This window comes from Lepus europaeus, chromosome X (genome assembly GCF_033115175.1).
Source record: "Lepus europaeus isolate LE1 chromosome X, mLepTim1.pri, whole genome shotgun sequence".
NCBI lineage: Eukaryota > Metazoa > Chordata > Mammalia > Lagomorpha > Leporidae > Lepus > Lepus europaeus.
Window position 1 is genome coordinate 19179196 of NC_084850.1, and position 144179 is coordinate 19323374.

A 144179-nucleotide genomic window follows, 5' to 3' on the forward strand; every position below is an offset into this window, starting at 1 on the left:
AGGGAGAGACACAGAGACAGATCTTCCATCTGTTTTTTCACTCCCCAAATGGCCACAATGGCTGGGGCTGGGCCAGGCCAAAGCCAGGAGCCTGAAACTACATCTAGGTCTCTCACATGGGTGACAGGGGCCCAAGCAATTGAGCTGTCTTCTTGTGATTTCCCAGGCACAGTAGCAAGTACCTGGATCAGAAGTGGAGCAGCCAGAGTGTAAGCTGGCACTCTGATATGGGATGCTGTAGTCACAGGCAGCCCACCTCCCCACCCCAAATTTTTTGCACCAAAGATTTCTTTTTCACCAAATAACATCATAGTTTTTTTATTTTTTCCATGAATTTTTTGAATTACTATACTACATTTTTTAGATTTATTTATTTATTTGAAAGGCGGAGCCACGGAGAGCAGAGGCAGAGAGAGAGAGAGAGAGAGAGCGAGAGAGAGAGAGAGAGAGAGAGAGAAAGGTCTTCCATCCACTAGTTCATTCCCCAGGTGGCCCCAATGGCCAAGGCTGGGGCGATCTGAAGCCAGGAGCCAGGAGCTTCTTCCGGGCCTCCCACGCAGGAGCAGGGGCCTAAGGACTGGGGCCATATTCCATTGCTTTCCCAGGCCATAGCAGAAAGCTGGATCAGAAGTGGAACAGCCAGGACTAGAACTGGTGCCCCAAATGGGATGCTGGCACTACAGGCAGTGGATTTACCCATTATGCCACAGCGCCAACCCCACTATACTAAATTTTTGACTGGCAAATTAATAGCTTGTGCCTACGCCGGGGTGTACTTCTACTTTCAAATGCATATTTGAAATGAGAAGAAATTTCATTATATTTTAATACATTGAATACACTTTAAGATTAACAATTGGGACCAGCACTGTGGCGTAGCTGGTAAAGCCATTGCCTGCAGTGCTGGCATTCCATGTAGGCACCCATTCGATTTCTGGCTGCTCCACTTCCGATCCAGCTCCCTGCTGGTGTACCTAGGAAATCAGCAGAGGATGGCCCAAGTCCTTTGGGCCCCTGTGCCTATGTGTAGGAGACCCAGAAGAAGCTCCTGGCTCCTGGCTTTTGAGTAGTCCAGCTCCAGTGTTGCAGCCACTTGGGGAATGAACCAGCAGATGGAATCTCTCTCTCTTTCTTTCCATCTCTTTGTAACATAGCCTTTCAAATAGAAAAAAAAAAAGAAATTAACAATTAAATTGTATTAAAACGGCAAGAGCTACTGATTGGTATCTTCACTGGGGTCAGTAGCATACCAGAATGGTAGTTGAGACTGGAAAGTGAAATGTTGTACTTACTTAACATTTTAGTTTTTAAAATTTTTGTTTCTTTTAATTTATTTGAAAGTGAAAGAGACAGAGGGCGAGTGTGTAGAAGAGAGAGAAGGAGAGAGAGAGAGAGAGAGAGAGAGAGAGAGAGAATCTTTCACTCCCAAGTGCCTACAATAGCTGAAGTTGGGACAGGCTGAAGCCAGGAGCCAGGAACTCCATCTGGGTCTCCCACATGAGTGGCAGGAACTCAGCTACTTGAACCATCACCTGCTGCTTCCCAAGCTGCAATTTAGCAGGAAGCTGGATCAGAAGCAGAATTGGGATTTAAAGTCAGGCACTCTGATATGGGACATGGACATCTCAAGTGGCAGCTGACTATTGTGCCAAATGCCTGCCCCTTTACATAACATCTTTTTTTTTTCTTCTTTTTTTTTTTTACTTTTTTTACTTTTGATTTTTTGACAGGCAGAGTGGACAGTGAGAGAGAGAGACAGAGAGAAAGGTCTTCCTTTTTGCCGTTGGTTCACCCTCCAATGGCTGCCGTGGCTGGCGCGCTGCGGCCGGCACACCGCGCTGATCCAATGGCAGGAGCCAGGTGCTTCTCCTGGTCTCCCATGGGGTGCAGGACCCAAGCACTTGGGCCATCCTCCACTGCCTTCCCGGGCCATAGCAGAGAGCTGGCCTGGAAGAGGGGCAACCGGGATAGAATCCAGCGCCCCGACTGGGACTAGAACCCGGTGTGCCGGCGCCGCAAGGCGGAGGATTAGCCTGTTGAGCCGCGGCGCCGGCCTACATAACATCTTTTTAAGACTTTTTTTTTTTAAGATTTATTTATTTATTTGAAAGTTGGAGTTACACAGAGAGAGAAGGAGAGGCAGAGAGAGAGAGAGAGAGGTCTTTCATCCGATGGTTCACTCCCTAATTGGCCACAATGGCCAGAATTATGCCGATCCGAAGCCAGGAGCCAGGAGCTTCTTCTAGGTCTCCCACGCGGGTGCAGGGGCCCAAGGACTTGGGCCATTTTCTACTGCTTTCCCAGGCCATTGCAGAGAGCTGGATCAGAAGTGGAGCAGCCAGGACTAGAACCGGTACCCCAAATGGGATGCCGGCACTGCAGGCAGCGGCTTTACCTGGTATGCCACAGCGCTGACCCCTTTACATAACATTTTGTTGCTGAGAATTGAGTAGTACAAGGAAGGCCAGAGATCGTATGTAAAAAAAAAATCACCCAAGGCCATGATGAACCCTTAGGCTCAGGCAAGCAAAGATGAACAGAGAGGGGCAAAGTTAAGCAACAAAAACCTGGAATTGAGGCTTGGGAGCAAAAGGTAGACCTGAACAGAAAGTTTGGGCAATATGGAGTTGGGATCCCCAGTTGTTGGGATGCAGTGGGCATCAGCAGGGAGGAAGGGGAGTGGAAAGCAAGGCACTTCTGATAGTGCCTCTGATGAATACAGGTGAATAAACTAAAGATGAAAACATGTCAAAAAGGCTCCAGCTCCTTACTTGTGGACTGTTGAGGATATTTTATGGGTGACGGGCATTAACTGTAACACTTGCATATGAGTTTCCTGTAACAGGGCTGGATGTATTGGTATGTTCAGATCAGAAGAATGAGTCTGAGTATGCACTGTGCATTTCCTGTTGGGTGCAACCTTCTCAGCTTGGCTCTCATTTCCCATTACTGCTTCGCTGACTCACTGATGGCCTGCCACATGTCATTAGGCAGCTCAGCTGCTGCTCTTGTTTCTCCCAAAGGTATACAGAGGTTTGTGTCTTGGCTTTTACTTTTTTTTCTCCCGAGAGCTAAAGGAAGTGGCCTTTTGATAGTTTTGTTTGTTCTCTTGAATACTTACAGTGTCTTACATTTTCAATTTTCCTTTCCCATAGGTATTTGATCCTGATGACCTTTATTCAGGGGTCAATTTCTCCAAGGTTCTGAGTACTCTCTTAGCTGTCAACAAGGCAACAGAAGGTAAGCAAGGCTTGTGATTTATGAGCCCTGGATGACATTTTTGGATCCATGTGTTTCTGATTACTCTAGGAGCCAACTACAGCCAGGATTGTTCAGTTGATGCAACCCTCCACCCCATAAACCCCATCAATTGTCAAATGTTTTATTTTTTTTCATAGCTTAGAATTTACAGATAGTGACTACAGATGAAATTATAACACCTTTAATTTATTTAATGATTGGAACCAAAAAAGATTTCATTCAAAGCCCTTGAGCATAACAAGACATAAAATAAAAAGGAAAAGACCAGTTCCCCTTTTCAAAAAGTTTAAAAAATACAATTGTCACTTCCCTTTCCCCACTAGAGATATTTTTCTCATAGTTTTCCATAAGTCTTTGCTCATGCAAAGGAACCCCTCAGTAATCAGGCCCTGGAAATAAAACCTCTACTTTTTTTGTTTGTTTAAATGTTTTACACTTGCCACACTGTACCTATTAAATATAAATTCTACTAAATGTGAAGAAAAAGATGATCCACTTAGAGTGTAACTTCACTCCTGTGATATTAAGGTGACTTCAAAAAGTTCATGCAAAATGGAATGAAATGATCAAGTTATTTGGTGCAAAAAATTGAAATGGTCTTTTCATAACATGCATTTTCCATGAACTTTTGGAGGACTCCATGTAGTAGCTTACCCACAGCTGGGTGGTAACAATCAGAGTTCAAAAGCGTGGAGCTCTTTCTCTTGGTCTAGGCTGCCCTAGGAGTCGTGTGTGGTCTCATTAAACCTTTGAAGCAACCTTATGAGTAGATATTCTTTTTCAGTCCATATTTCAGTTAAGGAGAGTCAGGCCCACAGTAGTCCAACTAGAAAGTAAGTGGTTGATCTGGGATTCAAACCCACACCTGACTGTCTGCAGAGGCCTTATGCCCAAACACAGGTCTTGCTGCTCATACCATTGCAGTGTCAACAGGCTGTGTGCCCAGCACTGCCAGGTGCTACAAAGGAAGTGGAATAGATGGTCCCTGCCCTTGAGAAAATGACTGTCTATTTAGGGAGACTCAATTTACCCACATGAAACAATTAGAGAACAAGAGCAGACTATATAACCAAATGCCAAATAGGATGGAGCATCTAGGAAGCTATCAAGTAATTATAGTTTTAGTCAAAAGAGCTGTATATAATAGCAATACATGTAAAAATACTTCTCCAAAGTTGTTCTTTTGCTATTTGGAAAAAAATGCTTTTGAGTTGTCGTAAGGCGTATAGCAGAAAGTACAGCTAATTCAAGTAACTATATTTAACACACATGCCAACTATCCAGTTCTGGGCAGGGAGGATCGTGTAATTCTAACATTATGCCACACAAATTATATGTTCCTTTGCCAAACTCTCCTAGCAAGTTTTACAGTCTCTTCCCTTGCCACAGATATTTATAAAATACAAGGGGGTGAAAGTTAAAACCCACAATATCAAGGAAATTACTTGGGTACTGAGTTTGTCGCCTAGGGAATGTTTGGGCTTTAGGCTTTTGCAGTTTATATCTTTTAAAAATAAATGGAGGGGAAAAGAACCCTCATTTGAATTTGTCAAGAAGCCAGCTCCTCTCTTTAGTACACTCTCAGCATACTGAAAACATCCAGCTCAGCTCAGGCCTGATCACATTTCACAAGGTTTCAAGGAAGAGAAAACTCCCGAGTTTCATTAAAAAAAAAAAAAAAAGTATCAGAATTGCTTCTGTCCCAGGCACACACTGTTTCTCATTCTCATTCTCCACCCCACCCAACTGCCTCCCATACCAGGGAGATTTTACGTTATATATGCCACACATATTGTTCCATGTGAGTTAAGAACAGAGCGACTCAGTTATGGGCCGAAAAACAAAGAGAGAAATTTGAAATATCTCAAAGTAATAAGAAGCCGCAAACAGCTGTTTGGTACCCAATATAGTTCTGCCTCCAATAACAGCAGACTGTTGCAACTGGTTCAGGAGGGAAGAGTGGTAGGGAGATGGGTTAAGAGAAAATGTGGTTCTGTCGCTGTTTTTCATTCTACTGGAGAGCAATGGCCAGTAAGGTTAAGAAAAAGAAGTTGGCCACCAAAAAGGGAGGGGGGAAGTGAAATTCACTTGGCATATTTAGACAATGAACAAAATGACAGCCAGGATGTCTTTGATAATTGTCCCGTGAAAGATAATGTTATGTTGTAGATGTTTTTGTGACATGAGTGATTCCTTTACTATGCCTTTTCCTCTTTTCACAGATCAGCTATCAGAAAGACCATGTGGACGTTCCTCTTCTCTTAGTGCTGCTAATAGTTCTCAGACAAACCCACAGGGAGCAGTTACTAGCACAGCTCCAGGACTGCAAAGGCAGTCAAAGACAGCGGTAAGTATAGTCTGAAATTCTCCCACCCTGTTTGAAAATCCATAAGATTAACTAGAGATCCTGGTTGCATCTCCATATGTGTGAGACTGCCATCTTATTTGGGGCATCTCTGAGAAAACTAATTATAAACAGAACACCAAGTCAGGATGGCCCTGTGGAACAAATCAAAGGCTTGCGGAGCTCAGAGTCAGAAAATCAGGGTTAAAAAACAGGGTTCAGCTCTGTTTCTCTCTAGAACTGGACAAGTCACTTTACTGTGAATGCTGTGCAAGTGTTAAGTCATTAATGACTACTTCCTAATGACAGTTTGCTGTTTCTTTCCCTACCTCTCAATTTGTTAGGAAAACTCCAGAGTATCTGACAATCAATAAATATGCATTTCTACTCTTACTGTGACTGTCATCTTCACTTTCCTCTTTGCATTCCTATCAAGCAAGACCCAATTTTTAATATCAGCCTATGATGAACTTCTATCTTGGGATCTCCCAGTTGTCTTTGCATTTGGTTTTACTTGATGCTCTTATTAAGAGGAAATATCGTTGTTCTGCACTTGCAGTGAAAACTTTATTCCCTGTCAAAAGTCACCTCTTACTGAAAGATGTCATGGCCTGTTAGTTCCAAAGTATTTAAAAAAATCGTTCTCTACATTTTTTAAATCACAGACTCTGAGATGCTAATGAGCACTATGCATAGCTCCAGAACACTCGGAGTCTTTAAAATTGTATACAAAAGCCCAGGTGGGCAAAGGTCCATTGTGCTTATCAGATTCTCCGAGGAGCCCATGAACCTGCAACAGTAAAGCCCAATCCATACATGATAAGTTAAGAACTCTTCACTTGGGTATCTATTGGATATTTGATGTTTGCATATGACAGTCTTAGCCAATTTAAGATATTATTAGTAATTGGGAGATAGGTGGCAGATTTTATGAGAGTAGGTCACTTAATCTTGGTCATATAATTATGTGGCTTCTGTTTGGATACAGGGTGGATAGTCCATCACTCTGCTTTGTTACTGATTCAGTTAAGGAAGCAGTTTCAGAGGATTGGTGGGGGCAGAAGGAAATGAAAGCTATCTCTCTTTCCAAAGTGCATATTATCCCAAATGTGAAAGTTGGCATATAGTTTCTAGGGGTTATTAATCCCCTCTGAGGCCCATTGATGATATAATACAGTTAGAAATTCAGTATCTAGATGTGCCTTGAGTTATATCCTTGGTTACCCCACTTTATTTGCCTAAATCCTTATTTCTATCCCTGTATCATTTACATGAGTGTTAATCTGTTGTGGCTTTTTTTTTTTCAGGAGATGACAGAGAATGGAAGTCACCAGTTGATAGTAAAGGCGAGATTCAACTTTAAGCAGACAAATGAAGATGAACTGTCAGTCTGTAAAGGGGACATCATTTACGTCACTCGAGTTGAAGAGGGAGGCTGGTGGGAAGGCACATTAAATGGAAGAACAGGCTGGTTCCCTAGTAATTATGTCCGAGAAATTAAATCCAGTGGTAAGTGACACTTTTAAAGCCTTTTTGAAATGTGAATTTTGCAGTGTCTAGTAATGTTAATTGGTTAACAGAAACTATTTTATATTTGTATGTGTGTATGCAAAAATGAGAATAGAATAGAAATGGGGGAATCTGTGACTAGATATTTTGAGACAAAGTTGTATTTAGAGCACATCAAAGCAGTGAAAAGCTAAAAAAGCAAGGGAATTCAAAGCTCAAACAACTGCTCCACCTTCAGTATGTCCCTTTAAGTCTGTGAATGCTAGCCCATGTAATACGGCATATAGTCCTTCCTGCTACTCTGAGAATCACCATGGCAGAATACGATAATAAGACTTGCCATGTGTGGACTTCCCTTTTTAGACCCAAGCCCTTTAAGCAGACCTAAGACTAGATGCCTCAGAGATGTGTGTTAGAGATACCAATCACAGGGCAGCAGGAAGCTGTCTGGCCACTTGGATTCTGAACAAGATTGTCTTTAACTCCCTGTGTACCACTAGCTGCTTGCCCTTTCTCTTAATAACATCCAGAGAATGAATTATTTTTTCAGTAGTCTTTCTTAGAGGGTTTTTTGGGTGGGAGTAGCTCATTTGCCCTTTATTCAAGAAGGTAGTTTCTGCTTATATTAAAAAAAACCTGAAGCCCTGATACATAAAAATATGTCACAGTATAGATTAAATAGTGTTCAGTTACTCACATTCTTAGATGTTTTCAGTTTTCAAAAATATTCCCACAGGCTCTTTTGAGTGGTTAGCTTCTTAGTGCTTTGTTTGGTAGTTGTCTTCATTGCTTTTTGAATACCTCAAAACTGATACTAATTAAAATAATTATAAGCTTTCTGTAAATAAAGCAAATCGCTATGGAAGTTTATAGTGTAGATAATAAAAGTTCCTCTTCCTTTTGTCCCTTCCCCTAGATAACCATTGTTGGGAACTGTTCGCTAAACTATTGCAGATACAATTCAGTTAGCATTTTTTGTATGTGTTCTGTGTTGGATTAAGGAGGACATTTTCTTTCACAGAATGTATTTACTAATGGATTTGTGGTTATGCGTGTATGTGTAGACTTCTTAACATTTTTAATTACTGGGCATCTAAAAGTTTCTGTTGAGCCCTTCAGTATTTTCACAATCAATGCCTTGGAATTTCCTTGGTTTTGATGATTTTCATAGCGGATTTCTCCCTCACTAAATATTTCAATTGATACAATATAATTGTCAGGATCCCTAAGCAATTTCTGAGATCCACTCTAATGTTGTTCCCTGACTCAGTGTCTTCATCTGCAAAACTAAAAATAACGGCTCCTGCTTTCTTTTCTGGGAAAATCCCAAGAACTGTTGAGGGGATGTAGGAAGTGGACACTATGCCGTTACTTTGACATCTCTTGTTGAAATGTCTTGTATTGTGATGCCTTGTAGTACAGTCTGACCACTCCCTTGTAGACTAACTTAGGATGTTTATCCTAGTCTTTGGGATCTTCCTTTCACATTTCTCCTACCACAGCAATTTAGAATATTTGTGGAAAAATTGAATTAAAAATAAGGGGTTTTGGTGCAGAAAGTTGAAATCCTGTGTAATTTTTTTTATAATACACATTTTCATGAATGTTCTGAAGACTTCTATGTGGAGATTTCAAGAACATTTTTACACCAAAATAAACCTACCTTTTAATTCCAATTTCCATGAATTTTTGAAGTGCCCTCATACAGTCTCTTTGATTTAGGACTCAGTTTAAGATTCATATGGAAATCTTTGGCTCTGATTTGAGCACCTAGGTAAGCCCTAGAAGCATCCTGCCCAACTGTCAAAGATGGGACTATGCTGCTGGAGCCAGGAAGCCCTGCTAGTCTTGGAAAGCCTGGGACTAAAAGTATGTGGAACAAAATCTGTCATGCAGTTTTTTTGCAGTAACTTCCTAATTGCTATCTCTGCTCTTGTTCTTGTCACTGTTATCATCTAATTAAATATGGTAGCCAAAGTAGTTCTTTCAAAATATAACTCGAGTTGTTAAAAATAAAGGCCAAGGTCATCACAATAGCCTGCAAGGCCCTCCAGAAGCTGGCCTCTTTTCTAACTTCTGCCCCTCACTAATTTCCCTTCAGCCACACTGACCTCTTGGCTGGCCATACCAAATAGGCTCCTTCCTCAATTGCTGCTCGTCTCTCCCCAGATATCAGCATTGCTCGTTCTGTCACTTCCTTCAGGTCTGTTCCCTTATCCATGTAATGGTAGGGCCCTTCCTGTTTACCCAAGAGAAAATTGAACCCTTTTCCCACTGCCTTTATCCCTCTTTCCTGCTTTATTTTTAATTTATCATTCCTCTCCATTGAACACACTATATACTTAAGTAATTTACTGTCTATGTATTACCCTTAACATGCAAACACCACAAAGGCAGATTTTTTTTCTGTTTTGTTTGTGCTCAGTAAATATTTGTAAGATGAATGCATATTGTGGGATCGGTAATTAAATTCTGTTCAGCTTGTTAGTTGAGTACCTCTTAGGCACTTGGAAGAGGGATACCTCATAGACTTTTCCCCCTAGGACCTTCCAGTCAAGATAGGTGTGGGTACAATTAACTGCAATAGAATAGGACACCCTGAGAAAGATACAGTTGGTGCAGTAAATAAATGATTCAACTAGCATAATATAAGGTGGGGAGGAAGCACTTAAATTGAGTTTTGAAGAATAAAAGAAGCTTGTGACTTGTGGAAGAAGGTTAGAAGGACTTAATATGTTAAAACATGGAAGTAGGTAAGCATGGAGTAGGTGATAGGGCGATTTAAGTTGAGAATCATGTGCATAAAGAGAAGGATTGGGGCCTTGAGCTGGTGCTCCCTAAAGAGGATATTGATGTAAAGTTTTTAGCAGGGTATAGCATGTACTTCAGGGTGATCTTTCTAGTGGTAGTGTGGGGCTGGATTGCAGGGACATGGTGGCATTACCAACAATGACATTTGGAAACTGGTAGAGGTGCCTGCTGAGATCTAGAATGGTGATGTGGACTACTCTGGCGATAGTGAGGAGGAAGAGAAGCAGCTGGATGCAGGAGATACTCTTGAAATAGAATCAAGGACATTTGATGATTAGTTATGAGGATAAAGGAACAGGGGAGGATAACTTTAAGTTCTAGGGGTCCACTTTAATGATGAGCTCCCTAAGGGCAGGCAGTGTTACCCACACAGCCATCCAGCAATTGTTTATTTCCTGTGATTAGGCTATCAGTCTGTATCCTGGACAGTGCTGAGGCAGAGAAGTATAAGACTTGACTCCGTCCTCAAGGTGTTCACAGAATATGAGGGACGACACCATTGGAACAGAGCTAAGTACAGAGTGCTATGGAGAGTGACGGGGAGCTCATGAGAGATGAACTCACCTTTGTGTATCTTTCTGTCTATATAGTACCTAACAGGGTGATTTAGACATATGTACTGAATTTCATTACAAGACAGAATAGAAGAAGGAAGGGAAGGAACATGAGCAGCAGGAGGAGGTTTGTGTTTTTGTGTTGGAAGGGGCAACTGGTACTAAAGATATGAGTTGTTTAGGACTTATTGAATGGAGGTTCACTGAGTCGATGTTATGAAGATTTCCAGCAAGTAGTTGCCAGTATGGATATGGAGCAAGCAGAGAGAAGAGCTGGAGATGAAACAGACAGCTGACAGTGCAAGGTGATGTGTAATGAAGTGTAAAATCTATAGCAAATCATCACTGTTCAGAGGCAGAGTGCATTGTAACTGAAGAGATTGAGGGAGGCATCCTGGGGAGCTGAACACTGAAAGACTGGTAGGCTGTAGATAGTCTCAGAAGCGGGGCAGGGAGGGGGGCGCAAGCTAAGTTACAGTGATTGGCAGAGAAAATGAAAACCATGAAGGTAGGACTGGGAAGAGGGAACTTGGGGAACACATGGTGAAAAAAATCCTGTTGAGAAAGTTGATGTGGAAGAAATTTTTGTTGACTTGAATTCTTTTCCATCCTCATTCTTGCTACCTCCACAAAATAATGAGTAAGCCCAAACCTATCTAGGATGCTGCTGAGGGACATTATAAATTCAGTGTTGTATTATTTTATGTTTGGGCTAGAAAATACTTGTCAGTTTTTTTTTTATTAAATGTCTTTCAATGAACTCCATACTGATGTGTAAACTTAACAAAATAAAATTTGTCTTGAAAGAGTTTGAAAAAAAGACTCGTAGATAAAATGCTTATTTCATGGAAATGAAACCTTTCATGTAGTTTTAAACCCCACTGACACACAGCCTTTTGGGCCATTTATGAAGTTGAATCAGGAATGGAATTAAAAAACTTCAGTGATCTCAATCTACTTACTATTGGGTCAAATGTGTAACATTGTGGTCACTGGAATAGACAGTAACTCTGACAAATTCACACATGCATCTGGGGACCATTCTTTGAAAAAAAATTGCAATGGGGGGGGCTCTCATCTATTGGTTCACTTCTCAAATGCCTGCAATGGCTGAGGCTGGCTGGGACTGAAGCCAGGAACCAGAACCTCAATCTACATTTCCTACATGGATGACAGGAGCCAAATATCTTAAGCCATGACTAGTACCTGCGTCTTCCTGCCATACCAGGGTATAACTTAGTAGGAAGCTGAAATCAGGAGTTGGAGTTGGGAAGCAAACCCAGGTATTCCAATGTGAGGGACAGTCATCTTAACCACTAGGGTAATGACCACTCCCTATACCTCCTTTTGTTATGTCTTAAAAACAAAACAAACAAGCCCAGGGTGTACCCCTCACCCTGCAGACTGTTGTGCCTTGAGAGTGCTATGCATAGCCTTTCTCCAGCTTGTCATTGACTAGAGAGCACTTTGTGCCCTTGTGAATTTGACCTTGGGAAGTTGCATTTAAAATTTTGAATTCCATTGTAGTTCTTGTCTAGAAATGATTATGGCCCAAACCCTGGGGACAGTTCTTCCCACTCTTTGAGAGGAGGTTGATTACATAGGATCATAGGATATAAGCATAAAGAATGACCCATGTAATACTATAGAAAGTTAACAAATACAGTGCTTGAGAATCTCTCTCACCTCCTCCCCCCCAACTCCTTTGAGTATAATCTTCAGGCTGAAATTCGAGTAGTGTTTTTTTTTTTTTTTTTAGATTTATTTATTTATTTAAAAGTCAGAGTTACAGAGAGAGAAAAGGAGAGGCAGAGAGAGAGAGAGAGAGAGAGAGGTCTTCCATCTGTTGGTTCACTCCCCAGTTGGCCACAACGGCCAGAGCTGCACCGATCCAAAGCCAGGAGCCAGGAGCTTTCTCTGGGGCTCCCACGAGGGTGCAAGGGCCCAAGAACTTGGGCTATCTTCTACTGCTTTTCCCAGGCCATAGCAGAGAGCTGGATTGGAAGTGAAGCAGCCAGGACTCAAACTGTCGCCCACATAGGATGCTGACATTGCAGGGGACAGCCTTACCTGCTACGCCACAGCGCCATGATGATTGGAATTGCCCATCAAAGCTGATGGAATGAATTTGGACATTGGTGATATCATGATGCTATTATTACCTGTTCTGTATGCCTATATCCAATTTCATATTGTGTGAGAAAAAGCACTATTTTGAGCGAAAGTATATGTTTTCAAAGATCTTATTTCATGAAAATTGTATATAGCAATAATTTAGTCATTATATAAACCATAGAGAATACACAAAATTTCTTTACTGCTTTATTTGAGTCAGGTACAATTTTCAGTCCTCTTAAAAATCAGTGTGGAAAAAATGATCTACACAAAGGATCTCTGTGAGACCCCAGTGGAAAGAAGGGGCCATCAAAGAAGGATGTCCTTTTCTCTGCAGGAAGGTGAGAACTTCCACTTTGCTTATGGCATTCCCAAAATACTGATGGAGTTTTGGACTCAAAAGGCTTCCATAGCTTGGCAACTCATGACAACAGCCTTGGGTGATCACTGATGTCATAAATAAGAGTGTCAAAGCCGGCACCGCAACTCGCTAGGGTAATCCTCCGCCTGCGGTGCCGGCACCCCGGGTTCTAGTCCCAGTTGGGGCGCTGGATTCTGTCCCGGTTGCTCCTTTTCCAGTCCAGCTCTCTGCTGTGGCCTGGGAGTGCAGTGGAGGATGGCCCAGGTCCTTGGGCTCTGCACCCGCATGGGCGACCAGGAGGAAGCACCTGGCTCCTGGCTTCAGATTGGCGCACTTGGGGGATGAACCAACGGAAAAAGGAAGACCTTTCTCTCTCTCTCTCTCTCTCTCTCACTGTCTAACTCTGCCTGTCAAAAAATATATATAAATAAATAAGAGTGTCAATTGTTAAATCAACAACAGGAATCACTGTGTACTTGCCTCCCATGTAGGACCTCTGTCCTTAATGAGAATTAACGATAAAACTTGTCTTCAAACAGTACTTTATACTTTGTGTCTGTGTGGGTGCAAACTGTTGAAATCTTTACTTAGTATAGAGATGGGTCTTCTGTATATAAAGATAATTAAAATAAATCTTAATGAAGAATGGGATGGGAGAGGGAGTATGAGGTGGGATGGTTTGGGGGTGTGAGGGCAGGTATGGGGGAAAGAACTGCTATATTCCAAAGCTGTACCAATGAAATTTATATTTATTAAATAAAAGCTTTCTAAAAAAACAAAAAGTCAGTGTTAACCTGTAAATTAACATGTTACTTATACAGCAAAGTAATTTCTGCCAATATATTGATAAAAGCAAATTACATGTCTTTTTACATTTTTAATTTTTTACAGACATAAAATTATATATTTTTGGGGTACCGTATGATGCTCATGCAAGTATACATTGCATATTGTCTGGTCTGGGTAAATATATTATCTCCTCAAGCATTTAACATTTTTTATGGTGAAAACACCCCAAATCTTACATAAATACATCCCAAATCCTATCTTCTATAGTTTTTCAATAGAGTCACTATTGACAGTATAGTCACCCTACTGTATTATAGAACCCCAGTAGCTTCTTATTCCTGTCTAGCTATGACTTAATACCGGTTTATAAACTTTTCCCCATTCCTCCTTCTCCCCTTCATCCCCAACCTCTGGTAATCACCATAATACTTTTAATTTCTATGAGATCACCATTTTTTTAGACTCCACATATGAGCCTATCTCTTATTTTTATCTTTGCTCTGTTACCTAGAATGGCTAAGGGCTTTGTTAGGATTTTGCATTAAAATTTTACTGTCAAAATTTCCATGCCAAGAAAAATATTGAGATAAGTATGATTGGAGCAGATATTTTAAATAAATTCTGTCATCTCAAACTGATTCCTTTTAAGGGATCATTAAATTTTTCATCTAAAACTTATTAGCAGGTAAATATAGATTTCAATTGAAAGGGATTATTAGGTACATGGTTAATTAAATTTGTATTAAGGCAAATTAAGAAATAACTCTTCCTGCTCATTAGTTGTATAAACCAAAGCTGGGATTGAACTTTATATTTAGACTTCCTGTTTTAATTCCCTGGGTGTATCACATAGATGCTTCGTGTCCAGAGAAACTATTTGTCACTAGGTTTCTTTTTTGTTCTATCACCACCAACAGGCAATAGGAATCTGTACATCAGCAAGGAAAAATGATAATTGGAAAGGGATCTTTACATTAGAACTATCTTCCTGTTTAAGTTATACTCTACCAAACAACCCATATGAATTCTTCACTGTATCAACAGATTTTTTTTACTGATTAAATAGAATTGATTAATCTTTTCATTGCTTTAGGAACACCACCTAAAAGATTTATGTTTTCATATTAGTTCTGATTAAGTCACTTTGAACTACCTCCAGGGACTTAACTTGTCTCCTCTGAACCTCCACATCCTTATTCCTTCTCTGCATGTTGCCATGATGGATCTCAGAAAGAACTTCACAAGGTGGGAGTACCCAGTGGTAGGAGTATGGGTGGAGACAACAGAGGAACAAGGACCCAGATACTGTCACTGTGGTCATAGTGTAGTGCTTTTCTCTTTGCAACTTCGTCCATTGAATTGTTTTCATGAGGCCAGCTGTATGCAAGGGCTACTTTTTTTTTATTTTTCCAAGTTAGTCCTTCCAAAGCTGTCTTTCTGTTCTTCATGCTGATCTCCCATCCTAGACCAAGCCTTCAGAGAGAACTAGAGCTTCTAGCAGTATGCTGGTGAGAACATACAAGGAAACTTCAAAAAGTTCATGGAAAATGGAATTAAAAGATGCTCACTTTGGTACAAAATTGTTGAAATTCATGAGTATTTTTTTTCGTAATACATATTTTCTATGAACTTCCTGAAGCACTCTTGTACATCCCTGCTTTGTTCCTGATCTTAGGGGGAAAGCATCTGGCATTCAGTTTTTCATCATTATGTAAAATGCTGGTTTTTTGTAGATGCTCTTTATTGTGTTGAAGAAGTTCCTTTTTACTATTATTTTTGTATTGGAGATTCTTTTTCTTGAGTGAGTGTTGAATTTGTCAAGTGCTTTTTCTACATTAGTTGGTATTGTCATGTCATTCTTATTTTTGGAATGTTAAGATCATGGATTACATTGATTGATTTTTAAATAGTGAACCAACCTTGCATCTCTAGGATGAAGTCCAGGGCATACACATTTTTAAAATTATTGCTGAATTCTACTTGCTAATATTTTACAAAGGTTTTCTTTACTTTTCATTCATGAGAAATATTTCTCAGCAGGGTTTTTGTTTTGTTGGTTTTGTATTTATGGTTTTGGCATCCATATATAGTGATTTCATAAAATAAGTTGGGAAATGATTTCTTTCTCTTTCATTTTCTGTATGAGATTCTATAGACTTGGTATTGATTCTTTAAACAATTGGTATAATTTTTTCAGTGAAATCATGTGGGCCTGGAGAAGTCTTTTTCCAAAGTTTTACATTTAAAATTAAATTTCCTTAATAATAAGGCTATTCAAATGATCTATTTCATATTGAGTGAGTTGTGATAGTTTTTGTTTTTTGAAGAATTGGTTTGTTTCATATCTAACTGTGGATTTTATGTGTGCAGAGTTATTTGCGTGCAGTTTGAGCATCCATAATCTGAAAAATCAAAACTTTTGAGTAACAACATGACACCACAAGTGGAAAATTCTGCATCTGACCTCAGATGATGTGTTACAGTCAAAACACTGGTGAACTAAAAATATTGTATAAAATTACCTTCAGTCTCTGTGAATATGTATATGCAACATAAATTAATTTCATCTTTAGACACATTCTGTCCTCAAGCTGTCTCATTATGTATATACAAATATTATAAAATATAAAAGAAAATTGAAATCTGAGACATTTCTGGTCCCAAGTATTTTAGATAAGTTATATTCAGCCTGTATTCCCTTATTATCCTTGGGATATCCTCAGGGTCTGCAGTGATGGCCCCTGTTTCATTCCTGATGTTGGTAATCTTTGTCTTCTCTCTCATTTTCTCTGTCCGTCTTGCTAAAGGTTTGCCAATTTTATTGTTTTTTTTTTTTTTAAGCCACCAGTTGTTTTTGCGTCACGTTCAGTCATCAAGGAATCTCTAAGGCAGCACTTCTTTGTTTATAATTCACCCTTCTTCTCCACTCTACATAGTTAACATTTTGTTTCAATTGCAGTTACCCATTCTTGTGGCCTTCCCTTTCCTCTTCTATGTCCTGGCAGGCATTCCATTACTGTTTACCCTTCCTTTTGGTCTTTCTTTTTTAATTTTTTAAATTTTAAAAATTTTTTAAGGTTTTTATTTAATGAATACAAATTTCATATGTACAGCTTTTAGGAATATAGTGTTTCTTCCTCCCATTCCGGCCCTCCCACCCCCACTCCCACCCCACCTCCTACTCCCTCTCCCACTCCATTTTTCATTAAGATTAGTTTTTCATTCACTTTATATATAAGACCAACTCGATACTAAGTAAAGATTTCAACAGTTTGCACCCACACAGACACACAAAGTATAAAGTACTGTTTGAAGACAGGTTTTAACATTAATTCTCATGGTACAACAGAGGTCCAACATGGGGAGTAAGTTCACAGTGACTCCTGTTCTTGATTTAACAATTGACACTCTTAGGTATGATGCCAGTGACCACCTGAGGCTCTTGACATGAGCTGCCAAGGCTATGGAAGTCTTTTGAGTCCACAAACTCCGTCGGTATTTAGAAAGGGCCATAATCAAAGTGGAAGTTCTCTCCTCCCTTCAGAGAAAGGTACCTCCTTCTTTGATGTTGGCCTTTCTTTTGAAAGGTGACCATATCTTGCTGGTATCTCTAGAAAGTTTCATTTTTATCAAGACTAGTTTATATCATAATTGCAGAAGATAACTGTGAGTTCTAACAGGAATCATTATAACTATATTGTATAAACTGTGCCTGATTTAAAAAAAAACACAAAATTATTCGGTAATGCAAATTTGAACGTGTCTATAGAGGAGTACAATGCTATGGTGCACAGGAAAGAACACAATGCAAAACTTGGGTTCAGATCTTGCCTCTGCCACTTACTATCTCTGATAAAAAACTGGGTGACTCTGCATTGCTGATTTGCTCAGTAAACTCTTCTTAAGCCTGTAGTGGATCCAGGTGGATCTTTTTTTTTTTTTTTTTTTTTTTGACAGGCAGAGTGGACAGTGAGAGAGAGAGACAGAGAGAAAGGTCTTCCTTTGCCGTTGGTTCACCCTCCAATGGCCGCCGCGGTAGGCGTGCTGCGGCCGGCGCACCGCGCAGATCCAATGGCAGGAGCCAGGTGCTTCTCCTGGTCTCCCATGTGGATGCAGGGCCCAAGCACCTGGGCCATCCTCCACTGCACTCCCGGGCCATAGCAGAGAGCTGACCTGGAAGAGGTCTGGGACAGAATCCGGTGCCCCGACCGGGACTAGAACCCGGTGTGCTGGCGCCGCAAAAGGAGGATTAGCCTGTTGAGCCACGGCGCCGGCCCAGGTTGATCTTGAAGTGGCGTAAAGTTTCTGGCAACTGAATATATTGCACACTTGTTATCTCTGTGGTCTTCATTTCTGTCTTTGTGCCTTATGTCTACTCTGCCTAGTCAGGCCTAGGTGGACAATTCACTATCACAGGAACTGAATGGTTTTGAACATTGCCATCTCTATAGCTGTGCTTCTGGAATCCTTCCTGGCTAGAAATCTTTCTGCTTTCTTCTGTGCCTGTGTGAATCTAACCACCCTGCAGGGCCAGATCCCCTTACCAAGCAAGATCTTATGTGACCATCCTAGCTCAAAGTGATGGCCCCTGTGTACTTCAGCAGGAGACCCTGCACATGCCATCATCAAGTCCTTCAGTAGTGTCATCTCTGGGGTTCATAATTTGTAGCAGCAAAGCTCTTGTTAAGACACTGGGGCTTCAATCTCAACTCTGCCATTGCTACATGACCTTGGAAACTGACTTCACCACCATGAACTCTAGTGACCTCCTCTGTACAATGAGAAGATCCTTTCTGACTGTCAGAGTTGTTGTTGTAAAGATCAAATAAATGACTGAAAAACTATGAACTGCCCAAATAAACATTAGGAAGATGTTTAACATGATAAAATAAAAAATCAAGGTTAAATAGGGGAAATACTAATGAAAATGTCATAGGAGGATCACAAAGCTATAGGAAGCTATAGGTAAAGTAAGAAAGGTGTGTTGTGTGTGTGTGTGTGTGTGTGTTCACAAATACGTAAAAAATGGGAAGACACACTTCGAAATATTACTTGAATGGTGGTTAGTTCTGGGCCATGAGAAAACTGTTGATTTTTGTGTTCCATATTCTGGATTTTTAGAATGGGAATGTTTCAGATTTATAACTTAAAAATATTATTTAAAAAGAAAAAAACAAGGTCTGATGATAGGTCATTATTTGGTTATTTATACTATACCATACTTCAAAAAGAGTTTAAAGCAGCATGTAATATAGTAATATACAATTGAGATACAAAACAAAATCAAGCAAAGGAGAAAATGCAGTAGGAAGGAAGCTATGTGGTGACACTGTTAAACATTTATCATGACTGTCTCATATTTTTATTGTAATTTTTTCTTCTTTTAAGAAAGAATGTCTTAGTTTGTCCTTTAACCATGAGTTACATTTTACAATGTTAATACAATATGATATTAAGATGATACATAAAAGAGAAAAGAACTTTCTACTATTTTCAGTGAGTTAAAGATTCTGGTTGTTATGGTGTTGGCACAGTAGATAGCCTAAAGAAAGGTATGGTTGTTATTATTTATATTAAGCTTATATAGTAATATGCAAATTACAAATACACACACACACACACACACACACATATATATATATATATTTGCTTGGGGCTGCTTTTGCTTCTCTGTTAAATAAGTTGAATGGAAAGGCAGATAAAGAAGTAAACCCAAACAAAGAATGAAGTTTTTGCCTTGACCCTGCCATTAATTAGCAAGGCCTTCACTCCTTGTCCCATTCCTCCCTCAGAAATTGAGGGGCTTGGGGCTGTTGCTGTGGTGCAGCAGGTAAAGCTGCTGCCACCTGCAATGCCTACATCCCACAGTGGTGCTGGTTTGTGTCTTAGTTGCTTCACTTCCCATCCAGCTCCCTGCTAAAGGCCTGCAAAAGGCAGCAGAAGATGGCTCAAGTGTTTTGGCCACTGCCACCCACAAGGGAGACCGAGATGGAGGTCCTGGCTCCTGGCTTCAACTTGGCCCAGCACTGGCTGTTGTGGCCATCTGGGGAGTGAACCAGCAGATGGAAGATGGCTCGCTCTCTCTGTATCTCTCCCTCTCTCAGTAACACTCAAAATCAGTAAAAAATATTTTTTAAATTTTTAAACAAAAGAAAATAGAAAAGAAATAGAGGGGCCTGAGAGAGATAATCTATTGTTGATCATCTTTAGTTTAAAGTCGTGGTTCCACTTGTTTAGGAATGTACATTCCCATTGATAGTTCCACTAGAAATCTTAATAGTGTATCAGTTGATCTGTGTTATAAAATGCTCATGGTAGACTTGTATGATATTAACATAATTTATATGTCTTTTTCACAGAGAGACCTCTTTCTCCCAAGGCTGTCAAAGGATTTGATCCTGCTCCACTTACCAAGAATTATTATTCTGTGGTGAGTGTTCAGAAGATGAACAAAAGTCTTTTTGTTTCTATATGGAATCTTTTCACTTGTCAATCCACTGATGTGTTGAGGTGACACAAAGGAAATAAATGGATAAAGTTGCATTGGGAGGGTCCAATTACATCTGCATTACAAAGGAGCTCTTCTACTTGTAGTATTCTTACCAATGTCTAGAAGTTTTAAATCCACCACCCTGGGCTGGTGCCGTGGCTCACTTGGTTAATCCTCTGCCTGCGGCGCTGGCATCCCATATGGGTGCCAGGTTCTAGTCCTGGTTGCTCCTCTTCCAGTCTAGCTCTCTGCTGTGGCCCGGGATAGCAGTGGAAGATGGCTCCAGTACTTGGGCCCCTGCACCTACATGGGAGACCAGGAAGAAGCTCCTGGCTCTTGGCTTCAGATCAGCGCAGTGCCGGCTGTAGCAGCCATTTGGGGGGTGAACCAACGGAAGGAAGACCTTTCTCTCTGTCTCTCTCTCTCACAGTCTATAACTCTACCTGTCAAAAAAAAAAAAAACAAAACAAAACAACAACAACAAAAAAAAAACAAAAAAACTCCACCACCCTGAAAAATTCAAGGGTAGGACAAAGCTTCAAAGCAAGGCCTATTAAGCAACAGTGAAAGAGAAATTTGTTAATATGTAGGCATAGTGAAATTCAGTAGTTAGACATGGCCTTACCAAATATTTAGAAGGTGAATTCCCAAGTTCCTGTAATGCAGTAAGTTTAAAGTGACTGAATTCTATAATTTTACTTTAGAATCAAAGCAATCTATTATTATATCCTCTGGAATATTATCAACCCTGTTCTTGAGGTCATTCCCAAAGGAAGCCTGCCCTTTGGCACAGAGGGAGGAATGAAATGGCTCTGGCTTGAACCCAGATATACCAAATATATTAGCTATAAATAGGGTATGTATAATACTCAAAATAAGTTCCTGTTTGAAAAATAAATTGCACCATTCTACTTAATCTACTCTCCACTTTCCTTCATGTCTCCTTTCCAGACTTGGCCCAGTCACTAATGAAAAGGTCAAGTCATCATTAATTCTGAGTTGCCCTGTTTGGTAGCCTCATTATCTGCCCCCCACCCCTGATGAATTCCAGTTTCAGGTTTTACTCAGTATTCTATGCATTCGTACTGCATACTCATTTCATTTTGTGCATAGATAAAGAGTTTTTAAATATTTCTGTGCAGGTATGTGCATGTCATTTGGTTTCACAAAATTGAATTTCACTCTCTAGAGAGTTTTTTCTATAATGATGTCATGAACAGTATCTGATAAGCAAAATGAAGAAGAAGATTTCATAATGATGAAAACAATCATAGAGGACTATTCTGTCAATATTTTCCTCCTACATTTCTTCTTTTTAAAGAATTTATTTATTTGAAAGTCAGTTGCAGAGAGAGTGAGAGGCAGACATATAGACACACAGACAAACACACACACACAGAGTGAGAGAGAGAGAGAGAGAGGTCTTCCATCCATTGATTCACTTACCAGATGGCTGAAATGGGCAGGGCTGGGCCAGGCTGAAGCCAGGAGCCAGGAGCTTCAACTGGGTCTCCTGTGTGGGTGAAAGGGCCCCAAGCACTTGAGTCATCTTCTGCTGCTTTTTCAAGGCCATTAGTAGGGAACTGGATCAGAAGCAAAGCAGCCAGGACACAAACTTGAGCTTATATGGGATGGCAACATCTCAGGCATCAGCTTTACCAGCTCCAGCTACATCACAACCAACAACCCCCCACCCCGACTTTTATATTTCTTTGTTAAAATATGTTACCCAACAGAGCTAGGGTCCCTTTTTCCTTCCTGTATGACCATTTCCTTTAGCTTCCAGGTGACTCCCAGTGATTTCATATTTAAAGAAAAGACACAGGTGAACAATAGATGAAAATGTTATGATAGTTTCTTCTCCCTGTGGATCTGAAGCAGTCTGAAATGTTGATGGGATTATTTGAGGAAGAACAACCTCTGTGATAGTTATGGGCTTTATATAAATGATGTGTGTGTGTGTGTGTGAGAGAGAGAGAGAGAGAGAGAGATAGGTAGATAGATAGATAGAAAGAAACAGAGAGAGAGAGATTGATTGTGGGTGTACTGCAGTTTGTATAACCTACCTCCTAATGGAATACATGTCTGTTGTTTCTATTTCCTTACTATTATAAACAGTTCTGCAGTGAACATATTTTTTAATGTTTATTTTTTGTTTGTTTTTATCTACTCACAAGGCAGAATGACAGAGAGAGACAGAGAGAGCTTCCATCCACTGGTTCATTCTCCAAATGCCAACAACAGATAGGGTTGGGTCAGGCTGAAGTCAGGAACCAGGAACCAGGAACTCCATTCAGGTCTCCTGTATGGGTGGTAGGGGCTCAAGCACATGGGCTATCATTCGACGCCTCCTGAAATGCATTAGCAGGGAGCTGGATCAGACGTGGAGGATCTGGAGCTTTAATCAACACTCTCTGGTATAGGTTGTACATGTCACAAGTGGCAGCTTAATTAGCTATGACACAATGCCCACCCCTGAAATAAACATCTTATACCAAACTTTACTTAAGTTTATAATGATATGTAAGATGGATTCATAAAAGTGAAAGAATATGATTTTTAAAATTTTGATAGATATTATTTCAAATCTCAAACCTATTAAAGAAGATAGAAGGTCATGGGGAGCTCACCATAGCCTATAGAACCTTTGGTGTGTTGCCGCTGGTGTTTTGGTGCTGTGCGTTCACACCTGGCCTGAAGCGCTGGCATCCATATGGGTGCCAGTTCGAGACTCAGCTGCTATGCTGCTGATCCAGCTCTCTGCTATGGCCTGGGAAAGCAGTAGAAGATAGCCCAAGTCCTTGGGTCCCTGCACCCATGTGGGAGACCCAGAAGAAGCTCCTGGCTCCTGGCTTCGGATCGGCCCAGCTCCAGCCGTTGCCGCCTTTGGGAGTGAACCAGTGGATGGAAGACACCTCTCTCTGTCTCTCTCTCTCTCTCTCTTTCTCCCTCTCCTTTCTCTGTGTAACTCTAACATTCAAATAAATATTTAAAAAAAAGAACTTTGTTGTGAATATTTCTAAATTATTGAGCAGAGATCATTGGATCTATTGTTGTAACTAGATTTGAACATAAAGAGATTTTGGTTGGTGGTTGTTATTTTATTGTTCACATTTCTTTACCTTTGGGTGTGTATTTAGGTATATTTTCAGTGACAATTAATTCTAAATATATTCTGAGTGTTCTTGTCCTTCTAACCTGTGTTAAATACCTGAGACAAACCCAAAACTTCTATCCCACCCACAGGATTTGAGACTTGGAAAATAAGTTCACCCACATTATGTTAGCCCTTATTCCCTGTAGCAGTCATTAAATGTAGACATTTTCTCATGGCTAGATCTATAAGAATGCTTGTGACTGATTTTTACTCCATTTAAAACAATCAATAACTTTTTTCTGATTATATAACTAGTTATGTAATTAATTGTTTATAAAAATTATATAATACTGAAAAAAGTATGATGAAACTACTAAATATAATCTATAATCATATCACTTAGAAATAATCACTATTAATATGCTTGTGAATCATATACCAACCAGACTTTCTTTGATGTAGGTATTCATGCGTATACATATGTGCATATGTAGAGACTACAATATATGTGTGTTGTATGGGTATATAGAATATATATATATATATTTAAATAAAAGGAGGGGCTCTATATTCTGCATTATTTCTCCTTGATAGTAATTTTTCTGTCCCCATACCCCAACATTATACATCTCTGAGCAGACCAGTTCTTATGTTCTTTCATTCTGGGAATTCTTGCTAGTGTCCAAGGCTCCCTTTGTTTTGGCCCTGTGTATTAGCCAAGTACTTCAGAGAAACAGAAACAGAAGAAGAATATATTAGAATACATATGAGACAGAAAGCGAGAGTTTTATTATAAGGAATTGACTCATGTGACTATGGAGGCTGAGGAGTCCCTATGATCTGTTATCTGAAAGCTACAGACCAAGGAACGCCAGTGGTAGAATTCAGCCCAGATGTGAGGGTGTGAGAACCAGAGAGCACATGTTTTAAGTTTCATTCTGAGGGCAAAAGACTAATGTTCCCGCTCAGGTATTCAGGGAGAGAGCAAATTATCCCTTCTTCCAACTTTTTGTTCTATTCAGGCCTTCAGTGGATTGGATGAAGACCACCTACATTGGCTACTGATTGAAACGTTAACATCATCTGGAAACACTCACCGCCACACCCAGAAGTAGTGTTTAGCAAAGTACTGTTATCTTGCCACCTTGTGATTCAGTCAAGCTGCCACATCCAATCAACCATCAGAGTCTTAAACTGGAGTGAGATCCAGGCTGCTTAGAATTTGCAAGTCTACAGACATCCTCTCCCCTTGTTTAAGTTTCTAAAGGATTGTTTGCTGATTTCAGCTTCCTTTTCAGCCTTGATGCAATTCTGATGTCAATTGTGAAATATTAAAAAGATCTACAGTGTGATCAAGGTAGCTTTGGTCACTCAGCTTAGACTCACACTTGCCATAAGGCATGTTTAATGCTTATAATTGAGGTGTGACCACTCTGCCTGTTATTTTGAATAGGAATTTAGGATCCTTTAGAGATGTCACAGCCCAGAGGAAGACTTTGATGCCTATACCTCTGACCTTGGTTTCCTCATTGTCCTCAAATCTCTCTCACCATTGAAAACAAGCATTTTATATTCCTGTTATTTTTAAAATAATCTTCTCTGCCCATGGCTTTTCCCTGCCCATTGTAAGTTGACATTGTATGCCAGGAAAGATTAAAAAAAGTAAAGAATAGAAAAAAGAAATCTATGTAGTGTAGTGGTCAGGCTTAATCTGCATGTAACACTTAGGTCTTGGCACCCATGCTGTCATTGGGAACGCAGGAAAGATGTTATAGCATCAACCACATGACTAAGAATGATGTCACATTTAAAGTCTCCCAATAGGGGTTCCTCCAAATGTGGTTGGGGACCCTTTGCATCAGAAGCACCTGGGTGCTTTTTAAAAGTAGATATCTGGTCCTCACACCTGCTTTGCTACATAAGAATCTCAGATCATTTATCTCAGAAAATAGCAAACCCCTTCTTCAACCCATTCCCCTTAACACGCAGTTGGTTCTGGTGCTCACTTCAACTACATTTTCTGAACCAATAAAGGGAAAGATTGAATGGAGGAGGTAGGATTAGAGATATATCTTAGGAAAGGTCAGAATTTAGATAAACAGAAGAGCTTGAAAGAGAATGCAGGCAAATTCTCTCAGGCAAGATTGTCTGTACCTACCATTAATCCCTGCAAGTCACAGAATGAACCCAATATCTTATTTAACTATCAAAATATTCCTTGGAAGATGAAATTCCTTATTCACTGAAACTATCACAGCACACTGTGACAAATGTATTATTCTCTGTGCTCCCACAAATAGACCAGAAGGCAGGTGTTTGGTGCAGTGGTTAAGATGCCACTTGGGATACCCACATCCTTTCTTGGAGTGCCTGAGTTTGAGCCCCGGCTCTGCTTCTGATCCCACTTCCTGCCAGTGCACATCCTGGGTGGGGGGGAGAACAAGTGATGGCTCCCAGGGGGAGACTGGATGAATTCTGGGCTCCTAGATTCAGCCTGGCTCAGCCCTGGCTGTTGCCCACATTTGGGGAGTGAACTAGTGAATGGAAGATCTATCTCTATTTCTCTTTCTGCATCACTCTGCTTTTCAAATAAAAATAAATAAATAAAATAAATAAATAAAAATGAGCATCTGTATACAGAGTGAGAGGTATTTCCCTGCATCCAAATAGGAAACCATAAATCTGTAAGGATCAGTACTATTTATTTTGTTCTAACTTTCTTCTACTTTATGTAACTCATGAGAGATGCCTAAAGGGCATGTTGTACAGAACTGACATGCAGTAGGAAAGGTAGGAGGGAGGCTCTGACATATTAAATCACTAAAATCCCAGGAAGCCTCCTGAAACCCTTGCTCTAACCTCCCACTGGCTTTATCTTCGTTTTTTTCTCTCATTCACATGTCTACCCACTGCCCCCACATTTTTCTGCCTTTCTAATGCCCACTCACTCTTTTTATACAACTAGCCTAAGTGACCTTACTCTTTTATCTATTGATTCTCTTTTTCCATATCCCTTATTATTATTATTATTAAAGATTTTATTTATTATTAGAGAGATAGAGTTACAGACAGTAAGAGAGACAGAAAGGTCTTCCATCCGCTGGTTCACTCCCCAGATGGCCACAATGCCTGGAGCTGAGCCAATCTGAAGCCAGAAGCCAGGAGCTTCTTCCAGGTCTCCCACGTGGGTGCAGAGGCCCAAGAGCTTGGGCCATCTTCTACTGCTTTCCCAGGCTTTAGCAGAGAGCTGGATTGGAAGAGGAGCAGCTGGGACTCGAACATATGGGGTGCCAGTGCCACAGGCAGAGGATTAACCCTCTGCACCACAGTGCTGGCTCCTATTATTTTTTTTTAACTTCTTCCTGTGTCACTTATCCACACATCTCTTCCATTTGAGAGTTGGAGGTAGAGAAAGTGACAGGATCTTGTGGAGTTAGTGAGTTTATCTCTTGATAATGGGGGATAGTGCTGCTTGTTGTATGGAAGCCAAAGATCTGGGAGTGTGAAATCAATCATTGTACTTGAACATGCACAGGCAGTTCTGCTGGTATATAAATCAAATATGACATAAATACAGTAGTCTATTACCTTTTTCAGGCTCAAATGTCTTTACCAACATTAGCTCATTTTTACAGGCATCAAAATTATCTCAGAATTCCTATAACATGATATTTTTGCTTTGGATTTAACATTTCCTGGGGTCATTATAATATTCCTTTATCATTACCATATCTCTAGCTTTAGCCATTGCATATGCACTTTAGCCTCTTAAAACAATTTCTTCATAGTTATATGACTCCTTCCCTTTGGAAAACATATTTAGAAAGATGGACTCACTCTAAAGCCTTTCCAGGAAATGGAGGAAATGTATTTTACTGGAAAATCAATATCCCAGGACGGAGGTACAAAAGGCCTCCACTTTTTTTTTCTATGGCTTCTTACAACCCGTTTCATTCTGAATTCAGGCCAAGGTTAGTTGAGCAAAAGGATACTCAGTTGTCCTTGCAAAGACAGAATGAGGGAGGCAAAGACAGTCTGGACACAGTCTATTTTAGTAAGTCTGAATGGGTTTCATCTTGATCAAATTGTGCTGCTCTGAAGTTGGTTGCCCTGCCAAACTCCTTGCCTTCTGACTCACCACTGAGGCCTTCTGTTTGAGAATACATAGGCTTCTCTGTCTGCTTGCCTTCTTATCCTTTTAAATTAGATGCCCTGTGGCCTGAAAAATAAAGAACCCATCTCAGAAGTTCATCACTGGTTCTTTTGAAATTGAGGAAAGCAATAAAAGTCCATGTGAATTTGGGAAAGAATCTCAAGTATTCACCCTGATGAGCATTTCTTCTAATCATACCACAGCAAGAGCACTTTTATTATTATATTACCATTCAGATGTGATTTTTTTTCTTGGGCATAATTTGATAAAAGGACTTCTTAAGATTACCTTTGTCATTTTAGTTTAGGAAAGTCAGCATTCTGCCATCTTCAACACTTGCAATCATGGAAATTTAATGTACATTTTGCTATAGCTGTCCAGAGTTCACGCAAAGTCTCCCTTCTTCATCTATTCCTTTTGTCTGTCCCATGCACAGTGGTTCCAGCAGAGATGGCATCCTGAGAAAGTGTGTTGTCTCACCTAGCAAACAAGCCCAACAGAGGACAGCCAATAGCTTTCTTGACAATTCTTGCCAATTTCATATAAGCAGGATACAGATAATATAATATATTAAACTTCTTTTAATAAAGAAGTTGAAATAATAAAGGTATTTTGATGGGAAGAGAGAGGTGGAATTATACCAACCATGGAATTAAAGTAATGTTTAATTTTTTAAAAAATCACATTTTAAGATGAAAATGATATTTGTGATTTTTCTAATTTAAAAATTCCCTTCCTGATGGGCATTTGGTGTAGTGGTTAAGATGCCAGTTGGACACCTGCATATTAGAATATTTGGATTAGAGTCTCAGCTCTACTCCTGATTTCAGCTTCTTGTATTATTTCTGCCATTCATTTCACTCCCACTTAAGCAAACATGAGCATATACATTGTTGCTATTATGATTTCAAACAAACTGCTTCCTGTTAGCTTAATTAAGAGTAATAAAAAGTAGAACTTTTAATTTAATTTTAATTTCTTCCTTCTCTAATATTCTTCCCTTCAATTATATAAACCCAAGTAGGTCTACTAGTGACAAATTCCCTATGTTTTTGTTTGTTTAAGAAAAGTTTATATTTCTTCTTCACTTTTGAAAGATAATTTCACAGGAAACAACACTGGATTAATTTTTCCAGGAACATCAGTAACTGCAGTTCCCTAGATTTACATTTATGGAGAGTAGTTGCTAAGGAACAGAGGAAAGTAGATAGGAGTGGCTAGGAATAGGAGCTCCAACTTAACTCTTAGCTTTTTTTTAAGGATTTATTTTATTTATTTGAAAGAGTTACAGAGAGAGGTAGAGACAGAGAAAGAGGTCTTTCATCCACTGGTTCACTCCGAAATGGCCGTGACAGCTAGAGCTGAGCTGATCCGAAGCCAGGACCCAAGAGCTTCTTCCAGGGTCTCCCACATGGTGCAGGGGCCCAAGGACTTGAGGCATCTTCTACTGCTTTCCCAGGCCATAGTAGAGAGCTGGACCAGAAGTGCAGCATACAGGACTTGACCCAGCATCGACTGGGGAGGGAAGAGGAGAGGCAGGGAGAGAGGGAGAAAGAGAGAGAAGGAGAGTGACATCTTCCATCCACTAGTTCATCCCCAAATGCCCTCAATAGCTGGAGCTGGATCAGGCAGAAACCAGGAGCCAGGAACTCCACTGGTGTCTCCCACATGGGTGCAGGGGACCAAGCACTTGGACCATCCTCTGCTGCTTTCCCAGGTGCATTAGCAGAGAGCTGGATCATAAGTGGAGCAGCCAGGACTCCAACTGGTGCCCCAATAACGTGAACATAGTAAGTAGTGGCTTAACCTTCTGGGCCATAGCACTGCCTCCAACTCCTAGTTTTGAAGCCACATTCTGTGTCCCATGTCTTCTGAGCCAGTGATTCTCAATGGGTGGTGATAATGCCATTTAGGTGCTATTTGGCAATGTTTGGACTATTTTTGCTTGTCATATCTGCAGTAGATGGTGAGGTACCACTGGCATCTAGTGTGTAAAGGCCAAGGATGCTGCTAAATTTTCTACAATGCACAGGACATCCTCTTATATCAAATAGTTATTTGGTCCAAGATGTCACTGGTGCTATCATTGAGAAACTTTAAAAAGAACAATTATTTATATATTTATATTTGAAAGGCCAAGAGATGGGGAGGGGGACAGAGAAAGAGAGAGACATAGACACAGAGATACAGAGAGATACCCCATCTGATGATTTACTCCTCAAATGCCTGCAATGGCCAGGATTGGCCTGGTACCAGAGTTGGGAGCTAGAGCCGGGAGTCAAATTCAGGCACTCCATTGTGGAATGTGGGTATCTTAACCCACGTCTTAACTGCTAGGCTAAACACCCACCCTGACAAACCATGTTTTAAACTCTGTAAATTGGTGAGACTCTTTCCCACTCAAACAGCTCCTGTTTATGCAGTGTCTCACTAGCTGTTCACAATGATATCTGAGGTAGGTGAAATGTCACAATCTGAGATGAGGTTAGTGAAACCTTAAAACTGCAAGTGCCAGCCAGTTGGTAACAGAGTCAGGACTAACACCTTCTAGCCCAGTTGTTTCCCAGAAAACTTACGGTTTCCTGGATCTCCACTTACTTTGGCCACTCTAGGTTTCAAAAACAAATCATCATGCATTGTCTTGTGAGTACAGTGGTCCTCCATCTTTACAAGGGGGTTGATTTCGGGATTCCTCATGGATAGTGACATCCAAGAGTGCTGAAATCTCTTAAACAAGTGGCATAGTATTTGCATAAAACCTACCTGTGTGCTTTAAAACTTCTTTAGATTTCTTATACCTAATACAATGCAAATGTTATCAAAACAGATGTTATAATGTATTTTTAGGAAATAATTATGAAGAAAAATCTGTACATGTTTAGTAGATGCATCCCCCCTCCCCAAATAGTTTGGTCTGTGGTTGAATCTACAGACGTGGAACCCATAGAAAGAGAAATCCAAATGTTTGTGTCTGGTATATTGGTAGGCTAAAGCACTTCTCCTGGCTAAGAACGCCTCATTCTATTTTGTAATCCCTGGTTTAATATCTCCTTCTGCAAATACTATGGACATTCCCTGTGGGCAGCACAGCATTTGGCAGAGTTGGTGCTCAGTACACTTTTGACAGGTTAATTAAAAGATGCAAAAGAGAAGTATACCAAGACGTTAACTTGGTTATCTCTCAGGGCTTGAAATGAAGGTTGTACCTGCCTCCAGAAAAGTCTGGGAAATGGGTCATGCTCTAGGGCTGTCAGAGGAAGACAAACTGTGGGGGCTATTCATTGGTTGTTTTACTTACAGGATTGTAATTGTTATTAATATGACTGATAAGTGTTTTACTTATAGGATTATAATTGTTATTAATAAGACTAATAACTCTGATTTCTCTTCCTGAAATTCTCACATTTCAGCCTCCTTTTTCTCTTTGAATTATTCACACTAGCACCTTTTAACTTTTATTAAAATATCAATTATAACTCTGCTTAAAAATTAACTGTATCCTCAGATATTGTTCCCTACAGGTCTTATCAGAAACATAGCTTAACCAAAAATATTTTGTGATGTTTGACGTTACAGTTATGCTAAAATTATCCTGATATCAAATCTTTATGTCTTAAGATTGCTAGCCTCAGTTTTCTTTTTTATAAATTATTTATTTATTTATTTTATTCTTTTGAAAAGCAGAGAGACAGATAGACAAATAACTTCCATCTGCAGCTTCCTTGCCCAAATGACCACAATAGCCAGGGCTGGGATAGGCCAAAGCTAGGAGTCTGCAGCTCCATGCAGGTCTCCCGTATAGGTGTCAGGGACCAAAGTACTTTAGACATCACTGCTGCTACCCAGGCCGCACATTAGCAGGAAGTGAGAATCAGGAGTGCACATTAGCTGGAAGCTGGAATTGGAAGTGGAGCCAGAACTTGAACCCAGGCACTCTGATATGGGATGAGGACATCCTAAGCAGTGTTTTAAGCATTGCTTCAGATGCTCACCCCAGTCTCAATTTTCTCATTTATAAAAAGGAAATAGATCCTTTGTTAACTAAATGAGAACTTTTCTAAGGATAAAATGATTTAAAACACATGGAAGACTTCTGAATAGTAATTCTGAATAGTGTAAACGGCAAGGTCCCTCCTGTTATGGGTAACTCTGAAAAGTTATGTTTGTGTGAGTTATGCAATATAACCAGCTGTCATATAATTATTAAAGTAATTTGCTAGATTGAAACAAAGGACATTCAGAGTTTATGTTCCTTATTTGTTGTGGTAGCCTGAGTAAATAGGACCTCTTTTTTCCTAGTAATTTAGTAAAAAGATCTAAATCTGTATTTTATCTTGGATGGTCTTGACGATTACAATACCTTGATATTCGTTTTTCCACAGGTGTTACAGAACATCCTGGACACTGAAAAAGAGTATGCAAAAGAACTTCAGTCTCTTCTTGTTACTTACTTGAGACCCCTACAGTCCAATAACAAGTAAGATTTTTATTTTAAACCCCTCCCTAAATAAAGCAAGAAATGTCAGCATATGGAGTCATTACTCTTATGTCACTGAATAATTGATTGTGCCCTTTAAGAAGAATTTCCACAGACTGCAGATTGCCAAGAACATGGTCAGGGCAACAGAAATTATTCAAGATGTTGCTTTTGCAAAGCTTGGCTTGCTTTCTCTTCCGGTGGTAGAAGGAATGAGGTGATCTGCATTTCTGCCTATTTACAATTTTTATCTTATACATTTTTTCCCTTTGATTCATTAAAAATTTTTTAATTAAAAATTTAAGTCAACACACAGAAAACGTACATATGTATAGAGGAAAGCATGATATTTCAGTACATGTGTACAATGTGTAATGATCTGATCAAGGTAATTGTCAGATCCATCATTTTATTTTATTTATTTTTTAACTTTTATTTATTTATTTATTTATTTTATTTATTTTTTTTTACTTCTACTGGAAGATTTTCTTTTTTTTAACTTTTATTTAATGAATATAAATTTCCAGTGTACAGCTTATGGATTACAATGGCTTCCCCCTCCCATAACTTCCCTCCCACCCACAACCCTCCCCTCTCTCGCTCCCTCTCCCTTTCCATTCACATCAAGATTCATTTTCAATTCTCTTTATATACAGAAGATCAATTTAGTATAAAGATTTCAACAGTTTGCACCCACATAGAAACACAAAGTGAAACATACTGTTTGAGTACTAGTTATAGCATTAAATCAAAATGTACAGCACATTAAGGACAGAGATCCCACATGAGGAGCAAGTGCACAGTGGCTCTTGTTGTTGACCCAACAAATTGACACTCTAGTTTATGGCGCCAGTAACCACCCTAGGCTCTTGTCATGAGTTGCCAAGGCTATGGAAGCCTTCCAAGTTTGCCGACTCTGATCATATTTAGACAAGGTCATAAAAGACAGAGTGAGGATAGTAACCAATGATCCTAAGAGTGGCATTTACCAGGTTTGAACAATTATACAGCATTAAGTGGGGAAGAGGACCATCAGTACACACAGGTTGGGAATAGAGCCATTGGTGGTAGAGTAGAGGTTATGATTACAAAGGAATGAGGTCCAAGTGTGCTAGACAGGGTCTAGAAGAAAGGACAGAGTCATTATTAGAGGAGCTAAGAAAGGTGCTATCTAAGCTACAATTAAGTTTTCTGATTGAGAGGCAAATAGAACCTGATAGAAGGGGCTTGATAATAATCTGTTGGGCTTTAGGCCTTGTAAGTTCAGAGGCCCAGACCTATCTATCTCTTCACATGGGGTATATCCTAAGGGAGGTGTGAACCTCCTAGGGGAAGGCACTCTGTTGACTTTCTTTACTTGGCTGGCCTGGGAGGAGAGCTGGCCAGGTAAAGGCAGGGGGCATCTCTAACAAGAAATTTACAGTTCTGCCTGCAATGTTGCTGACCCTACTTGGCCATCCCCTCAGCTGCAGTGGTCACTTTGGAAGTTGGGTTGAGTGAAGGGCTTTTCAGCTTAGAGCCAATAAGATCTGTGGCTCTGACCTGGGCATCCTTCGACTCCAGGGCAGGTCCATTTCCAGTGATCCAACTCTTGGCTGGCAGAGTTACCAGGGCTCTTCACAAGCTGACTTCTGCTGAAGCCCAGGCTTACCACATTGAAAGCCACTGCAGTGGACTGGCCTGTTGAGTCTCCTTGAGGGCAGATCACTGTACAGATCAGCCAGTAATAGGCCTGCCACCCATTGCTTCTGATGCCTAGCTTTCTTTTCCTCCTGGTTTGTGTTAAAGCAGACCAGAGGATGCAAGTCAAGGGAGTGACCATGTCCCATCTCTAATCTTCGGTGGCCTGAACTACAAGTCTATAGTCACAGGCATGTTCTGTAGTAGTTTTTCTAAGGTAGACAATGCCCATGAGGAAAATTATATTCTCACTTTAAAACTTTCTTTCCCTTTGGTCTGAAAGGGAGGTTTTTTCTACTTACTGTATACTTCGCTGATGGCGAAGTGAATCTAGCTATGAGATTATTATTTAAGTTCTTATTTTGGCTATGCTATTACAGAAAAATATTAGCCATCTCTTTTATAAGGTCTAAAGATTAAATTGTGCATCCTACAGATTCCTTCATAATAGAATTAGTTTCCTAGCTTGAAGAGAATAGAGAAATGAAAGAATAAGTTGGGCTTAGAATAGAGAAATGAGGGAGCAAGTCCTAGATCGCTTGCTGACAATAGCAATATTACATGAATACTTAGCAAACCATTTCGACCATTAGATAACAACTTAAGAAAACATTTACCAGAAGGTCCAATGCCTTCTATAAATTTTAAGAATCATGTATCTGGAAAAACCTCTTAAATATCTAACATGGTGTAGTTTGTTTAACCAGTAAACTGAAGCACAACCATATAAAATGTTTTTAGTTTCTTTCTACCAACACGTTTAAACCATATGATACACAGATTCAGGTCACACAAATTAAAATGTATCTTTGATTGATTTTAGCAGCTTAAATTTATGGACAATCTTATCTATAAGCCATTTAAAATAAAACTCTTAATAAAATTTCCTATGTGGACATACAATATGTACACACATATAACATAGCATAATAGACCAATATAGCAATTTTAATAATAGCTTTTAAAATCTTTAACTCTTTTTGTAGATTGCCAATTGATTTGAATTGCTTTTTGTTTTTAGATTACTTTAACACATTGCTTTAACAGAGCATCAGAGTTTAATTCTATGTCAAAGAGAAATTGAGCTTCCTGTGATCTTTTGCTGTGAGGTTTCCTTCCTTTACCTTCTTTCATATTGGTGACCACGTTTCTGTGTTTCTGTGTGTAACACATCTTTAAGCATCTTTGCAGGGCAGGATGAGTGGCAACAAATTCTTTCAGTTTCTGTTTGCTATGAAAAGTCTTAATTTCACCTTCATTCACAAATGAGAGCTTTGCAGGATATAATATTCTGGGCTGGCAGTTTTTCTCTCTTAGTACCTGGGCTATATCTCGCCATTCCCTTCTAGCTTGTAGGGTTTCTGATGAGAAGTCTGCTGTGAGTCTAATTGGAGATCCTCTGAGAGTAATCTGACGTTTCTCTCTTGCACCTTTTAGAATCTTTTCTTTATGTTTCACTGTGGTGAGTTTGATTACAATGTGTCGTGGTGAGGATCTCTTTTGGTCATGTTTATTAGGGGTTCTATAAGCTTCCTGTACTAAGATGTCTCTGTCCTTCTCCAAACCTGGGAAATTTTCTGCTAGTATCTCACTGAAAATGCCTTCTAATCCTTTCTTCCTCTCCATGCCTTCAGGAACTCCTAGAACCCGAATATTAGTTTTTTAAATAGTATCCTGTAGATTCCCGACAATATTTTTTAGATTTCTAATTTCTTCTTCTTTTCTTTGGTTTGCCTGTTTCCTTTCCTGTTCTCTGTCTTCTAAGTCTGATATTCTCTCTTCTGCTTCGCCCATTCTGTTTTTAAGACTCTCTAATGTGTTTGTCATTTGATCTATTGAACTCTTCATTTCATTATGATTTCTAGTCACTATCAGAGTTTCTTGTTCCACTAGTTGTTTCATTTCATTTTGATTCCTCCTTAATATTTCACTTTCATGAGAGAGATTTTCTATCTTGTCCATGAAGGATTTCTGTAGTTCAAGAATTTGTTTTTGAGAACTTCTTAATGTTCTTATCAATTTTTTGAGATCTGCTTCTTGGATTTCTTCTATCTCATCATCTTCATAATCTTGAATTGGGGTGTCATTTTCATTTGGGGGCGTCATAGTGTCTTCCTTGTTCTTGTTACCTCGGTTTTTGCGTTTGTTGTATGGCATGTTGGAGATATTTGGTTTCTTCACTGTGGTGTTTTTTCTTGTTACACTATGGCTCTATATTAAGTGGACTGTCTGCTTTTGGTGGAGCCTTAGAGGCTTGAGATAAGTGTTGACTGAGAGCTGTGTTTGGTTCCTCAGGGTTGAGGGTGTGTCAAAGATGACACTCCCAGGTTAGGCGTGGTAAATCTCTCTTTTCTTTCTTTTTTTTTTTTTGATTCAAGAGGGAAGTGATTCCGAACAGCTGAACGTAATTGGAGGTAGTTAGCAGGCAAATGATATACCCACAGGAGCCAGAGATCGGAAGCTCTTTCCCAAGGACCACACAGGGAATCTCTGCTGCCCTCAGTGTGGGCTCCAATTCTCCTGCAGTCTCCCACTGGGTTGCCAAGTTAGATGCTAATCTCCTGTTATTTCACCCCTCCCCCCAGAGTCAGGTTTTTCTGCTAGGCTCAGGGCCGGTGCAGACCTGAGGTCGCCCTGCTTATGACGTATGTCCAAAATGGCGCCTGCTCTTTGTCTCGCTCGCCTTGGAGGGGTGAGCGGAGAGAGAGAAACTCGTGTCCGTATCGGTCACTTTTTTTTTTTTCCTCTCTCTCTTCTAGTTAGCCTGGTGAACTTTTCCCCACGGAGTTTCAAGCCTCGTTCCCTCTAGTCTCCTCTTTCCGCTTGCCCGCTGGTGTCTCGGGCTATTGAGGTTCGGCTCACCTCGCGTTCCAGCGCTGGTGCGTTGAGTCTGCCGCTGGTGTCCCGAACTTGGGCTTCCACGCTCTCCACGCAGGTCCACTGTGAATCACTAGTTCCGGAAGAGTTTCCTCTGCTGTTTCTTCCCCTACTCTTCCTTGACCCTGCAGTATCTCCACTTTTATTAACCTGTGTGTCTTGCTGAACTATCAATGTGCTCCCTTCCTATTCCGCCATCTTGCCGCTCCTCCTTTTAACTTTTATTTAATGAATATAAATTTCCAAAGTACAGCTTATGGATTACAATGGCTTCCCCCCCATAACTTCCCTCCCACCTGCAACCCTCCCATCTCCCACTCCCTCTCCCCTTCCATTCACATCAAGATTCATTTTCAATTCTCTTTATATACAGAAGCAGATCCATCATTTTAAACCTTAAGCATTTATGTGCATTTGGATCATTCAAAATACTCTCTACTAGCTATTTTGAAACATACGATTAATTGTTGTCAACTATAGTTGCCCTATCTGTTGTAGAATATTAGAAGTCAATTCTCCTGCCCAGCTGCACCCCTGTATCCATTAATCATCCTCTTTCTATTCCCCCTCTCCACCTGATTCCTAGCCTCTCATAACTACTATTCTCTACTTCTATGAAATCAACTTTTATAGCTTTCACACATGTTGTATATTTTTAAAGTGTCTGGTTTTACCTTACAGAAAAAGAGCTCCCTGGTGTTTTCATTCAGAAAGCATACAAAGTGGAAATTCTCATGCTCACTCTGACCTTTGCTTTCCAGGGCAGAACCTCTTTCTTTCCCATGCTCTGGGAGTGGAAAGAGTGAGGCATTTTTGTGAATGTTCACAAGAGCGATTCAAACCAGTATTTCCCAGAGCCACATGGAAACGATAAAGAGACACTTTTTGAAACAAAATGTTCACACTTTATTCTGGTTTTAGAAATCTGAGTTGGATTGTCTAAAGCCTGGATTGACAACTAATTTTTCATGAAACAAAGAATGATGACCATTCTTTTGTGTGTGTGTGTCTGTAAATATGGTATATTTAACAAATAGTGCCTAACTACATTTATTTGTGTTTTTATTTTGATTGATTTAATTTCACTCTGTATCACAATAAGTCACATAGAAATTTAGTAATTGGCCCACATAATGGAGGACAAAAGGCTGCCCTTTTACCTCAGTAGTGGTTGACTTTTTTGGGGACAGTTGCGTAAGCTATTAATTTCAGGCTTAGATGCGTTTAATATATTTCTCCATTGATTCTCCTTTTTTCCAAAATTTGTGTTTTTTAAAAAAGATTTATTTATTTATTTAAAAGACAGGGTGATAGGGAGGGGGAGAGGGACAGGAGGGGGGGAGAGAGAGAGAAGGAGGGAGAGAGGGAGAGGGAGAGAGGGATGAAGGGAGGGAGGGAGAGAGAGAGAATTGTTCATCTGCTGGTTCATTCCCCAAATGCTGGCACCAGCTGGGGCTGGGCCAGGTGGAAGTCAGGAACCAGAAACTCCAATCTGGTCTCCCATGAGGGTGGCAGGGACTCAAGTACGGGGGTCATCTACTGCCTCCCAAGCTCATTACCAGGAAGCTGGATCAGAAGCAGCAATAGGGCTTCATCTAAAGCATTCTGATATGGGATGTGGATGTCCTTAGCTGTGGTGTAACCTGCTGTGCCACAATGCCTGCACCCCATATCATGTTTGTTTAGGCATAATGTCTTGTTGAATCTCCAACTTGGTTATTCTCCAGCATGAGAGTATCTCTTCAGAATGAAAGGATCTCATGTTCTTGGTGAGTTTTAAATATGAGCAATAATAAAGTGTTTTATGATTATGTGAAATATGAAGTGTTCTGTGAATCATGGTTCTTAAGAGATGAAGGGAACCTCAGTAAATCATTAGGTCTAGAGTCCTAGGAGAATTAAATAGATAAGAAACTGAAGTTCAAAGATGTTACTGCTTGCCCAGCATACAGCCAGCAAGTGGCTAGACTGCTTCCACTGTGTTTCCAGCCACTGAATGAAGTGTGCCTCGTGTTTTCTGGAAGAGATAGGCAGAGGAGGATAGGGGAACTTAACTGGTCATCTTGGAAGGGGAGATGGTAAGATTTCAAATGAAAGAGGGGGCTGATTAGCAATCAGAAAAAGTGAGAAGAAAGGAAGATGAAACCTGAGCCAGACATGCCCTGTGTCTGAATTCAGTTTGCAGTTATAGTAAGTTTCCATTAGGTCTGACTATCTTGCGAGCACAAAAATGATTTGAAGAAACCAGACTGTTTATTGCCTTATCCCGAAGAGCCACATTAGCCCCTAGTCAGGTTCAAGGAAGACCCTGATTCAGGTTGTTGCTGCTATGAGAGAACAACAGCCAGGGGAGCTGACTGGCTAAGGTTTCACTCTTGACACACATAATAGGGGTTTTCCAGCTTGTGGTTCAAGAGGACATTACAGCAGAGGAACTGGGAGCTTTTTATACTCCAGGGCTCAGTGGTAATGTTTGGGTTTTCCCTTTCTTTATTAGTCAGCAAAAATTATTCTTTTGGAAAGACTCCCCAGTACTGTTACATTCTCAACAAGAAAGAACATCTTGTAGACACTGTTTGTTGTTGTTGTTTTTTTTAAAGATTTACTTATTTCTTTCAAGGTCCGAGTTACAGAAAGGGAGGGAGAGATCTGCCATTGCTAGTTCACTCCCCCAGATGGTTGCAACAGCCAGGGTGGAGCCAGGCCAAAGCCAGGAGCCAGGAGCTTCCTCTAGGCCTCCCACATGGGTGCAAGGGTCCAAGCACTTGGGCCATCTTCTACTACTTTCCCAGGCCATTATCAGAGAGCTGGATTGGAAGTGGAACAGCTGAGACAGGAATGCTGGTGTCGAAGGCAGCAGCTTTTTCTGGTATACCACATGCTGGCAAAATTTCAAAAATGTTTTCTTCCTGTTTTTTTTTTTGACAGGTAGAGTTATAGACAGTGAGAGAGAGAGAGAGAGAGAGAGAGAGAGAGAGAAAGGTCCTTCTTCTGTTGGTTCACGCCCCAAATGGCCACTCCGGCAGGAACTGCGCTGATCCGAAGCCAGGAGCCAGGTGCTTCCTCCCAGTGTCCCATGCGGGTGCAGGGGCCCAAGTACTCGGGCCATCCTCCACTGCCTTCCCAGGCCACAGCAGAGAGCTAGACTGGAAGAGGAGCAACCGGGACTAGAACCTGGTGCCCATATGGGATGCCGGTGCCGCAGGTGGAGGATTAACCAAGTGAGCCATGGCACCGGCCCCATGTTTTCTTCCTAAAAGTAATTGACAGTGTGGACTTTGGAGCTTGAATGTTTTGGTTTGATTTCTGTCTTTGCTACTTATTGCTTTTGTGACTTTGGGTGATTGGCTTAGTCTGTCTGTGCCTGGTTTTCTTCACCTATGCAATGAGTTCAGTGATAGTACTGACCCCCTAAACTAACTGTAAAGTTAAAATGAGTTCTTATTTGTAAAATGCTTGCATAAATGTTCAACGCTATATGGGTGCTCAGTAATGTAGAAATGTATGAGAATTTTCTTCATAAAGAGGCCCAGGATAAAAGTGTTCAGTTTGCCTTTAATGGATTCCACTCCAAAACCAACCAAACAAAAAATAACCAATATGATTTTCTTCCTCCCTGCTTCCTCTCACAAAGATTTTTTTTGATGATCTATGAGCATTTTAATTTAAGGGAAGGTAAGTTTCACTATTTTTCTCAGTGCAGTTCATGAACATATATAGTGTCTTTCAGTTACTGTTCCAGTTCCTTTAGGGCATGGATAGGAAATAGCTGGCCAGTGAGCCATGTAAAACCCATAAAATCATTTGGTCTGTCCTTGCCAAGTCAGCCACAGGTAGGCCTCAACATTCAATAAATCTATAGCAGGCTAGTTTTTAAGTTGCTAATTTTGTATGGCCTGCAAATGATATTATAAATGTCCAGATGGCCCTTGGTGTAGTAAATTTTCTCTACCCTTGCACTAGAGAAAGATACTTAAAAGTTTTTATTTATTCCCAGCTATGGTGTAGTTATCTTTATAGACACTTTGATGTTAAGCACTTATTATTAATTTATAAAATACAGAAGGGTTGAGTCTGGCATTGTGATGTATTAGGTAAAGCTGCTGCATGACTCTGGCATCCACTATGTCCCCAGTTCATGTCCTGGCTGCTCCACTTCCAATCCAGCTCCCTGATAATGGCCTGGGGAAGAAGCAGAAGATGGCCCAAGTGCTTGGGCCCCTGCCACACACTGGGAGACTTAGATGAAGCTCCTGGCTTCTGGCTTCAAGTTTCTGCCTGAACCAGCCCTGGCCATTGCAGACCATCCAGGGAGTAAACCAGTTGATGGAAGATCTCTCTCTTTCTCTTTCTCTCTGTCTCTCTCTCTCTCTCAACTCAGACTTTCAAATAAATAAGTTTTTTAAAAAATATGTGAGGGTCATTTGGACTAGTGAGATGGCATTGGTACATGCCACCTTGATGGGATTGTATTGGAATCCCCTGGCACGTCTCTAACTCCACCATTTGGGACAAGTCTGATTGAGCATGTCCCAAATTGTACATCTCCTCCCTCTCTTTATGCCATCTCACTAATCCAAGTGATCAACTTCAGTTCACAATTGATCACACTGATAGATCTAAGAGTCAAAGGGATCACACAAACAAGACTAATGTCTGCTAATAATAACGGATAAAACCAAAAAAGGGAGATAAGGATCCAACATGGGAAGCGGGATACACAGCAGACTCATAGAATGGCAGGTGTCCTAAATAGCACTCTGGCCTCAGAATCAGCCCTTAAGGCATTTGGATCTGGCTGAAGAGCCCATGAGAGTATTTTAGGCATGGAAAGCCAAGACACTGTGGGAAAAAAAAGAAAAGAAGACCTAAATGAAAGATCTCTGTGAGTGAGATCCCAGTGGAAAGAACGGGGCCATCAAAGATGGAGGTACCTTTCTCTGAAGGGAGGAGAGAACTTCCACTTTGACTATGACCCTGTCAGAATAAGATCGAAGTCGGCGAACCCTAAAGGCTTCCATACCCTTGGCAACTCATGACTAGAGCCTAGGGAGATTAATGATGCCATAAACAAGAGTGTCAAATTGTTAAATCAACAACAGGAGTCACTGTGTACTTACATCTCATGTGGGATCTGTCCTTAATGTGTTGTCCAATGTGAAGTGATGCTATAACTAGTACTAAAAAGTATTTTTACACTTTGTGTTTCTGTGTGGGTGCAAACTGATGAAATCTTTACTTAGTATATACTGAATCGATCTTCTGTATATAAAGATAATTGAAAATGAAAAAAAAAAACCCCTGGTGTTAAATTGGAAATGGCATAGAAAATTAATTAATTTTTAAAAATATCATGTAGGATCTCTGTCTTTAATGTGCTGTACACTGTGATTTAATGCTATAACTAGTACTCAAACAGTATGTTTCACTTTGTGTTGCTATGTGGGGGCAAACTGTTGAAATCTTTACTTAATATATACTAAACAGATCTTCTGTATATAAAGAGAATTGAAAATGAATCTTGATGTGAATGGAAGGGGAGAGGGAGCGGGAAAGGGGAGGGTTGCGGGTGGGAGGGAAGTTATGGTGGCGGGAGCCAATGTAATTCATAAGCTGTACTTTGGAAATTTATATTCATTAAATAAAAATTAAAAAAAATATGTGAGGGTCCATGATTATCGGTATTTTTTCTTTAGGATCATTATTCTTATTATAAAAAGGGGGAAATCCAGGAAAGACACTTAAGAAAAATGCTACCATCATAGAGTTGGTGTAAATTAAAAAAAAAAGTTAAATTACTTGTATTAGGATTGCTTCTCTAGTATTTGCTAGATATTAGAAAAATATCAGTTTATTTTTTGAAGTTTTTAAGCTTTTTATTTAGTGAGAGAAATGCATAGGGGAGTGAGGGCTTTAAGGGAGAAGGAAAAGTCCAGAAATTAAGTTGGGGTCCATACTGAGCAGAGAGCAGGTCGAGAGCTTCGTGCTGTGAGTGAGTGGTTATGAGCAGCCACAAGCAGCTTAGTATGAGCAGCAAAACCAAGGCGAAGAGAGCGGATGGCACAAAGGCCACGTGCCCCAGAAGTGCAGGACAACAAGGGGATCCAGGGCAGTGAGGGAGTGGTCACGTTCAGCTGATTGTTTATTAGTGTATCTCTATACAGTAAAGATAGATTACTGAAGTCATCCTCAATCGTATTAACTGAAACCACATGTTTCTTTTTCAGTCTAAGTTCTGTGGAGTTCACATCTTTGCTAGGAAACTTTGAGGAAGTATGCACGTTTCAACAGACACTTTGCCAAGCCTTGGAAGAGTGTTCAAAGTAAGTGTAACCTTTCTATTAGAAGAGCCAACAACGTTGTTGTTTATATTTTGTTTTCCTTTTAACTTTTGCCTTAGACAAGGACACATATTATGCATTTGTTGCAGTATTAGTACATGATACCAGAACAAAGTACCAGTATGAAGACAATGCGGTAGGTTGTGGGGTCCACAGTGCTAAATAACTAACATATCAGGGCTCTCTGTCCAGGAAATTGTAACCTCAATTAAAAAGTACATCAGTTTACTGTGTCTCTACAGTATAGGAGACATAGAAGGCTTTAGTTGACATCTTTGACATCCTGTCAATATATTCTTTTGCACATTACAAATTACTTGAAAAAGTTATTCAAATTACTTATTTAATTTCACAAGTTTTTTTTCCTCTTTTTGTGAGTCCTGATATTGTGTCTGTTATATTAACAGTTGAAACACATAGAAATTAAAGGAAGGAAAATAATATCTTTATGTGAACCACAATGTACTTTTTTTAAAAAACTTTTATTTAATGAATATAAATTTCCAATGTACAGCTTATGGATTACAATGGCTTCCCCCTCCCATAACTTCCCTCCCACCCGCAACCCTTCCCTTTCCCGCTCCCTCTCCCCTTCCATTCACATCAAGATTCATTTCCAATTCTCTTTATATACAGAAGGTCAATTTAGTATAAATTAAGTAAAGATTTCAACAGTTTGCCCCCACATAGAAACACAAAGTGAAACATACTGTTTGAGTACTAGTTATAGCATTAAATCAAAATGTACAGCACATTAAGGACAGAGATCCCACATGAGGAGCCAAGTGCACAGTGACTCCTGTTGTTGACCCAACAAATTGACACTCTAGTTTATGGCACCAGTAACCACCCTAGGCTGTCGTCATGAGTTGCTAAGGCTTTTGAAGTCTTCCGAGTTCGCCGACTCTGATCATATTTAGACAAGGTCATAAAAGATAGGGTGAGGATAGTAACCAATGATCCTAAGAGTGGCATTAACCAGGTCTGAACAATTAAACAGCATTAAGTGGGGAAGAGGACCATTAGTACACACAGGTTGGGAATAGAGCCATTGGTGGTAGAGTAGAGGTTATGATTACGAAGGAATGAGGCCCAAGTGCACTAGACAGGGTCTAGAAGAAAGGACAGAGTCATTATTAGAGGAGCTAAGAAAGGTGCTGTATAAGCTACAATTAAGTTTTCTGATTGAGGGGCAAATAGAACCTGACAGAAGGGGCTTGATAATAATCTGTTGGGTTTTAGGCCTTGTAAGTTCAGAGGCCCAGACCTATCTATCTCTTCACATGGGGTACATCCTAAGGGAGGTGTGAACCTCCTAGAGGAAGGCACTCTGTTGACTTTCATTACTTAGCTGGCCTGGGAGGAGAGCTGGCCAGGTAAAGGCAGGGGGCATCTCTAACAAGAAATTTACAGTTCTGCCTGCAATGTTGCTGACCCTACTTGGCCATCCCCTCAGCTGCTGTGGTCACTTTGGAAGTTGGGCTGAGTGAAGGGCTTTTCAGCTTAGAGCCAATAAGATCTGTGGCTCTGACCTGGGCATCCTTCGACTCCAGGGCAGGTCCATTTCCAGTGATCCAACTCTTGGCTGGCAGAGCTACTAGTGCTCTTCACAAGCTGACTTCTGCTGAAGCCCAGGCTTACCACATTGAAAGCCACTGCAGTGGACTGGCCTGTTGAGTCTCCTTGAGGGCAGATCACTGTACAGATCAGCCATTAATAGGCCTGCCACCCAACCACAATGTACTTTTGATGGCTAGCTAATTGTGGAGATGTTCAACTTCACACTACAAGGTGAACTGTAGTGATCATTAGGCAATATATTTCTAGAGCTAGATTAATTTTCCAAGCAGTGTGTCACAGAGAAGTTGGTGACTTTCATCTCTTGGGAAGCTGAAGTGATTGCCTATTTCTTTAGTTTTATGAGACACAAGCAGCTGTCCAGAGAGGAAGATGGAGAGAGAGCCCACTCCAAAAGATCTGAGAAGCCACTTCAGATGCCAATGGACATCTAGGTTAATGATAGGGAAAGATGTTTCCTAAGTGAGAGGAGAAATTACAAGGTAGATTTATAATCTTGATATTTTTCATTTTATAAGTAAATATGTACAAAAAGTCCAAGGACTATGCATAAATTGTTATAGTAGTTATCTCCAAATGGTGGCATTATAAATATTTTTTTCTGTTTTTTGTTTTCCTGATTTTTCTCTAAAAGGAATCATGTTGCTTGTAATTTTTAAACTTAAAAAAATCTTGAGGCCATTCTGCCTAACTACTAAGCCTGCAAGACTACATAATACCATTTTATGGTGTGTAAATTTTGGATTCCATTAGTTTTGTTTGTACTCTACCTTAATATAAATTTAAGCAAGAGCGTTTTTTATTGTACCTAGCTAAATTTGTATGTCAGCATCTTAAAAATGAATAAGCGAACATCCATACCAATTCCAAGTATCTGACACTATATATTAGTCCTATGTTTGAAGGCTACAGCTTAAAGCAACAGTCAGGGAGCAGCATTTCATTGAATAGATGGCTCTAATATCATTTCCCTTGTAACTTTGGCAAAACATTAAAAAAGGTTTACATGCTGCCAGGTTTAATTGGTAGCATCTTCCTTTACTTCCAGTTTTCTGTATTACATTCTGTGTTTCACCTGTTTTGCTTACAGATTTCCAGAAAACCAACACAAAGTAGGAGGTTGTCTCCTGAATCTTATGCCTCATTTTAAATCTATGTATATGGCTTACTGTGCAAATCATCCTTCAGCCGTAAACGTTCTCACTCAGCACAGGTAAATCATTTGTCCAACTAGGCTGTTTTATAATATCCTCCCTAGGACCACTTCGTTTGGAAATACAGGATCTCCATTTGAACTCTTGATGATCCTTGTTCATGATGTCAGGAATGTATTCGTGGTTACTTGGATTGCTTATCCATTAATCCAACAAATAATTATTAAGCACCTACTGTGTACATGGCCTTATACTAATTGATAGAGATACAGTAGTGAACAGGAAAGAGATGTCCTCTTCCCTCTTGGAGCATAACATCTTGAGGTAAATGTGGATACTGAGTTACATTGGAAACATGTTGCATTACAAATGGTAATTAAGATGATTCTGTGAGACTTTGCAATGTAGTTAATAGTGTGGGGTTTAGGGAAAGGGTCATGATGGTTTTCCAGAGGCAAAGCCCAATTAGATCCAATGGTTTAGTCATTGCCTAACCCAATGAATGTATTATCTGAGTTTCTGATAAATAAGTAAATTGCCTAGGTTTATCTCTTTTTCTTTCCCTTATTCGGGTAGAGGAAGAATCAAGCAGTGATGTGGCTAAAAGGCAGTGACTAGCAGGGAATGCTGGAAGGAAACCATAACTTACTATGAGCTGTGTGATAGGAACTTTAAGCAAATTATCCTGATAATAATTGTTTGTGACTATAATTGTTTCATGTTAACAAAGAGTAACAGAATAATACCTTATTTAAAAGTGGACCAGCATTGTGACAGTCAATAAAGCTGTCACTTGCAATGCCGGTTTCCCATATGGGCACCAGTTCATGTCCCAGCTGCTACATTTATGAAGAGCAGCAGAAGATGACCCAAATGTTTGGGCCCCTGTAACCCATGGGGGAGACCTGGGAGAGGCTCCTGGCTCCTGGCTTCAGCTTGGCTCAGCCCTGGCTGTTGCAGCCATCTGGGGAGTGTACCAGTGAATGGAAGATCTCTCTCTCTTTCTGTTTCTCTTTCTCTCTCTCTCTTTCTCTCTCTCTCTCTCTCTCTCTCTCTCTCTCTCTCTCTCTTTCCCTCTCTATCTGTAACTCTGACTTTCAAATACATAAACAAATATTTTTAAGCAAAAGAGTAAGTCCATGCAAGGAACTTAGATAAGTGCCACTACTCTTTTTTAAACTTTTATTTAATAAATATAATTTCCAAAGTACAACTTTTGGATTATAGCGGCTTTTACCCCCCATAACCACCCTCCAACCTGCAACCATCTCATCTCCCACTCCTTCTCCCATCCCATTCTTCATCAAGATTCATTTTCAATTATCTGTATATACAGAATATCAATTTAGTATATATTAAGTAAAGATTTCAACAGTTTGCACCCACACAGAAACACAAAGTGTAAAGTACTGTTTGAGTAGTAGCTTTACCATGAATTCACATAGTACAACACATTAAGGTCAGAGATCCCACATGAGGAGTAAGAGCACAGTGACTCCTGTTGTTGATTTAAAAATTGACACTCTTATTTATGACGTCAGTAGTCACCCGAGGCTCTTGTCATGAGCTGCCAAGGCTATGGAAGCCTTTTGAGTTCAACAACTTCAGTCTTATTTAGACAAGGTCAGAGTCAAAGTGGAAGTTCTCTCCTCCCTTCAGAGCAAGGTACCTCCTTTTTGATGGCCCGTTCTTTCCACTGGGATCTCACTCACAGAGATCTTTCATTTAGGTCATTTATTTTGCCACAGTGTCTTGGCTTTCCATGCCTGCGAACCTCTCATGGGCTTTTTAGCCAGATCTGAATGCCTTAAGGGCTGATTCTGAGGCCAGAGTGCTGTTTAGGAATCTGCCATTCTATGAGTCTGCTGTGTATCCTGCTTCCCATGTTGGATTGTTCTCTCCTTTTTAATTCTATCAGTATTAGCAGACACTGGTCTTGTTTATGTGATCCCTTTGAAACTTAATCCTATCATTATGATCAATTATGAACTGAAATGGATCACTTTGACTAGTGAGATGGCACTGGTACATACCACCTTGATGGGATTGAATTGGAATCCCCTGGCACATTTCTAATGCTACCATTAGGGGTAAGTCCGACTGAGCATGAGCTGAACTGTACATCTCCTCCCTCTCTTTTTCCACTCTTATATTTAATAGGGCTCACTTTTCAGTTAAATTTAAACACCTAAGAATAATTGTGTGTTAATTAAAGAGTTCAACCAATGGTATTAAGTAGAACAAAGAAATACTAAAAAGAATAAAGTAGTAAGTTGTTCCTCGACAGGACAAGGGCAGATCAAGTCATTGTTTCTCATAGTGTCCATTTCACTTCAACAGATTTCCTTTTTGGTGCTCAGTTAGTTGCCACCGATTAGGGAGAACATATGATATTTGTCCCTTTGGGACTGACTTATTTCACTCAGCATGATGTTTTCCAGATTGCTCCATTTTTTTGCAAATGACCGGATTTCATTTTTTTTTTTTACTGCTGTATAGTATTCTATAGAGTACGTATCCCAAAATTTCTTTAACCAGTCTTCTGTTGATGGACATTTAGGGTGATTCCAGGTCTTAGCTATTGTGAATTGAGCTGCAATAAACATTGGGGTGCATACAACTCTTTTATTTTCCAATATAATTTCCTTTGGGTAAATTCCAAGGAGTGGTATGTCTGGGTTGTACAGTAGGGTTATATTCAGGTTTCTGAGGAATCTCCAGACTGACTTCCATAGTGGGTTTATCAGTTTGCATTCCCACCAACAGTGGGTTAGTGTCCCTTTTTCCCCACATCCTCGCCAGCATCTGTTGTTGGTAGATTTCTGTTTGTGAGCTATTCTAACCGTGGTGAGGTGAAACCTCATTGTGGTTTTGATTTACATTTCCCTGATTGCTAGTGATCCTGAACATTTTTTCATGTGCCTGTTGGCCATTTGGATTTGCTCTTTTGAAAAATGTCCATTGAGGTCCTTGGCCCATCTCTTAAGTGGGTTGTTTGTTTTGATGTTGTGGAGTTTCTTGATCTCTTTGTAGATTCTGGTTATTAACCCTTTATCTGTTGCATATTTTGCAAATATTTTTTTCCCTTTCTGTCTGTTGCCTCTTCACTTTCCTGACTGTTTCTTTTGCAGTACAGAAGCTTCTCAATTTGATGTAATCCCAATTGTTAATTTTGGCTTTGACTGCCTGTGCTTCTGGGGTCTTTTCCAAGAAGTCTTTGCCGGTTCCTATATCTTGCAGAGTTTCTCCAGTGTTCTCTAATAATTTGATGGTGTCGGCTCGTAGATTGAGGTCTTTAATCCATGTTGAGTGAATTTTTGTGTAAGGTGAAAGGTAGGGGTCTTGCTTCATGCTTCTGCATGTGGGAATCCAGTTTTCTCAGCACCATTTATTGACTAGACTGTCCTTACTCTAGGGATTGGTTTTAGATCCTTTATCAAATATAAGTTGGCTGTAGATGTTTGGGTTGATTTCTGGTGTTTCTATTCTGTTCCATTGGTCTATCCATCTGTTTCTGTACCAGTACCATGATGTTTTGATTACAACTGTAGTATGTCCTGAAATCTGGTATTGTGATGCCTCCGGCTTTGTTTTTGTTGTACAAGATTTCTTTTGCTATTCGAGGTCTCCTGTGTCTCCATATGAATTTCAGCATCATTTTTTTCCGGATCTGAGAAGAATGTCTTTGGTATTTTGATTGGTATTGCATTGAATGTATAAATTGCTTTTGGGAGAATGGACATTTTGATGATATTGATTCTTCCAACCCATGAGCATGGAAGATTTTTCCATTTTTTGGAAAAATATTTCTTTCTTTAAGATTTTGTAATTCTAATTGTAGAGATCTTTGACGTCCTTGGTTAAGTTTATTCCAAGGTATTTGATTGTTTTTGTGGCTATTGTGAATGGGATTCATCTTAGCAGTTCTTTCTCAGCCGTGGCATTGCCTGTGTATACAAAGGCTATTGATTTTTGTGCATTGATTTTACATCCTGCTACTTTGCCAAACTCTTCTATGAGTTTCAGTAGTCTCTTAGTAGAGTTCTTTGGATCCCCTAAATAAAGAATCATATCATCTGCAAAGAGGGATAGTTTGAGTTCTTCCTTCCCAATTTGTATCCCTTTAATTTCCTTTTCTTGCCTAATGGCTCTGGTTAAAACTTCCAGAACTATATTGAATAGCATTGGTGAGAGTGGGCATCTCTGTCTGGTACCAGATCTCAGCAGAAATGCTTCCAACATTTCCCCATTCAATAGGATGCTGTCCATGGTTTTTTCATAAATTGCTTTGATTGTATTGAGGAATGTACCTTCTATACCCAGTTTGCTTAGAGTTTTCATCATGAAAGGGTGTTGTATTTTATCAAGTGCTTTCTCTGCATCTATTAAGATAATCATATGGTTTTTCTTCTGCAGTTTGTTAATGTGGTGTATCACGTTGATTTATTTGCAAATGTTGAACCATCCCTGCATACCAGGGATAAATCCCACTTGCTCTGGGTGGATGATCTTTCTGATGTGTTGTTGCATTCTATTGGCCAGAATTTTATGGAGGATTTTTGTGTCTATGTTCATCAGGGAAATTGGTCCGTAATTCTGTTTCTCTGCTTCATCTTTTTCCAGCTTAGGAATTAAGGTGATACTGGCTTCATAGAAAAAATTTGAGAAGATTCCCTTTTGTTCGATTGTTCTGAATAGTTTGAGAAGAATTGGAGTTAGTTCTTCTTTAAATGTCTGGTAGAATTCAGCAGTGAATCCATCTGGTCCTGGGCTTTTCTTTGTTGGGAGGGCCTTTACTACTGATTCAATTTCTGTCTCAGTTATGTGTCTGTTTAAATTTTCTATGTCTTCATGGTTTAATTTAGGTAGGTTGTATGTGTCCAGAAATCTATCCACTTCTGATAGATTTCCTTGTTTGATGACCTATAACTCTTTTTTTATTTTTTGGTATTTACTTCTAATTTTCTAAATAATTTATACTGCAATACTTTTTTTCAGTTTTAGATCATAAATATAGACTTCATATTTTGGAAGATAAATATTTCATCTTCTTTCTTTTTTCTAAACTTTTATTTAATAAATATAATTTCCAAAGTACAACTTTTGGATTACAGTGGCTTTCCCCCACATGACTTCCCTCCCAGCCACAACCCTCCCATCTCCCACTCCCTCTCCCATCCCATTTTTCATCAAGATTCATTTTCAATTATCTGTATATACAGAATATCAATTTAGTATATATTAAGTAAAGATTTCAACAGTTTGCACCCACACAGAAGCACAAAGTGTAAAGTACTGTTTGAGTACTGGTTATAGCATTAATGCACATTGTACAACACATTAAGGACAGAGATCCTACATGGGGAGTAAGTGCACAGTGACTCCTGTTGTTGGTTTAACAACTGAAACTCTTGTTTATGACATCAGTGATCACCCAAGGCTCTTGTCATGAGCTGCCAAGGCTATGGAAGCCTTTTGAGTTCAACAACTTCAGTCTTATTTAGACAAGGTCAGAGTCAAAGTGGAAGTTCTCTCCTCCCTTCAGAGCAAGGTACCTCCTTTTTGATGGCCCGTTCTTTCCACTGGGATCTCACTCACAGAGATCTTTCATTTAGGTCATTTATTTTGCCACAGTGTCTTGGCTTTCCATGCCTGCGAACCTCTCATGGGCTTTTTAGCCAGATCTGAATGCCTTAAGGGCTGATTCTGAGGCCAGAGTGCTGTTTAGGAATCTGCCATTCTATGAATTTTCTGTGTATCCTGCTTCCCATGCTGGATCATTCTCTCCTTTTTAATTCTATAAGTTAATATTAGCAGACACTAGTCTTGGTGGCATACAACTCTTTGTAGTAATTTCTGATGACTGTTTTTATTTCTGTGGTGTCTGTTGTTACATTTTTTTTTTCATCTCTGAATTTATGGATTTGGGTCTTTTCTTTTTTTAGTTAGTTCTGCCAATGGGCTGTCAATTTTGTTTATTTATTCAAAGAACCAGCTCTTCGTTTTTCTGAGCTTTTGTAATTTTTTTTATTCAATCTTGTTGATTTATTCTCTGATTTTAATTATTTCTCTTCTCCTACTGGTTTTGTGTCTGGTTTGCTGCAGTTTTTCTAGATCCTTGAGATGTTTGAAAGCTCATTTTTTTGGTACCTTTCCAATTTCTTGATGTAGGCACCTATTGCTATAAAGTTTCCTCTTAACACTACTTTTGCTGTATCACATCAGTTTTGATATGTTGTGTTGTTATCCTCATTTACTTCCAGAAAGTTTTTGATTTCTCTTTGGATTTCTTCTATGATCCAGTGTTCATTCTGGAGCATGTTGTTCAGTCTCCATGTGTTTGCATATGCTCTAGGGATTCCTGAGTTGCTAATTTCCAGCTTCATTCCATGGTGGTCTGAGAAGATGCTTGATATGATTTCGATTGTTTTGAATTTGCTGAGACTTGCTTTATGGCCTAGTATGTGGTCAGTCGTAGAGTAGGTTCCATGTACTGCTGAGAAGAATGTGTATTTTTTTTGACAGGCAGAGTGGACAGTGAGAGAGAGAGAGACAGAGAGAGGTCTTCAATTTCCGTTGGTTCACCCCACAATGGCCGCTGCGGCAGGCACGCTGTGGCCAGTGCACTGCACTGATGCAAAGCCTGGAGCCAGATGCTTCTCCTGGTCTCCCATGCGGGTGCAGGGCCCAAGGACTTGGGCCATCCTCCAATGTACTCCTGGGCCACAGCAGATAGCTGAACTGGAAGAGGAGCAACCAGGACAGAATCCGGCACCCCGACCAGTACTAGAACCTAGGGTGGTGGTGCCCCAGGTGGAGGATTATGCTATTGAGCCACAGTGCCAGTCGAATGTGTATTCTTTAAGTGTAGAGTAAAAAGTTCTGTAGATATCTGTTAGATTCATTTGGTCTATAGTGTCGATTAAATCTGCTGTTTCCTTGTTGATCTTCTGTCTGGTTGATCTGTCTGTTGCTGAAAGTGGAGTATTGAAGTCCCCCAATATTATTGTACTGGAGTCTAAGTCTCCCTTTAACTTCCTTAACATATGTTTTAAATAAGCTGGTGCCCTGTAATTAGGTGCATATACATTTATAATAGTTACATCTTCCTGTTGAATTGATCCCTTTATCATTATATTATGCTCCTCTTTGTCTCTCTAAACAGTTTTTGTGTTAAAGTATATTTTGTCTCATATTAAGATGGCTACGCCAGCTCTTTTTTCATTTCTGTTGGCATGGAATATCTTTCCAACCTTTCACTTTCAGTCTTCATGGGTCTGTGTTGGTAAGATGTGTTTCTTGTAAGCAGCAAATAGATGGATTTTGTTTTTTAATCCATTCAGCCATTCTGTGTTTTTAACTGGAGAGTTGAGGCCATTAGTGTTCAATGTGATTACTGATAAGTAATGACTTTGCCCTGCCATTTTTCCAAAGATTTTTTTTTGACAGGCAGAGTTAGACAGTGAGAGAGAGAGAGACACAGAGATAGGTCTTCCTTCCGTTGGTTCACCCCCAAATGGCTGCCACAGCCGGTGCACTGTGCCAATCTGAAGCCAGGAGCTAGGTGCCTCCTCCTGGTCTCCCATGCGGGTGCAGGGCCCAAGCACTTGGGCCATCCTCCACTGCCTTCCCGGGCCACAGCAGAGAGCTGGACTGGAAGAGGAGCAACTGGGACAGAATCCGTTGCCCTAACTGGAACTAGAACCTGGGGTGCCGGCATCGCAGGTGGAGGATTAATCAAGTGAGCCGCGGCGCTGGCCTCCAGAGATATTTCTAATATATACTTTCAACTTCCTGTGATCTTTTACTGGGGATTTTCTTCCTTTACCTTCTTTCGTATTGATGGCCCACATCTCTTTCCTACCCTTCTATAACCTATGACTACTCATCCCTCACACAATCACGGACACATTCATCTTGGCTAGAAAACTGTAAATACTTGAAGATCCAATTTGACCTCTGAAATCTTATGTTAGAAATCTAGGTGGTGTAATAAGAAACCCAACACCCAGAAGTTATTTTGACTTAGTTTGGAGACTAGATTCAGAATTGACATGGATTCTGGTGGTCACTCAAGACTGGAAAGGATATTCTTCACTTAATCTGGTCTATATTTGTACTCCCAGGATCAGATTGGAAGATTAATTAACACTAACCATCAGAAACACAGAAATTTTGATTTTTTAATTCTATTTTATGAATTTTTATTTTATTTTAAAGGCAGAAAAACACATAGAAATAAAGAGATAGACACACAGAGATCTTCCATCTGCTGGTTGCTTCCACAAATGCCACAACTGCTTGGGCTAGGCCAAGCTGAAGCCAAGAGTGAGGAATTTCATATGGGTCTCCCATGAGGGTGGCTGGGACCCAAGTACTTGGCCCATCACCTGTTGCTTCCCAGGTTTATTAGCAGGAAGCTGGACCAGAGATGGAGAAGTCAGGCACTGCAATATGGTACACAGATATCGCAAGCAGCAACAACCACAGAGCCAAATTCTTGCCCTGAAATTTTCGTTTTTGTTCTGGTTTGTAAGGAGTTTCATTGGGTTTATAGAGCCATTCTGTATGGACATTTTTAAGGTTGAATTCCGTAGGTCATACTTGAAGGTCAATTTTATTCTCCTGACCCAAATTTTGAACTCTTGTGGAATAGCAGTTTGTAAGTGGGAGTTTAAAGAAAGAGAGGCCTAGCTTTTTTAGGCAATTGCTTCAATGGCTTACGGCTACCATTAGATGATAAAAGCACTGACAACATGCCAAGCACATTATATAAAAGTCTTTGAGGGAGTTACTATTATTACCATCTCTTCTTTACAGATAAGATGTTGGAAGGCTTAGGTTTAATAATCTTCCAAGAACTCATAGCTGTTAAGTGGTTGAGCCAGAATCTAGGTCTGCCAGACCTCAAAAAATTTTTCTTTTTCTTAAGATGCATGTTTTATAAAAAGAATAATCTAAATGCAAATTTAAAGAATTATAGTAAAATGAGCAGCCATGTACTTGCTTACCATGCAGCTTAAGCAATAGAATATCCCATTTCCTTTTGTATATAATAGCTTTATTGAGAAATAACACATCTACTATGTAAAACACTCATATAAAATATACAGTGAATTAATTTTTATTATATTAACAGAGTTGTGCAAATATCACCACAATCAATTGTAGAACATTTTCATGACTCCCTCAGCCAGTCCATACAGGTTAGTACAAACTCACCATTTCCCTCCAACTCTACCAGTCCAAGCCAACCATACTACAATACTTCACATTGCTATGAATTTGCCTATGATGCATATCTCATTGAAGCAAAATCATACAATATAAGGTCTTTTGTGTATGACTTCTTTCACTTAGCATCATATTTTCTTTTTTTTTTAACTTTTATTTAATGAATATAAATTTCCAGTATACAGCTTATGGATTACAATGGCTTCCCCTTCCCATAACTTCCCTCCTACCCGCAACCCTCCCCTCTCCCGCTCCCTCTCCCCTTCCATTCACATCAAGATTCATTTTCAATTCTATTTATATACAGAAGATCAATTTAGTATAAAATACTTCAACAGTTTGCACCCACATAGCAACACAAAGTGAAACATACTGTTTGAGTACTAGTTATAGCATTAAATCAAAATGTACAGTACATCAAGGACAGAGATCCCACATCAGGAGCAAGCGCACAGTGGCTCCTGTTGTTGACCCAACAAATTGACACTCTAGTTTATGGCGCCAGTAACCACCCTAGGCTGTCGTCATGAGTTGCCAAGGCTATGGAAGCCTTCCAAGTTCCCCGACTCTGATCATATTTAGACAAGGTCATAAAAGACAGGGTGAGGATAGTAACCAATGATCCTAAGAGTGGCCTTAACCAGGTCTGAAAAATTATACAGCATTAAGTGGGGAAGAGGACCATCAGTACACACAGGTTGGGAGTAGAGCCATTGGTGGTAGAGTAGAGGTTATGATTACAAAGGAATGAGGCTCAAGTGCACTAGACAGGGTCTAGAAGAAAGGACAGAGTCATTATTAGAGGAGCTAAGAAAGGTGCTGTCTAAGCTACAAGTAATTTTTCTGATTGAGAGGCAAATAGAACCTGATAGAAGGGGCTTGATAATAATCTGTTGGGTTTTAGGCCTTGTAAGTTAAGAGGCTCAGACCTATCTATCTCTTCACATGGGGTATATCCTAAGGGAGGTGTGAACCTCCTAGGGGAAGGCACTCTGTTGACTTTCATTACTTGGCTGGCCTGGGAAGAGAGCTGGCCAGGTAAAGGCAGGTGGCATCTCTAACAAGAAATTTACAGTTCTGCCTGCAATGTTGCTGACCCTACTTGACCATACCCTCAGCTGCAGTGGTCACTTTGGAAGTTGGGCTGAGTGAAGGGCTTTTCAGCTTGGAGCCAATAAGATCTGTGGCTCTGACCTGGGCATCCTTCGATTCCAGGGCAGGTCCATTTCCAGTGATCCAACTCTTGGCAGAGCTGCCAGGGCTCTTCACAAGCTGACTTCTGCTGAAGCCCAGGCTTACCACATTGAAAGCCACTGCAGCATCATATTTTCAAGATTCATCCACATTGTCACATGTAGCTTTCCTTATCTGGGTACCATGTTCTTCAATTCACCAGCTGATGGAGCATGTGAATAGCACTGCTAAGGATATTCCTATACAAGTCTTTGTATGGACATGTTTTCATTTCTCTTAACCAATTTTCAAATTTTAAAAAGGATTTATTTACTTATTTGAAAAGTAGAGCTGCAGAGAGAGGGAGAGACAGAGAGAGAGAGATCTTCACTGGTTCTCTTCCCAAATGGCTGCAATGGCCAGGGCTTGGCCAGGCCCATGACAGGAGATAGGATCTTTATCCAGGTCTCCCACATGGATGACAGGGGCCCAAGTACTTCCTCTGATTTCTTAGGTGCATTAGTAGGGAGCTGTATCAGAAGTGGAGCAGCCAGGACTCGAACTGTCACCACCATATGGGATGCCAGCACGGCAGGCAGTGGCTTAACCCACTGCACCACAATGCTGGCTCCTTCATTTCTCTTAAACAGATACCTAAGAGTGGAATTGTTGATCATATTGTAACTCTATGTTTCAACTTTGGAGGAACTGTCAGACTGTTTTCCAAAGTGATTACATCCATTTATTTTCCCATCAGCAATATATGAGGGTTTCTTTCTTTTTTTTTATGAGGGTTTCTTTTACTTCACACCAACATTGATACTTGCTATTGTCAGTCTTTTTAATTTTAGCAATATTAGTGGGGATTAAGTGGTTTCTCATTGTGATATTGATTTGCATTTTTCTTTTTAAAAAGATTTATTTATTTATTTGAAAGGCAGAGTCAGAGAGAGAGAGAGAGAGAGAGAGAGAGAGAGAATGAATCTTCCACCTGGTGGTTCACTCCCCAAATGGCTGCAATGGCTAGGCTGTTCCGGAGCCAGATGCCAGGAGCTTCCTTCAGATCACCCGCTTTATCCTCTAAGCCACGGTGCCAGCCCCTTTTTCATTTTCCTAATGAGTAGTGATGTTGAGCATCTTTTGTGTGCTTATTGGCCATTTGTATATCTTCGGAGAAATGTCTATTCAGATCTTTTGCATATTTTTAAATTAGATTATTTGTCTTTATTGAGATATAATTCACATACTATAAATGCATAATTTTAAAGTTTACAATGCAATGGTTTTTAATATATTCACAAGGTTGTGCAGCCATAACCACTGTCTAATTTCAAGATATTTTCATTGTTCCCAAAAGAAACCCCATACACAATAAGTCATTTTAATAACTGTTGCTCTAATGTCTGATGATATTGGGCATCTTTTCATCTTTCTTTTTTTAATTTTATTTATTTATTTGACCGATAGAGTTAGACAGTGAGAGAGAGACAGAGAGAAAGGTCTTCCTTCCGTTGGTTCACCCCCCAAATGGCCGTTATGGCCAGAGCTACGCTGATCCAAAGCCAGGAGCCAGGTGCTTCTTCCTGGTCTCCCATATGGGTGCATGGGCCCAAGAACTTGGGACATTCTCCACTGCACTCCCGGGCCACAGCAGAGAGCTAGACTGGAAGAGGAGCAACCGGGACTAGAACCTGGCACCCATATGGGATGCCAGTGCCGCAGGCGGAGGACCAACCAAGTGAGCTACGGCGCTGGCCGCCATCTTTCTTTTTTTAAGATTTATTTATTTATTTGAAAGTCAGAATTACACAGAGAGATGAAAGAGATGCAGAGAGAGAGAAAGAGAGAGAGAGGTCTTCCATATGCTGGTTAATTCCCCAGATGGCCGCAATGGCCAGAGCTGCGCCGATCTGAAGCCAGGAGCCAGGAGCTTCTTCCTGGTCTCTCACGTGGGTTCAGGGGCCCAAGAACCTAGGCTATTTTCTACTGCTTTCCCGGGCCATAGCAGAGAGCTGGATGGATGGGAAGTGGAGTAGCTGGGACTTGAACTGGCGCCCATATGGGATGCTAGCACTGCAGGCGGTGGCTCTATCTGTTCAGCCACAGTGCTGGCCCCCTTTTCATCTTTCTTATTGAATATTTTAATATCTTCCTTATAAACATGTCTTTTAATATCTTTTGGCTACTATATCATAGGGTTATTCATCTTTTCATTGTTGAGTTGCAACTGTTCTTTGTATACTCTGGCTACTAAACTTACCAGATTTAGAATTTGCAAGACTATCTCCTATTTTGAGGGTTGCTTTTTCATTTTCTTGATAATGTCTTTTAAAGTACAAGAGTCTTAATTTTGATAATGTCCAATATATTTTTTGTTTGTGTTTTAAATGTTATACTAAGAAACTATTGCCTAATCCAAGGCAAGATTATTTAAACCAATGTATATTCTCTAAGAGTTTTATAGTTTTAGCTTCCACTTTGAGGTCTTTAATTCATTTTGAGTTAGGTTTTACATATGGAGTGAGTTAGAGTTCCAACTTCATTCTTTTGCATGCAGATATCTAACAGTCCTGAACCATTTGTTGATTTCTATTCTTACAAAAACAAATTGTGCTTTATATCCCATAGATTGATCTATCTTGGTGAATGTTCCATGTGAGTTTGAGAAGAATGTACATTTTGCTAAGATTGAATGTATAAATATATACATGTCAATTAGAACCACTTGATTGATGGTGCTCTTCAAGTGTATCCCTACTTTCTGCTGTGTCTGTCAATTACTAATGGAGGGATGTTTAAATCTCTATAAATAATATTGGATATATTTCTCCCTTCTGTTCTTTCAATTTTTCCTCATGTATTTTGATGCTTAACTGTTAGGTGTATTCACTGAAGATTGTTATATCTTGTTGGAGAATTGGTTCTGTTATCATTATGTAATTTTTCTTCCCATCCCTGATAATTTTCCATAATTGAAGTCTGCTTTATCTGAAATGAGTATGGGCTTATCCAGGTTTCTTTTGATTAGAGTTAATATGATCTATCTTTCTTTATCCCTTGACTTTTATCCATGTCTTGTAGACAACATATAATTGAATACTTTTATATACTCTGAAAGCCTCTCTGTGTGTTTTCTAATATTTATTTGAAAAGGAAAGAGAGAGAGAGAGAGAGAGAGAGAGAGAGAGAGAGAGAAACACACAGATCCCCCTTCTCCTGGTTCATTCCTTAAATGCCTACAACATCTGGGCCTGAGCCAGGCTGAAGCCAGGAGCTGGGAACTCAATCCCAGCTGGTACCCAAGTACTTGGGCCATCACCTGCTACCTCTCAGGATGTGCATTAGAAAGAAAGTGGAATGAGGAGTGGAGTTGGGACTCAAACCCTAGCACTCTGACAGGGGATGCAGCATCCCAATTGATGTCTTAACTGCTATGACAAACACTGTCCCCTGGTCTCTGACTTTTAATTGGTATATTTAGACCACATGCAATTAAAGTGATTATTGACATTTGGGTTAATATTTACCATGTTTGTAACATTTTTCCACCCATTGCACTTTGTTCTTTTTTACAATCTTGCCTGTTTATATTAAATATTCTACAGGATTTCATATTTTCTCCTCTCCTAGTATATTGTATTTCTTTCAGAATATTTTAGTGAATTCTGTAGAATTGAGTGAATTCTCTGAGAATTTGCAGCTAAATCTAATAGCACTTTCACAAAGCACTGTACCAGCTGATATGTCACTCAGGAACTTTATAACACAGTATTCTCAATTCCCCCTTTCATCTCTTATAATATTTTTGTCTTTCATTTTACTGATCTATAAAGTAAAAGCACCCAATATATTATTGCTTTGAAAAAATAGTTTTCTGTTGGATCAGTTAAGAAGATGATTTATTTTATTTTCATTTATTATTTTTCTGGCACTCTTTCTTTTTTCATGTGGGTCCAAGTTTTTTTTAAAACTTTTATTTAATGAATATAAATTTCCAAAGCACAGCTTATGAATTACATTGGCTTCCGCCACCATAACTTCCCTCCCACCCACAACCCTCCCCTTTCCCGCTCCCTCTCCCCTTCCATTCACATCAAGATTCATTTTCAATTCTCTTTATATACAGAAGATCTGTTTAGTATATATTAAGTAAAGATTTCAACAGTTTGCCCTCACATAGCAACACAAAGTGAAAAAATACTGTTTGAGTACTAGTTATAGCATTAAATCACAGTGTACAGCACATTAAAGACAGAGATCCTACATGATATTTTTAAAAATTAATTAATTTTCTATGCAATTTCCAATTTAACACCAGGGTTTTTTTTTTTTCATTTTCAATTATCTTTATATACAGAAGATCGATTCAGTATATACTAAGTAAAGATTTCATCAGTTTGCACCCACACAGAAACACAAAGTGTAAAAATACTTTTTAGTACTAGTTATAGCATCACTTCACATTGGACAACACATTAAGGACAGATCCCACATGAGATGTAAGTACACAGTGACTCCTGTTGTTGACTTAACAATTTGACACTCTTGTTTATGGCATCATTAATCTCCCTAGGCTCTAGTCATGAGTTGCCAAGGGTATGGAAGCCTTTAGGGTTCGCCGACTTCGATCTTATTCTGACAGGGTCATAGTCAAAGTGGAAGTTCTCTCCTCCCTTCAGAGAAAGGTACCTCCATCTTTGATGGCCCCATTCTTTCCACTGGGATCTCACTCGCAGAGGTCTTTCATTTAGGTCTTTTTTTCCTTCCTGAAGAGATTGTTTTAAAAATTTTTTACAGGGTAGTTATTTTGGTAACAATTTCACACAACTTTTGTTTGATAAACATTTCAGTTAGAGTTATAAGAAGGCAGATGTTTGGTACAGCAGTTAAGAAGCCACTTGGCATGCCTGCATCTAGTATCAGAGTGCCTGGGTTGGAGTCCCTGTTCTGCTTCTGGATCCAGCTTCCTGCTAATGTGCACCCTGAGAGGCAGCAGGTGATGCTTCAAGTGGTTGGATCCTTGCCACCCCTGTGGGAGACTTGGCTTGAATTTCTTGCTCCTGGCTTTGACCTGGAACAGCCCTTACTGTTAGAAGGATTTGGGAAGTAAACCAACAGATGGGAGATTTCTATCTCTGTATCTTTCAATTAAAACTAATTATAACATCTAAACTTTTGAGTAGCTTAAAATCCCTGAGGTGACTCTTTTAATTAAAAAAAAGGATTCTAGGTTTTCATTTTTTCTTTTAACACTTTCATATTTCATACCATTTTGTTCTTGCTTGCATTGTTTCTGATGAGAAGTCTGATGTAGTTCTTACCACTGTTTTCTGTAGGTAAGGTGTTTTCTCCCCAGAGTTCCTTCAAGATTTTTTTTATCTTTGCTTTTCTGTAGTTTCAATATGATATGGCTAGGTGTAGATGTTTTGCTATTTATCTGGTGTTTTCCAAGATACCTATATCTGTACTTTGATGTCTGTCATAAATTTTGGAAAATTCTCAGTTGTAATTTCTTCAAATATTTCTTCTGCTCCTTTCTGTCTCTTTTGATCTATATTCCCATTGTGCACATAGTCCACCTTTTGTCATTGTTCCACAATTCTTAGATATTGCATTTTAAAAAGTATTGTTTATCTTTACATTTCTTTCTTTTTTTTTAGATTTTATTTATTTGAGAGGTAGAGTTATACACAATGAGAGGGAGAGACAGAGAGAAAGGTCTTCCCTCCATTGGTTCACTCTCCAAATGGCTGCAATGGCTGGAGCTGCACCGACCTGAAGCCAGGAGCCAGGTGCCTCTTCCTGGTCTTCTATATGGGTGCAGGGGCCTAAGGACTTGAGCCATCTTCTACTGATTTCCCAGGCCACAGCAGAGAGCTGGATTGGAAGGGGAGCAGCCAGGACTAGAACTGGCACCCATATGGGATGCTGGCACTGCAGGCAGAGGATTAACTTAGTGCACCATGGCACTAACCCCTCTCTTTACATTTCAATTTAGGAAATTTTTGTTGACATATATTCAGACCAACTGTTTTCTTTCTTCAGCTATGTGCAGTTTATTGATAGATCCATCAAAGACATTTTTAAATTTCTGTTATAATGTTTTCCATCTCAGGAATTTTGTTTTGATTCTTAGAGTTCATACCTCTTTGCTTACATTTCCTATTTCTTACTGTATGGTTTCCACATTTTCCATTGGAGCCTTTTTTAAAATGCCACTTTTGGAAAATTTTATTATAGGAATAGTAGATGTACCACTGGAAATTTCAGTACCTTACTGAATCACCTATAAATGTGAATGTCATATGTCAAAAATATTTACAATTACATTCAAAATAGGAATAATGTTCAAATTTTATGAATATAGCTACAAAGGTGACTAAGAAAATAATGATACACTGAGAAAATAATGATCCTTTTTCTGAATTAGCAATAAGGCTACAGATACATGGAAGAAATCTTCAGGAGTGAATAGAGAACCTGTCATAAAGGTCTCAATTTCCATTGGAAAGATGATGAGGCATTTTTCTCCTGAACTTTGAAGGATGCCAAAAAATGTTTGTTCTTGCACCTAAGCATGTATTCAAAGAATAAATAATAGTAAAAATGTTGTTTTATTAATTTTAGTTTCAGGAATTTCAGTAGACATATCTTATTTTTAAGTTTGTCCTTCAAAGAGAAGATAAGAAATTTATGAAGTATACCTTTGGATTGCTTTTGGATTAATTCTTGCCAAGCAACATTTTTAGTTTCTTTGTTTGGCTCACATTATTTGGAGAGCAAATGGGTGTTTTCTGTCCAGATGTAGGTGCTTTGAAAATCTGTGCTGGGCTCTAGCCTTTGGAACCAGACAGATTTATTTATTGAACTTGCAGTCTTTCTGGTATCTTCTGATTGACTTTTCTCATAGGAGTGGTAGGATTGCTCTTCAGTGCTGATAGAAAGCTACTTTTATTACAATGTCTAACTGCTTTGTTATGTGTTTTACAGTAATTAGTAATACACTTTTGGAGTCTTTGTATATTTTCACAACTTTTTCTGCTTTATTTTTATTTTTATCATATTTTTAAAATTTTATTTAAAGTGGACAAACTTCAAGAATTTCATAAATACAAATTTAGGAACATAGTGATTCTTCTGACCCTACCCACCTTCCCACCTGCACTCCCAGCCTTCTTCCTCCTCCTTCACTTATTCCCTCTCTTAGTTTTTACAATAACCTATTTAGAGTTTACTGTATACTCATAAAGTTAACCTTACACTAAGAAGAAGAAACAACAACAAAAAAACACTGTTCCTCAACAGTAGAGACAAGAGCTGTAAACAATCATCTAATCTCATAATGTCGATTTCACTCCTATACATTATATTTTTGGTACTCTAGTAGTTACCACAGATCAGGGAGAACATATGATATTTGTCTTTTTTGCAACTGGTTTATTCCAGTAAGTATAATGGTTTCTAGTTGAATCCATTTTGTTGCAAAGGGCTGGATTTTATTCTTTTTTAAATTTACAGCTCCATAGTGTATATATACCATAATTTCTTAATCCAGTCTTCAGTTCATAGACATCTGGGTTGATTCCAGAGCTTAGCTAGTGTGAATTTAGCCACATTAAACACAGGAGTAGAGATCATTCTTTCATATACTGATTTCTTTCCATTTGGGTAAATTCCCAGAAGTGCGATGGCTGGGTCATATGGTAGGCCTATATTCAGATTTCTGAGGTATCTCCATACAGTCTTCCCCAGTGGCTGAACCAGTGTATGTTCCCACCAACAGTAGATTAGGGTACTCTTTTCCCCACATCCTTGTCAGCAGTTGACATTTGTTAATTTCTGTATGAGAGCTATTCTAACTGGGGTGAGGTGAAACATCATTATGGTTTTGATTTACATTTCCCTGATGGCTAGTGATCCTGAGCATTTTTTCAGATGTCTGTGGGCCATTTGGATTTCCTCTTTTGAAAAATGCCTGTTCAAGTCATTTACCCATTTCTTAACTGGATTTTGTTGTTGTTGTTGTTGAGTTTTATGAGCTCTTTATAGACTGTGGATATTAATCCTTTATCAGTTGCATAGTTTGCAGATATTTTCTCCTATTCTATCAGTTGCCTCTTCACATTGCTGAGTATTTCTTCTGCAATGCAGAAGTGTCTCAATTTGATGTAATTCCATTTGTCAATTTTGGCTTTGATTGCCTGTGCTTCTGGGGTCTTTTCCAAGAAGTCTTTGTCTACACCAATGTCTTGTAGATTTCCAAGTATTCTCTAGTAATCTGATGGTATAAGGTCATAGATTCAGGTCTTTTATCCATTTAAGTAGATTTTTGTGTAAAGTATAAGGTATGAATCTTGCTTCATACTTCTGAATGTGAAGATCCAGTTTTCCCAGCACCATTTTTTGAAGAGACTGTCCTTACTCCAGTGATTTATTTTAACTCCTTTGTCAAAGATAAGTTGGTTGTAGATATGTGCATTGACTTCTGGAGTTTCTGTTGTGTTCCATTGGTCTACACATATGTTGTTTTCTTTTGCTGTTACCCATCTGGTTTGATTATAACTGCACTGTAGTATGTCTTGAAATCTGGTAGTGATGTCTCGGGCTTTGTTTTTGTTGTTTAAGATTACTTAAGCTATTTGGGTTATCGTGGGTTTCTATATGAATTGGGGATTGCATTGAATCTGTAAATTGCTTTTGGTGGTATGGAAAATTTTTCCATTTTTTTGTGTCTTCTTCTATTTCATTCTTTAATATTTTGTAATTTTCATCATAGAGATCTTTTGACATTCTTGGTTAAATTTGTTCCAAGGTATTTAATTTTTCTGTGTCTATTGTGAATGAGATTGGTGTTAGAAGATCTTTCTCGGCCATGGAATTGTCTGTGTATACAAAGGCTATTGATTTTTGTGTGCTAATTTTATGTCCTGCCACTTTACCAAACTCATTTTTGAGTTCCAATAGTCTCTTAATGGAGTCTTTGAATTCCCCTATATATAGATCTTGTCATCTGCAAATAGGGATATTTTGATTTCCTCCTTTCCAATTTATATCCCTTTAATTTCTTTTTCTTGCATAATGGCTCTGGCTAAAATTTACAGCAATGGTGAGAGTGGGCATCCTTGTCTGGTTTTGGATCTTAGTGAGAATGCTTCCAGCTTTTCCCTATTCAATAAAATGCTGGCTGTGGGTTTGTCATAGACTGTCTTGATTGTGTTGAGGAATGTTCCTTTTATACCCAATTTGCTTAAGGTTTTGTTCAAAGGATTTTTAAAAAATATTTATTTATTTGAAAGTCAGAGTTACACAGAGAGAGGAGGGGCAGAGAGAGAAAGAGAGAGAGAGAGAATGAGAGTGAGAGTGAGAGAGAGAGAGAGAGAGAGGTCTTCCATCCAATGGTTCACTCCCCAATTGGCCGCAATAGCCAGAGCTGCACCGATCCGAAGCCAGGAGCCAGGAGCTTCCTCTGGGTCTCCCACATGGGTGCAGGGGCCCAAGCATTTGGGCCATCTTGTACTGCTTTCTCAGGCCATAGCAGAGAGCTGGATCGGAAGTGAAGCCGCCGGGTCTCAAACCAGCTCCCATATGAGATGCTGGCACTTCAGGCCAGGGCATTAACCTGCTGCGTCACAGCACTGGCCCCTAGGATGTTGTATTTTATTAAATGCTTTCTCTCCATTTCATGAGATAAACATATGTTTTTTGTTCATCAGTTTGCTAAATGTGCATCACATTTATTGATTTGCCAATGTTGAACCATCCCTGCATATCAGGGATAAGTCCCTCTTGATCCAGGTGAATGATCTTGTTGACATGTTGTATTTGATTGGGTAGTATTTTGTAGAGAATTTTTGAGTGTATGTTCTTCAGAGATATTGGTCTGTATTTCTCTTTCTCTGTTGTATCTTTTTCTGATTTAGGAATTAAGATGGTGCAGGCTTCATAGAGAACATTTGGGAGGATTCTCTCCATTTCAGTTGTTTTAAATAGCTTGAGAAGAATTGGAATTAGCTCTTCATTAAATGTCTGGTAGAATTCAGCAGTGAAGCCATCTGGTCCTGGACTTTTCTTTGTTGGGAGGGTCTATTACTGATTTAATCTCTATCTTGGTTATCAGTCTGTTTAGGTTTTCTTTGTTTTTATGACTCAGTTTTGTTAGATTGTATGTATGCAGGAATCTATCCATTTGTTCTTTGTTTCCCAATTGTTGGCATACAGCTCTTCTGATGATTTTTTATTTCTGTGGTGTCTGTTGTTACATTTCCTTTTTCATCTCTGATTTTATTGATTTGGGTCTTCTCTCTCTTTTGTTGGTTAGTTGGGCCTATAGTGTATCAATTTTGTTTATTTTTTTCAAAAAACCTTTCATTCCATTAATCTTTTGTATTTTATTCAATTTTATTTGCTTCTCTAATTTTAATTATTTCCTTCTTGATATTAATTTGGGGTTTTGTTTTTGTTGTTTTTCTAGGTATCTGAGATGCACTGATAGCCTATCCGATTTCTTTTTTTTTTTAAAGACAGAGTTACAGAGAGAGGTAGAGACAGAGAGAGAGGTCTTCCATCTGCTGGTTCACTCCCAAGATAGCTGCAAAGGCAGGAGCCAGGAGCTTCTTCCAGGTGTCTCACTTGGGTGCAGAGGACCAAGGACTTGGGCCATCTTCTACTGCTTTCCCAGGCCATAGTAGAGAGCTGGATTGGAGGTGGAACAGCCAGGACTAGAACAGGTGCTCATATGGGATGCCGACATTTCAGGCCAGGGTGTTAACCCACTGCACCACAGCGTCAGCCCCTGATAGCCTTTTTGATGTCTTTTTGATTTCTTGATATAGGCACCAATTGCTATAAATTTCCCTATTAACACTGCTTTTGCTGTATCCCATAAGCTTTGATATGTTGTATTGCCATCTTCATTTGTTTCTAGAAATTTTTTTGATTTCTGTTTTGATTTCTTCTACGACCTGCTGTTCATTCAGAAGCATGTTGTTCAGTCTTCATTTGTTTTCCTATGATCTAGAGATTCCTGAGTTGTTGATTTCCAGCTTCATTCCATTGTTATCAAAGAAGATGCATGGTATGATTTCGATATTTTTAATTTCCTGAGACTTGTTTTATGGCCTAGCATATGGTCTATCTTAAAGAAAGTTCCAGGTATTGATGAGAAGGATGGGTGTTTTACAACTGTGGGATGAAAAGTTCTGTAGATATCAGTTAGAACCATTTGATCAACAGTGTTGATTGTTGTTTCCTTGCTGATTTTCTGTCTGGTTCATCTGTCCATTGCTGATATTGGGTGTTGAAGTCCCCTTTTACTATTGTATTGGAGTCTATGTCTCCCTTTTGATCTGTTCACATTTCTTTTGAATAACCAGGCACCCTGTAATTGGGTGCATATATGTATATTATAGTCACATCTTCCTGTTGAATTGATCCCGTAATCATTACATAGTGTGCTTCTTTGTCTCTTTTAACAGTTTTTTTTGTGTTAAAATCTATTTTTTTGATACTAGGGTGGCTACAGCAGCTTATTTTTGCTTTGCATTAGCATGGAATATCTTTTTCCATTCTTTCACTTTCAGTCTGCATGTATCTTTATTGGTGTGGCATGTTTCTTATAGGCACCAAATAGATGGGTCTTGTCCCTTTTTTTGAAGATTTATTTTATTTATTTGAAAGACAGAGATATAGAGAGGTGGGGGAGAGAGAGAGAGAGAGAGAGAGAGAGAGAGAGAGAGAGAGAGAAAGAGAGAGGTCTTCCATCCTTTGGTTCACTCCCCAGATGGCCATAACAGCTGGAGCTGAGCTGATCTGAAGCCAAGAGCCAGGAGCCAGGACTATTTCCAGGTGTCCTACATAGGTACAGGGGCCCAAGGATTTGGGCCATCTTCCACTGCTTTCCCAGGCCATAGAAGAGAGCTGGATCAGAAGTGGAGCAACCAGGACTCAAACCGGTGCCCATATGGGACTCTGGCACTGTGGCATCCCATATGGCTTTACCCACTATGCCACAGTGCTGACCCCCAGGTTTGTTTTTAAATCCATTCAGCCAGTCTGTATCTTTTAACTGGCCATTTACTTTCAAGGTTACTAGTGAAATGTAATGACTTGGCCCTGCCATTTTCCCATAAATATTCCTATTGTTTACTTTGGATTTCTTTTGTACTTTTACTGGGAGATTTTCTGTTGCTTCACATTATTTCATAATGATGACTATCTTCTGTGTTTCTCTGTGTTGCATATCCATAAGCACCTTTTGTAAGGCTGGACAAGTGGTGACAAATTACTTCAGTTTCCATTTGTTTTAGAAAGTTTTTATTTCACCTTCTTTCATAAATGAGAGTGTTGTAGGGTTCCGTATTCTGGGTTGACAGCTTTTTTTTTCCTCTTCAGATTTGGACTGTGTTTCACAATTCTCTCCTAGCCTATAGTGTTTATGATGAGAAGTCAGCTGCGGGTCTACTTGGAGAGTCTTTGAAAGTAATCTTGTGTTCCTCTCATGCACATTTTAGAATCTTTTCTTTTTGTTTTACTGTTGTAAGTTTGACTACAATGTGTCATAGTGAAAATCTTTTCTAGTCATGTCTGTTAGGAGTTCTATGTGCTTCTGGTACTTGGACATCCCTTCCTTTTTCCAAATTGGGGAAGTTTTCTGTAATTGATTCACTAAATAGGCCTTCTAATCCATTCCCTTTAATACTTTCAGGAACTTCTAACACTTATATGTTGAGTCATTTGATAGTATGTCATAAATATCCAATACTGTTTTTAATTTTTCAAATTTCTTCTTCCTATTTATTTATTTATATTTTTGATCTGACAGAAATTTCTGAATCTTTTGTCTTCTAGCTTAGATATTCTTTCTTCTACCTCACCAAGTCTGCTATTAAGGCTCTCTACTACATTTTTATTTGATTTTTTGAATTCTTCATTTCTAATAACTCATTTTGATTTCTCTTTAAAAAATCTCAATTTCATGGGAAAAATTTTCATTCATGTCATGTACGGATTTCTTCAATTCACAGATTTGCTTCTGATTGCTTCTGAATAATCCCATGATTAATTCTTTGAATTCCATTTCCAGCATTTCATCAATTCTTGATCATCACATTTTAATATTGAAGCATTGTCTTCCTTTGCAGGGTTTATGTTGTCTTCCTTATTCTTATTTCTTGAATTCTACATTTATTTTTAGGCATTTGTGGAGATATTTGTTGTTGTTTTTTTCCTATGATGGTTTTTATCTTTGAACTATGCCTTTGTGACATAGTGGAGTGTCTGCTCTTTTAGTGAATACCCAGAAGTGTGTGCTGGATGTGGCCAGGGAGCTCTGTTCAGTGCTCCAGGGTGGGGCAAGTATCCAGGGTGATACCCAAGATGGGAGTCATAAATCTCTCTCTCTCTCTCTCTCTCTCTCTCTCTCTCTCTCTCTCTCTCAGAAGGGAGGATTTGATCACTTCTGTTGGCATAATCACTCCATCACTTCCCTCTCTTCCAAGGTGATGAATGCCTGGGTGTTATCTCAGAGTGGGTGCAATACTCATGCATGCTGCCATAAGAACAGCACATAGGTTCTGTGCAATCCTCATGTAAGCACACAGATCCCATTGCAGTGACCCACCCCAGGTAATCAGGGAACCCTGAGCATGTGGAGAAGCTCACAGTGGTTGCCCAGAGACCCAGCTACAACCTTCACCCTCTCATGGAGTCAGAGTTCCCACAGTCTCAGCCACAAGGCTCCCATAGTCATGGGGTACACATTATCCCCTCTGCCCCACTAGCCTGTCCCATCCACAGAGAAGCAGAGGCATTCTCCGAGCTAGCTGCCTGTGGGTGCTCCACCTAGGTGGTTTGAGCCCCAAAGCCTGTGATATGTTGGGAGGCTGGAGGCAACTCACATTCCTACATATACCTCAGCCTGTAATATTCAGTGTAGCATATCTGGCTTCCTACAGAAACTGCAAGACGCTAAAAGGCAAGTCTGAAGAGACAAAGCAAACTTCATAAGCAGGCTCAGATATGGCACAGATTTGGGTAATATCAGGAAATTTAACATGGCTGCGCTTAACATGTTTAAGGCGCTGGTGGAGGATGATAGCAGAGGCAGTAATGAGGCAGAAGTACTACCTTGAAGCTACATCAAGGAGACTACAGGGCAGGTGCTATGGCGCAGTGGGTTAACAACCTGGCCTGAAGCACTGGCATCCCATATGGGCACTGGTTCGAGACCCAGTTGCTCCACTTCCAATTCAGCTCTCTGCTGTGGCCTGGGAAAGCAGTAGAAGATGTCCTGAGTCCTTGGCCCCCTGCACCCGCGTGGGAGACCTGGAGTAGGCTCCTGGCTCCTGGCTCCTGGCTTTGGATCGGCGTAGCTCCAGCCGTTGCAGCCAATTGGGGAGTGAACCAGCGGATGGAAGACCTCTCTCTCTCTCTCTCTCTCTCTCTCTCTCTCTCTGCCTCTCCTCTCTGTGTAACTCTGACTTGCAAATAAATAAATCTTAGAAAAAAGGAGACTACAAGATAGCTTCCCAGACCAGGCCCACTGTCTCCTCCTGGTCTACAGTTTGTCACACAATGATAAAAGCAATTTTGAAGAAACATGCCCATACTGTTTCCAGTTGTTGGTTCTGGATAATTCTCAAGCACATTTCAAACCCAATCCAAATTCACACACCAAAATACAGAAACTTCCTATTCAAGAAGCAAGAAATTCTACTCAATTTTATAGGAAAAAAAAATCAGAGGTTTCAAGATGGCTGAATAGGGTAGGGAGCTTACTACTTTAGGCTAGGGGGAGATAGCCCCCTGTCAGTTCTCCTATCCAGATTGAAGTCAATGGAGAATGTGGATTTTTCCCTCTGGTCAAATCCTTGCCTCACACACATACACAAGAGCCATGAGTCAGAGCCCCTTTATGTTACACAAGTGGTGCTTTCTTTCTGCCAGTTGCCAGGTATGCAGACCTGAGCCATTGCCATAGCTATTGACAATATGGCATCTGTCTTGTCTCAGCCAGTTGCTGGGCACACACACAAGAGGTGGTGCATCTGTTACCTATGTCCAAAATGGCTCCCACCCTCTCTCAACCGGTTGCCAAGAGCCATTGTTGGGGGGGCAGGGAAGGAAAAATATGCCCCCTTTTTCCACTGTGTTAGCAGGTATCCTGTCTCCCACAGGACTCCAGGCAGGACTCATGCCAGGCTCTTCCTGCAGCTGTATCACCAGTGGCATGGGCTGCTGTATTCTGATCTTATCTCATTCTCCAAAGCTGGTACTGAAGTTCTCAGCTACTGGGGTCCTGTGTTGTGTCCACACTCATGCTGCATGTCAGCAGCCTCCACAGAGATCCACGGGTCCCTCTTCCTTCTGTAGATTTTCCACTGCAGTTTTCTCCCTAATTCTCTCCTGAGAATGTACTCCACTTTTTTTTAAACTATCTTCCCCTAGCCTTCAGAGACAGGTACCTCCTTCCTTGATGGCCCATTCTTTCTGCTGGGATCTCACTCACAGAGATCTTTCATTTAGGTCATCTTTTTTTTTTTTTGCCAGAGTGCCTTGGCTTTCCATGCCTGTGAACCTCTCATGGGCTCTTCAGCCAGATCCAAATGCCGTACGGGCTGATTCTGAGGCCAGAGTGCTGTTTAGGACACCTGCCATTCTATGAGTCTGCTGTGTATCCTGCTTCCCATGTTGGATTGAAGAACTCATTCTTAAATAGAGTCTTTGTTTTTCATCCCTGTAAGCTATACTCCACCATTATTATACTGGAGCCCTTTTGATGTGGTGGTAAGGTGTTATGAGCAAATCTCAAAATTCTAGTGTGCCTGAATCACTGGGACTTGACCTTTGGAAATACTTCTTAGCAGTTTGAGAATTCTCTCACCTATGACAGGAAGATGAGAACTGGAGCTGGTCTGTTGTCAGATTCTCAGGTCAGATAAAGCTCTGACTAAATATTTTCCCTTGAAACATAGACCTTTTCTATGGAAAATGTTCTGGGATTATTTCAAAATTGTACTGTCCCACACCTGATACATGAAAGGCATATTTCACTGTTATTCACTCTGAGAACCTTGTTGGCTTCCTGGATGCAAAACTCACAAAAGTGTTTCACACTTACCCATGGCTGGGTCTCCAGGAGTTTCCACATTCCAGCAATTTATCAAAATTACTGCAGTTGGTCCCTGAATTACAATGGTTTGGCTTACAATTTTTTGACTTTACAGTGGTGTGGAAGTGATGCACTTTCAATAGAAACCATATTTGGAATTCAGAATTCTGATATTTTCATGGACTAATGATATGTGGTACAATACCCTTGCAGTGTAGGGTAGAAGTAACAAGCACCACACCAAGTTAGTTATGTGATCTAGGTGGAAACAACTGATATTCCACAGTATACTGTGCTGCTAAACTATGATGTTCAGCGAGCTAGGTGTATGAAATGTATGTTCAAGTTGTGACATTTTCGACTCATGGTAGGCTTATGAGAATATTAGTACATTGTGAATTAAGGGTTTTCTAGTTGTGTTTGAGTTTCCTTCTGGTTGCTAGCTCTGGTGGCTTCTATTTCATGGAAGCTAATTTTAGTTATAATTCTCTGTATTTTCCTATCTCTCCAGATTTAGAGGCAGTTGTTTTCCTTGTAAACTCTTCTCAGTAAACTAAGGAAAATAATTGATTTTCAATTTTCTCAGCAATTTTCTTATTACGAGGATAGTAGTGATGACTTCCAAAGTCTTTACATGTCAGAGCAGAAACCATAAGTCCTTTAATGATTTTTTCCACTATATTTTTAGGTTTATCTTGTGATTGCTCTAGGGCTTTCCATATATATCTTAACTTATAATCTACTCCATATTTATGCTAGCTTAATTCTAGTGAGATAGGAAAATATGACTTCCACATAGCTGTGCCTGTGTTCTCCTTTTTTACTATTAAAATTATAAATATTATATCTATGTATGTTAAAACACAATGATACATTGTATAATTATTATTTAATATAATTTTAAGAAAAGAGAACAAAGATATGAGTGTACTTCATTACATTCATGGAAAAATTTAATTAAAAGATAAGTTTATTTTGGTACAAACAATTGAAATCCATGAAACAATATTTTCATCATACATATTTTCCATTGACTTTCTGAAGATAGCTCATATTTGTTAACTTTCTTATTTATCATTTGCCTCTCTTCATTTCTTCTGTGGATTTGCATTACTATATGGTATCACATCATTGTTCCAGTAGAAAATTGCTCCCACCTGTCTCTTCTGTGCTGTGGTTGTCAAATATAAGAATACTTCAAAAACACTCATGAAAAAGTGGAACTAAAAGAGTATTCTGGTGCCAAAAAATTTAGAGTTATACATATGAATATATTAAATTTCTGCATGCTATAGGTGAACAATATAATCATACAGTTTTGTTTTATTAAATTGATTTTATGTAAGTTAAGAAGAAACATGTGCTTAGGATATCATTTTAATTATATAATTAGCTTTACTGATGTTCTTTGTTTTTATATGTGGCTTTGAATTTATATCTGCATCTACTTGCTTTCAGCCTGAACAGCTTTCTTTAATTTTTGTAAGGTGGATTTTCCAGTTAATGATTCTCTCAATTTCCATTTGGGAAAGTTTCATTTCACCTTCATTTTTGAAAGCTAGTTTGGATGGATATATAATTCTTGTTTGGCATGTATTTTTAAAAGATTTTTATTTATTTATTTGAAAGTCAGAGTTACACAGAGAGAAGAAGAGGCAGAGAGAGAGAGGTCTTCTATCCACTGGTTCACTCCCCAATTGGCCACAAGGGTCAGAGCAGTACCGATCCAAAGCCAAGAGCCAGGAGCCAGGAGCTTCTTCTGGGTGTCCCACATGGGTGCAGGGGCCTAAGCACTTGGGCCATCTTCTACTGTTTTCCCAGGCCACAGCAGAGAGCTGGATCAGAAGTGGAGCAGCTGGGACTAGAACTGGTGCCCATATGAGATGCTGGCGCCCCAGGCTAGGCTGTTAATCTGCTGTGCCACAGCACCAGCTCCTATTTTTTGTTTTTATTACTTTGAGTATGCCATCCTACTGTCTTCAGCCTCTATGATTCTGATGAAAAATTGGCTGTTCATATGTTCCAAGTACACCACCCTTGATGAATTGTTTCTTCTTGATGCCTTCAAAATGTTTTACTTTCATCTTTTCATTATAATTTTTCTGGTGTGGATCTCTTTGCATTTGTCCTATTTGAAAATTGCTGAGCTTGTTGAATGTGTAGATTAATATTTTCCTCAAATTTGAGGAGTTTTCAGGCTGGCGCCATGGCTCAATAGGCTAATCCTCTGCCTAGCGGCGCCGGCACACCGGGTTCTAGTCCCGGTCGGGGTGCCGGATTCTGTCCCGGTTGCCCCTCTTCCAGGCCAGCTCTCTGCTGTGGCCCGGGAGTGCAGTGAAGGATGGCCCAAGTGCTTGGGCCCTGCACCCCATGGGAGACCAGGAGAAGCACCTGGCTCCTGCCATCAGATCAGCGTGGTGCGCCGGCCGCAGCGCGCCGGCTGCGGCGGCCATTGGAGGGTGAACCAACGACAAAAGGAAGACCTTTCTCTCTGTTTCTCTCTCTCACTGTCCACTCTGCCTGTCAAAAAATAAAAAAAATTTTTTTTTTGAGGAGTTTTCAGTCATTCTTTCTTTGGATATTTTCCCCTTTTTTTTCCCCAGAAACCTTTTATTTAAGTTATACAACTTCATACATTTCATGAATACAAATTTAGGAATGTAGTGATACTTCCCACCTCACCCTCCCTTCTACCTGCACTCCTACCTTTTTTCCTCTTCTCTCTTCTATTCCCCTTATTTTTACTAAGATCTATTTTCATTTAACTTTATACATATAAGTTTAACCCCAGACTAAGAGTTCAACAAATAGTATGAAAAAAAAAAAAAAACTGTTTCTCAACAGTTGAGACAAGAGGTGTTCAAAGTCATTGTATCTCAAAATGTCAATTTCACTTCTATAGATTACCTTTTAAGTACTCTATTAGTTACCACAGATCAGGGAGAACATATAGTATTTGTCTTTTTTTTTTTTTGACAGGCAGAGTGGACAGTGAGAGAGAGACAGAGAGAAAGGTCTTCCTTTTTTGTTGTTGGTTCACCCTCCAATGGCGGCCACGGTAGGCGCGCTGCAGCAGGCGCACTGCGCTGATACGAAGGCAGGAGCCAGGTGCTTCTCCTGGTCTCCCATGGGGTGCAGGGCCCAAGCACTTGGACCATCCTCCACTGCACTCCCTGGCCACAGCAGAGAGCTGGCCTGGAAGAGGGGCAACCGGGACAGGATCGGTGCCCCGACCGGGACTAGAACCTAGTGTGCCGGCGCCACAAGGCGGAGGATTAGCCTAGTGAGCCGTGGCGCCGGCCCAGTATTTGTCTTTTTGGGACTGGCTTATTTCACTAAGTCTAATGGTTTACAGTTGCATTCATTTTGTTCCAAAGGACAGGATTTCATTTTTTTGTTGCTGTATAATATTCCATGATGTACATATCTCATAATTTCTTTATCCAGTCTTCAGTTGACAGACATCTAGGTTGATTCCATATCTTAGCTATTGTGAATTCAGTGGCATTAAATATGGAGGTGCATATCACTCTTTCATATGCTGATTTCATTTCCTTTGAGTAAATTCCCAGGAGTGGGATGGCTGGGTCATATGATAGATCTATAATCAGATTTCTGAGGTATCTCCATATTGTCTTTCAAAGTTGCTATACCAGTTTATATTCCCACCAACAGTGGATTAGGGTACCTTTTTCCCCACATCCTCACCAGCATTTGTTGGTTGTTGATTTCTATATGAGAGCCATTCTAAATGGGGTGAGGTAAAACCTCATTGTGGTTTTGATTTGCATTTTCTTTTTTATTTATTTATTTATTTATATTTTTTTTGACAGGCAGAGTGGATAGTGAGAGAGAGAGACAGAGAGAAAGGTCTTCCTTTTTGCTGTTGGTTCACCCTCCAATGACCACTGCGGCCAGTGCATCTCCCTGATCCGAAGGCAGGAGCCAGGTGCTTCTCCTGGTCTCCCATGTGGGTGCAGGGCCCAAGCACTTGGGCCATCCTCTACTGCCTTCCCGGGCCATAGCAGAGAGCTGGCTTGGAAGAGGGGCAACCAGGACAGAATCCGGCACCCCAACCGGGACTAGAACCCGGTGTGCTGGCGCCGCAGGCGGAGGATTAGCCTATTGAGCCGTGGTGCCGGTCTTGATTTGCATTTTCTTGATGGCTAGTGATCCTGAGCATTTTTTTCATGTATGTGTTGGCCATTTGGATTTCCTCTTTTGAAAAATGCCTGTTTAAGTCCTTTTCCCATTTCATAACTGGATTGTTTGTTTTGGTTGTTGTTGAGTTTCTTGAATTCTTTATAGATTGTGGATATTAATCCTTTATCAGTTGCATAGGTTGCAAATATTTTCTCCCATTCTATCAGTTAACTCTTAATTTTGCTAAGTGTTACTTTTGCAGAGCAGAAGCTTCTCAATTTGATGTAATCCCATTTGTCAGTTTTGGCTTTGATTGATTGTGCTTCTGGGGTCTTTTCCAAGAACTCTTTGCTTATGCTAATGTCTTGCAGGGTTTCCCCAATGTTTTCTAATAATTTTATGGTATTGCATCATCGATTCATGTCTTTGATCCATTTTGAGTAGGTTTTTGTGGAAAGTGTAAGGTAGGGGTCTTGCTTCATACTTCTGCATGTGGAGATCCAGTTGTTCCAGCACCATTTGTTAAAGAGACTGTCCTTGCTCCAGGGATTGATTTTAACTCCTTTGTCAAAGATAAGTTGATTGTAGATGACTGGATAGATTTCTGTAGTTTCTATTCTATTCCATTGGTCTTAGATATTTTTTCTTCTCCATTCTCTCTATCCTCTCCTTTACGTACTCCCTTTACATGTATGGTGTTGTGCTTAAATATTATCACATATTTATCCAAGGTTCTGTTCATTTCTATTTAATGATTTTCTCTGTTTTTCAGATTGGTAATATATATCAATCTGTCTTTAAGTCCACTGATTCTCTCGTACTGCCAGGTTAGAAATACTGTTGTAACAATGTTTTTTTGGTGATATATATATATATATAATTTTATTTAAATTATAGAATTTTTTAAATTTGTATTTATTTATTTTATTTATTTATTATTTATTTGAAAGTCAGAGTTACACAGAGAGAGGAAAGGCAGAGGCAGAGGCAGAGAGAGAGAAAGAGAGAGAGAGAGGTCTTCCATCCACTGGTTCATTCCCCAGTTGGCCACAATGGCCGGAGTTGTGCTGATCCAAAGCCAGGAGCCTTTTCTGGGTCTCCCATGTGGGTGCAGTGGCCAGGGACTTGGGCCATCCTCAACTGCTTTCCCAGGCCATAGCAGAGGACTGAATCGAAAGTGAAGCAGCTGGGTCTCAAACCGGCTCCCATATGGGATGCTGGTGCTTCAGGCCAGGGCGTTAACCTGCTGTGCCACAGTGCCGGCCCCCAAAGTTATACAAGTTTAATATATTTCATATGTACAGATTTAGGAACGTAGTGACACTTCCTCCCCTCCTGCCTACACTCCAAACCTTCTTCCTCCTTGCACTTCTACTTTTGATTTCTACAAAGATCTATTTTCTTTCTTTTAAATTTTTATTTGCTTTTGTACAATACAATACGATTTGTAGATACAATTCTAAGAAGATAATGATATTCCCTTCCTCCCTTCCTCTCCCTTTCTCTCTCTCCCTCCCACCCCCTTTTCTTCTCCCCTTGTTTTTTTAGTTTTTGAGATAGCATATTTTAAAAATACAGTACAGTAGAAAGACTTATTACCTCACCAATAAGAAGTTTAACAAATAGAAAGCAAAAAGGCCCTAGTTTAGTAGGAATATAGACAACAGCTATAAACAATAATTGAATGGAAAATGACTATTTTATCCATATATAGTAAATTTTAAAGTAATCAGAGGTCATTTAAACTATAGCAGTGTAACATTCTTTTTTAAAAACTTTTACCATACTCTATATTCAGTATACTTAATGATCATATAGTTAACTCTTCTTTATGTAATGGAGGTCAACAAGTAATATGAAGGAAAATAAGACAAAACAGAACAAAACTAAACAAGACACTGTTCCTCCATCAAAGAGACAAGGGCTGTAAACAATCATCAAATAAATGTGTCTATTTCAGTCCAATACATTATATTTCAGATATCGTATTAGTTATATTGGATCAGGGAAAGCATATATTATCTGTCTATTTGGGACTGGCTTATTTCAGTAAGTATAATGGATTCCAGTTGCGACCATCTTATTGCAAAAATCTATTTTCAATTACAAAATTTTAAATTTAATTTTAACTCTGAAGTTTCCATTTGGTTCTTTTTTAAAATAATATCTATCTCTGTTGATATCCTGGATTTCATAAGACATTGTCATCATAGCTTTCTTTACTCCTTCAAGTGTCATCTTTTTTGTTTTTTGAATATACTTACAATGGCTACTTTGAAGTTCTTGTTAAGTCTGATATCTTGTCACTCTCATAGGCAATTTCTGTTGTTTATTATTCCATCCCTAGTGTATGAGTCACACATTTCTGATTCTTTGCATTCTACATAATGTTTTTAAAACTGGGCTTTTTAGGTTTCACAACTGAGAATATTGATTCCATTTGGGGCTTTTATTTTGTCATTTGCTTATTAGTTTGTTTAGTAATTCATTGGACTATTTTAGTGAAGTCTAGTTTTTCAACTGTGTACATCCTCTGGTGTCACACTCAGAGGGTACAGCCTTGGTGGGGCGTGAAGTCACACTAGGATGACAGTGCTGTTAATAGGGTGTTTTTTTTTTTTGCCTCCCTCCTTGATCTCTCTAGTAAGCCTCATTTGGTGTCACACCCAGGAGTTAGGCTCCACTACTTTCCAGTTGATTTGCCGTTAATGTTTTTGAAAATTTCTTGGGACATACATTGTTCCATCATTTGATCTAGCTATATTTGAGCAAGGGTAGTTTTTGAGACCAGACTTGAGGTTTATTCTTATCATTACTATCAGTCTTTTTCTCTGCTTCTCTCTGGTGACTTAGCTGGTGTATAGTCTAGCAGCTTGTTGCTCTTAAGTCAAAGGAGCTACAGCTTCCTTTGATTTGCTTACCTTCAAAATTTCCATTGTTTTTGCAAAAACCCTTAGGCTTGAATTCCCCCACACTCTTTTTCACGTAAAACAAGTTTCTCTGAGCTTCAAAGCTCTCTTTCTATGGCTGCTCTACCCCTAGTTCACTATTCTATCCCTGGGTCACTACTCTGGGTGATGATGAGCATGGTAGTAGTAGCATCTGGTCTTCCCCGCTTTCCATCCCAGCACGAAACCTCTGCTTCTACAAGTGAACTGGACTGAGGGCCATTGGGCCTCCTGTGTTTTCATCCTGACATCCCTGGGTAAGGGCCTCTGCTGTATGTGTAGAGGTGGATGAAGGGAGCTTCTGACTTCTCACTCACATTCATAGAGAATTTAGCCTCCTTTACTGAGATTTGAAGGGGTTGAGCTGTGCTGGCGGTCTGCCCCTCCTGGTGAAATGCTATCTTCTGATAGTAAGAACAAAAGATAGTAAGTAAGAGAGCTGAGGAGGTGAGTGAGGCCTGTTTTCTTGGCCACACTTGCCTGGAGTGGAGCATCCGGCAAACCAATCTGGGAGGGAGGGATAGAGGAGAGTGTGTCACCATTCAAATGCTACAAACTCCCTGTTCTTACTGAGTTTTCATTTGTTTTCTTGAATAAATGTTTCTGCATTCATCAACAGCCATTAGGACAATTTATAGTGATTTCAAATGGTTATTTTTAGAGTTTCCACTGTTCTATTTGTTTCCCTAGGGAGGGGTCCAAAGAGCATATCATGCCAGCATCTTGAAAATGAAACTATTCACTACTTCCTTCTGAGTCCTTTAGCGCCCCTCCCTGATTTGAACCCATTTTTTTTGCCAGTTTTATACTGTTTCTCTTTAAGTTCTACTACTTAGAAACTGAGTTACATAAGGTAATTCACTTAACTTCTAAGCATTAGCTTCCTCACTTGTAAAATAAGGATAAAATGGCCTGCCTTGCAGGCTTGATGTGAGGATTAAATTAAATAATGTATCCAAAGTACAGAGCATGCAGCACTAGGTAGGCATCATCATGCCCCATATATATTTTATTCATGTTCTAGTGACAGGCTACTAGATAATTTCCAGAAAAAGTAAGCATGAATTATTTCACGCATACAAAGAGCAGAGATAATACAATGCACACCCATATATGTACCCACTATTCAGCTTCAGAAACAAATTATAGAAGTTCAAGTCCTTCGTATACTCAAATATTTCCTGCCCTTCCTTCCCTCACAAGAGGGAAACACAGTCCTAAACCTTTTTTTTTTCTTTATTAGGGGTGTTTTCATACTTTATTACACATCTACAATAAAGAAAAAAAGTGGTTCAGAGGCATTTTTCCTTTGGTGAATCCATACATGTCCCATGTACGTAAGGAAAATTCCTTCGAACCATTAATGAGAACCTTTCAATGTTAACTCACTATTTATCTGAGCACATGTTCTTTTCCTTTTAATATGAGAATAGCAATCCTGGAAGAATATCAAAAAACAACTGGTTTACCTCAAATGGTAGACTTGTTGTGGTGCTTAGAGAAGTTTCTGTTTTAACACTATATGCTAAAATGTTACCGACTCTGTTTGCATATGTCAGAAAGTTAATTTTATACACATAGTGCAGGTTACTTCAAACAGTATGATTCACAGTTTGTCATACACTTGATTTAAAGATTCTCAACTTTTTTGGAAACTATAATCCTCTGTTTGATTTGGGTTAATGACTTTTTGAGAATTATGTAATATCCCATGAAAAGATGAAAGACTCACTGGAGTCCCCATAGAACTGAATTTTTGTCTTACTGGTTTATTTACATATAAGAGATGAAAATTAAAATACGTGGGGTTTTCCTCAGATGTGCTTTTAATATAATCTCAGCTATTTTCCTGGAATCTCATGGTAATTTATGCTGCCATATTAGAGACAAGGTAGAGTGAGATTCACCAACAAAACACACTAAAACAATTAGATGAAGGTTTCCATTGGAATAGGGACATTGGAGGCTTTCTGTTCTTTCCAGGCTGAAGCTGTAATGCTTAGGCGAACTACTTCTGTTCAGTCTGTAGGTGGCAATGTCCTACCAGAAATGCTGATAAGTGGCTGTGAGATGGCATCCAGTCTTAAAATTGTGTGATTGCCTGTAGGTACCTTGTTAAAAATGCAGTAATGCGTTGCCTGAATTTGGATATATAATCAGACCCACCCAACCTGATGTTACCCCATATTTACATATATTTGAATGGCTGCCCCAGTCTTTTGCTGTCCCCTGGACGAGGTCTTTTGGGATTTCCCCTATCTCTCCCCTGCTGGTTTGCTGTGGTGTAGCTCCTGTCTCTTCTTGGGAATAACTTCTCTTTTACAAAGATAACCACGTGACTTCTGTGCTTTCGTGTAGCGTCCAAATTTTTCACAGGGGAAAGCGGTAAGAGAGAGCTGGGAGAAGAGGAGAGAATTGGTGCTAAGGCAGATCTGGACCTTACTTCCCTATTGCAGTGACTCCCACAAACACCCCTGTGTCCTTTTCTTCCAGGTAGTTTTAATCCTTTGCTTTTTTACCATTCTAGGCAGCAAATGAAGATTCTGAGAAAACCCCAAAGAGCTGTTTACTTGCTTTGGGAGCAAGGGACATAGGAAAACTTCTGAGCCTCGATTCTGTTCTGTTTCTGTCATTGAAGAACCCCAGGGAAGGGAGCAAGTAAGACTGATCACCGACAAAAAAGTGAAGGGATCAGAAAAGAAGCAGGCAGCCTAATCTCTGGCACTGAATAAATGAAGAAGGAAAATAGGGATCCACCCAACTCAGTGTGAGTGGACCCCTAGGATTTTTCACTGGCCGGAAGCCAGGGCTTCCTAGCTCCTCTTCCCTCACCTCCCCTTTTCCAGGCCACAGCAATTCCCATGAAAGGCTAGTAGGGAGAGTAATGGAGGGAGGAGGAATCTCTGGCTTTCTGCTAGGTGAATCCATGATCATTCTAGTTAAGGAATGAAATCCTGTCTTTTGAAGAAACATGAATGGAACTGGAGAACATTATGTTAAGTGAAATAAGCCAAACACAGAACAACAAATAAAACATGGCCTCCCTTGTATGTGAAAGCTTAAAAAGTTGACTGCAGGGGCTGATGTTGTGGGCATATGAGCGCCAGTTTGAGTCCCGGCTGCTCTACTTCTGATCCAGTTCTCTGCTATGGCCTGGGAAAGCAGTAGAAGATGGCCCAAGTCCTTGGGCCCCTGTACTTGCATGGGAAGACCCAGAAGAAGCTCCTGGCTCCTGGCTTTGGTCTGGCCTGGCCTATCCCTAGACTTTGTAGCCATTTGGAGAGTGAACAAATAGTCTCTCTCTCTCTCTCTCTCTCTCTCTCTCTCTCTCTCTCCCTATGTGTGTAACTTTCCCTTTGAAATAAATAAAATAAATCTTTTTTTAAAAAAAGTTGATTACGTAGGAGTAGAGAATATAGTAGTGGGCACCATAGGCTAGGGAGGGCAGAAGAGTGGGGGGTAGTGGGAAGGCAGATAAAGGGTACCAACACAGTCAGAGAAGGGAAGTGGTTCTGATATTATATAATACAATAGGGTAACCATAATCTACAACAATATACATTTCATAATAAATAAAAAAGTGGGAAGGTTTCCATTATAGAGATATGATAATATTTGAGGAGGTAGAAATGCTAATTATCTTGACTTGATTATTATACAAGATCTTCATGTATCTAATTACAACCCTGTACCCCATAAAGTACAATTATCATATGGCAATTAAAAATTAGAAAGCTATACAAAGATTCCACAGAAACATTGATGTATCAGATGTTAAAACCTGTAGTGTTATTGTAATGCACAATGGTTTTCTTCAGCTTTCCGGTCCAACCCAGCACATATCAGAATCCCATCCACCATTTGGTCTATGACAACTGTATGTTGAGTTTCAAACAGCACTCATGTGATGAGAAGTGCTTCTGTTGAATCACATTACATATACTGCAAATGTTAAGCTTGAAAAGCAAGCCTTAACTAATTACCATTTCAAACAGGCTGCATAAAATTAAAAACTACATTTTTAACACAGATTGTTCTTTGGTGTAATGGTAAATATATAATTCTGTATGGCCATATTAATTTGTATATTAAATTTAGTTTTCTAAGTAAAATATGTTTTTTGGAATATATTTCTCATAGTAGGTAGTGGCTTTATAAGACATTTTGGTTCTTTGTTGCAGTACTAAAAATTTCCTTTCTTCCCAATAACCAGTTTTTAACCTAAGATAATGATATATTGCTATATCTAAGTTTTTTCCAGATATTTAAGTAACATTTAGCAGGCCTAGAAGTTCCAATGTGGCCTGGAAGCTAATCAAGTACCCATTAGTATTTGCTTTTAATTGCTGTAACTCTTGCATCAATTAGAGTAGAATGCTGAGGATGCACAAAGGAAAGAATAAGACTTGTTTACCATATCGAAAATTAGCAAAATGTTTTTCCTCCAAATTACATTTCTACTCAAAAGCACTCTCCAAACCTGAGTTATTTTCTTAATTATGAATGTTTATATGTGATGAATTTTAAAACCTTTTTATGCACTTTAGGTTCATGGTTGAAAATTAAACATCAGTTGAATTCCATTAAGTTGGTAATCACAAATGCTGGGTTGTTCTTAAAGATGTGATTTTAGCAAGGTATTTGTCTTGGACTACTACTACTAATAATAATGGTAATAAAAATGCATCTATTGACTTTTAGGTTGAAAAAAAAATACTTTCCTGTGGAGAGGCAGGGTGGTGTCTCGGAAAGATCTGAGACTTTGGCTTCAGCCCTGGGTATGAACCCCACCATAGCCAATTTACTAGCTATTACTCACCTTTTCTGAGTCTCGCGTTTCTCTTCTGCAAGATGGAGATAATGCCTATGTTGAAATGTTCTGAACATTAAAGAAAAAATGCAAATATAAACAAAATATAAAGATCTTAGCATAAACTTAAAAACCCCACTATTTAAACTTCATAATTTTATTAGGTAGGGGTTTTATCTGTTGTTTACAGATGAGTCATTTGAAGCTCAGGCAACTCATCCGAGGCCATCAAATCTGTTTTTATGACTCCAAGTCCAGGGCACTTGCCTTCCCTGAACTGCTGCTGGAATAACTGTGAAAACTGATTAAATGCTCAGCAGCAATGGTTCAAGATGGCCACTCAGATGTGTTCTAGCTTCCATGGAGACAGCAGTTTACAGCTCTTTTGTCTTCTGACACATGTGTACTACTGCATGGCTCAAGGCTGCTCAAACCCTATCCTTTTGTTTGCTGCTAATAAAAGCCCAAGGACAAAAAAGTGCATTATTATTAATAGGGATTACCAGCCACCTCCCACCCCCACCTCAGTACTTGATTACTGATAGCAAATTTCTGTGAACACACTTCACTATCTGTTGTTACACACCATAGTTGAGAATCACTGCATAAGATGTCTTCTATGGAGAATAAGTAGATCACTTTGCAGTAGGAAGTTCCTCATAGTGGGTGGTGAGAAAAGTTTAAAAAGTTAAGACTTGACCTTGTAGACAATTGGAAGTTTTTTTTAAATGTGTTTAAAAATGTTCTTGTAGCCATGGGATTCAACAGTCCTGTTGGTAGAAACAAAAGGAGACAATCTGGAAAGGGTACTAAAGGGCACAGAAAGCACCAACTGAAAATTAGACATTTACAGAACATGACATAGTTCAGAAAATGGTAACAGTTGTTTTCCTCACCAAGGTGCTGCCCTATGGAAGTAGTTGGGTAGCCTGCAACATTAGTTTCACATTCAGGCCAAGAGACTTTGTCATTCCAAAATGCTACTACCTGAACGTAGGACCTGTTGTTAGAACATTACAAGTGCGCGATAGGGAGAACTTGGGAAGTTGGAACCCTTTATGTCTGACCAGCCAATAGTACGAATGTTTGAAGTCACTAAAAATACATTTTTTTAACATTAGGTTCAGGCCATCTGATGGATTGTAGGTCCCAGGCCTCTGGGTGCATTCTCCTCAAGGGTGGAGATTTTTGTTTTGTTCACTTCTGTATCCCCATCAGAGAGTAGATCCTGTCACTTAGTTGATGCTCAATCAGTAAGTGTTGAGTGACTAAATGACACCAGGGGTCATGAGTATCTGGCTACTACTGGAACTCCAGTGCTGGACACATGATTGGATTGTACAGGGGGAGTTGAATAAAGGCTGAATTGAGTTGAAATGTATTGAACAGCATTTGGACTAGTGAAACACATTTTTATTTGGTTTCATATTGTGCAAAATACAGTAAAATAGCATTGGGTCAATAGTTCTTTAGCAGTTAATAAAATTATACTTTTTTTTAGTGATGATCTGGAACAATTTATGGAAAACCAAGGTGCATCCAGCCCAGGCATCCTCATTTTAACAACAAGCCTCAGCAAACCATTCATGCGACTGGAAAAGTATGTTACTCTCCTGCAAGAGTTGGAACGACATATGGAGGTAAGGGAGGGCAAGCTGTTTTAAACTCATGGGCCCAGCCTAGTCTTACACTCTGGTGAAACCAGCCAGTATACCTCCATATTAGCCTTGGCAAGGAATCCAGAAAGTCTCTTACTTTCAAAACTAAAATGAGATCTCTCCTCTTTCCTACCAAGTGTTCATGACCATTCTTCCACCCTCCTGCTCTCTTCCAAGCCTCAGCCTTGTTGCATCTCTCGTGTCTATGCTTACTTGGTGACTTGTGCTCTCTTTTTTGTCTCATCTGTAGATGGTGGTTCAGTCAAAATCACACCAAGAAATTTCTGTTTTTTATCTGTCGTTCTGGGATATTAAAGCAACTTTATTGTGGAAAATAAAGCAAGACACAATCAGAAAATACAAAGAACATGTTCACTATAGACAGGAATTTTTGTCTCTAGAACACTGATCATTCAGCTTTCTGACTCTGGATTAAAATGGAACATTCTGATATTCTGTGGAGATTAATAGGATTAATAAATGTATCCGATATTACTGTTTCTCTCTGAATCAGTACATATACATCAAAGTCTCTTCACATTTTTTGTTCATCAAGTTCCAGTTTACTTGCAATATTTGCAGCATAAATTTTTTCCAAATATTAAACAGTGAGGCCTGATAATTGAATTTTTTATCAGGAGCCCAAATCCTCTTCTTATTAAAAATCCATCTCCTTGACCCCCTTCTGTTGCAGCCATGAGTGGGGGACTGAGGTGTGGGTGGGAGAGCAGGGCTCTCTGGGGGAGGCTGCCTTTACCCTAGTTGCTCTTCCTGTGTCTGGGGTAAGGTTTTGAGGTTTTGAAGGGCTTGATTATCTTTAAAGGATAAGGTTGCATGCTGCTGGGCTTGTCAGTGTTTGTAAGGATTGAAAGCATGTACTCTGAGTGAAACCACATTCTCAGGGTGTTTGACTTGCCTGAAAGCTGGAGGCAGTGAGGAGCTGATGTGCAAAGCCAGTCGGAATGAAATTTCAGTTAGGGCTTGGGAAGGCATTGACCTCTGGATGCCTTTCCATAAGCCAGACAAATTCGTTGAACCGTTTGAGGTTTGCCCCTCCTTGCTTATCACAAAACTCCAGAAACCAGTGGCCTCATTTTCTGTTACTTCTCGATGCTGAGGTGTACATGTGCACTTAATTTGCTGAGGAAAAGACCTAAGATTCTCCTACTGCTTGGTTCCTTTATCGTGATCTTGTAGTGGAGCCCTTTTCTACCCCTGCCTCCATTTGCAGTGGGTCACATGGTTTTGACCACCTTGCATTTCCTACCATGAGATAATATGCACTTTCAATACCAGTTTACCAGCGAGTGAGAGACTTTATCCAGATTTCTGACCATTTGACGTGACTGCTGACTAATGGCAGACTACAACCTGAAATTCTCAGTGGTCAGCTGATTTGGGTAAGGATAAGTTTTACTGTAAAAGAACGCAACTTCACTTATCAAATGAGCACTATTGTTCTTGGCATGGTGAAGACCTCTAGTCTGTTTAGTTCTGTGTTTTACTAGCCAAATCTGGTTTTCCCATTACTCCAGCTGAGGTTCAAGGGTTAAATATACATGTACCCCCAAGGCTAAGAACACCTATTCATGCCATATACTCCAATGCTAGGTATTCAATATGACCTGACAGTATACCCCCAAATAACCATTTAGTTTTTATTAAATATCAATTATCCAAAGTATAACAGCAAAAAGGAAAATGGAAACTCTTGCCTCAATAAGCACACCTACTATGTTGCTGCTAATTATATACAGTGTTACCAACTGTTTTAATTTCTTAATCACCTAATAATTTGAGGTGCTGAGATTCCAAATGCTCAAATGCAGTACTATTTTTTCATCTTTTTTTAGAGTAAGATTAAATTTTTTCTCTTTTGTGCATAGTTCTATGAATTTGAATACAGGTATAGATTTACGTTACCACCACCACAGTCAAGATATGGAACAGTTCCATTATCCTCCAGATTTTCTACCATCCCTCGGCCACATCTACCTCTGAACCCTAATTCCTGGCAACGACTGATCCATTCTTCTCTAATCCCATTTTCAAATATGTTCCTTTGCTAGGATACACATCCAGATCATCAGGATATTCTGAAGGCAATCATAGCATTCAAAGCTCTCATGGTGAGTGTCGCTCTACAATTAAAAGTTTCCATTTTGTGTACTTTATTCCTGAAAGAGTGACTTGCATGTGTAATTCCTTTCCTCATGCAAAGGTCTTTAGAATGGAAACCATAAGCTTTCGTGACAGTACCGCAGTGATTGTTTAATTTTGTCCTCCTCAAGTCATGCTTGCCTAAGAAAGGTTGCCACGCTGAGGGTATAAAGCAATCACATTTGAAGTCTTGGCCACATTAAGCATTGGTGTGGGTGGGGGGTTTCCTTTCACCTCTTTGTCTTTACCCCTGTTGCTCACCTTATGTCTGTGTAACTCGTCATTCACTGATTGGCATCAATACTGGATTCAACTACTTATGCCAAAAGGTGAGAGTTTGTTCTTTGCATATGAAAAAGAAATCCGTCATCAAATCTAAAAGGGGGAAAAAAAACAAGCACTAAAATGCAATTGCTTTATATAGATTGCTATCAAAGGTACCTATAACCTTGTTTAATGAGCATGATGGTTAATGTGTCTGCTTGAAACATTGATCTAAAATCGTGTGCTGCCATTTTAGAAAGAAAGAAAACTAACTTTATTTTGGGTGATTGATTAAGCTTAACTTCATTTTAGACATTTTTGTAGTATTCTAAGTGATTTGGATTAATGTGTATTGTTCCTTGCTATAAGGATATGCTATAATATTATCCATCACCTCAATTGAATTGCTGTTGAAAGCTAAGAAACTGACATGCTCAAGGTTAAACAGGAAGATGAAGAACTGAGTAAAGATTACTTTAAAATTGCTGTTTTTATAGGTCAAAAGCTGTCAAATATTGGCAGTTTTACATGGTTTAACCTATTATAACAGCCCGCTGAAAAACATGGCATTGATTATAACTTATGTCGTTTACTTTTCCTATGTGAAAGGAATGTAAAATACCTTCTTAAAAAGATTGTTTTTCTGGGGCCGGCGCCGTGGCTCACTTGGTTAATCCTCCACCTGTGGCGCCGGTATCCCATATGGGTGCTGGGTTCTGTCCCGGTTGCTCCTCTTCCAGTCCAGCTCTCTGCTGTGGCCTGGGAGGGCAGTGGAGGATGGCCCAAATGCTTGGGCCCTGCACCTGCATAGGAGACCAGAAGCACCTGGCTCCTGGCTTCGGATTGGCGTAGTTCCAGCCGTAGCGGCCATTTGGGGAGTGAACCAATGGAGGAAGACCTTTCTTTCTGTCTCTCTCTCTCACTGTCTGTAACTTTACCTGTCAAATAAAAAAAAAAGATTGCTTTCTTTCTGATCATGTAAAACTTGCATTAATGGCTGCACTATATTTATTCCCACTATAGGTGCTTCAAAAATGTGTATAATTAGTTTATTTACTCTAGTCTCCATTTAACTAAATGAAATAGCAGAAATTTTATAAAAAACAGACCTCAAAAAACTATTTCATTCAGTTCATTTGCAAACATAAACATAATCAACCATATGCTTATTTTCATATTCAATTTAGAATGAATGCTGTTAATTTATTCTGATAACTTCATGTTTCTAAAGTAGTGATTTTAATACATGCAAACACACATGCATGTGTGTATGTATATATGTATATTATTTACACCTCACATAGTATTCATAAACTAAATTGTTTCTTGGTTTCAGTTTTCAGTTTGTCATCATGAAATCCAGGTGTATCTCTTTTCTGATCCTTTTAGGAATAAAAATTAGTTTGGTATTTCTTTCATAGCAATCTACCATGAGTCCCTAAACAAAATACCAGGCAGTGCATAGGCTTAATTATAAGATCATGTTTTTTAAAATTTTTTAAAATTTTATTTACGGTATACTAATCTCATGTATTTCCTATATACAGATTCAGAAACATAGTGATACTTCCCACCCTACCTTCATTTCCATCCATGCTCCCATCTTTCTTACAACTCCTTCTATTTCCATTCTTAATTTTTACCAAGATCTATTTTAAGTTAACTTTATACTCATAATATTAAGCCTACATAAGTAAAGAGTTCAGCAAATACAATGACAAAAAAACACTGTTCTTCAACAGTCGAGACAAGGGCTATAAACAATCATTGAATCTCAAAATGTCAATTTCACTCCTATAGATTGCCTTTTAGATTCTCTATTAGTTACCACAGATCAGGGAAAACATATGGTATTTGTCTTTTTGGGACTGGCTTATTTCACTAAGTATAGTAGTTTCTAGTTGCATCCATTTTGTTGCAAAACACAGGATTTCATTTTTTTTTAACACTGTTTAGTATTCCATAGTGTGTATATACCATAATTTCTTTTTCTAGGTATAAGATCACATTGATTCACTGTGGCATAAAGAATATAATTTTTTCTTTTTCTATAACTTCTGGAGTCTTTTTTTGGTTTTTGTTTTTCTAAATATATTACATTCATGGAAACAGAGCATATTAGACAAATAAGATTGCTTTGTAATTAAAGCCTTATATCTGCAAAGATAGACAGGTGGAGAGGACCTAGAGCAGGGGCATGAACAAGCAGATCTGAAGCTACCAGTTGTTCTCCTGGCTCTGCTTCATGTGACTCTGCTACCTGTCTTCCCAGACTCCTTACAAGGAGGGAGAAACACCAGTGTTACACCAGTTTATCTGGATGCTTTGGCAAAGTTCTGACTTACACAACTATAGGGGGCTCAAGGCTAGGGATTGAGGAAAGTGGACCTTTCTGCCTATCAGAAACAGGTCTGATCCTGAGATTCATGGCAAGAAACAGGGCTGAGTGAGAATCTGAGAAGCAAAAGCCACATCTTACTTTGATCTTGTTTTAGGTCTGTTTCATAAAAAATTCCTATTCCATTATGTTCTGCTTTGGTTCTGTAGGGGCAGTGCCAAGATCTGAGAAAAAGAAAACAGCTGGAGTTGCAGATACTTTCTGAGCCTATTCAGGCATGGGAAGGGGAGGATATTAAAACCTTGGGAAATGTGATGTTCATGTCACAAGTCATGGTGCAGTATGGAACATGTGAGGTAAGGAGTTTGAAATTTCAACACCGTTTCTCCTATCTTTCATATTTTTCTTTATTTGTCCTTCCATTAAGGTCAAATGCTCACACATCCCAATCAGAAACTGAGCATTCATTCTTTGCCCAACATTCTACTACGAGTTATTGGGGACAGGAAGAAAGTACAAGCAATGGTCCGTGCTTTCAAACAACTCATTCAATACACAAATTGCATCTAGAAAACAAGCCAAATAGTTACTCTCAGATTATGCAGTCTCAGCAATAGGATTCACAGAAGTTCAGAAAAGGGACATAGAACTTGAGGAAGGCCATAGAAAGAAAAGAGGAGGATTCTAGAAGTTAGAGGAAATTGTCTTCTCAGCAGAAGACCGGAGCAGGGTTTGTTTTGTTTTGTTTTGTTTTGTTTTTGCCATTTTGGGATAGTAAGGAAATCTGTTGGGAGCAGCGGAAAGATGTTGCATATAGTGAAAGAAAAGATTAATTGAGTCAGCTAGAGTCAACACTGTGAAGAAGCTTGGACATCAGGCAAGAATTAATATTGGTACAAACAATAGGAAACAGATAAAGAGTCCCGAGTAGTAGAGAAACATTATGAGAGATGTTTTGGCTTTTATTCTGACAACCTTATACATCACATGAATGTGAGAGGATGGCACTAGAAACAGAAACGCCAGCTGGGATAGGGAGTGAGAAGTATCCAGCAAGAAGGTGGAAGCAGTGAGAATGTAGTATAAGAGGCAAAACTGAGACATGTATAGAGAGAAAATCAACAGGAAGTGGTGGCCAAAGGGCTACAGGAGATGACTAATGTAATTTTAGAGGTGTTAACTTCCAAGTGACTGTACATTATCTAGGTGAAGGTGTCTTGTAGGCAGCTGTTAAAATAGCATGTAAATGTGGGTGAGAGGTCAGAGTTAGAGGCAGAGGTTTAGAAGTCCTTGACAGATGTGCCTTCTCAAGAAGTAAATTTCCAGAGAAAAGCACAGAAGACTGAAGATGGATTATTTTGGGAAGGAACCAGGGTAGGGGAGAAAGGTTGATTATGTCACATGATATGATTTATTGGGTGTTAGGCTGGTCTTCTCTCTCCCAAAACATATTTCTATACTCTCTGACACACCTCTGGCAGAGATTCATTACTTTGGGTTAACAAGCAATCTCATTTAAAATGCAGATACCCTGAGGAAGCTTAATGCAGTGAGCCTAACTATTAGTCATTCGCACCTTTGGGATAAATACATTGGGTGAAAGCAGGAAAGAACAATCAGTGCCTGAAAAAACAAAACTACAAAAAGGAAGATAGAGAGAATCAGGGGAGTGTGATATCACAGTAATTGCAAAAGGAGTATTTGAAAGTGGGCAGTGTGTAGAATGCTGCAGAAGGTTCAAAGGTCAAAGAGTGTGAGGACCAAGAAACCATTGGATTTTGCTAGCCGGCAGTTATTGATGACTTTGAGAGAGCAGTAAGGGTACAGTTAGAGAGGGATCAATGGGGAGAAAATGAAAGCAGCAAGCAATTTGCAGTAAAGTGTCAAGAAATGGGGTGATGTGTACCAAAGATCAAATGGGGCAAATGAAGTTCTATTACTATAGGCAAAAAAGGAAATGCCAGGAAAACAGGAGGGGCTGCTGGAAGGAGAGATGTCTGTAGAAGGAAAGCAAACAAGGGAAAGCTGTGAAAGAATACAGAGCACTTGGGAGAATCCTTGCACTTCAAGTGTTGCTCTTCTCAAAGAAGAGGAAGAAGATGGAGACGTGCACAAAGCTGATTGTAGCAAAGATGGTTGGGCATGGAAGCCAAATGGATTTTTTAAATTGCATATATATTTATCAGATTCATTGCAGCCCTCGTATCTAAAGTTTCCTAAGTTTCTTTAAAATATTTAATTCACAATAATGCATTGTGTGAGAGATCTTCAAAAAGTTCATGAAAATGTGTATTTCAACAAAACTATGCAGGGCTATAAAAATGTTTTATACCAAAATGAATTTATCTTTTGATTTAATTTTCCATGAACTTTCTGAAGTACTCTTACCTGTCTCAAAATAACTAGAAAACAGAGATTTTGAATGTACTTCCGATAAATAAATGATAAAAACATAAGGTGCTGGGTATGCTAGGTATGCTAATCACTATGATGTAATCCATACACAATGTATCCCTGAATTGAAACATCACATTGTGCCCCATAAAGTATATGCAATTGTTATTTGTCAATTAAAAAGTCCCAAACTAGAAAACATGTACTTCTTTGTTTTACATGAGTGCAATAATTGCCTTATTCTTAGTGATTAACACTAATTTTATGAATAATAATGCTGCATACATGTTAGAACATAATACACTTCCTAGCACCTGAAAGACCCTTTTTTTTTTACCATTTTTCAAAATAAAATCATCTTTTCATTTTATGTACTTTGAGACTTATTTTGTGTCCAGGACAAATCGTCTCACTGGCTATGTAAACAATGTGACTTCTCAGGCTGACATACTTGAGAAACAAGCATTACTGTTTGTATTTGACTGTAATGTATAGTAAGGAGAGAGAGAAACCCTGGGTTTATATCTGCATCAAAATAAAATTCAACTAGTTTGGGGATTTTAAGTTGGGTAACTTTTTAAAAAAATCAGTTTATGTTTTAGTTGATGATGTAAGAGCTGTTAAAAAGCAGTGATTCCAGAAATTCTTAACAAACAAAATGTCCCATTTGTATCCTCATTTATTTTTTTTATTCAGGAAAAAGAGGAACGATACCTTTTGTTATTTCCAAATGCCTTGATAATGTTGTCTGCAAGTCCTCGGATGAGTGGCTTTATCTATCAGGTTAGTAGCTTTCATACCAAACAAATAGCAGGATCCATAATGAACACAGTTTAGCATTTTTTAACTGTTTATTTTCATCTACTTGAAAAGCAGAGGGAGAGGGAGAGGGAGAGAGAGAATCTTTTATCCACAGATTCACTCTCCCAAATGCCCTCAACAGTCAGGACCTTGCACTTGGGCCATCCTTTGTTGCTTTCCCAGGATGTGCTAGCAGGAAGCTAGATCAGATGCACAGCAGCTGGGATGTGAACCAGCACTCTGATATGGGATGCAGGTATCCCAAGTGGAAATTTAACCTGTTGTGCCAAAACACCCACCTCCATATTTGCATTTAGCTGCAACATCTCCACTATGGCATTAAAAGTTCAGGACAGTAGAGGTGGAGTGTTCATTGTAATTAAACAACTTATAAGGAAGATGTTTCTTAAATCAAAGAACCGTGTATTAGTATAATGAGTTTGTCCTGAATATCCTCTGCTCCACTTATGAGCTAGAATTTGAATATGTAAATAGAAATCTAAATCTACAATTAGATATCTAAACAGTTGCATTTTACACCCCAAAGCATTATAGTTGAGAGAATACACAGTTGGGACCTGCTCCATCTTATTAAACTCATATCACATGATTCAGGTTTCTATGATACAAATCATTAAACTCCTCAGGAAATTAAACTTGCCTCAGTCTGCTCCTGAGTTGGAGTATTATAACTTACTAGTGTTTATTATACCTTGGCCTAGAAATCACTGATTTTCATAAAATTTGAGATTTTACCTTGCTTCCTGATTCCTTTGAAAATGTATTAAATATGTAAAAAGCTTTGAAAATCCTGGTTTTTGTGGTTCAGAACATGGGAGCCAAACATAATCCACATTTTTCCCTTTGCATTCTTGTCTGATTAGAATGTAGAACAGGGAAACATAATTCAACAGTGATTCTTGAGAGGGTGTGAAAATCTCAGAGAAATAAGTAGAGCCATGTATAACCACAGAATTAATGGAAATGTTCTTTTTCTGGTAGGGAAAAATACCAACAGCGGGCATGGTGGTGACTAGATTAGATGAAATTGAAGGGAATGACTGCACCTTGGAAATCACAGGTAGGTAATTTTTCTTTTTCATGTAGCTACTTCAAATCCTTTCAGAATGAAGTGGAGTTTAACTAAATAAATGCTATTATTTTCTGTCATATAGTCCGTGAGCAAGTTTTACATGGATATGAAAAAATATATTCTATTTTCTGGGATAATTAAGGCCCAGTGATAGAATAGAGATGTCTCCTGGCCATTCAAAAGATTCAGTTTTGCCATTAGGTTCAATCTTCTCTTGCATAGGAGCTACTTGTGAGAGCTGAGGGATAGCAAAATGGACTGATGTAAATGTAATTTTCTGTCTCTCTGTCATCAATTCCCTGGTGGCAGAAGAGCCAAAGATGTGGACTTTTATCAGCAATCTTATCATCAGCCTATGAATTAGTAAGATTTGGTTGTGTTTCTAAAAAGTGTTGAAAAGCCATGAAACTTCCTTCACAAATTGAGCAAAATGCCAGATCTTCCTAATGCTCCCTGACATTTTGGCCTACTATCCATTTTGCCATGCTCCTGTGGTTTACATGTAATGACTGCACTTTTTGTGTGGATATGGCTTGATGATCAAGACTGGAATAATGGTTCCTCCTAGCCTTACCGTCTTTGCCCATATACTGTAACCAAATTTGTTGAATTTTGTTCCAACTTTGATACTGAGGGAATCAGTACAATACTTTCATTTTAGACTATGAACCAGATGGACTATGTGTTTAAAGTTTGAAATTGAGAATTGTTTCTAGCAAAGTTTCCCACTACTTTAAAGATTCTGTAAGCAGTAGAAATTGATAGTTTTATAAACTATACATGAGCATCTATTTGCTTTATTATAACAGAACCTCTCTGTTCCTCTCATTAAAGTTTCAAATGGTTATCCCATGGGTATGACAACCCCTGAAACTAGATAGTTGTGTGAAGTATGCTTATGGATGAGACAAGCTCAAAATTCTCTTTGCTTTTTGTTTTCAAATGCTCATAATTGGGTGATACAGGCACCATGGTAGATAGACTAGTGGTCCATTGCAACAACAACCAGGACTTCCAAGAATGGTTGGAGCAGCTGAGCAGACTGATCAGAGGACCTGCCTCCTGCAGTTCATTATCCAAAACATCATCATCATCATGTAGTGCTCATTCTGTAAGTAGTCATTTGTTCTATAAAGAGATTTTTGAGTCTTTCATCAAATCTTGCCTGCTGAAGGCTCAACAAGAAGCTGCAAGCACACCTTTAGTCATTGGGTAGTCTATATTTGTAGAATATGAAGTACAGTTAAACCTCACTAATTCTGATTTCTCAAGGTGAGGCCCATTAAAATTAATAAATGTATTTCACTAAGAGGTATACAATTTAGTTTGGTAATATTCAGATACTCCAACTAACTGCTAGCAGAGTGTTTCTAACCAGAAGTCATGCTAAGATATTTTAATAATAAAGACTTTTTTAATTAGCAATCATTAGTCTCATATTAATAATGTGTTATGTCAAAGCAAATAGTTTACTTCTTTAAGAACTTAAACATCTCCATGTAATCTCACTCATGTTATCACACTTTCTCAGTAATCATCTTCAAAGGCAAGCTTTCACCATTGTCTTCTTCTGCATTTTCCTGAATTTAGAATCCATATAATTTGAATTTATGAGATTTTACTGTACTTGCTGAATGAGATGGAAGATATGCTGTGTTGTCTTTTAACACTCAAACCTGTGATGCCAAAATTCTAGCTTTGAGCACTATGTGTTGTAGTTGGAAGAACATGGACTTTGGCATCAGATCTGAGTTCAAATCTTGACTTTGCCAGCAACTAGCTAGTTACTTCACTTTGTTGAGTCTGTGTTGTAGGTTGTTCTGATGAAATAACCTATTTAAGCAGAACAATAGAGTGGCAAACACATCATTGGGCTCAAATGTTGACTATTATTCCACTTTCCTCTGCCACAGAGGAAAAATATCTGACTTTAATGAAATTCTGGGAGAGAGAGAGAGAGAGAGAGAACAGGATCATGGAGTGCTGAGTCAGTTTCTTGCTGTTCCTTGGAGACCTCATAATGTTGACTGGGAAGTGCCATTTCTTAAACTGGAGCCTTTATTTTTCCATCTTTCCCTTTCTACGGCTGGTTTTGCTGATCCACAAAGCTATTGTTCTCTCTCTGTGTGGCACAAGGTTGGGTTCAGACGGCAGATTGCCAGTATCTCATCGGACATTTTCCCAGTCTTTTAGCTCTACCGGACAGTCCCGAGGACCCTTGGAGCCTCCTCAAATTATAAAACCGTGGAGTTTAAGTTGTCTGCGACCTGCACCTCCACTTAGACCATCAGCAGCTCTAGGTTATAAAGAGGTAATTTTGCTACATATGGTATAAAATGCTTTTGACAAGCTAATATCATAACTTATTACAAATAGTTTTGTGGGAATGTGCTAAACCTTATGATAGGTGCTATATGTAAGTTAGTATTGAATTGTTAGTCTTCGTGATTTTTTTTTGCTTGTTTCTTGATTCTCCATTTCCCCATTGTCCATCTAAAAACATTTGTTGACTAGCCACGGGGTTGATGTGCACAATATGAGTTTCCCAAGCCTCCTCCAGAAATGCCTCTGGTTTACCTCTGAGATAATTTTGATAATTGTTTGAATTAGTTAACAAAGTATACACATCTCAAACAAAAGCCACTTCATTGGAGTTGAATTTTCAATCAAGTAGATACAACTCAACAGTTTGGATCATTTTGATTAAATAAAATAAGAACCCAGTCATGGGTCCAAAGTATGAAAGATATTTTCCCTAGTTAGGAAGGGAAAAGAATTTATTGAAAGCAATGTCGTTTGAGAAGGTTTCTCGGCAAGAACCTTAAAGGACATTTGATATTTGAATAATCTAGGGATTTCAAAACCTTTTTTTCCCCCTTGAAGTTGCAATCAGGAAATATCAGCCACTAGTCGCTCTGTGGAGTCTTACCTTTTCCATTCACACTGATTTTTCCCCCAAACCTGTTTCTCATCATTTCATATTTCAGAAAGAATGCTCATTTATTTGTAACTTTTCCTTAAATAGGTATTGTTGACTGAAGTTTAAGTTTGTGACAGTTATGAATCTAGATTTATGGTTTCTCTATCAAATGTGTGTTCTGAGTGATGTAGACTCTGCTCAGTTTTGAGTGTGCTTTGATTTAAACCACCATGCTTCTGTTTCAATTAATTGTTGTCACCAACTTTTAGTGTAGTAGAAATAGGTCAGTATTTGGACACTGGAGGACCTTTTGATTCTTTCAAGCTGGTGTGGAAGGAGAAATAACCCTTGAATTGAATCTTTGTTATGTAGCTCGATTCAGAATTTGGCCAGGAAACAGTCCTACAGATTTGCTTTGGAAATTCACTCGCAATTTACCCAGTTTCTTCTTTGATTCCCTAAACCAGGAGTGCCACTTCATAGTTATCTTTTTAAATGGTGGATAATTTGTAATTGTCAGTTGCTAAGGTCAAATTGAGGTGAGCTTTGAAGGGGGAAAGTCAGCTTAATCCTTCACATAACTAATCTATTAAAACCAAGGCATGACCACTTTGTTTCTGCTGGGGGAAAAGAATTATTAATATATTCTGATGATGTGGTGTGTATTTCAGTCATTTTCAGCATTTGTTATCCTGCACAGAACTGTATTTCTTGGGCTTTTGCATGATGATATGGCATCTGAAACTAATGTGGGAAATGTGATGATATTCTTTCTGTGTAATTTATGATAACACTAACATTTCAAATGTTGTTTTAGAATTATTGATAAATGGATTTGGTCATTATAACCATCGACCTCTCACGCTCATCTTCTCTTTCTTTACATATTCATTTTAGAGGATGTCTTATATCTTAAAGGTAAGGGTAGAATAATATCTTTGGCTTACAGTGACATCATAATACTGTGCTATAACCTTTGATGAATGAAGCTTTCTCTTATGCTTGCTTTGTTCCTTGTTATATATACTTGGTGGCTAAAATATGAAGATACAATTCTGACATGTAAGTACTTTCTTCCCAGAGCAGGCTTGTATGAAATTCATATGCAAATGTCACCCTATAATGTCACCCTATAAGGCCTTAAAATGCCAGTGTTCCTTTGTGTTTTTTTTTTTTTGACAAGCAGAGTTAGACAGTGAGAGAGAGAGAGAGAGAGAGAGACAGAGAGAAAGGTCTTCCTTTTCTGTTGGTTCACCCCCGAAATGGCCGCTACAGCCGGCGCTGCGCTGATCCGAAGCCAGGGGCCAGGTGCTTCTTCCTGGTCTCCCATGCAAGTGCAGGGCCCAAGCACTTGAACCAACCTCCACTGCCTTCCCAGTCCACAAGCAGAGAGCTGGACTGGAAGAGGAGCAACCAGGACAGAATCCAGTGCCCCGACTGGGACTAGAACCCCGGGGTGCTGGCGCCGCAGGCGGAGGATTAACCATGTGAGCCGTGGCGCCGGCCCTTTGTTTTGTCCTGTTATTCTTCACATGTGACTTTTTCATCCTGTCTGTTTTCAAGAATTAGTGGATCACTGTGACTAAGTGAAAGAAATAAAATTTTTGTTTCATATATTTTAAGATACTAATTATCTATGTATTACAGTTACACGTAGCATGGAAGATGGGGATAAAATGATCATGAGGATTTTTTCCCTGAGTCTAAGTGTCTAATCTATCTGGATATTGATGATGAGCACTTTTGTCATTTGTAGGTTATTCATATGATAAAAGCAAATTCAATAATACCTACCTCTTTTATTTGCCAATTTAAAATCTGGCTTTGGGTGTTATGACATAGCAGGTGAGGCTGCCGCCTGTGACACTGGCAACCCATATGGGTGCCCGTTCATGTGTCAGCTGCTCCACTTCCTATCCAGCTCCCTGCTAATGGCCTAGCAGCGGAAGTTGGCCCAAGAGTTTCAGTGCCTGCCACCCATGTGGGAGACCCGAATAAAACTCCTGGCTTCTGGCTTTGGCCTGGCCCAGACCTGGCTGTTGTGGCCATCTGGGGAGTGAACCAGCAGAGAGATGATCTCTCTATCTCTTCCTCTCTTTATATAACTCTTACTTTCAAAATAAACATTATTTATTTAAAAAAAAAAGAAATTTGGCTTCATACATATATAGTTAAGCTTGGCTGTGGGTGTTATTCTTAGCCCCAAATTATTTATCAGGCAGTCATTTGGTTCTCTGTGGAAAAAATGACTTAATCTTCCCTCTTGACAAATGGAAATTATACGCTTCTTTGTGGGATTGTTTCTAAGGAAAAGTTATTTAAATAATTTTGGGGTTCCTTGAGAAGTGATAAATGCTACATTAGTAGGTATAGTTGTTATTTAATCCCCTTAAACCGGTATCAGTGGGAAACATAAACCATGGGGAGAATGTTTCTGTTTTGTAAGGTTAATCTCCATGACTCTTAGTGGATATGGTGCCCTAAGGGCATTTGGCCTCCTGGAGAATCTGCCAGGAGGCACAGAACACTCCATTCTCCTGCCCACCCCTAAAGCAGTTGGCAGGATAATGCCACTGCCTCTGTTTCATTTCACCTTTTAGCCTTTATAAGAACCATTTTTATTGCGCATAGCATTAAATCTTGAGGTACTCCTGAGACTGTCAAAATAAGAGAGAGGAATTGTGTTTCGTTTGCTCTTTTTAATTTTCACTTGAGGGAGAATTTTAATTCATCAAAAAACCTCTCTCCTTACAGGAGTCTAGTAAAAGCCCCAAAACGATGAAGAAGTTTCTTCATAAAAGAAAGACTGAGAGAAAACCATCAGAGGAGGAGTATGTGATCAGGAAAAGTATGTGTTTTATACTTTCTGAACAATATTTATGGATGAACTAACATGAGGATATTTCCTTTTTTAAATTTTATTTTTGTTATACGGCTTTAATATGCTTCATATATATAGATTTAGGAATATAGTGACATTTCCCCCCCTACCCTTCCTCCTGCCCACACTCCAGCCCTTCCCCACCCTGCATTCCCACTCTTAATTTTTACAAAGTTCAATTTTCAGTATACTTAATGATCATATAGTTAACCCTACTCTAAGCAAAAGAGTTCAACAAATAGTATGGAGAGAAAAAGAAAACAATAATAACAACAAAACACTGTTCCTCAAAGGAAGAGAAAGGGGTTATAAACAATCATCTAATTTCAAAATGTCTATTTCACTCCAATACATTATATTTCATATACTCTATTAGTTACCTTGGACCAGGGAAAACATATGATATTTGTCTTTTGGGGACTGGCTTATTTCACTAAGTAGAATTGTTTCCAGTTGTGTCCATCCTATTGCAAAATACAGGATTTCATTTTTTTTTACAGCTGAGTAGTACTCCATAGTGTATATATACCATAATTTCTTTATGTAGTCAATAGTTGATGGACATCTGGGTTGATTCCATATCTTAGCTATTGTGAATTGTGCTGCAATGAACATGTGGATACAGATATTTCTTTCATGTGCTGATTTCTTTTGGTTTGAGCAAATTCCCAGGTGTGGGATAGCTGGGTCATATGGTAGGGCTATATTCAGATTTCTGAGGTTTCTCCATACTGTCTTTCCACAGTGGTTGCACCCCAGTTTGCATTCCCAGCAACAGTGGATTAGGGTACCGGTTTCCCCACATCTTCAGCAGCATTTGTTGTTGATTTTTGTATGAGAGCCATTCTAACTGGAGTGAGGAGAGACCTCATTGTGGTTTTGATGTGCATTTCCCTAACAGCTAGTGCTCCTCATCATTTTCTCAAGTGTCTGTTGGCTATTTTAATTTCCTCTCTTGAAAAATGCCTGTTCAAGTCCTTTGCCATTTCTTAACTGGATTGTCTTGTTGTCGTTGAATTTCTTGAGCTCTTTATAGATTCTGGATTTTAACCATTTATCAGTTGCGTAGTTTGCAGATATTTTCTCCCATTCCGTTGGTTGCCTCTTCACTTTTCTGATTATTTCTTTTGCAATGTAGAAGCTTCTCAGCTTGATCTAATTCCATTTGTCAATTTTGGCTTTGGTTGCCTATGCTTCTGGGGTCTTTTCCAATAAGCCTTTGTTTATGCCAATGTCTTGTAGAATTTCCAAGTATTCTCTAGTAATCTGATGGTATCGGGTCATAGATTTAGGTCTTTGATCCACTTTGAGTGGATTTTTGTATAAGGTGTAAGGTAGTGATCTGGTTTTATACTTCTGCACATGGAGATCCAGTACTGTTTGTTAAAGAGAGTGTCCTTGCTCCAGGGATAGATTTTAACTACTTTGTCAAAGATAAGTTGGTTGTAGATGCATAGATTGATTTCTGGCATTTCTATTCTGTTGATTGTTCTACAAGTCTGTTTTTGTGCCGATACCAGACTGCTTTGATTATAACTGCCCTTTAGTATTGTGATCCCTCTTACTTTGTTTTTGTTGTATAAGATTGCTTTATTTATTCAGGGTCTCTTATGTTTCCATATGAATTTTAGCATCATTTTTTTCCTATCTCTGCAAAGAATGCCATTGGTATTTTGACTAGGAATGCACTGAATCTGTAAATTGCTTTTGGTAGTAAGGATGTTTTGATGATGTTGATTCTTCCAATCCATGAACAGGGAGGATTTTTCCATTTTTAATTTCTTATTCTATTTCTTTCTTTAGTGTTTTATAATTTTTTGTCATAGAGATCTTTGACATCCTTGGTTAAATTTATTCCAAGGTATTTAATTTTTTTGTGGCTATTGTGAATGAGATTGATGTTAGAAGATGTTTCTCAGCCATGGCATTGTCTGTGTATACAAAAGCTATTGATTTTTTCATGCTGATTTTTTATCCAACGACTTTACCAAACTCTTTTATGAGTTCTAATAGTCTCTCAGTGGAGTCTTTTGGATCCTCTATACATAGAATCATGTCATCTGCAAATAGGGATTACCTTCTTTGATTACCTTCTTTGCAATTTATATCCTGTTGATTTCTTTTTCTTGCTTAATGGCTCTGGCTAAAAGTTCCAGGACTATATTAAATAACAGTGGTGAGAGTGAACATCCTTGTTTGGTTCTGGATCTTAGTGGGAATGTTTCTAGCTTTTCCCCATTCAATAAGATGCTAGCTGTGAGTTTGTCATAGACTGCCTTGATTGTGTTGAGGAATGTTCCTTTTATAATGAATTTAAGGTTTTGTTCCTGAAAGTATGTTTGTATTTGATCAAATATTGAGATAATCATATTGTTTCTGTTCTTCAATTTGTTAATGTGATATACCACATTTCTTGATTTGTGAATGTTGAACCATCCCTGCAAACCAGGAATAAATCATAGCTGGTTTGGGTGAATGATATTTTTGATGTTATTGATTTGATTAGCTAATATTTTTTGAGGATTTTTGCATCTATGTTCATCAGAGAGATTTGTCAATAGTTCTCTCTGTTGTGTCTTTTTCTAGCTTAAGAATTAAGGTGATGCAGGCTTCATAGCAGGAGTTTGGGAAGATTCCCTCCCTTTCAATTGTCTTGAATAGCTTGAGAAGAATTGGAATTAGTTCTTCTTTAAATGTCTTGTGGAATTCAGCAGTGAAGCCATCTGGTCTTGGGCTTTTCTTGGTTGGAAGGATCATTATTACTGATTAAATTTACATCTTGGTTATGGGTGTGTTTAGGTTTTCTGTGTCTTCATGACTCAATTTAGGTAGGTTATCTGTTTCCGGGAATCTATCCATTTCTTCTGCGTTTCCCAACTTGTTGGCATACAGCTCTTTGTAGTAATTCTTGATGATTCTTTATATTTCTGTGGTGTCTGTTGTTACATTTCCTTTTTCATCTCTGATTTTATTGATTTGGGCCCTCTCCCTCTTTTTTTGGTTAGTTGCATCAAATGTATATCAATTTTGTTTATTTTTTCAAAAAATCAGCTCTTCATTTCACTGATTTCTTTGTATTGTTTTTTGGTTTCAATTTTGATTATTTCTCTAATTTTAATTATTTCCTCCTACTAATTTTGGGTTTGGTTTGTTACTGTTTTTCTAGGTCCTTGAGATACATTGATAGCTCATTTATTTGGTAGCTTTCCAATTTCTTCATGTAGGCACCGATTGCTATAGACTTTCCTCTTAACACCGCTTTTGTTGTACCCCATAAGTTTTGCTATGATGCACTGTCTTCATTTGTTTCTGGAAATTTCTTCATTTCTCTTTTGATTTCTTCTATGACCCACTGTTCATTCAGGACTGTGTTGTTCATTTTCCATGTGTTTGCATGTGATCTAGAGATTCTTGAATTGCTGATTTCCAGCTTCATTACATTGTGGTCAGAGAAGATGTGTGATATGATTTCGATTTTTTGAGTTTGCTGAGATTTGCTTTATGTCCTAGCATATAGCCTATTCTAGAGAAAGTTCTCATAACATGAGAATGTTTTCAAAGTAGATGATTAGATCAATTTGTTCTTGACATCATCTATTACATTAGAAAAATACAGGCCAAGGTTTTGTGACCTCTAAGATTTTTTGTAAGCTGCCTCCTACTGCATGTCATATCATCTTAGTCAGACATCATCTGTCTCATTTTCATATTCAAGATTTTCCCCAGCTGGTTTAGGCCAATACATGGGCAGGGATGCTGTGGATATCATTTATTTGCTCTTAATTTTTGATGCCTGAGATATTTCCCTGTACAGATATTGACTAGCAAGACCTGAAGGCTGAGTCCTTTTTGGAGTCCAAGAACTGGCCTACTAACATTTGGCAACATGACTCAATTTCGAGACAAACTGCAAACTCACTAAGGCAATTTGATCTGTACATATGCAGGTACTCCCAAAAGTTCCTGGAAAATGCACACTATCATACACATGCTTACAAAAAATTTTGGTACCAACATAAACTTATCTTTTCATTCCATTTTTCCCCACAAACTTTTGGGGTCCCCTTGTATTTGGCTACAAGTCCATGGTCAAAGAACTTTGGGACACAGGTGAAGGAGTAAGTAATGTTTTACAAAGAGATGGCAGAAACAGAATTTGATTAACTCTTTCACTACTCCAGTTTCTGCATGCCCTATCCTGTACTCCACACTGGGTGTGCACAGCAACATTTTCCCAGGGTGCTATCATCCAGCCAGTTCAAGAACAAGTTTGGGAGGAGTAAGGATGATGGAGAGCAAATCAGAGACTACACTTGCTGGCTGGAAAATGAGTGGGGTTAATAAGGAAAAGCTCCCTGGAGAAGATGACTCTGAGATTTAAAGGAAAGCAAGGCTGTGGTGTGTTGGATGAGAACTGAAGCCAGCTATCAGCTCAGTGCTGTGTTTTTGGCCTCCAAGAGATGCCTGATATGATCCCCCAATTTAGAACACTGGACTTCTGGAGCAAGCCCGCCTAGGTGCTAAACAAACTGAGGCTGATCCCAGAGTTTCACAGGGTTTCTGTCACTCTTCTCCATCATGTGGATGGGACAGCTCATCCTCCCTCCTTCTAGAAACATTAACTGGTCAGAGAGGGCAGTCCCTCATTGTCGTGTCCACTGCATCATTTTGAGGATCCAGTGGCACATGTATCTTTGAAAAGTGATTATTGATTAACTCTGACAGGTACAGCCGCTCTGGAAGAGGATGCTCAGATTCTAAAAGTGATTGAAGCCTACTGCACCAGTGCCAGTTTTCAACCAGGCCACGGCTCAAGTAGGTTCCCCCCAAACTGCTTTACTTAATGTGTGAAGTTTCTTCTGTATTGCTCACTGCCTCTTAGAAAAGCAAAGCGAATGGGTTGCAGGGTGTGGAAGGCAGGTGACTTGGTGCAGAGGAACAGTGCAGGACTGCATCTTTCAGATAAGGTGGTTTTAGCTTCTAAGCGGTTTGTTTACTCACTGTTTCTTTTTACCCAGAGAGAGAGAGAGAGAGAGAGAGAGAGAGATGCAAGACTAAAAAAGCTGGAGGTGATAGAAATGAATTTTTTTTAAAAAAATCAGTCTTCTTTGAAGTGCACAGATACCTTCACCAAGACTAGTTAGGAATTAAAGAGCCCAGAGAGTTCCTGTGTCTGTGAACTGATGCTAATCTCTTCTTATAGGCAGATTTGGAAAGGAAGTCAAAAGACTATCTTTGATCAGCTGCATATTTAAGTGAACAATGTTTCACCAAATTTAAGTTTCAATGTCGCACTGAAAAGCTGGAAAGTAGCTGCTTAGCAGGGACTGTGCAAAAATGGATGCAATTTTTCAGGGAGCTTTTAGGCAAGAGTATTTCTCAGAGTGTTTTTTTAGGTTACCAACTGAAAGCAAGATAATGTATTCTGATTCATCCATGTGCTTTTGAAAAGCCAGGTCACAGAGATTATGTCTTTTGTCTTCCATTATTATGGTCATTTAGGATCCTTTTTGTGCATTTTTCACATCCATGTAGAAAATAAATGTTCCATTTTGGACAACCCCTAACCACTGGCATTTGGGAGGGGATTTTTTAGTTGGGCTGCCTTTGAATGTATTCCTTCGAAGCAGCACGTCTCTAAGGCTGTCACGAAGAAAGTGTCCCATGAGAAAGGCAATGCATTTGACCATGAAGTGGGGGCTGGCACACTTTTCTACTTCATGGATAAAACCTGGTTGTGGCTCTGGGCTTGCCCAAGTCTCCAATAACAAGTTTTGAGGAGCCAGGGAAGAAACTGGGAGAAGTTTTTATCATGTGAAATAGGAAAGTGCACCTTTTCACTTGGACGGACCCGATGCGTCTACTCAGAGACACAGGCAGGAGCTCTAGCCTGAAGAGTCACCTTTTTGTTCCTCCTCCCTAGCCTCCTTTTTTTACACATGGAAAGTGTCTAACATGGTGCTTAGCACACAGCAGACCTTTTAGAATCACGGTGATCTGCCAACATTTGTCTCCTCTCTAGAGCCAGAAGTCTTGTTTCCTTAGAACTTGACACTTACTGTCTTTAATTGGCCCTTCAGTCAGTCTGCTGTTCCTCTATGAACCCCCCACAGTGTGGACCCTGGGGGAGGTAGAGACACATCTCACCTCAGGTAAGAGGAGGTGATCAAGTAAAGGTAGTGAGTATGCACAGCTCTGAGAGAACTTGGACTGAAAGGAGATCGGTGTTTGAGGGAGAAACAAAGAAAAACACTTGAGCTCTGAGAGGGAGAATCCAGAGTGAGGAGGAGGCTGTAGGTGCAGGAAAGCTGTTTCATTGGTCCCTGTGTCTGTCCTGTCATCTCTTCTGTCCCAGAGCTTGGATACAGTTTGAGCAGAGAGCAGTCGGGACACCTGCAATTTGGCTGCTGATGTGATAATCTCCCAATCCCATCCTACTTTTGATCAAACGAGTTTAAATAACTTTGTCTTCCCCTGTAGGACTCTGAAGAGAATGAGTGAGCATTAATGAGGCTCCCAAAGCTCTTCAAACATGCATGTCCCAGCACAGGGCTGCTCTCCAACTGACTTTTAGTACAGTCGCTTAACACCATAGCCTGGAATGCTTGTGTCATACCCTGGAGATGTACAAGGACACAGCAGTCACTGGTTAGCTCCCTGCTTTGGGGAGACAATATAGGAAGGTATAGCGGTCGTGTTGAGGATGGGCATTATTCTGGCCCTTTCATGTGATTTCTGTGAGTTTAAAATGCCTGCCCCACCCCCTGCCACTATGAAGATTGAATCAATATATTTGGGTATTTATAATTGCTCATGTCAGGAAGATTTAGTTAGCCAAGCGTAAGATGATTGCCCTCTGGGTGCCAGGTAGCTATGTCCTGTGAACAAATGCCCTTCCATAATTATGTTCGAAATGAATGCAGAGCTAGAAATCCCATTCAGTAGTAACTCTTCCCCTCCTTCATCCTGCAACCCTGGTTTGTAGGTGCTCGCAAAGATTCTGTTCCTCAAGTCCTACTGCCTGAGGAAGAGAAACTCATCATTGAAGAAACCAGGAGCAATGGCCAGACCATCACAGAAGAAAAGTGAGTAGAGCAGGCTAAACCTTTCTCACTGTGTCTGCAGGCTGCACAAACGATCCAGTAGAGTGGTGTAGCAAAGTGACCCTCTTTGCTGAACGTGTGGTGGAGTGGTGAGCCTTGGGAGAGATGCCTCCCTTACAAAGGGAAGAGGGAGGAGGGGCAGAGAACCAAGAGCCCTGGGGAACAGCTCCACATGGTGGCTGTCCCTGCAGCCATTCCCCCATGCAGTCAGCTGCTTCAGGACATGCAAACATATTGGTGCTCTGGTAGGTTTAGGAGGTTTCTGGGAAGGGTACAGCACACTCATTTCCCTGTCCAGAACCGCTTCTCATGGTTTTTTTTTTTTTTTTGAGTGAGGTGCTGGACTTTTACATACTTGACCTCACTGACAATCTTACAGCAATCCAGCAAGACAAGCATTCCTCTCACCATTTGTACAAATGAAGAAACTGAGGGGCAGGAAAATGATGTCTCTGGCCTCCCTTTGCACAATAGTGAGTGTGGGCTAAAAGGGGGAAACCAGCTTAAATACCCCATGACTCGTAAAATAGATGCAAAGTGGCTGAATAATTCATTTGCTTCAACTTGAGTCATTTCTGCAGTCAGACCTAAATTTGCATAGGACAGCACATTTCAAAGGGCTTGGTATTGTCAATATATCTTTACATCTGGTGTAAGAAGTGACACAACAAAATGGTAAAGAACTTGGGCTCAAGACAAAGTTCTGGCTCAACTCTCATTGCTTCAACTCAGTAGCTGTGTGGCCTGCGGCATGCTCCTTCACCTCTATGCCTCAGTTTCTTCATCTGTAAAATGTGGGATGATAGTAATATTTTCAGGATTGCTGTGTGGTCAAATGAAATGCTACCTTTTATCATTATACTGATGATGGTGATTATTGCAGCTCTATGAGTCTTCATAACCTTTTGAGATTTCCCAGAAATGTCTTATTATCTCCAATTTACTAAGACCAAGAGAGGATGAGATGGGAACTGAGTTTCCAAGGCTAGAGGACTAGTAAGTGACAGGATTGGAGCTGGAACCTAAATCTCTGAAATCCTTGCCCAGGAAGAGAGTCAGCCGGAAAAAAAAGAGATTGTTCTACAACCCAGCCAGGATGCTTCATCTGTTTTCTTTTTGTAGTATATAATATAGATAATATAGAATAGCCTGACAATGTTTCTTATCATGTGTTTGGTGATGCTCATTCCTGTATCAAAGCTAGATAAATTAAAACCTTATGATGAGAATTAAAAAAAAAAACTTGAACTCATAGAAGCAGAGAGTGGAGTTGTGGTTGCCAGGATCAGGCAGGTTGGGACATACAGGGAGGCGCTGATCAGAGGATATACAGTTTCAGTTATGCAGCATGAATAATTTCAGGATACCTAATGTAGAGCATGATGGCTATAGCTAATAATAAAAATATGCTTGAAATTTGCTAAGAATGCAATCTTTAGTGTTCCCACTACATACAAAAAAATGGGAACTCTTTGAGGTAATGAATATATTAGTTACCTTAATAGTGGTAACCATTTCGTAGTGTGTTTGTGTATAATGATCATGTTGCACACCTTGAAATACGTAGCTTTAAAATTATGTATTAGACAAGAGGGAGATGGAGAGGAAATATGTCTTCTGTCCACTGGTTCACTCCCTAAATGCTTACAATGGCTAGAGCTGGGGCAGGACTTAAGCTGGGAGCCAGGAACCCAATCCAGGTCTCCTACATGGGTAGCAGAGACCCAACAACTAGAGCCATTATGTGCTGCCTCTCAGGGTGCTTATTAGCAGGAAGCTGGAGTCAGGAGCCAGAGCCAGGACTCAAACCCAGGTGCTACAATGTGAGATACAGACATATTAACCATGTCTAAAACTTCCAGGACAAATACCCACCCCTATACATTTTCTTTTTTTTTATTTTTTTTTATTTTTGATAGGCAGAGTGGACAGTGAGAGAGAGAGGGACAGAGAGAAAGGTCTTCCTTTGCCGTTGGTTCACCCTCTAATGGCTGCCGCGGTAGCGCGCTGCGGCCAGCGCACCGCGCTGTTCCGATGGCAGGAGCCAGGTGCTTATCCTGGTCTCCCATGGGGTGCAGGGCCCAAGGACTTGGGCCATCCTCCACTGCACTCCCTGGCCACAGCAGAGAGCTGGCCTGGAAGAGGGGCAACCGGGACAGGATCGGTGCCCCGACCGGGACTAGAACCCGGTGTGCTGGCACCGCAAGGCGGAGGATTAGCCTGTTGAGCCACGGCGCCAGCCTACATTTTCTTACTGGTCAAATTATACCTTAATAGATATGGAAAAAGCAAAACCTGGTACTGGGCTCTTGTATAATTTTTCACTCATGCAAGCTGCGAAGTGAGTAGCAAAGGAGCAGGGAAGTATAAAGAGAAAATGACATGGGCTTGGAATGGACGTGTGTGGTGCTGATGGTTCTGCCACCAAAATACGGGATGTGAGAGCCCCTGAAAGCAGTACCATTCCTGCTCAGCAAGAAAGTGCTCTGTTTTTCAGGATTTGCATTCATATAGAGCTGCTTTTGTTGCTAAGTGTTATTTAACAATACTTCAGCGCCAGCCATTCATTCCTGAATTTCATCTTTACATTCTAGGAGCCTTGTCGATACTGTTTATGCCTTGAAGGATGAAGTCAAAGAACTGAAGCAGGTAATAAATAAAAGTGTCATCCTCTTACTGCCTCTTCCTTGTCCTACACAGATAGATGTTGTCAGGAAAGATCCTGGGGGCAAGGTGGTGAGGGGGATTTTTGCTTTCCTGGTGTCATTAGGGTGTACTTGTTGACTTTGCCATGGGGCCTTGGGTTTCAGTTTCTACAGCTTGCTTATATTCCTGTGTAGCAGCTTGCAATAGGGTTTCACAAGTAGTTACACCTTGTTTGTTCTCTGACATAATTTTCTTAAGAAAAGCCGAATCACTTGTGAGTATGTAACTATAAAGAGAATCCAAAGCATGGTTTGTGGGCTCCTCTGCAGATGTGGTCCAATGAATGATCTGTGATACACACTCTGCTTTCTGTGTGAGGACTGACTGTAGCTGGTCACAGGGTGAGGAGGGCTGGGACGGGGAGAGACCGGGGAAGACCACTTAGGAGGTTCCTACAAAACTCAGGGAACTGAAGCAAGCCAGTGAGGTAGTGGAGGAGGAAAATGAATACAAAGATAGGAAGGTACCCTGTGGAATTCAAACCTATGGAATATGAAGACATGATGTTGATATTAAGAGAGAACCAGGGATTAAAGTGCAACTTATTCTTTTGGTATTAAGATTGGTGTTATGATGCCCCTCACAGAGATCAGGAGCCACAGGAGAGGGAGAATTTTGGGGTGGCAAGGGAAATATTATATTCATTTTAGGACTTAATGAGTTGACATTCTTGTAACTTATCCAGGTGGAAATATTAGGCTGGCATTTGGGATTGTGTACCCGGTGCCTAGGAGATGAAGTTAGCAACAGAGATATTTGGGAGGCCCCTTAATAGACAGTTTGAAAGGGAAGAGACAAAAAGTAAAAATAGCTTTAGAGAATACTTTTATTTCAGAGAAGAGGGTGAAAGTCCAGTCAGACAGGTAGGAGAATCAAGAGCTTCTTAGAAGCAGAGGGAGGAGAGTTTGAGGAAGGAAAGTATAGTCAGAGGCAAAGGCTGCCAAGAAGATGAGCAGCAGCTTTGGGAAGGACCCACTCTGGTAATCAACAAGTATTTTGCCATTGTAGGAGAATAAAAGAATGAAACAATGTCTGGAAGAAGAACTGAAGTCAAGAAGGGACCTAGAAAAGCTGGTTCGGAGGCTGTTGAAGCAAACTGATGAATGCATGCGAGCTGAGTCCGGTAGCAAGACCTCAATTCTTCCATAAGCATCACTGAGCAACTGGGAGGAGTGTGCTTTCAGGGCATCTTGAAATGTCTGGTCAAAGAATTTGACTCAGTTTGCTTGCTCACTTCTTTGGCTTTTAGTTTGAATTTGAGTATTTCTAGTTTCTCTCTCTCTCTCTCTCTCTCTCTCTGTCTCTCTCTCTCTTTCCCTCCCTCCCTCCCTCCCTCCTTTTTCTCTCTGTCTCTGTCTCGTTCTTTGATGTTTGGTTACTGGTTGGTTACTATCCCAACAGGGAAAAAAACAGAAGGTGAAGGTAGGAGTGGCCCTAATCTTTTCCGTTTAATGAAGAAAGGAAAGCCAATGCAGGCAAATGACTTAAGTGGTCCTCAGATGGCCTTCAGTTCACAGTGCCTCTACAACAGCAATGCCCTTGAGCCATGCTTATTGGGCTGGCTGCTGCAGTGAAGCAGCTGGCCATGGCTTATTCAATGTTAACCCAACCTTCCCCCAAACCAGTGCTTTCCTGTACTTGCCAGCCTCTCAGTATCTAACATGCTAAAGGCAGAGCTTCCTGAGCCATGACTAGAGTAGGGTAAAAGACTAACAATTGCCCAGTGAGCCAACTGCCCTTCCCTAGACTTTCATGCACCACCCCCCAATCAATCACACCATTTTAAAAATTACTACTCTTTGTTGTCTGTAAGACTAAGAAAACAGCAGTACCTTAATTCCTAGTGCACTGGTGCACAGTTTAACTGAATGAGGCAGGCACTCTGGTCATTCATGCTGACACCCAGTCCATCAGCAAATTGCATTGGACAATCCTCCGCTTCAGCAGCAGAGTTGCCCATCTCCTCCCAGCGCATGATAAGTTGCCACCTAGTCTTCTGCCCAGTGTGTAAGTTTCCTATTTCCCCAGTGCTTTTGGCCAACTGTACCAAGTGGTATGTAAACTTGTATGTATGCGCTTTGTTTCCATTTTTGAAAATGTAGTTAGACTGTGAGCAGTTACCTTATCTACATTGCATATTCAAACTATGACCTTTCACCCTTCAAAGCAATCTGCATTAGGAAGATATTGTGCTCTTCCTACAGCTTTCATTCACTCTATTGCTCTCTCATATATGCTTTAAGAAGTTGTAATATTCATCCACCTGTTTAAATAGGACTTTCAGCATTATTTGTATTATTTACAGAAATGTGCTGTTGGTTCAGTTTGTATATCCAGAATGAAAGGGCCTCTGTAGCAGCCATGTGGTGGCTACTAACAAAGCTGATTATTTGGAACTGGTTTATTCAAGTTGCTCATTGAAAGAATGAACAGAACAGTGCATATCCAAATTCAGCAAAATTGAAAGTCTGCCCAAAGCTCTAGGACAGAGTAGTATACCTACCCCTCCTCCCCTAAAGGCAGGGCACATTGGGCTGAGTGACACTGGAAACAGAGGTGAAGGCCAATCGGCTGATGAAAGTTTTCTCCCAGATATACTGATGGGTGTCTGTAATGTGGGTTTTGCAAATGTTTAGAAACTAAACTTGAAGCTTGAAACCCTCAGCTTGCAGAGCAGCTTTTTTCTTTCTGGTACTGAAGTCTCAAGATCTCAAAGCTACATGGTACAGGGCTGTGGTCCGCCTGCTGCATAGCAGACATTGCACCACCCATAGGAAGTGGACTATTCCTGCACTCCAGCATCAGCCCACCACACATAGCCAGCTTTGGAAGCCTTAGGCAGAAGATTTCTAGGAATGACTATTGTTCTGGTTTTAAGCACAGAAGTTTGGGTCTGACATCCTTCACCTAAAAATTAAAAACAACAAAAACAACACAAGTGTTTGCATTTTCCCTGTCTGTGGTTAGTCAATGCCTTGCAATAATTGTGCAAACTATATCTGTAGGAAACATTTTTGTAATTACAAGATACTTTAGTTGATTGCTTAAAATATTGAAAGGTCTTTATTTTAGAGTGATGTGTACATATGCATGTTTTTGGGACTTGACCCTTCTGATGAGAGGGCTTTGGTACTCTGGGTAATGAAGCTTGTGCACAGTGGTGTCCGTGCTTACACACTAAATAATAATATAAAGGAAATGAAGCCATGTTAACCTGAGAGCAGTGTCTCCATAGTTGTGTTGTTTACAATACTCTATAAATGGGTTTCTGTTACTCTGTAATTAAATTGCTGCCCTTAGAGGCCTTTCAGTTCATTTCTGTCATGTCCCCTTCTTACACAAGCTCAACATTTTCTAACTTGTTATTATTTTAAAGACTTTTAAAATGGACATTTTCAATAAAAAAGAATAAACAGTGCTTTTTAAAATATGTCCTTTGTTTATTTCTAAACATTTTTATTTTTCATTGACTAATGTTAATTTATATATTTGTTGGATACAATGTGATATTTCAATGCATGTATGCATTATAAAATGAACAAATCAGGCGAATTATCATATCCATTTGTGATGAGAACTTAAAGATCTTCTCAGCTATTTGATGTGTATAATATAGTCCTATTAACTGTGGTCATTGTACTATGCAGTAGACCATCAAAACTTATTCCTCCAGTCAAACTGAAACTTTGTACACATTTGACCAAAGTATTTCCTTTCCTCACCTACTCCCACCCTACACAACTCCTGATAACCACCATTCTACTCTATCTCTAGGAATTTAACTTTCTTTAAACTTTTATTTAGTAAATATAAATTTCCAAAGTACAGTTTATAGGTTACAATGGCTTTTCCCCCCATCACTTCCCTCCCACCCGCAACCCTCCCATCTCCTGCTCCCTCTCCCATTCCATTCATATCAAGATTCATTTTCAATTCTCTTTATATACAGAAGATCAATTTAGTATATATTAAGTAAAGATTTCATCAGTTTGCACCCACACAGAACATAAAGTGTAAAATACTGTTTCAGTACTAGTTATAGCATTAATTCACGTTGAACAACACATGAAGGACAGAGATCCTACATGAGGAGTGAGTGCACAGTGACTCCTGTTGTTGACTTAACAAATTGACACACTTGTTTATGGCGTCAGCAACCTCCCTAGGCTCTTGTCATGAGTTCCCAAGGCTATGGAAGCCTTTTGAGTTTGCCAACTCCGATCTTATTTAGACAAGGTCATAGTCAAAGTGGAAGTTCTCTCCTCCCTTCAGACAAAGATACCTCCTTCTTTGATGGCTCGTTCTTTCTACTGGATTCTCACTCGCAGAGATCTTTCATTTAGGTCCTTTTTTTTGCCAGAGTGTCTTGGCTTTCCATGCCTAAAATACTCTCATGGGCTCTTCAGCCAGATCCGAATGCCTTAAGGGCTGATTCTGAGGCCAGAGTGCTGTCTAGGACATCTGCCATTCTATGATTCTGCTGTGTATCCAGCTTCCCATGTTGGATCGTTCTCTCCCTTTTTGATTCTATCAGTTAGTATTAGCAGACACTAGTCTTGTTTGTGGGATCCCTTTGACTCTTAGACCTATCAGTGTGATCAGTTGTGAACTGAAATTGATCACTTGGACTAGTGAGATGGCATTGGTACATGCCACCTTGATGGGGTTGTATTGGAATCCCCTGGCACATTTCTAACTCCACATTTGGGGCAATTCCGATTGAGCATGTCCCAAATTGTACATCTCCTCCCTCTCTTATTCCCACGCTTATATTTAACAGATAGCACTTTTCAGTTAAATTTAAACACCTAAGAATAATTGTGTGTTAATTACAGAGTTCAACCAATAGTATTAAGTAGAACAAAAAATACTAAAAGGGATAAAGCATTAAATTGTACATCAACAGTCGGAACAAGGCTGATCAAGTCACTGTTTCTCATAGTGTCCATTTCACTTCAACAAGTTTCCTTTTTGCTGCTCAGTTAGTTGTCAGTGATCAGGGAGAACATACAATATTTGTCCCTTTGGGACTGGCTTATTTCACTCAGCATGATGTTTTCCAGATTCATCCATTTTGTTGCAAATGACTGGATTTCATTGTTTTTGACTGCTGTATAGTATTCTGTAGAGTACATATCCCATAATTTCTTTATCCAGTCTACTGTTGATGGGTATTTGGGTTGGTTCCAGGTCTTAGCTATTGTGATTTGAGCTGCAATAAACATTGGGGTGCAGACGGCTTTTTTGTTTGCCAAATTAATTTCCTTTGGGTAAATTCCAAGGATTGGGATGGCTGGGTTGAATGGTAGGGTTATATTCAGGTTTCTGAGGAATCTCCAGACTGACTTCCATCGTGGCTTAACCAGTTTGCATTCCCACCAACAGTGGGTTAGTGTCCCTTTTACCCCACATCCTCACCAGCATCTATTGTTGGTAGATTTCTGAATGTGAGCCATTCTAACCAGGGTGAGGTGAAACCTCATTGTGGTTTTGATTTACATTTCCCTGATTGATAGTGATCCTGAACATTTTTTCATTGTCTGTTGGCCATTTGGATTTGCTCTTTTGAAAAATGTCTATTGAGGTCCTTGGCCCATCTCTTAAGTGGGTTATTTGTTTTGATGTTGTTTAATGCTATAACTAGTACTCCAACAGTATTTTTTTTCACTTTGTGTTGCTATATGGGGGCAAACTGTTGAAATCGTTACCTAATATATACTAAACTGATCTTCTGTATATAAAGAGAATTGAAAATGAATCATGATGTGATTGGAAGGGGAGAGGGAGCGGGAAAGGGGAGGGTTGTGGGTGGGAGGGAAGTTTTGGGAGGGGGAAGCCATTGTAACCCAAAAGCTATACTTTGGAAATTTATATTCATTAAATAAAAGTTTAATTAAAAATAATAATAAAAAAGGAGTTTCTTGATTTCTTCATAGATTCTGGATATCAACCCTTTATCTGTTGCAATATTTGCAAATATTTTTTTCTATTCTGTCGGTTGCCTCCTCACTTTCCTGACTGTTTCTTTTGCAGTACAGAAACTTCTTAATTTGATTCAATCCCAATAGTTAATTTTGGCTTTGACTGCCTGTGCTTCTGGGGTCTTTTCCAAGAAGTCTTTGCTGGTACCTATATCTTGCAGGGTTTCTCCAGTGTTCTCTAATGATTTGATGGTGTCGGGTCTTAGATTTAGGTCTTTAATCCATGCTGAGTGGATTTTTGTGTAAGGTGTAAGGTAGGAGTCTTGCTTCATGCTTCTGCACATGGAAATCCAATTTTCCCAGAACCATTTATTGACTAGACTGTCCTTACTCCAGGAATTGGTTTTATAACCTTGATCAAATATAAGTTGGCTATAGATGTTTGGGTTGATTTCTAGTGTTTTTATTCTGTTCCATTGGTCTATCCATCTGTTTCTGTACCAGTACCATGCTGTTTTGATAACAACTTCTCTGTAGTGTGTCCTGAAATCTGGTATTGTGATGCCTCCTGCTTTGTTTTTGTTGTACAAGATTTCTTTAGCTATTCGAGGTCTTCTGTGTCTCCATATGAATTTCAGCATCATTTTTTCCAGATCTGAGAAGAATGTCTTCGGTATCTTGATTGGTATTGCATTGAATGTATAAATTGCTTTTGGGAGAATGGACATTTTGATGATGTTGATTCTTCCAACCCATGAGCATGGAAGATTTTTCCATTTTTTGGTATTCTCTTCTATTTCTTTCTTTAAGGTTTTGTAATTTTCATCATAGAGATCTTTAACGTCCTTGGTTAAGTTTATTCCAAGGTATTTGATTGTTTTTTTGGTTATTGTGAGTGGGATTGATCTTAGAAGTTCTTCCTCAGCTGTGGCATTGCCTGTGTATACAAAGGCTGTTGATTTTTGTGCATTGCTTTTATATCCTGCTACTTTGCCAAACTCTTTGATGAGTTCTAGCAGTCTCTTAGTAGAGTTCTTTGGATCCCCTAAATAAAGAATCATATCATCTGCAAAGAGGGATAGTTTGAGTTCTTCCTTCCCGATTTGTATCCCTTTAATTTCTTTTTCTTGCCTAATAGCTCTGGCCAAAACTTCCAGAAGTATATTGAATAGCAGTGGTAAGAGTGGGCATCCCTGTCTGGTACCAGATCTCAGCGGAAATGCTTCCAACTTTTCCCCATTTAATAGGATGTTGGCCGTGGGTTTTTCATAAATTGCTTTGATTGTATTGAGGAATGTTCCTTCCATACCCAGCTTGCTTAGAGTTTTCATCATGAAAGGGTGTTGTATTTTATCAAATGCTTTCTCTGTATCTATTGAGAGAATCATATGGTTTTTCTTCTGCAGTCTGTTAATGTAGTGTATTACGTTGATTGTTTTGCGAATGTTGAACCATCCCTGCATACCAGGGATAAATCCCACTTGGTCTGGGTGGATGATCTTTCTGATGTGTTGTTGTATTCTATTGCCAGAATTTTATGGAGGATTTTTGTGTCTATGTTCATCAAGGATATTGGTCTGTAATTCTCTTTCAATGCTGCATCTTTTTCCGGCTTAGGAATTAAGGTGATGGTGGCTTCATAGAAAGAATTTGAGAGGATTCCCTCTTTTTCAATTGTTCTGAATAGTTTGAGGAAAATTGGAGTTAGTTCTTTAAATGTCTGGTAGAGTTCAGCAGTGAATCCATCTGGTCCTGGGCTTTTCTCTGTTGGGAGGGCCTTTATTACTGTTTCAATTTCTGTCTCAGTTATGGGTCTGTTTGGTTTTCTATGTGTTCCTGGTTCTATTTAGGTAGGTTTAATGTGTCCAGGAATCTGTCCATTTCTGATAGATTTTCCTGTTTGCTGGCATACAAGTCCTTGTAGTAATTTCTGATGATTCTTTTTATTTCTGTGGTGTCTGTTGTTATGTTTCCTTTTTCATCTCTGACTTTAGGAATTTGGGTCTTTTCACTTCTTTTTTTAGGTATTGGGCCAATGGGGTGTCAATTTGCTTTATTTTTTCAAAAAAAAAACAGCTCTTCATTTGGCTGATTTTTTGTAATTTTTTTTAATTCAATCCTGTTGATTTCTTCTCTGATTTTAATTATTTCTCTTCTCCTACTAGATTTGGGTCTGGTTTGCTGCAGTTTTTCTAGATCCTTGAGATGTGTTGAAAGGTCATTTATTTGGTGCCTTTCCAATTTCTTGATGTAAGCACCTATTGCTATAAACTTTCCTGTTAACACTGCTTTTGCTGTATCCCATAAATTTTGGTATGTTGTGCTGTTAACCTCATTTACTTCCAGAAGGTTTTTGATTTCTTTTTTGATTTCTTCTATGACCCAGTGTTCATTCAGGAGCATGTTGTTCAGTCTGCATGTGTTTGCATATGCTCTAGGGATTCCTCAGTTGCTAATTTCCAACTTCGTTTCTCGATGGTCTGAGAAGCTGCATCGTATGATTCTAATTCTTTTGAATTTGCAGAGACTTGCCTTATGGCCTAGTATGTGGTCAGTCCTAGAGTAGGTTTCATGTACTGCTGAGAAGAATGTAAATGCTTTAAGTGTAGGATGAAAAGTTCTGTAGATATCTGTTAGATCCATTTGGGCTATAGTGTCATTTAAACCTACTGTTTCCTTATTGATCTTCTGTCCTTTTGATCTGTCTATTTCTGATAGTGTATTGGAGTCTAAGTCTTCCTTTTAGTCCCTTAACATATCTTTTAAATAAACCGGTGCCCTGTAATTAGGTGCATATACATTGATAATCGTTATATCTTCCTGTTGAATTGATCCCTTAATGATTATATAGTGCCCCTCTTTTTCTCTCTTAGCAGTTTTTGTGTTAAAGTTTATTTTGTCTGATATTAAGATGGCTATGCCTGCTCTTTTCATTTCTGTTGGCATGGAATATCTTTTTCCAGCCTTTCAATTTCAGTCTGCATGTGTCTTTGTTGGAAAGATGTGTTTCTTGTAAGCAGAAAATGGATGGGGTTTGTTCCTTAATCCAGTCAGCCAACCTCTGTCTTTTAACTGGAGAGTTGAGGCCATTAGCGTTCAATGTGACTATTGATAAGTAGTAACTTTGCCTTGCCATTTTCCCAAAGATATTTTCTAAGATATGCTTTAAACTTCCTGTGATCTTTTCCCGCCGGTGTCTCAGGCTACTGAGGTTTCGGCTCACCTCCCGTTCCAGTGCTGATGCGTAGATTCCACAGCTGGGTTCCCGAGCCGTGGGCGCCCACACCCTCCACACAGGTCCACTGTGAATCACTAGTTCTGGAAGAGTTTCCTCTGCTGTTTCTTCCCCAACTCTTCCTTGAACCTGCAGTATCTCTACTTTTATTAAACTGTCTCTTCCCGGATTATCAGTGTGCTCCCTTCCTATTCCGCCATCTTGCCAGACTCCAGGAATTTAACTTTTTAGATGTCACATAAAGTGAGATTATGCAGTGTTTGTCTTTCTGTTCCTGGCTTACTTCACTCAGTATAATGTCCTCTAGGTTCTTCCATGTTGTCACAAATGATAAGATTTCCTTCTTTCCAAAGGTTGACTAGTATTCTGTTCTATATATCTAAATGTAGATATAGATATCTATCTGTATCACATTTTCTTTATTCATTTGTTGATGAATACATAGGTTGATCTCATATTGTGATTGTTTGAAATAGTGCTGCAGTGAATATGTGAGTGGCAAGTATTATTTCTATAAATACATGTATTATTTTACATCTATTTTCTTGTTCAATGTTATCCCTTGATCTTTAGTCTTATTGGATACAGTGAGAATTTTGATGTCAGAAGTCAGGATGAAAATAATTGCTTAACCTCATTTATATCCTTTTTCTGTTTTTCCCTGAAAACATGGGGCTAAAAAGTAAATTTCTAGGACTGTCTTGCAGCTAGGTTTCTGCACATGATGCAGGTTCTGATAGACATATTCTCAGTTTTGCCAGCCAGGTTTGGAAGGCTTAATTTAGGTCAAGGCTCCCTTGTTGGGGCTTGGAGGCTGGCAAGCAGTTCCAAAGACATGTTTGTAGGTTCTGCACTATTCATTCTAGTGTGTTCCTCAAGTTCTGTAGATGAGAGGCAGTAGTGGCAGCAGTTGTGGTTGTAGTAGCTGCAACAGCTTTCTAACATTTAGATCACAACTGCAGTGATATGGCCTTGCCCACTGACTGTTATCCACCTCTCTAGCTCCATCTCATTACATTTATGCTTGAGATGCCTTCATGGTTAATGTTTCCTGATGTGGACCCATAGATATGACATTGCATGTGCACACATACACATGCTGGGCACTGCACTAACTAGCTTATGTGGTTCAACTCATGGAAGCCTCACAACAATCCAATGTGGGCTTCAATATTATTATCTTCATCTTACTCATTAAAGAGGTCCAGCAATGTTGAGTAACCTGCTAGCACAAGATTGCTTTAAAAAGTTTGAGGTAAGGCCGGCGCCGTGGCTCACTAGGCTAATCCTCCGCCTTGCGGCGCTGGCACACCGGGTTCTAGTCCCGATCGGGGCACCGATCCTGTCCCGGTTGCCCCTCTTCCAGGCCAGCTCTCTGCTGTGGCCAGGGTGTGCAGTGGAGGATGGCCCAAGTCCTTGGGCCCTGCACCCGCATGGGAGACCAGGATAAGCACCTGGCTCCTGCCATCGGATCAGCGCGGTGCGCCGGCCGCAGCACGCCTACCGCGGCGGCCATTGGAGGGTGAACCAACGGCAAAAGGAAGACCTTTCTCTCTGTCTCTCTCTCACTGTCCACTCTGCCTGTCAAAAAATTAAAAAAAAAGTTTGAGGTAAAGTTGAATTAAAAGACATGTTTATTTTGGCTTAAAAACTTTTGAAACCAATACATAGTTTTTTCACAATCTGCGTTTTACATGAACTTCTTTTTTTTTGACAGGCAGAGTGGACAGTGAGAGAGAGAGAGACAGAGAGAAAGGTCTTCCTTTGCCATTGGTTCACCCCCTGCAATGGCCGCTGCAGCTGGCGCACGGCAGCCGGCGCACCGCGCTGATCCATAGCCAGGAGCAAGGTGTTTCTCCTGGTCTCCCTTGTGGGTGCAGGGCCCAAGGACTTGGACCATCCTCCACTGCACTCCTGGGCCACAGCAGAGAGCTGGAATGGAAGAGGAGCAACCGGGACAGAATCCGGCACCCCGACCGGGACTAGAACCCAGTGTGCCAGCGCTGCAGGTGGAGGTTTAGCCTATTGAGCCGCGGCTCTGGCCATATATGAACTTCTTGAAGTCCCCTTGTTTGTGGTGGAGTATGGATTTGAAATCCTGGTCTTTCTGCTTGTCAAATTCATGCTTTCTCTACCACAGTTCCTCCTCTGCACTTCGCACCTGTGAAGTATGACATCTATTTCAGCCATTTATCCTTGTAAAGTCATCAACGAGCTGTTGATTGACAAACCCAAAGAATTCTTTTCATTACTCATCTTGACCTCTCTTCAGTATTTCTGTGTGGCCTTCTTTTTTTTAAAAGATTTATTTTATTTCAAAGGCAGAGTTACAGGGAAAGAGGAAGAGACAGAGGGCAAGAGAAATATCTTTCATCCTCTTGTTCACTCTCCAAATGGCTGTGTTGGCCGGGACTCGGCCAGGCCAAAGCCAGGAGCCAGAAATTTCTTCTAGGTCTCCTATGTGGGTGCAGGGGCCCAAGTACTTGGGCCATCTGCTGCTGCTTTCCCAGGCCATTAGCAGGGAGCTGGATCTGAAGTGGAGCAGCCAGAACTTGAACCGGTGCCCATTTGGGATGCCAGCGCTACAGACAGTGGTCTAACCCACTGTGCCATGGCATTGGCCCTTGGCTTTCTTGGTAAATCTTTTCTTCCTTGTTTTTCTTGAACCTCACTTTTCTGGTATTCACTCAACCTTTCTGACCACTGCTTGCTCTCCTCTGCTGGACCTGAGTCCTTTGCATTTCCCTTGAACATGACTGATCCTTGATACTCTTTTCCCCTTCTCTTACATCCTACAGCTCCTTTCTATATAGACTTGCCTAGTCCTATGACCTTATTAATCAAAATGCAAATGAATCCTTTTCCTTTCTGATCTTTCTTCTGAGCTCTGAACCTGTGGACACTGCTACCTTCTAGACATCTTAGCTTGTGTGTCTTACAGCATCTCAAATTCAGCGTGTTGAAAACTGGACTCCTAATCTCTATTCCTAAATATTCTCCTTCAATTTTTTTCCATTGCAGTGAATACTACCCCTGACTGCTTAGTTTTATCAGCCAGAATATGGACGTAATGCTTCATTATATCCTCATCCTCAATCCTTTGTAATTTTTTTAAAAGATTCATTTTATTTATTTGAAAGATAGAGTTACAGAGAGAGGTAGAGACAGAGAGAGATCTTCCATCCGCTGGTTCACTCCCCAGATGGCCGCAACAGCCAGAGCTGCGCCGATCCAAAGCCAGGAGCTAGGAGCTTCCTCCGGGCCTCCCATGCAGGTGCAGGGGCCCAAGGACTTGAGCCATCTTCTACTTCTATCCCAGGGCATAGCAGAGAGGAAGCAGAAGAGGAGCAGCCAGGACTAGAATCGACGCCCATATGGGATGCTGGCGCTTCAGGCCAGGGCTTTAACCCGCTGAGCCACAGTACCAGCCCCAATCCTTTGTAAATTTTTACATTAGTGTTTTAATAAATCTAGTCATCAAATGTTACTATTTTTTAAACATTTATTTTAGTTATGTGAAAGGTAGTTACAGAGAGGGAGAGAGGGAAAAAGAGAGAGAAATTCCATCTGCTGGTTCACTCCTCAAATGGCTGCAATGGCCAGGACTTGGCCAGGCCATAGCCAGGAAATGCTTCATCCAAGTCTCTCACGTGGTGCAGGAGCCCAAGGAGTTGGTCCATCCTTCACTGCTTTCCCAGGCACATTAGCAGGGAGCTGAAGTGGTGCAGCCAAGATTGGAACTGGTTCCCATATGGGATGCTGGAGCTGCAGGCAGTGGCTTTACATGCTACACCAAAATGCCAGCCCCAAGTCTTATTATTTTTTAACTCTATAATAATCCATGAATTCCCTTTCTCCATTCTCATAACCATGGCCTAATTTTGGCACTTTTCATCTCTTCCTTTGTCTGATACATTTCCTATCCACTTGTGTTCCCTGTCATACCAATTCATACTCTAATGCAGCATTTACACTAGGCTTCAAATACTTGCACTTCGGTTTTTCAGAAGACTGTAAGCTATTTGAGGGCAGGAACTGGATTGTATTCTTCTCTGTATACTTCAAATACACAGCACAGAACTTATAGCCTCAGTGAGTGTTGAATGAGGGGGTGGACAGATGAAAAAAAACTCTTTAACTTTCTAGTAAAAGAAATGTGAAATCAAATCAAAGACGTGCTAAAAGTTGCATATTAGACTCCAAAGAAGCTTACAGTGAGAGAAGTATAGAGAGATGGGACTAAAGGCTAATTGGACTTTATATGGGATTGCAGGAATAAAATGATTTACAGATAGCTCAGTAGAGCTTCAGGAATTGGGAATGAGAAAAAAACTAGTTTATCTGCTTTCCCCCAACAATCACTGAATTGCTTATTATGGTTACTTCGAAGAGTGTGCTATAGAAATGATAGGGTTTGTGTACTGTTATCTTCTAGATTGAGAATCAGTGATCACAATCTTTTAGAGATTTCTTCCTGGTGCAGGCATTTGGCACAGCAGTTAAGATGCTGCTTGGAATGTCTGCATCTCATATCAGAGTATTTGGGTTTAGCTCCAAGCTCCAGTTCCTATTCCAGTTTCCTGTTAATGTATACCCTGGGAGGCAGTAGGTGATGGCGCAAGTTGTTAGGTCACTGCCACCCATGTAGGAGACTGGATGTAACTCCTTGGTTTTGACCTGGTCTAACCGCAGCTGTTGCAGACATTTGGAGACTGAACTAGCAGATTGAAGATTCTCTCTCTCTCTTCCACTCTTCCTCTCTCCCTCTCTCCTTTTCAAATAATGGAAATATTCATAAACATAGAAGTACTCAAGCCTACTCAAAATTTTGGTAACCTCAAACCCCAGTACTTAAATGTCTCTGATAATGAAACAGTAACAAAGAATCTTTGTTATACACACATCTATTGTAATATTATGCATGTGTTATTCCACAATTTCACCTCACTTTTCTTTAGTTTCATGTTGCTTCACATTGGGAGTGATCTTTCATTTACTGTGTGGTCAAGGCCTTTCATGTATACCTGGGCTGCCAGACATTCTCCTTGGTCTCAACCATTTTTGAGTTCCATCCTGTCCAGTTGCACTACTGGGAGCAGACTGGTGTGCTGGGGGTGGAGATCCACTTTAGTGACCAAGAAAGCAGATTCTGCTGGGGCCTTCTGGAACAATCTCATTGAAACTTCACAAATCTTGCAAAGTAGGCATTATCATTCTTACTTTACAGATCAGGACACTGAGGACCTGAGGAGACGGAATGGGTTGCCTATAATTTCAAAGTTGGTAACAGTGAAGCCTAGATGAAGACTATCCTGTTTGACTCTAGAATGAACTACTACACTACAATGCATATTCCTGGTTTAGTTTTGCTTAAATGGTGATTTGCTTTATAGAGGAAAATAACATAAAAATCATGCTTAGTTTCGTGTTTCCGTATCTCAAAGTACTTTAGGCTACCTTACAGGCCTAAGGCAGCACAGCTCCCAACATAGTGGTTTCAGGCCCCATGGAAATGTTTGAATATAACACAAAACATATTCCCCCCTGAAGTCCAAGTGTCTACCTATTGTTTCCCTTTGAGTGGGGTGCCCCATGCTAACAGCTTGTTAGAGCACACCATTGATACTTTGTAGTCATTTGCTTTCTATCAAGTAACAGAGACAGAGTCATTTACCTTTTGCTCATTTTCTCTTTATTTAGAAATAAAAATTGTTAGATATTTCACAAATTTCTTCCCCCCCTACCCTTAGAGGGGATGTAGCAGTGACATATTTATAGAAATGAAATGAAATTGGATAATTTATTATTAGAATATTGCAGGAAGATCAGAGATGAACTCAAGTGTTTATCTTTTATTAAAATAACTGAAAAATGTTCAAGTGGTGGGTGGGCATTGTGGCACACCAGATTAAGTTGCTACTTGAAACACCCACATCCGCTATCACAGTTCTGTTTCAAGTCCAAATATTCCCCTTCTAATCCAGCTTCCTGTTAATGCACTCTGGGAGGTAGAAGATGCTCAATTGCTTGAACCCCTGCCACCCATGTGAAAAACCCAGATGGAGTTCTGGGCTCCTGGCTTTAGCTTGGCCCAGTCCTGGCTATTGTAAGCCTCTTGGGAGTGAAGCAACAGATTGATCACTCTCTCTCCTGGCTCCCCACTTTCTCTGTGTGTGTATCACTCAGCCTTTCAAGTAGATGAAAATAAGTAAACATTTTTTAAAAGGTAAATGAAGTTTGGAGCAAATGTCACTTACTATTTTTGCAAAAGGAAGTATATTATCTATTTTTAACTATAATTCTTATTCTCTGTGCCATGAGTGCATTTTACCATCTAGATATTTTTGACATCTTGAAAGTCTCCGCAGTATCGAAAATTTTTGTAAAACACAGAGATATTTTATAGACTATTTTTAAACATTTCTTTATTTATTTGAAATTCAGAGTTACACAGAGAAAGAAGAAGAGGCAGAGAGAAAGAGAGAGAGAGAGAGAGGTCTTCCATTCGCTGATTCACTCCCCACATGACCGCAATGGATGGAGCTGTGCAGATCCAAAGCCAGGAGCCAGGAGCTTCCTCGAGGTCTCCCACACAGGTGCAGGGTCCCAAGGACTCTGGCCATCTTCTACTGCTTTCCCAAGCCATAGCAGAGAGCAGGACAGGAAGTAGAGTAGCCAGGACTCGAACCGCCACCCATTTGGGATGCCAGCACTTCAGACAGCAGCTTTACCTGCTACACCACAGAACGGGCCCCCTCATAGACTATTGAGATAAAAGCAGTTTCATTTCTTCTTTCATTTATTCCTTCATGAAACAAAGAGCCAACTATGTGCCAGATTCTGTGGTAAACACTGAAGTTATTATTGCGATAATATTGAAATAAGTTCTTGGGTCTCACGAAGCTCACAGCATACCAGGGAAAATCTCAACCATAGTAAGTGCAGGATGCAGTGGCAGAAGGGAATAGATGTTATAAAAAGGGAAAAAACAAAGAGATGTATTGACAGGAGATGAAATAAGTTAATTATTGTGGTCTTTATTCTAACATCAATGAGAAGCATGGGGTGATTAAATTAAGTAATGAATTATACTTAAGAATTCATTCTGTCTGTGCACAGAGAATAGATGGAATGGAGCAAGACGGGTGTCTAGAAGGTATTATAGTGTTCTAGAAGAGAGACGGTGATAGTTGTGGCTAGGAGAGTAGCAGTAGAGAAAAAAAATTTTAAAATAGTCAAGAAATAGGGTTGATGGGTATAGGCTGATAGGATTGGTCACAGAGACTGAGGACAGTGAGAAACAGGGCAGAGAAGGATGCCATTCACTAGAATGTGCAACACTGAGAGTTGATCCCCGTGTGTGGGGGGCAAGACCAAGAGTTCCATTTTCTTGTGTTGGATTTGAAACTCTGGGTGCCCCATATGTAAATGCAGGAAAATTATAGGGGAAAAATGAGGGCTAAAGTACTAATAAAAACCATGAACCCAGGGGAGACAATCCATGGGGTGAACATACAGGACAGGAAGAGAAGAAGGTGAAGCATGGGACCTGGAGCCCTTAGAAACATCAAGGTGACCTCATGAGGAAGCAACCTGAAAAGCTGAGGGCATTTGGCCATGTGAAGCCGAAAGCTAAGAGAAAGGTCTGGGCTGGAATGAAGGTGGGGGGAAGCATTTAGACAGCAGTAGAAACCATACAGCAGAGGAGATAGCGAAGAAAATGCAGAATGTTTTTGTATCAATAGAATTACTTCTGAAAACAGATCTTGGTAGCAACTTGATTGCTAGAGGTAGATTAGTCTGGAAGACAACGACTCCCAAAGAAGACAGGGTAAAATGCAGGGGCAATATTTATATCCAAAGAGGGCATAGGCATATAAATATTATAAAAACATTTGTCCAAGTAGACATGCATTCCCTTCTATGGAACTCTATAAATGTAGTGATGCCTGTTGCCCAATCCCACTCCTGTTGCCTCACATAGGCAAATTGGGTTAAGAATGGCAATACTAGCAATTAGGCACTCAACTACTGTATGGGAGTGGGGATGAGTCATGACCTGCAAATAGTCTCCTGTGCTGGTAAAATCTCTCCCCTCTGAGACACACTCTGGTTTTTACATGAGCAATCCCTCTACTGGGAGTGTCAAGAAATGACTCCCTTGGCTTCAGTGGAAGACTGTGAGGCCAATAGTTCCTCTCAGGTTGGCCCCACTCCATTTCTTCTTGCTTAAGGTGGAACCACCTAGACATCTATTAAAAAGATATGCTACTGTTTCTTATCTATGGCCCTCCTGTCTTCAGCCTCACTTAATTGTGATTAATCAATAAAAATAATATCTTTTCAATCTCCTGCACCTTTTTCAGAGCAAGCTGGGAATATACACCCAGATTGCTTTTTCACTTAACAGGTTCCCATGTCATCCACCAAATATTATCACAGACTTCCAGAGAGTGTGCTATTGCCAAGATATTTTGGGGTATAACAAGCTTGAGAAGAGAAGCAAGTTTATGAAAACATTACAAACATTGGCAACATTACCTCCAAGTGCTTCCTCTTCCTCCAACATGACCAAGGGCTTATGTACTAAAGAACAACAATTATGTTAAAGGATCTTTATTATTCAAAAAATAAATAACAAGATAATCACAAAGTCACTCTAGAAATGATGGAGACTGCAGGTAGATACAATAGATTTCCTTTAAATACAGTGAATACAGTCATTTCACAATGAGGAGCAGGCAGCCTCAGAAGTGTTCTTCCTGCTCCCTGCCTCTCATCCACAGCACTAGAGATAGGGACAGGGTGGAAATAAGATAACCAATTAGCAGTGACCCAACTGTGTGTGTGTGTGTGTGTGTGTGTGTGACAGAGAGAGAGACAGAGACAGAGAGAGAAATTGAAAGGTAGAGAATGTATGAGTGTTAGAGTGGTGGTGTGGGAGCAGGATTTCTCAGGTCTCCACTGCTGTTGACTTTCTAGAACCTGGCCTCCTCCATCAGGGCCACAGGGGCCCAAAGTCAATGGTAATTGTGAGCTGAACCTCCCCATTTCCCTTCTGCATTTTCACTGATAAATCAACTAGATTATCCACTGAAAGACACTGCACATAGAGAAACAAAATGGAACTTGGTTAATTATTTGTGGTTTACTCAGAATTCTATCTGTGCATAATGACCTTGTCTTTTCATAGGATTCTCTGGACTTGCTGCTGCAGAATATAATCTCTTACGGAGCAAGACCTGTTTGGGCTTCACTCACCCTGCCATTCCTTTATTATAGCCCTGCATGCCTTGGGATATATAATAAATAGTACTCCATGAGGAGGATCCTAGGGTTATAAATAGGCAGTTCAACAGGGGGTGCTTTTAACTGCTTCTCTGTGTTACGAAGACCACCAGCATGAGCTCAGCAGCAGCCCGTGTGGTAACACTGTTCAGAGTTTGAGTAAGCCAAATGATGTGAAACCGGTCCCGTGGTTCACTTGGCTTGCATCAGTCACATTGACAAACACTGAAGCATCCGCTTGCAATTCAAATACTCCTCCCAAGTGGATGGATTGCTGCTCACAAGTTTTGGAGGAACTGCGGGCATTTGCTGCTCTGAGTAGGATTCGTTCTGATCCACCAGCAGACTTCAGGCATAAGCTGGCTATAAATGGAGCTTGACTTGAAGGTTCCTGATTGGAACAGAAGGTGACTTGGGCATAGATATAATAGAATCCTTGTCTTTTCACTTTCAGCTGTTTCCCATTTTCAAGAGTTACCAAAGTGTTGCTCATGGTGTAATATCCTTTTTTAGCCCACTGTAGAACTGTAACAGAATTGGAAAATTTGTGGTGAGGAGAAGCAGAGCAAGGTTCACATTCTAACAGAAAATGTAGTTTAATGTTGGATACTGCTTTGTGTAGGAATGGATTGTCAAGGCTCTGTCTAGGTCTCAGTGTCTCCAGAGAAGTTTTGTCTAACATTCAGCATGGGTTTTAGAATCAGACAGAGTCCTGCCTTTTTACAAGATTGGGCAAGACAATCTCTCCAAACTTAATTTCCTCATTGAAAACACAGGGCCAATATGGAATACACATGAGGTTTTCATGGAAAGTGCACATTACGAAAAAAAAAAAACTATGCATTCATTTTTTCAGAAGAATAAACTTATCCTTTAATTTCGTTTTCAATAACTTTTTGAAGTGTCCTTATATTTCTGAGACTTGTGAGAATTAACATATTGCAGTGAGTTTCCCTCTCCCTTTAGAGTTCTTAAGCCCTTGAACTAGATAAAGTACAAGTGATTTTAAAATTTCATATCATAAATTATGCATATCAAATCATTCAGGCAAAATCTTTGCTAATATCAAGATGGATACCTTGCTTGCCTTGATTTTTACAAAGTAAAGAATTGTTAGTCTGCCTGTTTCAGCTTCAGCCCAGAGAAAAGACCCCATTTCTTCCTACCTGACTGTACTGTGGCAAACCCAACTCTCCTCCCACAGCAAGGACTAAAATTAGGCAAGGAAGTATGAAAATAAACTGTGTGTTCATTTCACTGTGTGTTTTGATCTATCATTGTAATGGGTGCTACCAACTTGAAAGTACCCATATTCTTGTGGCTAAGCCAGAGTACCCACCAACAAGGTGCCATTTTATTGGCTGAGAGGTTGAGTGGGTTCAAAGTAGTGTGTGCATTCCATTTCAAATCTCAGCTCCCACAGAGAGTGAGACTGACTATTGAGGGTGGTGGCTGGGGGAGAAGTGAAAGCATAGACACATTTTCTTCCTTGAGCTTCTAAAACATTGATTCTTATTTGGTGGTCTTAGGCTTATTGGGGCACAAGATCCTATCTAGTTGGAGTCATTCTTTAGTAGCAGTGAGACATCCTGAAATGCCTGATGTATTTGGACCATCCACGCTACTCCAGAAATCATGCTTCCTTACGATGTTTTCACTTTGGGGTCATTTAATTGAGAAAAAGGGGTAGATTCTCTACCTTATAGTCCACTAAACTTACTTTTAATTTTAGTCCTTGCTACGGGATATAGGTCAAGTTCACAACAGCATGAAAAGGTAGGAATGGGATGTTTGGGACTAGGGTGGGGGAAGAATGCTACTGTCTTTCCATCTGATCCTCTGCAGACCAACTCTGATGCACACTATAAAATATTGTAAGGCCAATGTCAGTCATGAGACTTTTGGAGGAATATGAGCTCCATGAAATATATACAGGGCAAGGATTTAGACACAGATGGGCAAAGGACAGTGAGAAATTGTTCTAGGTTTCTCTGCTGTCATCCAATCCAAAAGATAAGGTGACATGTGAACAACCAATCCGGACATGGCAATATAATCATGATGTTCTCCCATAAGGGTATTTTCTGAGAAAGCTGTAATTGACATAATTATTAAATACTGTGTGAATAATTGATATTAATGAGGAGCTGTATGCCACTGCTCTGACATTCCAGCCATGATGAAATAAGTAGCAGCACCTTAAATTTGTATAGCACTTGGCAGCATAACTTTTTTTCCACATTAACTTTTTCAATGATCAACTCTCCCCACCACACACACACGAAATAGGTGAGTCAGGAAATGATTGTTGAGGTAAAGGGACTTACCTAAGGTCACCCAAGAAATTACTGGTCATGGTTCCTGAACCTCAGTTTTCAAAAACTCCCTTTCTAGCGCTCTTTTCCCAAACCATGATCTAAACCACTCATGCAAGTGTTACACACACTGAGAAGCCCTAGCTGCCTCAGAGCTGAGGTGGTATCTCTCTTTCAAACACACACACACACACACACTATTTAAAACTCCATTGCAGAGCACTCTGATTAATTTTTCAAAGACTGCTTTCATGCTCTTGCCTTTCTGCAGATGGAGGATTTTATGCTAGCGTGTATGTTTCCATTCATTTATCAGATGCAACACATTCTCCAGTACCAGCTACTGCAAGGTACAGATTTGGGGAAAAAAATCTAAAGGCTACAATGATGGCAGAACATATATGGAAATAAAATCGTTCAGAGTTGAAAAGATCATACTGTGTTGTCTGTTGTTACTTCATTGGAAAATATAACGTCTTGGCACCTATTGATCTCTAAAGAATGATTTTAATTTTAAATTCCCTGAGGTTGGCTCCAGTGAGGCTGGGGTTAATCATTGGGGGACTGACAGATGGCAGGAAATATCCCCTGAGGCCCATTTACACCGAGAAGAGGGGTTAGGAGGAGGGGTACTCTATTGCTCCTATGCTGTCAAAATAATAGTCCCTCCACCCAGTAATTTATCATTTAGAATCAGTCATTGAGCAAGAACATAATGAGAGCATTGGGATTGCTTCCACCTCCTCTTGTCCTGCTAAGTCCCATCTTCATTTAAGCTTACTTTGAAGACAAAGGAGAGCATATGAGAGATGTATGGGTAAGTTTTAAATGGGGACTCAGAGAAATAGAGAAGCCTAACCATTAGGCTGCATTGCTCTAGCATTGCAGCCTTCCCCCTTGGATGGATGACACTCAGTTGCTGTGGGACTTACCAGATGCTGATTTACTACTGGCCTCACTTATGAGATGTGCTGCAATTTGAGGATCCTGATCACCTGAAATGAAACCAGAGGTGAACTGTCAGGGCAAGGTAACATAAAACTTCCCACAGAACTATTTGGTCCAGTTACACAACTGTGTAAAATAGAGACTGCCAAAGTAGATTATGCAAAAGGTAAGGTGTAATGACCTGAAATCCTTCCCAATGAAGGAAAAGTTGGTTTCTAATATCACAGTAATTGAATTAGTTGTTTCCATTGGTTACATTCTCCTAACAGTTTTTCAGCACTTGATTCCACTTTATATAGATTGAAACAGGATGCTAAAAAACCTGGTCTTCATTAAGCATGCCTTGAATCTTGCTTTTTAGTAACAAAGTCTTAGTGGGTCCAAGTTCTTGCCTACACACTTGGCTAGGAAGATGCTTACTCTGTCTGATTCAGTCAAACAGCTGGGCAAACTATTGCTTTTCATGTGAAAGTCCTGCTGGTTCTTAACTTCAGAATCCATTGTGGAAGTTTCTTCTTTCCAATTCGAACCCTGGTGTCAGGTACTTTGTAGATGACCCATAAATGTTGGTAAATTGCATGATCTACATGACTGGTTAAGTTTACCATTTACTTGAAGTCTGCTAGGAAGCATCTGCATTAACTGTTTCCTCAAATGCCACTTTAATTAACAACCAATATGCTGCTGTTTGGCATATCTTGAAACCACGCTAAAGATGAGACCTTCCTGTAAATCAGAAGACCCTTAAGCATCCAGACCAACGGTTAAGGCCAACTCTGAGAACTCACTTTCCCTCAGAAAACCCTATCTATGTCACTTTACATACATATTTCTTTGTGTATAACAGTTTTGCACAAGTCATAGCATCATGTTCACTACTTTTATGACATGATAGTCTCTAAGAAATCCCTTCTTTGTCATACTTTGCTTTTCAAGTCACTTCTGGCATTATTTTGTTGGTTTGGCATGCTACATTCTAATAGGAACAAGGAAAAGTTGGTGTCTCCAGAAGAGATAACTGGGTGAGGAAAGGGTCTGGAAAGTGTCATAGAAGGAACAGTGAAAAACACTGGGATGTTTAGCCTTGAGAAGGAAAAGCTCAATCAAGGTCAGGGGCCCCAATGGCTGTCTTCAAAATTTGGACAACTGCTTTGTGAGAGATGAATTAGACTTTGTTTAGTACAACCCCAAAGAGCAGAATTGGGTCCAATGAGTGGAAATTACAGAAACAAATTTTGACTGAAGAGAAGGTAAGATTTCCTTCTGGTAGTATAGTAATCTGACTGTAATTATTAGAACCATTCAAAGGTAGACCAGGCTGCCTTATGAGGTAGAAGGTACCTCATCTGTAGATGTGTTAGATCAGAGGCCAAATGATCAGTGCTGTTGTGAACAAATTCTGGCTATGATGCTGTATTTGAGAATCTTCAAGATCCTTTCCAACTCTGAGACATTCAGAATGCTCTGACTTCACTTGCCATCCTTCCCCATAAAAAAACTGATTATTGAGGAGTTAGTGTTGCTGCTACCAAATTATGACTTTCCTGTCATTTCTCCCTATGTAAATAGTACCAGGATTAATGGTTTCTTTGATTAAAGTATTGAACATAATGGAATTTCTTCATACTTGGTGTTGTCAGCATTAAAAGAACATAGTCTTACCCATGAATATGTATACACAAAGCCTTCCTGAATCACAGGAACCAAGGAAGGTGTGAATTTGACAATTGTGTTCCTGTTTTATTTCCAAGGCTAAAAGTTCCCTGATTTAACACTGGATTGTTGAATATGATCAATCTAAATCTTCCTTTTATTTTTAAAACATCATTGAAGTTGATTAATAGCAACTTACCTTTTTGCATTTCAAAATTTATTTCTTTCTTCGGCTCCTCTTTGTTTAGCATTATATCCTAAAAGAAGAATCATAGCAAAATGTCATTTTGAAAGAGGCTCTGTTATGGGGTTTTAGAGTTATCATTCATTTGTTATCTGTCATTACTCTGTTGCCTGCTTCTGGTGAGGATTATCATATAGACTCAGATGCTGTCATTAATTCCATCAGACCAATTAGAAGCCCATGGCTCTGACAGATGATCTGACAGCCCAGAAACCTCAGGGGAAAATCTGGGAGCAAAACTGAGGCCTTATTATCTACATTCCAGTGTTCTCTGTAGATGAGAGGCTGAGATACTGACCCTTCTGATGACCCTGACCTCCCTGCCTTTGACACATATTGACAAATAAGGTTAAATGTGGAGATGATTCCACCCTAGGAACTGGCATATGGAATATTATTAACATAAAGCATGGTGTGTGTCTATTAGAATAAAATTGGTCAGAAATCTTGTAGGAAAGGGCAATAGCAAGTTTGACCCTGGGAGAGAACTCTTAGATTCTGAAGACTCTCAGACACTTTAAATGTCAACATCCCTTTCAATGGGCTGAAGAGATTGTCCTGTTGAGATGATTGTCCTGTGTAGCCTGTGTTTATTTAGAACAATCAACATTTAGGAAACATAGGTAACCTTCCAATGTTGTTGATGTTCAAATACAAATACAACACTTCTGAAAATATTTCATTTCACTTATAAAAGGATAGATGGCTATAGGAACAACCTAACAGGAACTTCCATTAGTGCAAGTTGGAAGATAATAAAGAATATTATTACCATTTTAAAGACACTGTACAAAAGGCCTGGAGAGCTTCACTGGCCAGTATGAGGTCACCCAAAAAGTCTAACATTTAAACCTACAATAGAAACTGAGCTCACACATTCACATTCACGAATTGGCCTCCTCAATTCATTCTATCAGTCTATATTCTGAGCACAAAGGGAGAAGACAGCAGTATTTTCACACCTTCTGATAATTAAAGTCCTATGCTGCTTCCCATTCCTGAAATTAGTTGTCTATAGGGCCCTTACTTTGAATTCTTCCCCTAGAAATTTGTGTTGTTACATTGACTGTGTTGCTGTAAGCTCAACTCAGTTCCCAGATGTGAGAACATAAGTCACAGAGCCCCAAAGGGAACCCGAGCCTCGAAAAGCTCACATGGGCCACAGAGCTTAAACTTTCCATTTGAGCTGAAGTGGGGCACTATGAAAAACCAGCACAGGAAAATGTTTGTGAGATAACAAGTAAACAAATGACTATTTAGTGTCTTTTAAAAAACTGGAGTGTGATGATTGAGGTTGAGATACTTTTAGGCTAGGTGGTTGCATTGGTGTCAGGGCTTGGCAATGAAAACGTGAAGTCAGCAGTTTGTCTTTTATTCGCCTAGCCTTGCCTTTCCGTGAACTTTCCCCCAGCCACACTCCCCAGAGCCTTTTTTTTAATTATTGGCATCACTCCATATCTCAACTGGAAGTCCTTTTAAAGTTGAATTTCAGAAAATCTGGGATTATTTTTCTCTTAGTGGGAACCCTATGTGGCAGTATGAACACACTGTCCTTTAACTCGAAAAGGCAGTGCTTTGAGCCTATCAAAGGCATCTCAGTCATCAACAGGCAGATAATCATAGAAAACTAAACATTCTAGCAGGAGGTGGAGTGTGTAGTAAGTTTTAATGTGAGAGTATGCTATTCAAAATGATGCTTCTGCTTACCCTATCGTGAACCCTGTATCCTATCTTTCACTCAAATGCAAACTAGGTGCTATCTGCCTCAGGAGGTAATGAGTTCCTTGTTACCAGAGGTGTTCAGAAATTGGATGAATATTTGGTAGGAACTGTGGAGAGGAGACAGAAGTACTGGATTGAGAATCAGATTTAAAGATTTCTAAAATCTTGTTGAGACCTATGATTTGAAGTCCCCAAATTCGAATTTAAAATTGTTCAGATGCAGCCAGGCTGTGGCCCAAAAAGAAAGCATGGTAACATTAGCTGAAAAGATAAAAATTCAATCTGGGATTATGATGAGTTGGTCTGCTCTGTTAAAAAAATCTAAAATACTGTTTTAGAGTGAGAAATTTTGAGGAATGGATATTGGAAATGGGGGTCAATCATTGGAGAATGATTGAATAGCTAGAGGATTTTGTAGCTAACCATTGTGTGTATCCTAGGCATTGAGTAGGTTCTACATCTGCAAAAAGGCGGATCCTTGGTCACAGGTAAGCAAATCACCATGTCCTGGTTGACATGCTTGAGAAAGTCTGCTTTTGCAAATATAAAACCTTGGAGTTGTTGCTTTGTTAATACAAGTAAAAGCAAGGAGGCAAATCCGGCTCCTTTCCTTGCTCCTAACCCAGGTAATTGATTTTAGAAGCATGACATCTCTGATCCAAGATTAAATCATGAAGAATTGGCAGTTCAACTATCAAACTCTTAGTAAGAAAGAAAGGGAAAGACAAAATTATCAATTCGCTCTTACTGCCATTGGAGGGAATTGAGGACTGATAACATGATGAAAGAATGTCCGAGCTGGTCCTTATAGATAATCTCAACCTTCTCACTTTATATATGAGGAAACCAAAGCCAGACAGATTAAGTCATTTGCTCAGAGACTCACAGCCAAGCACTTCCAATATGCTTTTTGGATGGTTAAGCAGTGTTTAGAAAATGCTTGTATTCACATTTAAATTTGCAGTGTTTTACAATACCATGTAATGTGAGGGTACTTCAAAAAGTTTGGGGAAAACGTCATTAAAAGATAAGTTTATTCTGGTGCAAAAAATTTGAAATCCATGTATAGTTTGTTTTCCTAATATGCATTTTCCATGAACTTTTGAAGACTCCTTGTACTGACAACTATTCTTAAAGAAACGGACTCACCCGATGTTCCAAGCTGGCCTGTCTTGCAATTAAAGTGTTAGGAGTTTCAGATAAAATCTAGTTTCATGTATCAAACCTGAAAGCCAGCAGGGAATTTAAGCTGCATTCTGATCCCCATGGGTGACTCAGGAATAGGCTCTTAGATCTTTCACTACTGGATCAAATTACACATCAATGATAATACAGGAGGGCAGGGGTAAATTCAGAAATAAGATCTTAAGCCTTTTTTCTCCCACATTAAATTAAACATCAACTACATGTAAGAACGAATTCCTGTTGGATAATCCAGGTACCTATCCACCTGGCACAGAGCAACTCTCAACATGGAGTATTATATCCTAAACATGACCCCTAACTGAGCTGAGGGCCAAGCATGTATTTGAATAAGTTCTCTGAGAGAGAAATACACAGAGAATTCTCGAATTCTCGATATTATGTCTTGGGTGAAAGAACCCTTTGACCCCATGTCTATGGTGACAGAATTAACATAAAGATTCCAAAATTCCCATTTTATATACCCATTATAGGTTACAGTCACTAGTGACTTCATGCTGGCTAACACCCTAATGGGATAAAACGTTTAATGGTCTCTGGTCATGACTGCCAGAAGAGGACTTGCTTCATGAGCAAGTGGTATTATATGGGGTCTGGTTTGAGGGGTGATGAGAATATTTCATTTCCCATTCCTCCCACCTCTCCTCACTATCATACCATCATCAGAAGAGCACTGGAAGCACTAGAGACTATACCAGTCTTCAAGAGACCCTACTGCACTGAGTTTAGGCAATGTTTCACTTGTGAATGGGCACATGGCAGTAGCCAATTGTTGTTGATTCCCTGGGAAATGAAGATCAGATCATGGGTTCACAGTGGGAAGGCATCAAGGTTTAGATGGGACAATACAGAAATACAAAGAACAAACTTGATGTCCTTCCTAATTTTGCTCAGTGGTATGTGCATGAGATTGTAAGTATGTGTGAGTATGCACATAAGACTGCATATTTTCCCCACACAAAGCCATTTTTGTTCTTATCAAGTAGGAAAGTGCATACTTTTTTTTCCTTTTTAACATAGGATGTTGCCTTGATTTATTTTGTTTATAAACACACTCATACACATACATCCATATCCATGCTTGTATGAGGATACTTCAAAATCTTCATGGAAAATGGAATTTAAAAGTAAGTTATTTTGGCATCCCCAGAAGCTTGACATCCATGCATACACAGAGTCTTCACAATGTTCATGGAAGTACATATTACAAAAACACTGTTGCATGGATTTCTAAATTGTTTGCACCAAAATAATATTTTAATCTCATTTTTGATAAACTCTTTAAAGTACCCTTGTATGCATATATATATATATATACACACACACACACACACAGGTAGGTGGGCATATATTTACATATGCGTGTGTGAGTGAATAAAAAATGTTTAAACCTTTACATAATTGCATTTCAGTTTCCCAACTGATCAAACATAGTACAACTTTTAAATGACATTTTTACCAACAACTGAGTGCCTTACCTTGACGAAGCCTTCAAACTGGCTTCTAATTTCCTTACAGTTCAGTAGGGATAAGGACCCTTCTCCTTTGTTGCATCTCTGTATCGTTTTCATGAATACAAAATCCTCATGAAGATTCCTTTCATCTTCTATCTATTTAGAAATAACAAGAATATGAGAAGTGTCATTCTGAGGGAGAATGTAGCTAATGACATCTTCCTCCACATTCACTTGCACAGTACCAGTAACGAGGAGGACTTTGAGGACATAAATGGAGAATGACAAGCTTTTTTGTTGGATTATTGCTTTTTGGTATTTGCCATTTATAAATTTTAAAAAAACAACATTTAAGGTGTCATATTATTGAAACCCTAGGTAGAAATCACAGCCATTCTAATTAACTCTCATTACAAACTGTGAAGTTTTTCACTAGCAGTAATATTCTATAATTGTCATATTTCTAATCAACTTATAAGATAGTTTTCTGGTCAGCTAACTTGCCCAGTTCATTTTAGGGTTACTGATACAGTACTTTACAAAAAGAAGTTAATTTGTAATGTGTGTCCATTAACTCACATTCTAATTACATCTCTCTCCCTTCTGAACTTCAGTGTTTGCAGAAAATATTTGCATTTTTAAAGAAGTCATCTTTTATTCCAGACTAACAAGATATTTTATTTTCCAACATCTTAGAAAAATTAAAGGTATGTAATTCACTTGTATCATCACCAAATTCTATGTCATTTTCTTAAGGCCAAAAATCAATTTTAAAGACTCCAAACAAGATCCTATTAGCCGGCGGCTTTCATTGTCATTAGGAGCACACCTAAATATGAGAGTCTTTTGATTCTAATCAGGCCACTCTTCCCCCTTTAGAGGTGAGGGAGGGTGGGAGGGCCCACCCAGACAAAAGCAAGCAAACAGACCCAGAAATCCCCCCTTTTCACTGGCTGTGAGCCCTAAAACTCAAGTAAATCGGTGGACTGCCTCAAGCCTCACTAATCCTGATAGAAAATTTCATGGCCTTGATTCTAGGTCTGTGGTCCAAGAGAGGACAGAAAGGCATCCATGCAAAAATCCAGCTGCTTCCCAGACACATCTCCCACATCCAAACTATTAGGAACATCAATTTGATTGATTTTCTTCTTTACATTTATGATAGTTATTTTGACAAAACAGTCAGTAATGCCCCTCAGTAGAAATACATAAATACATGGGAAGAGAATTAATCCTGGTGGTTATCTTTTCCTAGGAATGAAAAATAACCTACTAAGTTACTCTAATCTTTTGTTCCTGTATGTCTAACCTTTAAAGAGTGTGCAACATTTCAGGAAAATTGAGCAGCTTCCAGCTACAATTAGTGTTCAAAGAATTATGCACAGTGTCACTAAACGATTGCAAATTTCAGGATTTATCCGTGGCTATGCTTATGTGAAGCATTATGAGATTTGAAATCATATTGATGCTCTCCTTCTCTAGTTTCAAATTTAAAAGGAAAACATTGTATCCATCAGAAAAAAATGACATACTTTTTAAGCCAAACATTAACTAACAGTTATGGTGCCTCTTTATGTGCCAAACACTGTTTTGAGCTCTTTACATGACTAAACTCATTAACTGCATAAGATGGATACCATTACCATAACCATTTCTCAAATGTGGACACTGAGACATAGAAATGTAACTTGCCTATGGTCACAGAGCTTGTAGGGACAGAGCCAAGATTTGAACCAAGGAAATCTGACTCCAGATCCCAAGATCTTAACATAAATATTAGGATATGAGATTCATTGACTTGACAACAAACATTAGGACACAAGAACATTCATTTACTTGGGTTCATACTATCATCCACCATTTGGATAGAACTAAAACCAATCAACACACAAATCAGTAAGGACTCCTAATTTACTTTTAAAAGGCATGTGGTTCATCTTACCTTGTCCAACCTTCTATGAAGATATACAGCAAAAAGCGCTGACCCTATCATCTGGGTGATAAGAAAAACAGTAAGTAAATACATAAAAATTTTCATGCTAACAGATGGTCCGGTGGCCACAGAACGAGGAGTAGGTTGGCTGTACGTTTCGATCATGCTGGACTGCTGTTGAAATGGTATCTTCTGACCAAGAAGGTGGCAGAGGCAGCATGAGAAGACTGTCAAAGTGGCCACCTTACTCAGGATTAGTTAAGAGCACACAATCGTCGCAGCCCACACTTCCTGGAAAATGTGCTTCGTAGTCTTCTCTCCCAGCAAAAAAGTTACGTAAAGGTTTTTCTTTTTTTAATTATACCCATATCATTCACTTCCAGGCTTTCCCTTTTGTTAGTAAAGAAGAAACAAGTTTCTTCTTCCATATATTCATTCTTGCCTTGAAATGTCATAGACTCCTTAACAGACAATGGCCGTATTTTCCTATTGCTGTCTAACTTTTTGGGTTCACCAGTTTCAAGGAAAGTGACAAATTAATCCACCAGCAAGACAGTTATTTCAATTTCAATCTTACTAATATAAAGCGGGAACCTGGCACACAAAGAAAGAAACAAATGTCAACAAATGTTTGGATTGATTTTACAACTGGTGTGCCGCTAGCTAATTGCTTCTCAAGATATCACCTCTTTAATATTTTAGCTCAAGAAATTGCAGCGGCTGTTGAAGTCAAGCTTATATGGCATAAAGTAAATAAGAGTGCTGACAATTATTAAATAAAATTTAGCTGGGACGCTAATGCAAGAAAAAAAAAAACTTCTCAAAGGCAAAAATAAGTAGAGTCTTGATGGAAATCAGGCCAAACCTGTGAGATTGAAGTTAAAGTAGGGATACTAGTTTGACTTTGTCAAGTCACCTGTCTACACTATTCAAATCCATCAGATAATTGCTGAAGCCAGTCTAACAGTTCAGAGTAGTGGAAATAGACTGTAGGTAAGAGACCTGCATCATAGTACTTTCTCTACCAATAAATTGCTATGAAACATGGGCAAATCACTTCACCTCTCTGGACCTCACTTTTCTCATATCTACAGAGAGTACGTGCCTTGCCTATCCTGTAGGTTATTGTGAAGATCAAGTAAAGAAGTGCATGAAATAAATTCGGAGAACATTAAGCAATAGACAACTCATTTTGGAATTTGGTTGACATAAGATATGAGTTTTCCAAATGATTTCCAGCTCCTTACATACTGGTAAAAAATGAATGAAAAATAATATAAAAAATCCTGAAGTTTTTACAATGAATCATATCATTGAAGTGTGCAGGATTATACATTTCTGTTTGGCTTTTGCATCATCTTATCAGATTGCCTCCAATCTAAAAGCAGCTGTGGAAATCCCTACCCCACTACCCAATCTGGTCTGGAAACCATGATAAGATTGCTTTGGTGATTCCTATAAAATTGTTTTGAGAGACACATAGGAAGCATAAAAACTGCTCTGATAGGCATGCTGTCTGTATAGTTAGCACCTGCTTTCTTCCCCTCCCACGCACCAGCATCCTGTCCTGCGCCCATATCTATGTAGCTTTTCACTACATCTGCCAAGTGGGTGGCTTCGATGCATGTGATGAACTTTGATCAGTCAAGTTAGAGGCTTTGGTTCTTAGACAAGTAACCTTAGTTCCGCTGAAGGAAAATTATTATGAGAGTCAAAATGGGCTCAAGGACTTCTCCAAGGGCAGCTTCAAATAATTACCAAATGCCAGAGCTGCAAGGACTCCCGTGAAGATCAGTTCAAGCAAGCCCTGAGGTAAAGGATGCTGAAAGAACCACAGACACCGACAGTGTCAGGATTTGTTCACGCGATCAACTTCAAGAAAGAGTTGTTTTCTTGCCTCCACTTCTTGATCTCCATCCAGCCTCTTGCAATCTGTCTTCTGTTCACAATATTCCCCTGCACCCATTGCTATTATTGCAACAATAATTTTGGCTGAATAGTTGTTAGAGTTCATTTTTAGTGACCTCCCTGTTCTCTGTTGTCATCCTTCTTAATATTCCTGAATTCTCTATCACCATGTTCTTAAGGACTTCTGCCTTTCAGATTCCTTTTTCATGAGATCCTTTTTCATGAGACCCCCGTTTTCCTAGCCCTAAAACTTTGGTATCGCCTGTCCTCATTCTTCTTTGCTCAGCCTTCTCCACTTCCCTCCCCTCCCTTTCTTCTGGTTCGACGCATTTTTCCATGGGTGATATCCATCTGTGTTCAGTTTTCACTATCTTCATCGTGATAAATTCTAAATCTGTAACTGCAGCCCTGAACTTCAGACTTGTAAGCACAGCTACCTCTGAATATCACTACTCACATATTCCATAGTTACTTCACAGTTGACAGATCCCAAACATAACTCACCTCTCTTAAGGTGTTCCCTGTCTCAGTGAATGGTCCCATGGAAATCACCCAAGAGTCCTCCCATTCTCTCATTCCAGATTGCTCTTCAGTCCCAGTGGCTTCTTCTTCCCCAAAGTTCCTTGATTGCCACCAATTTTCTCAATGCCCAGTGCCACCATCCTAGTGCAGGACCCGATCCATATCCTTTTGTTGTAGATTATTAAACTGTACCATCTTAATTTATCCTCTGTTTCCCTTTCTTCTCTACTCCACCCATCTTCCACAGTCAGCGGAATATTAATTCTTTTCAAAAAGATTTATTTATTTATTTTAAAGGCAGGGTGGCACATACATACACAGAAATCTTCAATTTGGTTAACTCCCCAAATAATCACAAGAGTTGTGGCTGGGTCAGACTGAAGCCAGGAGCCAGGAGCACCAACCTGGGTCTCCCACGAGTGGGCAGGGGCCCAAGTACTTGGGCCATCCTCTGCTGCCCTTTCAGGAGCATTAGCCGGGAACTGGATCAAAAGCAGAGCTGCCACGACTAGAACTGGTACTCCATGTGGTTTTGGCATCACAAGCTGCAGCCTAAACCACTGCAACACAACACAGTGCCCCACCTTTTAAAAAAGATTTATTACAAATGACCACATTCTCTAACCTGGTTGGACTCCCTAAGACTGTCCCAGATCCAAGGAAGCATGTTGACATAGTGCTCTGGCAGGTTCAACATGAATCGAATCAGCTCCAGAATACTCTGCTTCTGCTTCAGTGCTTCAAGCCTTCTCTTTTTTCCATTCTTCTGTTTTGTCCTCTAGCTTGACCCAACAATAGGCTACTTTCTCAGCTTCCAAACAGAAGCTCCGATTCTGTAACAGAAGCCCTGTGTGTCAAGATCACTCATTCTTGTCTACCCCCAACAAGGAGAGAGGGTCATGGTGATGGGCTCCCATTTCAAGTCTTCTGCTGCCTTATATGCCCAGAAATGATTCTCAAACTTGGTTTCAAGAAATTTGTAGATCCATGGAGTTTGTGAAGGTACTTGTAGTCAAAATCAAATATTGGCAATATTTTCCTTATTTTACAGAAGAATTGTTAATAAATTAAATTGTCTAATTTTTCATTAATTATTACACAGAATTTGTTTCTGTCACCCCTTTTTTACTCATGGTTTTCTGCTAGCTAGCCACTGATCTGTAGCTAATAAGCATCAAGGAAAATTTTTTTAAAAACAATGGATCATAATTCAACAGCTTGTTTTTGGTGTGAATATGCTTGTGGTTGTGATTTTACATTGATAACATAGAACAGTCATAGTTTCTACTAGGAAAAATATTTCCAGTACATACGAAAGAGTGAAATTTATCGGTGTTTTGTTTGTTCCATCAAGGACTCTTTTTCCTGAATATGTCTGGAAAACTCAGAGGACAGAGTCTTGATTCTTTTTTTTTAAAGATTTATTTATTTATTTGAAAGGCAGAGTTACAGCAAGAGAGGGGCAGAGACGTTCCATTTGCTGGTTCACTCCCCAAATGGCCACAATG

General features: G+C 39.6%; 2 protein-coding genes and 1 pseudogene across 4 annotated transcripts; 1 reads left to right on the forward strand and 2 right to left on the reverse strand.

Moving 5' to 3' along the window:
- The first annotated feature begins 3159 nt into the window (after nt 1-3159).
- On the forward strand, nt 3160-111641 carry ARHGEF6 (Rac/Cdc42 guanine nucleotide exchange factor 6). 3 transcript variants are annotated; one of them, XM_062184536.1, is made up of 20 exons: nt 3160-3240; nt 5484-5608; nt 6913-7114; nt 20104-20174; nt 31867-31961; nt 42746-42841; nt 45528-45650; nt 85509-85647; nt 87735-87794; nt 90637-90783; nt 93518-93604; nt 94625-94703; nt 95681-95826; nt 96901-97026; nt 98533-98553; nt 100390-100483; nt 105242-105331; nt 107502-107601; nt 110214-110268; nt 111334-111641. In XM_062184536.1, exons 3-20 carry the CDS (start codon nt 6916-6918, stop codon nt 111472-111474), a joined length of 1869 nt encoding a protein of 622 aa, XP_062040520.1. In that variant the 5' UTR covers nt 3160-3240; nt 5484-5608; nt 6913-6915; the 3' UTR covers nt 111475-111641. The 3 variants fall into 3 exon arrangements, with proteins under 3 accessions (XP_062040520.1, XP_062040521.1, XP_062040519.1); XM_062184537.1 differs by lacking the exon at nt 98533-98553; XM_062184535.1 differs by lacking the exons at nt 3160-3240; nt 96901-97026; nt 98533-98553 and having other exon boundaries at nt 5526-5608.
- On the reverse strand, nt 62670-72119 carry LOC133753613 (UPF0711 protein C18orf21 homolog; annotated as a pseudogene).
- Nucleotides 111642-128917: 17276 nt separating the features above from the next.
- Nucleotides 128918-140406, reverse strand: CD40LG (CD40 ligand). Its single transcript, XM_062182883.1, has 5 exons — nt 140251-140406; nt 138333-138464; nt 133885-133942; nt 132017-132079; nt 128918-129294 (listed from the first exon to the last, which is right to left on the reverse strand). The coding sequence occupies exons 1-5, from the start codon at nt 140404-140406 to the stop codon at nt 128918-128920; spliced, it is 786 nt and encodes a 261-aa protein (XP_062038867.1).
- Nucleotides 140407-144179: the final 3773 nt, after the last annotated feature.

Excerpts from the sequence above, each read along its gene's own strand:
- ARHGEF6 (XM_062184536.1), top strand. The coding sequence starts at position 6,916 with ATGACAGAGAATGGAAGTCACCAGTTGATAGTAAAGGCGAGATTCAAC. Across the intron at positions 105,332-107,501 it reads TCAACCAGGCCACGGCTCAA|GTGCTCGCAAAGATTCTGTT; the intron begins GTAGGTTCCCCC and ends CCTGGTTTGTAG. Across the intron at positions 110,269-111,333 it reads AAGTCAAAGAACTGAAGCAG|GAGAATAAAAGAATGAAACA; the intron begins GTAATAAATAAA and ends TTGCCATTGTAG.
- CD40LG (XM_062182883.1), bottom strand. The coding sequence starts at position 140,406 with ATGATCGAAACGTACAGCCAACCTACTCCTCGTTCTGTGGCCACCGGA. Across the intron at positions 138,465-140,250 it reads TTCATAGAAGGTTGGACAAG|ATAGAAGATGAAAGGAATCT; the intron begins GTAAGATGAACC and ends ATTTCTAAATAG. Across the intron at positions 129,295-132,016 it reads CAGTAGTAAATCAGCATCTG|TTCTACAGTGGGCTAAAAAA; the intron begins GTAAGTCCCACA and ends ATTCTGTTACAG.